Source organism: Thrips palmi, unplaced genomic scaffold, assembly GCF_012932325.1.
Source record: "Thrips palmi isolate BJ-2018 unplaced genomic scaffold, TpBJ-2018v1 HiC_scaffold_4, whole genome shotgun sequence".
Lineage (NCBI taxonomy): Eukaryota > Metazoa > Arthropoda > Insecta > Thysanoptera > Thripidae > Thrips > Thrips palmi.
This window is the reverse complement of record NW_023144631.1, coordinates 10776436-10910260: the sequence shown is the minus strand read 5'-3', so window position 1 is coordinate 10910260 and position 133825 is coordinate 10776436. Positions and strand designations below refer to the sequence as shown.

Here is a 133825-nt window from a genome sequence, read left to right as displayed (position 1 = left end):
TCAATCTGACTTGAAATTTCTAATCATAATGGGGTACTCATTCTTCACACCATAGTATCTACTGAACCACACATTGAAGGGATAGGGAAGATAAGACAAGAGATCCTGAGAGCTAGATGTGGCACCCATTTTCCTTTTCTCCGCTGTTGACATTCCAGCTCACTAACCTCACATGCCACTTTTACACAGCAGAGAACCTCATGCACGATACAAGATGAACTCTTTCACGCTTGCTAACAATCAGTTGGAAGAAAATTGCACTTACATGCTGGAGGGAGCCTGGGTAAGGCGGAGGCGGCCCAGGGTACGGTGGCGGTGGCGGCGGAGGTGGTGGAGGTGGTCCTAAGTTGGATCCAACACGGGACACAGCTCCGACGGGTGGTCCTGCTGGTTGCAGGATTTGGCCGTTTTGTCCAACAACTACACGCCCTCCGATTCGCTGCAAATGCTGTATCCTTTGCTGAGGACCTGCAGGAATATTTTTTATGAAATAAAGAAATGGTCACATCTTCCTGTCAAACGTCACACTGAAATAGAAATTAATGGAATCCTAGATCAAGGTACACTTACCACCAGGCATTTGAAGCCTCTGAAGAAGAGGTGGTTGACCTTGGAATGAATTTTGATAGCTGACTGCGACATTCCCATCATTTGCAACAGAATTTGGCTGCTGTTGAGGCACAATGCCAGCACTTGCAATGGGGCCTCCAAGAGAGCCAACAGTATTCGTACCAACAACATTTCCTTGTTGAGAGCTCACCACAGTTTGAACAGTATTTACATCAGTCTAGTTACAAACATTAAAAAAACAAAATAATCATTACAACCACAGATTTACAAACTGATTTAAAAATTAGAGGTCAGCAAACAAATAAAGTACCTGAGAGTGGTGTGGTGTAGAGCCTGGTGTAGAGCTGTTGGATTGCCCCTGTACAGAGACAGAGGCTGTGTTGACCTCATTACTGTGTTCTGTAGAACTGCTGTCTCCAGTATCATTCTTGGGCTGCTGTGCTGCTTCTTTCTTCACATCTGGTTCTTCTAAGTCGAGATTTTCATCAAGAATATTCGTCTTCTCACCAATATCACCAAGTTCAGGATCAGCATACTCAAGAATATTAAAGTCAGCACCCATCTCAGCTGAAACAAATAAAAAAGTTCGTTAAAAATTTCAAGCAAAGTAAATTTTCTTAGAAGAAAATTGTTGAAGTCAAGTGCACCAGCCCTTACCTAACAATTCATCATCATCTTCCACAAGACCTCCGAGAATATCTGTGACATTATCAACTTCAGCCATGGCGCCACCTTCCTGCTCCAGCTTTTCAAGCTCAGCGGTGACGCTGTCAGGTATTTCTTGCGAATCTGCCATCGAGTGCATATTGCCTTGTGCTGGTTGAGAAGAGGCTGGAGGGGCAGGTGCTGGCGCAGGAGCTGACCCTTGGGTAGAGACGCTCTGCACCTGCTGAGATGAAAATTGAACAATGCCGGTCGGCATTTGTTGAGATGTTATTGGTTGTCCCACTGCTATCATCTGTCCCTGTCCCTGAGCCTGCACTTGAGGCTGACTTTGTGTTTGCACAGGAGTCTGAGGTTGTGCTTGGGTTCTTTGATGGATGATGAGGCGTGCTCTGGCATGATCCAAGCTCTGAAAATGGCAATGAATGACGTACTCAGCAAATGGCAAAGCACCCCCCAACATAACAACACCAAGCGAACACTGAGTAATTTTCACAAATGGAATGACTCATTGATAACAAAAAAAGCATGAAAATGAAAATGGCAAAAAATGAGAAGCATCAGTTCAGAGTATAAACTTTAAATTCTGCCTACTGAATTATTTTTCCTTGCCAGAAATCGAGGAAAACCAAACAGATTTCATCATGTATATTGAACAAACTCCATACAATTCTACTTACCGTCAGACGAGCGTCACCCGGTTGGAGCTGCTGCACATGAACATTGTTGGGACTCCGAATAACCACACTGTTGGTTGGGAAGCGAGGTCTAGGAGGCGGCAAGGGCTGACGAAATTCGGTACTTTGTCCCTGTAGCAAAGTTTGTTGCGGCAATGCCTGAGACTGCGGAGGTTGGGCTTCGTAGCCAGGCATCTGAGGTTGAGATATTACCATAGTCTGGTTGGGGAGCTGAGGTGATGCCTGGGATGAAGTATCCGTCTCTGTATTGGCTGATGGATCTGAAAAGCCAAGTAAGAAACAAGGTATTTTTAAAAATGACGAATACTTGCCCTCTTGCTTGAAATAAAGTCAATCGGTAGATTCATACCCGTCCTCATGCCAGGACCCCATATCCTCTGCTGGCCGTCGCCACCAGGCTCCAGCTTTTTGAACTGGTTTCTCTGCAACAGATCCCGCAGCTGCTGGTTCCCCTCCTGACCAGGCATGGGCGTAGGCGTGCCCGGCGTGGCCGGGGTGCCCTGAGCGCTCGGCGTGGTGGCCATGGGGGAGGCCATGGTGGCCGGCTGGCTGGGGGTCGGCGGAGGGGTGGCGAACACGTCCACCTGTGGCTGGGGCCGCGGTGTGGACGGCGGCTGGAGGTAAGGGTCCGCCTGGGGCGGCACTGGCTGCACTGGCTGCGCCGGCAGTGGCCCAGACATGGGCCCCGACATTGGGGCAGGCCGCGGAGTGCCCGGAGGCATGGCGTAGGGGTCCATGGCCACGGCGGGCGAGGGCGAGGGAAGTGTGGCCGGTCTGGCGGGGACCATGGTGGGTGCCATGGCGGGGCCGGGGGTGTACTGTGGCTGGGGCCGCGGCGTGCCTGGCGGCTGCATGTACGGATCCCCCGACACAGTCCTCGTGTATGTGACGGGGCGCGGGCCGGCGCTGGCCACGTTCACCACCGTGTTGAAGGGCTGCAGGAGTAAAAGTAGAGTGTCAGAACACACACAGACTACGGGCAACGAAGACAACCAAAGAGGAACAGCCCAACAAACCTTCCCAGTAGACACCTGCAGCTGGGTAGCCAAGCCACCTGGATTCGGTCCACCTTGTTCCATGGGATATTGAGAAATGCTTCCATCTGGGTTCACATGTCTCCCTAATTTCAATGCTGGTCAGAGAAAAACAACATTAATATGGTCGAAGAGTTGTTGGAAAATTTGTGACCAATGGTTGTTGCTGTACCTTGACTCTGCTGGGTCTGCAAGTGTTGTTGCTGCTGCTGCTGTTGCTGCCTTAAAGCTTGTAGCTGTTTCCATTGTCGCTCTTGTTCTGCCTCTCTACTGTTCTTTTGCTGGTTGATCTTGTCAGAGTCCTGGATGGAGAAACATTACACCGATTAGCAAATTAAAAATACCACTTACCAAATTTTTTTTTATTCTTTTTTCTTTTTTTTTGTAAATTAAGTGGAATGTGATAAATTTTTACTAAAAGCAAAGAGGTAAGATAAAAAATATCCTAAATGATATGGATGCACTTGGATGCACACGGTAATAAAAAGTTCACTAAGAGTTGGAAACCCTAGTATTCATACAAGCTCAAATGCTCAAACATTAATCAAAACCAAAACATTTGCTAATTCCCTGCACTGAAGTTTCAAATGTAAGACATATAGAAGCCAGAATAAAAGCTAATGCTACTGGGCTAAAAAAAAGTAAAATTTGCCAAGACAATAAAATTTGATTGTGGCAGGAGGGGGAGAGAGAGAAAAGTAACAAACTTCAAGGACAATATGAGAGAAAAAAAAAGTTCGATGAGGTAAATGGAGAAAGTTCAACAAGAACAAATTTGATTGCAACACAGAAAAAAAAGCATGAAAAGTGTGCAAACAAGCTACAAGGTCTTAAAACACAAATCTACGTAAGACCAAAATAAACCTGCACCACGATATCGATCCAGCATCCACAAACACACGCACACAAACACAATAGGGTGGAAGGTGATTGAAAAAAAAAAGGATGAGGGGGGAATGGTAGGTTGAAAGATAAGCAAACCAAATATAAATAAGTAACGGCTTGTAACCAAATGATAGATTATCCAATACATGACAGGGTTTGGACAGAGATATTTTGAGTAATGATTATGAACAAAGGATTTAAGTTCCATAAACTCAGCTTCAGTGTAGAAAGGAAGTGTAAATTTCTAGAACTGTTTTACTCCTGCATGACAAATCTAGTTTTCACAAATAAAGTTAACTTGAGAACTAAACTTGATAATTAAACCCATGCAATGAAAACATAATTTTAAATAAAAACAAGAATCTAGTGAAGTAGAGCAAAAAAATAATGATTTTTTTCCAGACACCCTCTACATGAAGTACACCAAAAAAGATCTTAAAAAATTCAGGCACGAGTAATTTTTAACCATATGCTTATAGTTTTTGGCAATGCAACTCTATAGCACAATCTGCTCTACTCATTGACTATTTAAAAAATGACTACAAGGCTCACTGAACACTGACCATACCAAAATTGAACCTTATCTTTTCTTGGTGTTGTAACTCATTATTCCAAGATTTTAAGATAATTCAATTAGCAGTACATTTTGTAAAATTTAAGATGGACACAATATGTACAAGGCCATAAACTGGCACAAAATAGGAGGAAAAAGTCAAATTTGTTCAAAACAGTACTTTAGGTACAGTGATCAGTGCTCTCATTCAAGCACAAATGCTGACAACCATATTGAAAGAAAAAAAGAAAAAACATAACTGGCAGCTGGTAAAAACAACGCCCAAAACAAAATAACAACAAATGCTTTGAATGACTGCGACTGAGCTCACCGATGCCAGTGAGGTTGGCGGCTCGAGGGACGGGAGAGTGCGCATAATCTCGGAAGGGGTAAGGACACGGATTTGTTGGTCGACAGCTGGGATAGGTGCGGCGTTGGTGGTAAGGATCCCCAAGATAGAAGCGGTCTGAATAGTCGCCCTAGGCCCACTCTCTGCATTGCCAACAGTCACACTGGGCGCGGCCACCACCACTGCGTTTGAAGCCCGAGCGAGAGAGGAGGAAGAGATGATGTGTTGCACGGGGAAGTATTGATGCAGCGTGTGCGTGGAGCCCGGCTGCTGCGAGAGCGTTTGAATGGGGAGGAACTTGAGATTGACATTCTCGATGGTGGGCGCGCGGCGCACCACCGAGGGCACCGCCTGCACGGCGTCGCCGGCCGGCGAGTGGTGGATGGTGTGGTGGTGGTGGGGCGGGGGAATGACCGGAGGCGGGTTGCTGCTTTTGGGTTGGGGCACGACAGGCACGACCGAGACGGTCTGAGTGGGTGCTGGTGCTTGTGCTGGTGCAGACGTCGTCACGACCCCACCAGCCACCACCGGGAGGGAAACAGATGTCAGGGACACGGTGGAGGTGATGGTGGGAACCATAGTGGGCACCATAGTGAACGTAGTGAACGCTCCACTCGACGAGCTTGGAGCTGCCGAGGAGAAAACCACAGACGCCACATGGGCCGGGGAGGGCGCAGAGATAACGGTCGGACTGGCTACAAGGGTGTTCAATGCCGCCGCTGGTTGAGGTGCCGGGTTGCTGCCGCTGCTAGCAATCTGGAGGCTGGGGGTGAGTGGGGCGACGAGCTTTGAGGGCGGGGTTAGGGCGGGGGTGGGAATGGGAGTAGGAGTAGAAGAAGGAGTGGGTGTGGGGGTTGGAGTGGGAGGGGGCTGTGGCGTGGGGGGTGGTGGTGTAGGCGTTGCAGGAGTGGCGGGAGGGGTTGGTGTAGGAGGTGCTTGTTCCACACTGGATGCGGTTAGTAGGTCTTCCTCATCGGGCACTGACAAGAGGCCCGTCTCTCCAGAACACACCTCAGGCTGCGAGGTCGGGGCTGAGGCGGAGGGCGAGTTGACGGCACCCACCGTGCCTTGGACCGTGCCCTGGACCGTGCCTTGGACTGGCTTCAGGACTGCGGGCCCACAGGGTGAGGCGCCAGGGGCAGGCGAGGATGCAGCAAGGCCAGCAAGGCCACCCACCGACTGTCGTGACACCAAGGAGTTTTGTTGATTCAGGTTCAAGCGGTACAACACTGACACACAGTGCCCGTGCGTCACCACACAGAACACACATAAACACAGAAACATAGGCACACCACACTTAAAACAAACACAAAAAAATAATCTTACAATTGAAGGGTTAACTGTTTTGAAAGGAGATTAAGAGCACTAGAAAGAGCGAGAGAAACGGGCCACACAACGTGTGAAGCTGAGAGAACAGGCACGTAAAACATAAACATAGAGGGGTGGGGAAAGCCAGGCAAAACACTGACATGGGTTCACATATTTCACTTAATTCGCGGGCTATCACATTTAAGGGATTCCACAACCATGAACACACATTGAAACCCAAAAAGCAAACATCAACACATCTCTGAACATAGAAAAAAAAATTGCCTGCACAATGTGAATGTTCAGTTGAATGATATGGGAGTATGGGAGTTTCAATAAGGTACTAATTATAATTTCGCTTAAAAACTTGAACTCCCTGCCTCTGTATTCATTTTGAAAGTAACAAAATACTAATAAAACTCTCTTTAGAGTTTTTAGAAAATTAAAGAACAAATGGCAGTAAAATTGATAGAGAGACATGAATAAAGAGGAATGTTGGAGCTAACTTTATAATTGTGAGCCTATTGATAAAGAAAAAAAAAAAAACAGTTTGTTGAAACTGACCTGGTGCCCTTTTTTCAATTTCTGGTTGGTCCTGTTTTCACGAGCCTGCTGAAGATAAGGAGATTTCTGTTCAGATGGTAAAACCCTCCATTTCTTAGCTATCATCCTGCACCGGTCAGCCCAAGCTAAAAAGAGACAAAAAGATTTTATAAGTAAAACTATGCAATGACAGAAAAAAAAATCAATTCAACTTAGTTGGATTGAATTATTTAAATTGACATACCAGGGTAATCCTTTTTCCATTCAGGATGATTAATATTTGCATACAAGACAGCAGAAATTGTTGCATTCTTTCCAAGAGCTTCATCAGCTTCCATTCGCTCGGTGTTGCCGCTGCGAGCATTCTTCACCTGACCTGGCACAGGTTGTGAACCATCATTGCTGAGGCCTCCAAGCGAACTATTGTCAACATCTCCACTTTGAGATGAGATCCATGGAGAATGTGGAGGCTCTGAGAAAGCTGGACTGAATTGTGGACTACTGTAAATAAGAGACACACATGATAAGTGAGAATTGCAGACATCAAAAATTATAGTGACAGGAAATTATAATAAAAATCTTAACGTACTTGCTGTACTCTGATTGGTAGGGAGAAGGTGGTGGAAAACTCATAGGTGAAGAAATGTTGGACTGTACTGCCTGAGTGCGGGCAATGTTCAGCTGAGGGGGTACAACTGGAAAAAGGAGGAATGTTATTTTTTTTTTTCCCAAAATAAGCAAAAATCAACAAGGATGCAATTGCAAAGGATTCAAATCAACATAACATACCTGGATGTTGTGATGGTGAAGCAGGAACATTACTGTGAGTGGATAAAACTTGACCAGGAACAGAATTCATGGGGAATACATTACATTCTTGAGATTCTTGAGATTCATCAGTGAGAACACCTTTGAAAATCTCTTCAACATCTCTGCTATCCATGTTAGGCAGCCCTAGAAGATACAATGAAACCAATGATAAGACAATCAAACTTACCTACTTTATCTGGTACAATTCATAGGTTGTATGTAACCTGTATGCTATACTAACCAGAATCTGGAACCATACAGTCTAAATTGAAATTGGGGCTGAGAATATCAGCCAATTCATCCTTGTGTGCCTGACTAGAAACATCTAGTTCTGTGTCTCCACCAATATCATCTAAGTTTTCCTCAGTCTTCATGTCAGGTTCTTCATTCATTATAGTGTTAACAAGATCTGCATCCAGCAGATCATGTGGTACATTTGGGATATCTTTGAGTACCTCCGCATCATAAGAATCATCTTCTTCCTTGATGGGCGACTTCAAGGCAATGGCTGACTCTACTTTGATACGTTCAGCCTGCTCTGCTTTCTCTGCTTTGAGAGCCTTTTTAGCCTCCTCAGCCTTCTCAGCTGCTTTCCTTGCCTTAACTTCTTCAATTGCTTTAATTTCATCTTGTGATAAGGTGATTGTTTTATCAGGTGTAACAACCTTCAATCTGTCTGACTCCTCTGAATCACTTGCACTACTGCTACTTGCCTGATCTTTACTTGTTTCAAGAAGTTCTTTGCCAAAAAAGGCCTCTTGAAGGTAAGATGGATAATTTTCTACTAGTTTGGATTTTATCTTCCTACGCATGGGTTTACGTTTAGCAGGCTTGTCATCACATGATACAGGCACCACACTATCATCGAGACGCCCAAAAGCATTGCAGGTTTCCAGAGCGTCATCATTCTCCTCACGATACCTGTTATTCCGTAACCGTGCATTGAAACCACCAATTCCAAGATTTTTCAGGTTCCGAACTCTGATACGGCGTAAGACTAGATTGCCAGTTTTTGAAGTGTGAATAGTGAAGCCTTCGGGTGGTTCAGGAGGAGATCCATCTTCTTTTGGTGCAACAATCATTCCATCACGATAAAATGGTTCCTCGTCATCATCTCCATCCCCATCTCCTTGATCTTTGCCTGCAAAAAAACCCAACAAAAATACACAATTTAAAGGGGAGTTCCAAAACCAAAATAATTATGACATAAAAAACAAACAGAAGAACACTTACTACCATCCAGATCTAATCCATCTCCATCAGTTTTAGATGGTAGGACAACAGGCTCCATTTGAGCAAGCATTTTGCGGTTAAAACGCTTTTTCTTTGGATCATTCATTTGTCGCTTTTCTTTCTCAATTTCAAGTGACTTGATGAGTAAAAGGCCTGATTCTGACAAGATAACACCATCTTTCTGGAATTCCTGCCTTCTTCTATGCAAATGATCTGAACAACACCAAAAGACAGATATGAGAGACTTGACATATAAGGAGTCACCCAAATACAGAGAGCCTAAAGAAAGGGGAAGTTACCTGGACTTCGCGGAGGAGAAGGCATTCTGATAGGTCCTGGCAGTGGCAAGGGTTTGGGTTTGGGCTTAATCATAGCAGGTGGTAGAATGAGATGAGGAGGGGGAACGTGGTGTGGACGGCAGAGAACACAATTGTAACCTTCCTCAGCACACTTTTCTGCATCGGCTTCAGAACGAATACGGTCACACATACAATGCAACCACCGTTCACAGCGGACACATTTGATAATGAGCTCACCCTCACCATAACTATCCTGACATACAGGGCAAATGGTTCGTGAAGAGCAAGGACCACACTCTGTGAAACCTTTGAGCCAATGACAGTTAGGGCCAGGCTCATTTGCTCCACAAGTATGGCATTGAACACACCTATGAGATAATCAAAAACCGTTAATGTGAAATCAAGTAAAGAAGAAAAGGACAATATGTAAAGCTATAATCAACAACAATACCATTTGCACTTCCAGTTGCCATGTGGCACATAATCCAAAGGTGGGTCCATACAGTAAATGTGGTAAGAGATGTCGCAGTCATCGCATAGAATAAGTCGAGACTCGTCATGCCTTTGCCCACAGCCTTCACAAACTGTACAGTCCAAGCAGCGCCACCCTTTTTGAAGAATTACTTTGGTGATCTGGAAAGCCAAAAAAGGTGGGTAAATGTTGGTAAACCTATTTGGTTTTCTAAACATCACTTTAATAAGAGATATCTGACCTTGACATTGGCACAGTAGGGGTGGTAGCACTGGCCACACTGGGCACACGCTATCAAACAACCTTCTTGGTCCTGACCCAATGCTCCACACATGACACATACATCTTGATACAAGACAAATTTATCCTTAGCAGAAACCAACACAAGTCTGTTCTCGTCCTCATGATCATCATCTTTCTTGGATTGAGTAGCATCAACTTGGGGTCTCTAAAATTTCAACAAATAATATGATAAAAGAGGATAACACATTGTGAAAATTAATACATACTGTATCATAAACACAAGTTTACCTGTAGACCGAGACCGGGCACGCCAAATACTCCTCTCATCTTTGATTTGGCCCCACGCTTGCGCCCAAATTCCGGATTTTTCTGGTGTTTCTTTTGATAAGGACCAGCTATACCTCCCTTTCGGCCTGACATTCCAACATTCCTTGCACTATAAGATTGAAGACTCATCAAAAGACTGTTAGATAAGCCCAATTTCTTCTTTGGAATTTTTCCGGCACAGAAAGGCTTGCCTTTCCCCAGGCCAATTCCAGCTACACCAACTTCAGAGTCAAATAGTGCCACCTGTGAACAATTTAAGAAAGAGAAACTTAGTTACATTTATTCATTATTTTGATGATGCTGGAAAGATAATACCGAGAAGCACTGAATAAATAAATACCTTATCTGATGACATGTCTAATTCTCCAAAAAATTCATCAGACATGAGTGATTCTTGAGATGCACTAAGACTTGAGTCTCCATCTTCAATACTATTTTTTCGCTTTAATTTGTTTGTCAAATCTTTGCATTTAGTACAGACATACTCATAGGTCGGTTCAGCCCTTCTGCGTTGATGATAGGTGGGCAGGTCTGCTTCAGCATCACAGGAACTATGCACAGCTTTCCGACAAATGGTACACTGCACCATCTCACGGACTGCAGCTGCTCTATATGCTCTTTTGCATATTGGACAATAGTACCCCTTATTTCTTTGTTGATAACACGAGTCACAGACCGTGTAATGAGCATGCCACCTTGAGGAATGTCCAGCGCCTGGAGTCCGAGAACCACAGTCCGTACATATTCGGCAGTACTGCAAATAATTTAAAAAAAAAAACATTCAGAATATGGAACTTTCAAAACAAATGGCATGTGCCTGAATGTAAGGATCAAATCCCACCTTGCACTTCCACCCCAATTTTGGTATGGAGGTAACAATGGGACGTTGGCAAGTGGGGTGGTATGCCTTATCACATTTTTCACAGAGCATTATTTTAGTATGGTCCATTTCTTTTAATCTGCAAACTTGGCAACAGCGGCAATCAGCGCATTGCCACCCCGCCCGCACTTCAGGAAGAAGAGCCATTCCAACACAAGCACCATGGTAATGGCTACCACACGCACTGCACATGGTTAAATTTGAAACATCTCCCAGTGTGTTGCACTTTCTGCACGAGACATCGCCAACACCCAGGAGAGGCACTTGATCTAGGTGCAGGTTACAAATCAGTGTGTGGGTCTTGTTACAGTGGAATCCCCCTGAGGCAGCTGCACACGGCAAGTGAAAATGTCTTGGACAGCCTGCAAACTGGCAAGCAACACTGGCCCCAAATCTCCCACAGTTGACATATGCACAGCGGCGACCCACGCTGTCTACTACTGTTGTGGCAACACCTTCCAAAGCACCCTCAGCAGAGCGAGAAACTCCTGATGACCACACAGCACAGCTGTAGTGCGCGTAGTACACCCCTGAGAAGCATAAAATTAAGAAGTTTAGTAGGGTGATGCTATAAGGGGACAGAGAATCATCAATAATAAGAAACCAAATGCTGCACTCACCTGCATCAAATAGAGATGTTTGATCAATTTCATCGGCGTAACCAACTATGCTCAATTCATCAAGTACTTCATTGAGATTATTCTGAAGACTATTCCGCTTTGACATGTATTTACGACGACTTTGAGGAATGAGCATACGAGGGCTTTTGTCGCCAGCACTAGTAACTGGGCTATCCTTTTCCGATTCCCCAACGCTACCAATGGATTCTTGAGAAGGGCTCATCATACCATCTCTGGTAGGTGTAGATGCAGACGATTTACGAGGATCGAAGCCATCAGGACAAACAAGCCTCAGCATTTCTCCCTGCCCAAGCTGTGATTTTTCTGGTAAGTTACATAGCGCACAGACTTTGCCTGGCCTGTCAAAATTCAGAAAAAAAATTAATTAAATTATGCAACACATCGTGATGTAAAAATGTAAGTTTGAAGAGAGTAGCTTACCATTTTTCAGGAAAGTAGGGAGGTTCTTCTGGTGCTGGCATAGATGGTTTCTCTACAGTAATCATACCCATTTCTGTTAAATTGATCAAGGAACTTGTTATGGTAAAATGGCTGGGTGAGGTGATGTGTAGGGGAGAATCACGCATGGGGCTTGGGCTCTTGTTCAACCCAAGGTCCTCTCGAAGAGGGCTATTTTTTGGTGACTTATGTAAGGCTTTGGCCATGTCATTCAGGAACCCAGGCAAAGGGGCCCTAAAAGTACACAAGGAAAGAGGAAACATGACAATCCATTACATGGGTAAAGCAAACACAATAATTGGACTAGCAAAGTTACAAACCCTTTCCATTTCTTCACTTTGAAGCCAGGTGGCTGCTTAGGTGGTGTTGCATACCCTAGATCCCCTTTCCTTGGTCGCCCTCGCCCTCTTCGTATGTTTAGGGGTTTCCCCAGACCACCTGGAAATAATTTTTTTTAGTAGGAGAAAGTTTTACATTAAAAACTGTCATTTAGATAAGACAGAAAAAAAGGTTTTTTAGACTTTTAATATTGAAGCACTTCAGCCGGGACAAACCTTTGGGTACATGAGTTTTTCCGCTTAGAGAAAACACTATGGTATCTTGGGGAGTAGATGAAGGGAATGAAAATTCCTTCACCAAATCTTCCTCCTCATCCTCTTCATCATCTTCCTCATCTTCCTCTTCTTCTCCATCTTCTGCTGAATCTTCATCTATGTCCATTACCTCCTCTACAGGAGACATTAACTTTGTTTCCTCCTCGTCAGCCATTATGCACACGAACTGAGCTGCTTTAGCAACCTTTAGCTAATAAAGGCATCTAAATCTAGAAAACGAAAACAAGAAAAAATTTATTGGGAAAAGTTCAAAATTACTTATGAGACATGAAAACTACAAATAAATAACAATCTTAAAGGCATTATCACAAATTAACTAGAACAATTAAATCAATACGGAGGTAATGGAGACAATAAAAAATGAGAATAGTGCGATAAGGCAAAGTAAAATTATGAAAATGATTGACCAGTAATAAAGCCACGACTACATTGTTATTGAAATGGCAATGAAAATAAAGATTTAAAAAAAAAAGAAACATAACATGATCAACTTCAGAAAATGAAGGTAAGGTTAGAAAACTAGCTTCAAACAGTCAAGAACGTTCTCAAGTACTAATAAAATACAAAATACAAGTTTGATACGTTGCAATATTGGAAAATATTCCCAGAATGTAATTGCCAAAAGTTTTCACACACACAATGAGTTGAACACAAAAACATAACCACACTAGGGTAAAGAGCATAGCTCCGAATGAAACGTTGTTCACACACAATCGCAGAAAGAGTGAATACATTAGTACATAAATATTATGCCAAAAAAGGGTGAGTAGTTGTGAAGTCAAATTGACAGTGAGAAAAGTACATTTTTCGTGATTGAGAGGAGGTTGGGTTGACGGTAAACAGAATCTCTTTGCAGTAGGCCTTGCCTGCAGACAAGAAGCAGTCGATCCCTCAAACCAAGCGCCGGCATATTCCTGACGTGTCAAATAGCTAATCAGAGATAAAACCTAAGCCGTTGAGCTTATTATTACACTTATTTGAGATTTGAGAGAACTTGTTTTCTTGTTTTGAACCAAGCTAAACCCCAGTCACGGCGGGTGCTTCTCCGCTCCAAACGAAGCCAGAACAACATTGACTTATCCCCGCACCACCAAGTATTACGGTGTAGAATACCATCACTTACCTAAGGAATTGCGTAAATATTTACAAATGCCATCATAAGCTAGAAATATAAGATATAATACACCGGTTAAGTCTAAATGGCCTAGGCCTACACAAAACATCCATTGCAAAGTGTTTGCATTTTAGACTACCTCTTCTGTAGACTTTCGACGTCTCTTTCAATCATCGACGTAACTACGTGTTTCAACACATACCCCAGTAGATACTAAACAGTCAATGTGTAATCAGAGAAAAGACAAAATATCGAGATTTTAAGGGAAATCGGAATAATATATTCAATGGAGGATAAATAAACCAAGACGGTGCGCAGTCCACTGTTGACGCAACAACGCTAGACGCGCGTGGCAGCCTGGAGTGCGGTGGCGTGCGCCAGGCCGGCCATTTCGACGCCGCGCCGCTCGAACGAACCCACGTGGAAGGCAAATGAGTCTCATTAGGGATTCTGATGAGGGGATTTACCACTTGGCCCCAAAGGGACGCGGCCATTATCATTTTCCACTAATCTCCTTCGAATCCCGGGCCGAAATTTCAAAGATAGCGCCCTCCAGAACAGCCACCCGCAGTCGGCGAGATGAGGGTTTCCTCGTTTCCCTGCCTCTTCCCTTTCCCGCCACACACCCCTCCCCGCAGCGGTCGGTCACCGTCACCAGCCCGTCAGCTTCTGCTGTCTGAACTGCCAGAGCCGTCTAGTTTTGTTTACTCCTGCTCTATTTATTGCAAGCGTTGCCCTTTTACATTGCATTGTGTCATGCCACGGCAGTCGTGCAGGTGATGTGGTCGTTTCCATTGCAGTGAGGCAAGCCAGGTTTCTCTGTGATGAACTCATATCATCTGTCAATGTGTTGGCAAGGTTAATCAGCTGAAAAGAGGCATAACAGGTGGGTGAATTCACCACCCATTCGCTTCGATCGCTGACCTAACAGTTTCCCGCGCACTTCGCGCGGCTGTTGTCCATTTATTGAAACGGGAATTCTACAAACCTGTCGCTGCACGCATTTTCTTTTCCCTCCATATGTTTCCTTGCATGGCCCTTCCCTATTAGCATTCAATCTATTTTACCAAGACACTTGATTTCAGGTGGTTGAACTTGCAGCAATGGATTACGATTATTTAATTAAATTCCTTGCGCTCGGAGACTCGGGCGTAGGGAAAACCAGTTTTCTGTATCAGTACACAGATGGCACATTCAACACAAAATTCATATCAACTGTTGGAATTGATTTCCGAGAAAAACGCCTGGTGAGAGATTTTCTTGATCACTGTGCCCTGATTTTTTTTCAACTTATCAGTGTAGTAATGTGTGAATAATCATGTCACAATGACAGATGTATAGAGGAACAGGGCGAAGCCAATGGGTACATCTTCAACTATGGGATACAGCTGGCCAAGAAAGGTATGTTATTTCAATTCTGCCCACTTTGCTAGATTAACAATTGCTAACTAAATAAAGGGAGTGGCACTTAGACACCAAAACTAATAGTGATGCTCAAATGCTTTTAACATCCGAAGATGGCTTGAGACCTTAATGTTAGTTTAAATGTGAAATATACCCTCTAGATGCACCATGTAGAATTTGTGTGTAGATTCCGTAGCCTGACAACAGCCTTCTACCGGGATGCTATGGGCTTCTTGCTGCTGTTTGACTTGACTAACGAGCAGAGCTTCCTGGAAGTTCGAAATTGGCTGGACCAGCTGAGGGTATGGACTTTCAACTGCTTTAGTCAAGTAGAGGATATGATTAATATTGTACTTAAATTGTGTTAGTTGATCTATCTTGCAAGGTGCTGAAGATGGAGACACTGGTAATTTCAATGCTTTACATCCTTGATTTATACTTTGCAGACTCACGCCTACTGCGAAAGCCCAGATGTGATACTGTGTGGGAACAAAAGTGACCTGACTGACCACAGAGTCATTAGTGAGGCACAGGCGAGAGATGTTGCTGACAAATATGGGTAATTAGGAATCAGTTTCAAACATGACCATGCCAATCCAGTCCTGCCCACCACCATTAATTTGATCAAACATTTGCAGGTTACCATATTTGGAAACAAGTGCTGCCACAGGACACAATGTCGCACTTGCCATCAACATTCTCTTGGACAGAGTAATGGCCAAGATGGAGCTCGCCATAGACAACCCTGTTTTTCCAGCACGTCAACTGAAGTTACCTCAAGCCATCCCTTTGAAATCTAGTCAACCATCCCAATGTGCGTGCAGTTTGCTGTAGAAAATTGTTCAGATCTGAGCTTGTATTGAGCAACTGAATAAATTTATAGAAACTGAAGGTTTTATCAAAATCAACATGATTAATGCAATACAAAACAAGGAGATCAAATACAAAAACAATAACAATTTTAATATTTTTTATTTAACACCCACACACACTCAAGCAGTAGCCTGGGCAGCAGCAGCAGCCTCTTCTTCCTTGACACGGTCCTTCTTCCTGGGACCCATGAAGGCAGCCTTATCAGCAGACGTCTGGAAGCGACCGTGGCCAAACTTGGATGAGGTGTCGATGAACTTGAGGTTGATCTTCTCCAGAGCAACCCTCTTGGTGTGGACAATCAGGGACTGGAAAGGAAAAGCAGTTAATACAACAAAGCACAAAAGAATGCTGCACAACCAAGTAAAATTAAAAAGAGTGCTTCAATACGTGAAGCAAACAGGTGATATAATTAAAACCAAACTAGTATAAATGAGAATATTGAGTAGAAATGATATTTACCTTCCTGAGGGTGATAACACGCTTCTTGGAACCAACAACACACCCCTTGACCATGAGGAAGTCATTGTTAACTTCACCATAGTGAGGGAAACCACCCATGGGTGTGATGGACTTCTCAGTTAAATCATACTCAGTGGAGGCATTGTTCTTAACAACCTGAAAGGAAGAAAAAACACATTAGCAACTCACACCCTTAACAACCCAGCACAAAATTTCATGGCAAAGTCAAAGGGGAACAGAGGGAAATTCAATGTACCTTGCCATCCTTGACGTGAACACCCTGGCCAATCCTGTAAATCTTCTTGTTCATCTCAGTTCTGTGGTGGTAACCCTTCTGACCGGCACGGGCCACTGTGAACGAGACTCTGCTGGGATGCCAAGCACCAATACAAGCAACCTTACGCAGACCCTTGTGAGTCTTGCGGGGAAGCTTCTTGGTGTGCCAACGGGAGGTGACACCTAAAAAAGGAAATCAACTGTTACCAAAAATAATCTGAAGAGAGCAAGTGAACTATATGCAGACACTTACCCTTCACTCCATGACCCTTGGTAACACCAATGGTGTCAATCATCTCATCAGGAGAGAAGACGTTGGAAACTGGGATGGGCTTTTCCAGGTGTTCACGAGCCCATGCGATCTTGTCAGCAACAGTGCCACCGTTAAGCTGGATCTCCATAATGTGAGCCTTCTTCTGGTGGTGCCTCAGGAGCTTCATCTGAAGATAAAACGAACAATGAGAACCTCAAGAAACAACAATTCAATGAGTAACTAAAATGGATAAACACTATGAGATTTGTACAAGACATGGTTTGTCTCCCTGGATGAATCACCAGAAAGATTATGGAATATGCCGGGCTTCCGCTCACCACAAAGCAGGAGCAGAATTCCTTTGCGAAGCCATGGTTAGGACTAAACTGCACAAATGTCAAGCAGCTCCACACCATTAAGGTCAGGACAGCTAGTTTCCCAGCAGCCTTCCCTCTTCAGCTTCAAAGTGCAGAAACATCAACAGGGTACTAACCTGAGTGTGGCAAATGACCCTGATGACTTTGCAGTAGCGAGCCATCCTCTTCAAAGTCTTGTCAATGGACTTGCGGCCAAGATCATCCTGCCACTTCTTGGCAGACTTGGTGAAGGCCTTCTTCTTTGACTTGTACCTATGAATAACAACATTTGGGGTAGGGAGGAGAGGACAAGGATAGGGTTCAGGAGCAGGGGATTGAGGGAAGGAGATCTGGTTGCAATCTCCAACACCCATTTGCAGCATGGGCAAGCTCATCTCTCATCGGAAAACCGAGTGGAGAGCTATACATACGTTTAGTCACAGTCAAAGCAAAAGTCCGATAGTTCAAGGTACACTGGAGATAATTGAAAGATACTGATGGAAAAGAAGGTGTTCGTACCAGTTCTTGTAGAATCTACGACGGCAGTCTTCTGAAAGATGCTCAGCCCAGACAGAGTTGAGGGCTCGCATGCCATAGGGAGTATCGAGGTAACCCACGATTCCAACAACCACCATGGGGGGAGTTTCAAGGATTGTGACAGCCTCCACAATCTCTTTCTTGTTAAGTTCTGGAAGTCAAAAGTGTATTATTAGAAACAAGACAGAAAACTGATGGAAGAAGTGGCAACTCATCTGACAGCACCACTCAGACCGCCCTGACATATCACCATTAGAATCGGATATAAATTGTACACACAGGAAATCATCATTGGTAAAGTGAACAATAAAGTTTCAAATTCTGATTTTAAATATAGGTCAAAATCAAGATGAGTAACTTGACAGCAAGCCTAGTTGCAAAGCAACAGAGTTAAAAAATTATGCCTCAGTCCTATCATTAGAAAATATCACATAGCGATCAAAGAATGAGTGTCGGCTCAATGAAAACTCATCACTGGCACAGCTTCAAAAACGACTCAACAATATGTAAGATAAATAATGACGTCAGTAGGAAGGCAGCATGGGTGTATCCACATTGTGGGTTAAGACGGAAACATGCTTTTTCATCATAGCATTATTTTATAAATGAGGAGCAAGATAGTTACATTCTATGCTATATACATCGCTCAGTTCGCCCTAAACTGACCTCATTGGTAGTCAGATCAATCCATAAACTATCAGAATCGGAAATCATCAACGCATAGGATGTTCAATGGAAATTGTTACAATACAGAGCTTAAAATAAATCTACCAGCTTCAGTAGGAAGGCAGCATGGGTGTATCCACATTAAGGGTTAAGACGGGAACATGCTTTTTCATCATTTGGTAGAAAACTAGGAAAGTGATTGACCATAAGTGTTAAACATCCAACTCTCAGTTCGCCCTAAACTGACCTCATTGGTAGTCAGATCAATCCATAAACTATCAGAATCGGAAATCATCAACGGGAGGGATGTTAACACCAGAATTGCACCAACAAATGAACTTTGATATCAAATAAAGCAAACGGCAGGAAGGCAACAGAGCTGCATGAGTTACAATGAAATAGTGCCTCAGTCCTATCATTAGGAAATATCACATGACGATCAAAAAAATGAGTGTCGGCTCAATGAAAGCTCATCACTGGCACAGTTTCAAAGATACATCAGTATTTATGAGATGTAATGACATCAGTAGGAAGGCAGCATGGGTGTATCCACATTGAAGATTAAGACGTAAACATGCTTTTTCATCATTGGGTAGAATAAAAGGGGAGAATGATACATCAGGATTGTTTGAACATCCAACACTCAGTTCGCCCTAAACTGACCTCACTGGTAATCAGATCAATCCATAAACTATCAGAATCGGAAATCATCAACGGGAAGGATGTTAAACTGACACTGATGCATTCGAGTAGTACAGTAACCAAGTACAACAGCCAGGAGTGTACCTTAATAACGGCTCTAAACTCTACGAATATCGGTGGAGGGACGTGCTTCATACTGAAAATGCACTTACTTGAACCAGGTCGGTCAGCCTCTCGCACGACGTGGGTCATACCAGCCTTGTAGCCGATGAAGGCCGTAAGGTGGACAGGCTTGGAGGGGTCATCCTTCGGGAAAGCCTTTACCTTGCCGCGGTGACGGGCAGCGCGCTTCTTTGGGTAGAAGCCCATGGACCCATGTCGGGGCGCGCTGAATTTACGGTGCGACTGGAAACAGGAAAACCACTAGTTCATGGCATGTCGAGTACTCCACTACACGGCAGACCGACCGACGCCATGCTGTGCCGAGGAGGTTAGATCGCCGGCGAGCCAAAGTGCAATTTTTAGAAGTATTCGCAAGGACGAATCCGACAAGACAGACCGAAAAAGAACCGTAACGAAAGGCAGAATGTCAATCAAAGAAGTAAGTCCTTGTAAAAAGTAAGTTATTGCGAGCGATATAGTCACGCAAACGTAATCAACGTGGCTTCTAGTTCTTACAGAACACAGCCGTACAAATAACAAAATCCACTCGATAGAAACAAAATTAATGGCAACTGATATCTGAGGAAACGAATAGATCACCATGATATTGTGTATAAAATATTTTCAGATGGATGTCCCTGGATAAGTGCACCGATATTACAGAACAGAAGGAGTACATACCATCGCGACTCGACGACCGGAAAGAAGTGGACGATCTGACGGTGAGGGGAAAGGAGGAAACCGGCGTCGCTTTGCGAGTCGCTTCAAAATTCTGCCACTAGGCGCGCTAGCATCGAGAAGAAGAAGAAAAGAAGTGCATAACAAAACAAGCGTAAAAGATCTTCCACTTCCAATGCAAAAAGAATTTAGCACCGTGCAAATCCCACTGTAAATTCGCCGATTGCAAAGACACTACCCATCGTACTTTTTCTATTTTTATTCTGACCGCCATTGACCTCTAGTTCGATAGATCGAGGCTCTGTGTTCTCTTTTCGTGAGCAGCTTTTTGACCGTACCCGTTTCCTCGTTGTAGTGGCGGGACAATTTTGAAGGGTCAACAATTTAGGACCCGTCTTCTTTTATGTATCTCGTACCCTTCTCCCAAGTACGGCTCAGTTGCCAGTTTCTTTTTGTTATTTTTGAAGACTGATAAATTTCATTCATGGTAAGTAATTTAAAAAAAAGGCACTCGTTTTTTGTCTTTTTTAAACAAATATTGGTATTTATTTCATTTTATTGTATCATCATGAAGTCATAACAGCTATTAGGAGGGATATTACATGAACATTAACACTGTTCCCCAGCAACCTATATTTTTGCTTCAGCGTAGTTTTATCCGGAAAAGTGAAGTGCTCAGGGAAGCACATCAATCTTGCTACTTCTCTAGGTGTAAAATAACGTAACTGCAATCTTTTCATATCAAGAATTTGTTCTTCACTATCAAGAGATAGATTTCTGTTATTTGCCCTAAGCTCGTGGACGTCAGCCAATTTCCATGTTGTAAGAACAGATCCAGTACCATCAGAATAATGTCCATAAGCTTTGGTGAAACAACAAGATCGTTTAGACAATGGTGTGACAATATCTAGAACTACAGAGCGCTTCCCTAAAACATTGTCTGGCAGTAAAAAATCTCTGACCCTTGGATTTTCGGGATTTTCTTCTTCCAATATTCTCTGTATGGTATAACATGGTGGGTGCACTACTCCACCATCTGATGGAACTCTGTTCTCATTTTCAATAAGTTCATCTTCCTCAGCCATTTTCCTGTGTTTTATATTCAGCTTTTCAAGTATTCTTTGTGTAGTCTTACCATGATCGAGAGATACCGGAAATTCTGTCATCTGAGAAAAAATGAAAAAGCAAAATAAGTTCTATGTAAACAACCCAGAAGAGAACAGACACAAAGTAGATGCTATTGGCATAAACAAAATAAATCACTTAAAGCACTAACCAAAGAAACGTTTTTGAAGCAAAATGTCTCTTTTTCAACAGACTTGACAACTCTCTTGGCAAGCAAATAGTACCGAAGTCTAGAGTTTGGAATACCAAACTGCATTGGACTTAGCAAGAATTCTTGAACCACAAAATTCTGCTTTTCGAGTGCATATACTAGTTGATTTCTTGATTCAGATGATTCAAATCCTTTCACATTCTCTACCAGAATGTAATTCAAATTTTGAAGATCTTCAAGTAAAGATATAATATGTAGAAGGGCACAAGTTCGATGATCAGAAACATCTTTCTTCAGGCCAACTCTGAAACATACAAATGCACATGCTGTAAAAAATATATTTCTGAAAACTAAAGCAATTGGAAGACTTCCTTCGATTATAATAACTAGGTTTACCTAGTGAACGGCTGACACGGTGGACTCATTAATAACATATCTGGTGCCAGTTTGTTGATTTCGGATGCAGTGAGAGACTGAATATTTCGGCATATCAATGGAACGGACGGAAAATTATGTCTGTAAACCTCATTGGCAATTGTGTTGATATCAGCTGCAGCAACCACTTCATAAGGTATGCCACTTTCTGAAACACCAAAACAGCAAAAGTAGAGTTAGGATTAGCGCTAGTATTTGACGAAGTAATGTCGTAAATGCATACGAAAAATACCTTGACATGCATAGTGCATTCCTCCAATGCCACTAAAGAGTTCTAATACTTTCATTCTTTCGAAACAACAAGTGTACGTTTCGTTCACTTCGTTTTCGTTTCGTCCCGGGTAGCAGACGATGTGACACATCCCACGCCGCCAGTTGGAGGTTAGCTAGCCCCCCCCCTCCCCACCACCACCCCCCACTCGCGATGCGGGCTTGCCTACCCACAAGGGGCGAAGATCCACCGCATGGGCATGGAACTTGAACTTGAGAGGCTAGACCACAACTGATACTATACCGTTCGGGCCCGGTAACTGCCATACTTGCATTGCACAACATGACATACCGTCCGTACAAAGGGCAGGAACCTTTACCTCGGCGGCCGGGGTCATATGCCACACCGCACCAAGTTCCCAGTGAGAGCAGTCCTTTGGACTGATCATCACTGCGAGCTTATACCGAGTCCGGCCCTCTGGGCCACTGGTAGATTGGGCGCTGGATGACTCTTCTCAGTGATAGCCACCTGGTTTGGATTGGGTGCAGCCTCCTTAATCCTTAAGACGTTTAGCTCTAAAGTTGTCTGATACTCTGCGTGTTGTGCCCTCCTTCTGCACATGATTACAGAAAGTTGTAAATGTTTCGAGCAGGGTCTTCGCAGGCAAAATTTCGCACGCCTCACTGGCTCATTGGTGCAAAGAGTGGAGATGCGCTTTATCATGCCCGCGCAGAGTTCCTTCATTGGCAACAAGTTGTTCATTAGATGACAGCCGTCTGATCCGAAGACAAAAGCATTTGAGAAAGGGATTCCATAATTTTCAGAAGTTAAGAGACGAAACAGGTTTTTCAGCTGTTGCGCCACAGGCTGCAGGAAATTCTAAAATTTACTTAGATGGGGCGTGTTTTTACCTTGCTACCCTAAGGCTCTCGTCACGATTCTAACTGGTGCACCAGTTAGAAGCAGACGCCTCCTCGTCACTTGCATGCACCAGTGTCACTCCTACACTGTTGTCACCACCGTGTCCGTGACTTCGGCCTTGCTCTCCCCTGTCCACACCTCTCAATCCCTTCCCTCCCTTTAAAAGTGAGTCCCCAAAACTTTACAGCCACGGCACCTCTCGCCTTGTTTTGACCCTGAAAAGGCGGAGTCTGCTGTCGGAAAAGCTGCCCATGGGTGAGACCCTGGAAACGCGGTGGACCTGGCAACTCTAGGGCAACACTGCCACGCAGGGCTACGCCGTGGCTACGCAGGGCGCTGGGCTACGCCATGGCTACGCGCTACGCAGGGCGCAGGGCCCTTGGCGGGCCGCAGCAACAGTTTCCGAGGGCGAGCGGTGGCAGGGCGGGCGCAGCGAACGCAGGCGGGGAGAAGGGCGCACGGCCCGCACGGCACGACCCCGTGCGAGGGAGAGGGAGGGGGTGGGGTCCGGGCCCTCTAGCTGTGGCGTGGCGCGGGTGGCGCGGGCGCTGGCCGTCCTCTCGGAGCTCGGCGCCCGCCCGCTCAGCGCACAGCGCCGCGGCGCCGCTCAGCCAGTGACGCCCTGGACGCCACGCCGAGTGGAGTGCGACGCGACGCAGCACGGCCACGCGACGCCACGCGAAGCAGCGGGGAGGAGCGAATCGCGCGGTGCGCGGTGCGGTGCGGCGCGGCGCCGCTCTCTGGAGCACGCAGAGACGAGCGGAGGCGAGCGGAGCGCGGCGTGCGGCGAGCGCAGCCGGAGCCAAGGCAACGCAAGGCAACGTGCCAGAGGCGCCAAAGGCGAGGGCGGAAGGGGCGGAAGGTGTCGCGCCGGGCCGGGGCCGGCCGGGGCCACGCGGGACCCTCGCCTGCTAGACCCTCGCCGTGGTCCAACGGGTGCCACGGCGCCGAGTACGCCGCGCAGCCAGCACACCGTCTTCACACATAGGTAGGCCTGCACGCACACCCCCAGACTCATTCCGAAAGTCGTTTTCGTTGCTGTGTCTCTCTCGCACTCACACCGGACATCCCACGAGTGCGACAGAGACACAGCGACGAGAACGGCTCTCGGATTCAGTCTGCTGCACGGGGACGGGGTTGGCCGCATCCCGGCCGGGCACCGGGGCGTCGACGACCGGACCGCGTCGACGCGTCGCCACCGCGAGGCCGTCGGCTTGGCCGTCTTGTCGGCCGGTTTGTCGGCCCACTGGAGCGGACGGGGACCGGGGCACGGCTGCGGGTGGCTGGGGCGCGGCGCCGCGGCGGTCTCAAAGGAGACGGGCACGATAAGTTGCCGTGACCACAAGGCGGCCGGGAGGAGGGCGGAGGGAAGGCCAGGTCACGGCGGAGCACGGCGGAGCCTGCAGCGGGCCGATTCCGAGAGTCCTTTCGGTCGCTCTCTCTCTCTCGCTTCCATACGGGACGCCCCGCGAGTGCGGGAGAGACAGTGCGACGAAAACAACTCTCGGAATCCGTCTACGGCCGGTTAGAGTGTGAGGAAGACAGCGCCACGCAGCGCAGCTCGGAGTCACACCAGGTGGAGAAGGCCGTGCGCGGGGGAGGCTTGTTGCGCCCCGAGAGGACACGGCGGACGCTGCGAACACGACCGAGCACGTCGCCATGCTGCAGCCGCGACACGCCGCGACACGCCGCGACACGCCGCGACACGCCGCGACACGCCGCGACACGCCGCGACACGCCGCGACACGCCGCGACACGCCGCGACACGCCGCGACACGGGCACTAGGCACGCGGACGGGCCACGCCGTGTTGCTATCCGCTCACTCACCGCGCCACGTCGCGCCAAGGCAGCCAGGCACGGCCCAGGGCCCTCCAAGACCCCCCGAATCTGCAATGCTGATGTGTTCGGCCTTGCTGGGGCGCGTTCGGAGCCCCGTCGCCGTGGTCCAATGCCCGCCACTCTGTCCCGGTGTACGGCGCGGTGCTGCCGAGCCATTCCGAAGTATCCTTTCGTCGCTCTGTCTCCCTCGCACCCCTACGGCCCTACGGGGCGCACCTTAAGGGCGACGGAATCGCTGGGCTGGGGACGCAGTCCCTGCCTTTTCAAATTTTTCCCTTGGCTGCGACGCCAGCGGCCAGTCCCGCTGCGATGGGTTCACTCCGTGGGGTGCTCGAGTCTAGCCAGGCCCAAGTCCCTTAGCACCCCGAGCGGGCCGAGCGGCCTTGCGCCAGCAGACTCATTCCGAACATTCGTCGCCCCGCCTCTCTCGCACCCTTACAGGCCACCGCGGGAGTGCGAGAGAGGCGCTCGGAATCGGCCTGCAGGGGCGGCGGTCGCGACGGTGGTGATGGAAATCCCGTTCGTCTCAAGTGCGTGTTCTGTCGTGCTGCGTCTCCCGCGGAGAGGAGGGGGAGGAAGGGGGCCGTTCTGTTCTCGTCTCCGGGCCGGGGGCGGGAGGGGCGGCCTCGGGGGCGGCCTCGGGGGCGGCCTCGGGGGGCCTCGGGGGCGGCCTTGGGGGCGGGAGGGGCGGCCTCGGGCCACGTCGGGCGACACGTGTTTGTTTCGCCAGCGTGGTCGTCGGATAGTTTACTCTCTGCTTCCAGCCATTAACTCCCCTCGCCACCGAAGGACCGAAGTAGGGGGAGCGGAGGGGAGGCCCGGGACTCATGTGACACCCTCCCAGTGTGGGTCTCGGCAGACCACACAGAAACTATGCGATGCAGTAACATCTTGTGTTTTCCCGCTCCGCTGCCCCGGCCCCTCCCGACTCGGCGAGGCTGGCTGCTGGCTGCTCGAAACAGCTGTCCGGGCGCTGTCGACTGGCTTTCGGCTGCAGACTGATTCCGAACGTCGTTTTCGTCGCTTTGTCTCTCTCGCACTCATGGGGCGTGCCTTACAGGTGCAAGAGAGACAGAGCGACGAAAGCGACTCGGGGAATCGGTCTGCTGGCTTTATCGTCTGGCGGCGTGGCGTGGGGCAGCGCGATGCCCAGGCGTGCCGTTTGCTCTGGGGGAATATTGGTCCGCCCGAAGCCCGAAGTCCCAAGGCCCGAAGCAAGCGAAGCAAGGGGAGCGGAGATCTCCTCCTTGTTCCGTGTTTGCCTTGCAGCGTTTAGTAGTCCATTAAAGCCGGTTTTTGCAGGCGCCACCGGGCTGGGTTGGCCGGGGCAGGTAGCCGACAATCCGCTCACCAGGGCCTCGCCTGGCTTGGCCTTGCTGCCGAGCTGCGCCGTCGGCGTGCTGGGGCAGGGGGATGATGGTGGCGTCTGTGGTTATCCGTCTTCCTCTCTCTCTCTCTCTCTCTCTCTCTCTCTCTCTCTCTCTCTCTCTCTCTCTCTCTCTCTCTCTCTCTCTCGCCGTACAGTGCGGGCATCACGGCTGTGCCGGCCGTCACGTCGAGCTGGGCGTTATCGCCGTGGACGGGGTAAATTATGGACGCCCCCTGGCGCCCTCTCTGGCGGCGCGGCGGCGGTTCGGCGAACTAGCTCGGCAGCGCTGCCTGCGCTGCACACGTGAAGCGTGGACGCGGTGCGCTGTGGTGCGCGCGGTCGGGGTTGTGCGGGGATTGCGGCAGCGCGGCGTTGCGGCCCCGGGGGGAAAGGTGCGGGGTTCAAGTACCAGGTCGTTGCTGTTTTTACTGACGGCAGTGGCGCTGCGGCGCTAGCAGCGAGCCAGCTCCTCGACGGTCATTATGCCGGGCGCGTTTGTGGCGCTCGTCCCCTTTTGTGGGGGACCTCGCAAGCCGTCAGACCCCGCGCAACGAGGCTGCGACTACCTGGCCCCTGGCCGGAGCTAACCGTGACTCCAGCACGACTCGACCAGGCCAACCTAGCCAAGACTTCTCCAGCAAGACTCCGCCAGACTCTACCGAAACTCCCGCGACTCTGCCAAACTCTGCCAGACCCGGGTCGGGCCAGGTCGGGCCAGGTCGGGCCGGGTCGGGCCCGCCCCGCGCGGCGGCGGAGAGCGCTGCTGCCGCTGTGGCGCTACGGGGAGCTGGCTCGAGCTGCGCGGCGGGTGGCGGCAGGGCGGCAGGGGATGGCGTTCGGCAAAAAGGGGTCGCCTTGAGCAGCGCACTGAAATTGGAGACGGAAATTTGTATCTCGAGCATAACCCGTAGACCACGGCGCCCCCCTCCCCCTCCCCCTCACGGGTCCCACCTCGGGGGTCGGCGAGGGGGTCGGCCGGTCCGCCCGACGCTGCGTTCGGGGAAGGGTAAGGAAACGGGAATAGGGAAGGGGGAGGCAAAGCGGGCAAAGGCATTGTCAGGGAAATCTCGGCAAACTGCCACGCCGACGGCGCGACGGCGGGACGGGGTCGCAGTGTGGTAACCGTGTTCCGAAAGTCTTCATTGAAGGGAACGCCACGCGGCGAAACGCCGTGAAACTCCCTGAAACGCGCACGACGACGCGTACAGGACCGAAATTGAAAACGCCCTTACTGGGCGCGCTGCGGGACGGCCCCTCCCCTCCCCTCCGCCCACGACACGCCGCACGAGCAGCCGAATGCCTCGGCCGCTAAGGTCAAAGGTTGGGCGGACAGCAGCCCTGGGCCTGGGCGGCGCGCTGGGCGGGCTGGTGGCAGCGGGGCGGGGGGAGTTAGAGGAGAGGATGAGGCCGGGCGGGGCGGGGCGGAGCGCCCATCAGGGTAGGCAACCTCTCGTCCGCGGGGGTAGGCAAACACTCCCAGCCCCTGGTCGAGGCAACCCGACACCGCACCGCTTGCCCCCGGCTTGCCCCACGCGACGGCGGGGCCATGGCCGGGCGCGGCGCGGTCGTCTGGCCGTATTGACGCTTTGCGAAAACTTTTGGCTGCCGCTCTTGATGCGCTGTCCGCGCCAGCGAGCCCGCCGCTCGCCCCGCCGCGCCCCGACCCGAGAAGTGATAATGATATGATGATTACGGCCGGGGCTGCAGTGGAAAGGCAAAGGGCCGGCGGGTTGGCGGCGCCGAGGCCGTGTCTGAAGCTGTGTCTGAGGCCGAGTCTGGGGCTGTGTCCGAGGCCGTGTCCGAGCCCGTGCCTGAGGCTTTGGCTGAGGTCGTTGACAAGGCCGTGGTGGAGACTGTGGCTGAGGCCCTGGCTGAGGCCGTGGGCCGTGCCTGAGACCCTGGCTGAGGCCGTGGCCGAGGCTGTGCGGCGCGCCGTGGCGGGGGCTGAGTGGCTGGGGCGGCAGCGCCGCTGGAAAAGGAGACGCGGCAGTCCGACTTGTTAGGGCGAGGCGGGTGACAGACAGGACATCGTTTGGGGTCGGCTCGAGGATTGCGTATTGTGCACTCTGATTGGGTGGGGGTGAGGCCGTGCCTTCTTTTGGCTGCGGTCCCTCCTTGGCCGCCGTGCAGGCTCTTGTGGTCCGTCAAAACCCGTGCGTCATTTTCTAGTGGGTACAGTGTGGGTCCTGCCGGTCCTGTTCGGCCTTATTGGACCCCGGTGGGCCACTGGCCGTTTGCCGTCCGGCGTGTTTGTTGAGCGCGGCAAGGCGGCAACGCGGCGCGAACATTGGTCTGTCCGAAGAGGCGGCCGGGCCTCGGGTAGCCTCGGGCCGGGCCGCATAAAAAGGGGAGGGAGGCGAGGCGAAAGTCAACGGGAAAGTCGTTAGAAAAGGAACATAGCAGCGCGCCAGCGCGCCCGCCTCGTGGCCTCACGGTCCCACCCTGCGGCCCGCTCGCCCGTAGACTGACTCCGAGAGTCTCTCTGTCTCTCTCGCACCTGTACGGAAAGCCCCTCGAGTGCGAGTGAGACAGAGCGACGAAAACGACTCTCGGAGTGACTCTGCAGCTCGCTTGTTCGTCGCGCGGAGAGCGCCACGGCTGTCATTATGGAGATTAACACACGGGCAGCCAGGCCAGGCCGGCCAGGGGCAGCGGGGCCGGCACTGCCAAACTGGAGCCGGCCGGAAGGCCGCGTGAAGCGCCGCTCGATTGTGAGGTAGCCGTGAAGCGAGCGTCGTTCGGGCACCCTGTCTCTCTCGCACTCATCGGGCGTTCCGAGACGGCGGACGCAACTAGCATTCGGAAGCTGCGGCTGCGGCGCGCGGGCTGCAAGTTCACGAGTCGGCGCTGCGGGGCTGCGGGGCGCTGCACACAGCTTCCGGTCGGCGTCGAGCCCGTCGAGTCTAGCATGCACTCCACTGTAAACACGCGCGCCGCCGCGCCGCTGCGCCTCGCCAAGAGGCCCGGCCAGGCGCAGCCAGGCGGCCCGAGGCCCGCATGTGGCCGTGGCAGTGCCGTGGCGGTGCCGGCACACTGCGAGGGTCGATATCGCGCTTTCAGTTCTTCCAGTCGACGGCGCACGTGTCGGCTAGCGTTCTCCACACTTTTCAATCCCGAGAAACATTTTCGTTAACGAGGCAAAACCGGCAGCGTGAACGAAGCCGTCAAAGTCGCGCGGTGACTCGCGGAATCGGCGGGGGAGGGGGCTGGAGTGCACTGCGGCAGGCACACTCCGAAACGCTGTCTCTCTCGCACCTCCACGGGGCGGCCGACGAGTGCGAGAGAGACAGCATGACGAAGTGCTGTTCGGAAGCGCACTGCAGCGAGTAAATAAACAACGAGCAACGGAGTTGCCAATGGCCGCGCGAGGCTCCCTGGACCCTGGACTCTGGACCCTGACCCCCCGGCAGCGTAGGCCACCCGTCGGCCGCCGCGTCCAGCGTGCAGCCTACCCGGCGGCTGGCAGGCGGGATGCTCCGCACTTCTCGGAACGAATTTCTCTTCATTCTGTGGAGGCCGCCGCCGTCGCTGACCCAACGCCCCTCTCCCTCTGTCTCGCGTCCTGGAATGCCTCGTCGGGGCGCCGGGTGGCTGGAGGCGGCAGAAACAATAAGCCAACCGCACCGAAAGACAAGGCGGGGGGCTCAGTGTCGACGGCCTGGCCCGGATCAGCAGCATCGCTACGCCCGCTACGCGCCGGGGAAGGTGCTGTACACCCTTCTGATCGTCTTACGGCCCGCCGCCGTCCCGGTAAAGTGCCGCCAAGAGCCAGCGGGGACTGGCGGGGACTGGCGGGGACGGACTTTTTGCCGTGCTGCGCCACTTTCGCCAAGAGCTGCATTTTCGAGTTCGGGCCTCGTGCCGCCGGGGCCGGGCCGCCGCCGTGGTGCCGCCAGGCCTCGGGGACTTGAGACTCGGTTCGCGTTCGCAGCCTTCGCAGCCCTTTCCCTTATTATTTCATACCCCGCCCGCCACGCCCCGCCGCGGCCTGGGCTTCCCGTTGGCCGCGTGGCCCTGGCCGAGGCCTGGCAAGCCTGGCCCACTGTGCAGCCCGGCAGGTGAAACGAATAGGTTCTCGCGCCCCAAGTTTTCCTTCGGGGACGCGAGTTGGACGGACGGCCGGACGGTCACCAGAGAGACACCGAAGATCGAGTCTGCCACTGCTGCCTTTCTGCGGACGAGAAAAATGGACCCCCGCCCGGCCCGAGTATTTCTGTCGAAGTCGCGCGGAGTCACTTCGAAAAATCCTTTTGTTTTTTGAAATCGTTTTGATTTTTCTTTTACGGTTTGTGATCTGACTGAACACAATTGGCAAAGTGTGAACTGCAAACAGACACCTGCTGGTTGTGTTTTTTTTTGTCAACCTCTCGGGTTCTTTGAGTTGCATCTGGAGGTCTGCCGGCTCCGCGGCCACGAAGGGGGAGGGTGCCCTCTGACGGAGGAAGAGACACAGAGAGTACGTGAGCCGCGAGGCAAGGTCGGGCATGGCGATAGCGAACGCAGCGAACGGCGGCCAACCACTTTTCGATTTGAATGATAAATTAGATCCGCCGCCACCGCCTCCCGACCCGCATCTTCCCCCTCCACCATGATGAGCCGGACTGCTCAAAACTTCAGCCGCGAAGAGACGAGAAAATTGCGCAGTCGAGTCACTCTTTTTCCCTTCTCCCTGCTTCCCTTTCCGCCTCTCCTCAAACAGTGCAGCAGTACAGCAAGCATCGGCGAGGGCTCTCTGACTCCGCGTGAAACAACAGCATCCGTTTTCGATCGGTTTCCTTTTCCCATCCCGTCCCGTTGTCGGACCGTTGTCGGACTCTGCCACGACCGGACCCACCGCCGGATCCCCCGACAATTTTAGCAGACCAGAGCGCGGAGCGCGCCCGGGCCGCACTAGATGGGCGGGATCCGTCGAGCCGTGTGGTTAGGGGGAGGGGGAGGGGGTCGGCTTGTCAAACTGGAATAATGCGAAACAAAAGTTTCCTCACTCTCGTCAAACAATCTCCCGGCAGGACTGCATGGCGTGGCGTGGCGGCGCGGGGTGGACTGGCTGACTGGCGGACTGCTTTGCTGCTCCCTCCGGACAACAATTCACTTAATTGGAGCCGAGGCAAGCCGAGGCAAGCCCAGGCCGGGCAGGCCGACGGACTCAACAAAGGACGTCGGGGCTTCGCGGTGCCCTTCGCGGTGGCCTTGGCTGTTCCTTGGTCGCTGCCTTGGCGTCCGGGAGGAAGGTCCGAGGAAGGTCCTGGAGGAAGGTCCCAGGAAGGTCCTGGAGGAAGGTCCCAGGAAGGTCCTGGAGGAAGGTCCGAGGAAGGTCCTGGAGGAAGGTCCTGGAGGAAGTTTCGAGGATGGCTCTGAAGGCCCTGAAGGAAGTTTCGAGGAGGGCCCTGAAGGTCCTGGTGGAAGTTCCTGGAGGAAGGTCCTGGAGGAAGGTCCTGGAGGAAGGTCCTGGAGCGATGAGTTGAGGGGCCCTGGAGACGTGGGTCTTGGAGGAAGGCCCGGGAGATGGGTCCTGGCGGAAGGTCCTGGAGGAAGGTCCTGGAGAAAGGTCCTGGAGCGATGAGTTGAGGGGCGCTGGAGACGTGGGTCTTGGAGGAAGGCCCGGGAGATGGGTCCTGGCGGAAGGTCCTGGAACAGGGCCTCCTTCTCATAGTGCTGGATTATCAGCTCGGCCAATCGGAGACGCAATCGGGTCGTAAGCCTCCCCGGGGAAAGTAGGCTCACCTGTCGCGGGAGCTCAAGGATGAGGACGAAAGGAGAGAAGGAAGAAAAGAAACCGCTGCGGTTGCTGCAGAGCAGGCCTTTCTGTTCACCGCGCGCCCTGCACGCCGACCTCGCCTAGGGTTTGTTGACGGCGAAGCGGCATACGCGCCGCGTAGCGCCGCGGAGCTGGAGGAGGCCAAGTCATTGTATCTAAAAATACGGCGCCTATTTCTGTTCCGCCCACCCCGTCCGCCGTGCCCCGCCCCGCCCCGCCCCGCCCCGCCCCGCCCCGCCAGGCTGACCAGAGCATTAGGGCATTAGGGCACAGCAGCCGCCTGCACCACGCCGGCCTTGGGCTTGCCGGCGGCTTGCCGGCTTGCCTGCGCGTCGGCCGAGTCCTCGAGTGCGGCTTAGCGCCGTCCGAGTCCGCTCCGCTCTGCTCCGCTCTGCTTCGCTCGCACAACGCCGCGCCACTGAATGGGACCCCTTTCGGCCTTTCGGTCTCGCTTCATAGGCCAAACCGATCCAGCAGGACGCACGACCGCCCGCTCTTGAAAAAAAGTACTTGCCAAGCGTTAGTCGAAGCATAATATTTACAAATAATAAACGCGTCCCGCCGGGCAATCTTCCTGTGCACACTGTAATGTTTCGGTGGCCGCAATCACATTCCGCCTCGTCGTGCGAATAATCGATTCGGGTAACGAGAATCGCTTATTCGCAGTCGCTGTGTGCTGATGCGGGCCGGGCGGGCGCGCCCCACAGCAGCAGGCTGGTATTCCGAACAGTGCTTCTCTCTCGCACCCATACTGAGCACGCTGTGCGAGCGAGGGAGACGGAGCGACGAATAATAACCGGCCGGCGGGCCTGCTGGTGGCCTGGCTTGTTGTCTCCGGGGCCACCCGGCCCGGAGCCCTTGACTGGCGACGCATTAACCACTTTAGTAGGCCGGGCAGGACTGGGGCAGGAGGCCGGGGCGGCGCGGGGCGGAGGGGAGGCGCCCCCGGGGATGACGGGGGGCTCAGGGGCTCCTGCAGGACCCTCGCCGCCCCACCTTGGCGCGCCTTGGCGCCCGGCCCACCGCCTCAGCCGCGGGCTGCCCCAGCAGACTGATGCCGAGAGTCGTTTTCGTTGCTCTGTCTCTATCACACCCATGCGGAGCGCCCCATGAGTGCAACGGAGACAGAGCGACGGAAACGACTCTCGGAATGAGTCTGCTGGTCCCCAGGTGCGGCGTGTCAGGCGGCAGTGATTTCTCCCCGGCATACCCAGAGCCATGCCGCCGCAGAACCGCCAGTGCCGCGGCAGCGCGGCAGCGTCGAAAGCCGAAAGAAGAGGAAATAATGAACGAACGGCTCGGTTGGGAATTTAATTAAACTAATTGCGCGGCGCGGCCCGGCGGCGTCGCGCTGCTAAAGGCCGTTTATGCTGCGGTTTAGCTCGGATAGCTCGGCCGGCCGGACGGGTAGTGTGTGTGTGTTTTATTTTTGTTGTCGTAGAATTACTGCGGCTGCCTCGACGTCTCGTTCCCATGGCGGCCTCCGGGAGTAAGACTCTCGCGGATAAAGATATTACAAGCACACACATACACACAGTGGCACACACACACGCTCGCTCGCTCACACACACACGCACGCACACACACGCACTCCCACACACGCATACACGCACATGAAATGAAATAACAAAATGGGCGGGCTGTTGCCGTGACCGTGCCTCGCCCAGATAGTGGGATGTGCTTTCGTACGCAATTTATGAGAGATTATGCGCACCGCGACCGCGCGAGGCGAAGGCTGAGCCCTCCACCCCTCTGATAAAAAATATTAAAAAATGCTGGTGAGACAGACCTGACGAACACGATATAAATGTTCTACAGAGAGAGCTGTTCTATCCACCAAGTCACGGCTAAATAAATGTCGTCTCCATTTTCATCATGGTGCTGGTGCTGAGTCTCTTACTCCGTGGTTACTCGCTGAACGGACAGCCACAATGAAATGGATTTTATTTGACGATGAGAAATCACTGACTCCAGTGCCTTTCGCAGACTCCAGTGGGCAGGAGGGGGAAAGGCCTTTCTCCAGCAACCTCGCTTCCAGTCCGACGCGGTGGCGGTCCGAGCCGAAGGAGCCGAACGAACGCACCGAGAATCAGCCTCCAGCAACATCCAATAGCCTCCCAACGGCCTCCCAACGGCCTCTGCAGACTCATTCCGAGAGTCGTTTCCGTCGCTCTGCCTCTCTCGCACTCTTGGCGCGTCCCGTTTAAGTGCGGGAGAGAGAGAGACGGCAGCAGTGTGCTGGGCCTGGGCCACGCTCTAGGCACCGCGCAGCACCGCGCCGACGAGAGGGCAATGTTTGACGAAATAGGACCAAGACAGAGCGGCGCTCCGCTGCTCTCTGGCTCTGGCGGAGAGGTCGAAGAAGGCGAGTCTGTTTTAGGGTCGGGGTGGAAAGGGGAGGGGGGGGGGTTACGTGAGCCGGGGTGAGTGGAATCCGCTTGAGGGCACGGCCTGGATGGGCACGGCCAGGCTCGGCCAGGCTCGGCCAGCGTAGGACTCGATCAAAGCTGTAGGCCGTGGCGTGGCGTGGCGTGGCGTGGCGTGCCGTGCCCCCCACACGCGTGCACGCGGCTTTCTCGGCCTCCTTTGAGGCGTGCCTGCTGACCCTGGCTGGCCGTGCCTGCAGACTGATTCCGAGAGTCGTTTTCATCGCTCTGTCTCTCTCGCTCTCATGGCGCGCCCCGACTAGGTGCGAGAGAGACAGAGCGATGAAAACGACTCCCGGAATCAGTCTGCCGCGCAAGGCCGCGCGCCGCGCCCCCCGACGACGCGATGCCTTATGAATGGAAAGAGCGGGTTTTCGCTGCGCTCGGCTGCGCCTGGCTGCCGCCGACACTCCTGCCACCGCAGGGTGCTTCCGAGGGCGGCGGGTCCCGTCGGTCTGTCTGTCTCTCTCTCTCTCTCTCTCTCTCTCTCTCTCTCACGTACGCGGCGCCGCCCCCCATGAGTGCGAGAGAGGCAGGCAGTGCGACGCAGAGTGAGAGCGCCGCAGTCGCCACCGCGACCTCGCCTCGCCACTCGCCGTGCCGCCGTCTCCGTCTCCCGGGTTCCGGATTTGGGATTGCAGGTCGCTTCCGCACGCTCCCGCATGCTTTCGCGGGCCGCCGCGCCACGCCGCGCCACGCCGCGCCACGCCGCGCCACGCCGCGCTCGGTGCTTCGAGCGGCCAATCGCGGGGAGTGGTGCGATGCAGCGAGCAAGCCTGCCTGCCTGTCTGTCTGTCTGTCTGTCTGTCTGTCTGTCTGTCTGCCTGCCCGCCTGTCTGGCTTGCTTCCTGCCTCCCAGCCAGCCGCCTAGAAAATACAAATGTCCCGCCCAACTTTGGAGCCATTGCGCCGTTCCGTGAGAGCAAGTGGGAGAGAGGGACGGACGAATACAGCGCGCGCGTACCGCACGAGGGTTTGGGGAAGGAGAAGGGGTTATGGGGAAAAGAGGAAGGGGGGGGGGAATTGGCACGTAGCGACTCGTGGCCCTCTACTACTACACGCCGAACCGCCACGCCGAACCGCCACGCAGAACCGCCACGCGGCCCGAAACCACATCCACTCTCATCCCGCCATCAGACAGCTCTCCAAGGACCGCCCCTCCCTTCCCAGCGACACACACACGCACACGCTCTCTCACGCGCACACACACACGCGCGCGCACACAAACACGCGCTCGCTCGCACACACACACACACACACCCACCCTGACACGTGGACGAAGCGCGTACAGCTGTCAGGCATAAAGTCACGCTTTGCTACAACGCCTCTCGCATTCACCCCATTCAGCCCGTCCCGTTCCACCGCGCCCCACACCCCGCCCCCGCCCCGCCCCGCCCCGCCCCGCCCCGCCCCGCCCCGCCCCGCCCCAACCCGCCCCGCCCCAACCCGCCCGCCCCGATGTCGCGATTGGCGGGCCTAGGCGCGGTGAGGCGTGATGTAAAGCCCGCAGAATGGCCGGCCACGCTGGCCAGCGCTCTGAGACGTTCTTTTTCCAAAGTCAAAAATCACGCGACACTGCATGACTGTCCCCGTCGGCCAGTGTTAGAACCGACCGGGTCAGTGCGGCCGAGTGCCGTCCGGCGCAGGCCGCGCAGGCCGCGCTTGGTCTAAGCCAGGCCACACTGGCCGAGCGGTATAGCTGCTCGACCTGCCAGACCTTAGCCTGTGAGGTAGGCAATTCACCCTCCCCGCCTCACCTCTTGCCTTCTCCGTAGCGTCAGCGGCGCCTCTGCCCAGCCTGTGTCGCAGCGAAAACCTCCAGGCCGCATAGGCCGGCGTCGCTTCACTCAGGTCGGTCAGGCCGACGCCTGTTTCGTTGGACCTGTGCGACCCGCAAGTCTAGCCATAGAGGTCGCGCGGACCAGCTCTTATTCACATTAGGTCAGGCTGGTCGGGCCAACGCGTTGTAAATGCTCAGGTCATTTTTTTGCGTTTGGCCGGCCATTTTGCGGGCTTTAGCGTGATGCCGCGTCACCTTTAATTATGGAAAGGTGCGGGCGTGGGTACAGTGCTAGGTACACTGTGTGTGTGTGTGATCGCTCGTCCCGCTCACCGCCATGCCCGCCGTGCTCGTGCCCGGGCGTGCCTCGCGAGCCACTCTGGAGGTGAGCGTCGTGTCGCAGGACCAGCAGGACCCAGGACGACCCCCACGGGCCCCTCGCGGGGTCGTTCGCCACGGTCAGTGGTCCGATTCCGAGAGTCGTTCTCGTCGCTCTGTCTCTCTCACTCCTACAGCGGGGCCCATGGGTACGAGAGAGAGAGACAGCGACGAGGACGACTCCTCTCGGAATCGGTCTGCCGTGGCGGGGTGGCGACGGACGGAGGCAGCTGGACGGACGGACGGGCTCCGCCAAGGCTCCGCGGAGTGGCACTCGCTGGCCCAGCCTGGCCCAGCCTGGCTTGGCTCGGCCTGGCCGGGGATGGGCCGGGCCGGCCCGCCGCGGTGCATTATGCAGTGCGATGCATGCTTACACTGCCTGCGCGGGCAGCGCGGGCTGTGCGCACCTCTCGTCCGGGGCCGAGGCCAGGGCCAGGGCCGAGGCTGCCGGACCGACCCTGAGAATCTCCAGCCACTTTTCCACGCTCCATGCACTGCCCGAAACTTTTTTCGGACAAACATTCCTACTTGCTTTCGTTGTTGTTTTCATGTTTTCGGCCGTGTTTTCTGCACGTGCAGCAGCACAGTGCGCCGACGAGGCGACGGATGGCGGTGCCGCGACGCCACGGCAGACTCTCCGTGACAGTTTCTTATTTGTCGACTGAATGCACGGATTCACAGACAAACAAACCACACACACACACACACACACACACACGCACACACACACACACGTGTCGCCAAGCCGTCGCAGCAGCAGCATACGGCGTCAAGGACGCGCCGGACGTGAGCTGCCCTTTTACTGCCGCTGCTCGCGTCCTGAACGTCCAGGTCGTGAGCGCGGCGGGGCGTGGCGGGGCGTTGCCGTCATCAGCGGGGAGGTCGTCACATCTCGGGGAAGCACCTGGCCAACTGACCGACAGGGAAGGGAGAAAAGGAAAGAGGCGAGAAACCGAGGGGCGGAGATCGTCCGGGCGGCCCCTCCTTCGGCGCGATCTCCGCGCCGCGATTTAAGGACGCAATAACCGGGGAGGGCAAGGCCGGCAAGGCCGGCGAGGGCAAAGGGCAGCCCGGCGGGGAGGGGGTAGCGTTCCTTGCCTCGCCGTCGTCCTTTTCCGAGGATCCGCGGGAGGAAATCTGAATCTCGGCGCGACGTCGTGACCCCGGCGATGCAGCTGCGCGCTGCGGCGTCGCCATCATGGCCGCCACGGCGTCGCCGACCAACTTGAATGAGTGCGCGGTTCGCTACGTCCGCTGCGCCTCCTCGCCGTCTTCGCAACTTTCCAGGGGAAATGATAATAATAATTCTGAGAGAGCGCGGCGCTCGGGGAGGGGGAGGGGGTTGCGACGACGTCGTGAAAGTGTGCCGTCAGGACGGTCGCGCGACGCTGTCAGAGGGCGGCACAAGCAGAGCAATCTTCCTCAATCTCGGACCCAACACTTGTGTCGAACGAAGCGCTTCGATGTTGCCCCGCCCCGCGCTCCGCGCCCTGCGTTGTCCGAGGCGAAATGCCGACAATGGAACCATAATCAACGTCCTGTGCCGCCGCGCTGCCTTATCACCGATTCGGATTCCCGCCGCCCCGCCGTCCGTCCCCGAGGCCGCTGGAAAGCCCCTTCCCCCCTCCCCCTTCACGGTGGTACGGGCCTCGCGCCGTCTGGCGATAATGCAATCTTGCTCCCCGGCGGCCCTTTGGCATGCCTGCGGCCGTGGTGGCCGTGGTGGCCGTGGTGGCCGTGGTGGCCGTCGTAGCCGTCGTGGCCGTCGTGGCTGTTCGGCCGTCCGGGGCAGGCGCGGTGCGGCGAGGCAGCCTGCCTTTCATCGTGCTTTCATTTTTCATCTTTCCGCTTGTGTTTCTGGCCGGGCGGCCGAGGCTTGTTTAATGTTTACAGCCGCGCGGCTCCCTCCCCCCTCCTCCCTTCCCCTTCCGCGTCCGCGATCGGGTGGCGGCAATGATCCTCATCAGTCCGGCTTGATTTAAGCCTCTCCCTCCATTCCCCCAGAGGCCGCGGCAGCCGCGGCAGCGCGCGGGACGCCGCAGCGCTGGCAGTCAGCCAGCCAGGCGGCCAGCCAGGCGGCCAGGCAGCCAGCGCGGTCAACTACCGGCAACTCGTTACAAGTACGAAATGGAACACGCCAGACCTGTTGGCCATGAAAACGAATGGCGGTGCAAGGGTGCCGCACTGCAAGGCTGCCACCTGGAGGAGGCATTCATTCGGACGCACAGCCCCGCCACTGACGTCGTCGACGTCCTTATCATGCATGAAGGCATCACGGCGCGGACTGACGCGCAGTGCAGACGCCTCCTCCTTCTCCATTCCTCCCTCCTCCTCCTCCTCCTCCTCCTCCTCCTCCTCCTCCTCCTCCTCCTCCTCCTCCTCCTCCTCCTTCTCCTCCTCCTCCTCGTCCTCTGCCTCCGTGCCGGCGTACTTGACATGCTGCTGCAGAACGCCCCCGGCGTCGTCGATGACGTCGATGACGTCCCCCATCGCGTTGCGCCGCGTTGCGCACGTCATCGTCATCCTGCCCCTGTCGTCGTTTTCGTCGTCGTTGTTGTTGACTCTGTTGCTCTTTTGTTGTTGCTGGTCTGAATGCCCCAAGCAATGTCCTAAGCACGGCGCGTCGCCGACGCCGGCCGGGCCGCCGTGGCGGCAGGCAGCACGAGCGCTTGCCTGTCCACCCGGTGGCCTACCCTCGCCGCCACAGGCGCTAGCCGCGTCGCGTGCTCGGTCGCGTGTCTCCCCCTCTCTCTCTCATCACGCGCTCCGTCTCTGTCTCTGTCGCTAGGTGCGTGCGGGGCTCAGGGTTTTCACTCCAGCCCCGTCTCCCCGGCCGCGGTCGCACGGTCGCACACACCGCGTGGGAATGTTAAGGCAGGGCGGGGCGGGGCAAGGCACTCCTCCACTCCCACAATGCCAGTTCATTTACGGCACGGCAAGGCGGGGCGGGGCGGGGCGGGGCGGGGTGACAGCACACAGGCCCGCCCCCATTAGTGGGCCTCGCGGCCCTCGTGTGTGGCCCGCACCCTTTCTGTTGGCCTCCCCCCCCCCCCTCTCCCCCAGGCCGCGGTGAAGGAATAAATGCGGTGTGTGATTGCCGCTCTTCGGAGCCGCCTGTCCGTGAGATGGCTCTTGAAAATCAACAGAGGAGAGCCGACTTTCTCGTCGTTGTTCTTTCCCTCCATTTTCCCGTTCTTTCTTCTCCGTCCTCTTCTTCTTGTTGGGCGAGCCACGCCTTTGCCGCCGCCCCTCCCCGTTCGGCCGTTCCCTTGTTTGCCCATTACGTCGGCTGACGCTGGTCTGCCCGGTCTGCGCTGGTCTGCCCTGGGCTCGGACACGGCAGGACCCCCGCCGCCACCGCCAGTGAGAAGGGCTGGCCCGGGCTGGCCCAGGCTGGCCTCAAGGAAACGGCCGCGTGGAAGGTCAAGTGCCTCCTTTTTTCACGTATTTAAAGGTGTAGCTGCTGGGTTGGCAGGGCGCAGTGCTGGTCAGGGGCGGGGCAGGTCGGTGGTGCCTGGGCTACCTGCAGACTGATTCCGAGAGTCGCTTTCGTCGCTCCGTCCCTCTCGCACTCATGTTGCGTTCCGTATAGGTGCGAGAGAGACAGGAGCGACGAATACGACCCCCGGAATCAGACTGGTGCTGCAACAACGGCCCGGCCGTGTTGACATTTGAAACTAGCGGCCGGCCGGCCGTAGTGCCGGCACTGGTAGTTGTTGGAGCGACGGAGACAGAGTCTGGAAGTCCTTGCGCTGGAGAGGTGCCAGAGCGCTGGAGAGGGAGGCTGGGACTGCTTTGCCTCATGGCTTGCCTCATGGCTTGCCTCCGCTCCGCGCAAATTCGCCTCTCTCTTCGTCTCCGGTTTGGCTTTCCTTGAAACTGTTTGCCTTTCGAGTCTTCCCCGATGTCGTCCCCGTCCCCGAGGGCGGCGACGATTTTCCCCCCTCGGCTTACACCTCGCCGTGCCGCCCCACCACATTGTGCGACAAGCTACGGCTCCCTCATTCAATCCTATAACCTTCAGAGGTGGATTTTTTCTAGATTTTTTTTTTTGCCGCAGAAATCTTTTTTTCTGCGCGCGCTACCCTTGACCTGTCTCCGTGCACGTCGCGCGGCATATATCGCACGTACGTACTCTGGCGCGCCGGACGGCGGGCGAGGAGCCGAAGGCAGCCAGTGCCGCACCCAGTCCCAGCAGGGCGTGTCTGCCTGTCCGTCTGCCTGCCTGTCTGTCCGCCTGTCCACCTGTCCGCCTGCCCGCAACGCTCCACTGCCACTCGGTATGGGCGTTTACAACACCATCAAGCTGACGCTTTATCGTGGCAATCTCGCCGCGCCGCCGATCGGCACTCGGCCACCGTGCCGCCAAAAGAAGCGATAACCCTGTCCGCCCGGCCCGGGCCGCTCGCTCCGTCCCTCTCGCACTCGCGGGGCGTCCCAAGCAGGTGCGAGAGGGACAGCGCGACGAAAGCCACTCTCGGAATCGGTCTGCAGAGTCTGGCCCGTCTGGCCCCCCAGACCGCGGCTTTCGTTTCGTTTGTATATACGGCGCCTATATCTCGGCGAGGTGCCGAGGCTTTCATGTCGTAAACGCCCCGCCCCCTCCCCGCCCCCTCCCCGGCCCCTCCCCGGCCCCCGCCGCGCTGGTGTGCGAACCGCGCAATTCGCGTTCACTCCAATCGGCAAGCCAGGAGACGGCGGTTATTGGATTGATGAGATTAGTTTGAGCGTGTGCGTGCGTGTGTGTGTGTGTGTGCGTGTGTGTGTCGGCCCGCTCGCCGCCGCCGTTCGATGGAGGGCACATTCCAGCGACGCGGAAAATCGGAGTTTGCACGCGCAGGGCAACGTAGAGTCACACCAGCTGACTAACGGTCTGCGGGCGGTCGGACGGACTGGTAATCAGAGAGACGGGCAGCGACAGACAGACAGACAGGCAGACCGGCGTCCACTCCAATCCACGGGGGCGTCCCAGGAGGCGCACAAGTCCGACCCAGCCGAGTGGCGGACCTACCACCACCGTAAGGCCGGGCCGCGTCGAGCCGAGCTGACCCGGGGCTCGCGCGCGCACGTGAGCTCTGAGAAAAAACATGTCGCAGGTTCGCGGCCTCGCGGCTTCGCGCGCGGCGGACGTCATGTAGACGTGGATGAGTGGCGTGGCCGAGGCGGGAGTGTGGCGGCCGTCGCTTAGCCGCGAACAGCGACACGCACTCAGGGTTCAGCTCCAGCAACGCCGGCAACGCCAGCAACGTGACAGTATCGACAGGCTGGAGCCAGCCGAAGCCCCCCAGGAACACGGCTGCGTCTGCGCGCGCTTGTTGGTGTGTGTGTGTGTGTGTGTGTGTGTGTGTGTGCGCGCGTGTGCGCGGTGTTCGCAGCGTGGAGTGAGTGCGCTTCGCGGCGTCCTGGCGCTGCCCTGCACGGGCTGGTTGGCGGCTTGGTTGGCGGGGGTTGGCCGCCACGAAGACGTGCCACCTGGAGACAAAGTGGGGTTCCGGATTAGGGCCGAGCGGCGCGGCTCTGAATGCGGGGGCGGCGAGATCCAGGAGCGCGATACCGCCGAAAGGACGCGCCCATTCGCGCGCCGGGCACGCAGAGCGCGGGTTCGAATCTCCGTGTGTTCTTTTCCTTTCTTTACTCTGCCGCCCTCGCGCGCGAGCGTGTTTTCCCGGCCGTGCCTTACATGGCTCGCTGCGCCCGCCGGGCAGGGCATGGTGGAGCCCCGGTCCTTCAAAGTGCCGATCCGACTGGGCGGGCCGGGCGAGCGCAAAGCCGACACGAGTTTTCGCTGCGAGGTGGCATCGCCGGCAGCGCGGCGCGGGGCAATCCGTCCACGGCCTTCCACGGCGGAGCCGGCAGCACCGCGGGGGAGGATTTGGAGGGTCGGCAAACAAACACGGGGACGCCGGTCCGCGGTGGAAGTTGCGGTGGATTGGACGGTGTTGACGCGGCCCGAAGCGGGACGCGCAGGTGCCGATCTGAGCAGGGGCGTAGCGAGGTAGGGGGCCTTCCCCCTCCCCTGCCACCCTTAACAAGGCGCCTCTGGTGTAGGCGGGCACGCAGTAATGCAGTGCAGCAGGCTGTGAGTGCGCAGAAGGCGCGTCAGCGTAGGTGTGAGGCGCGTCCCACTGAGGCCGGCGTCACAGCGATAAAATGCTTTAAAGCATTTTTACTGCGTGCGCCATAAAAGTTTGGACGCAGGTGTTTTTAAAAGTGTGCATCATTTACATAGGTGATACGTGGAGTGACTTGCCTGCCACGTGGCCCGGTCGGCTCGGTTTCGTTTTCCGGCCGATGCACCATGTTAGCAGAAGCGGTGCGGGAACTATCTTAACTCGGGGCTTTACTCTCGTTTGAAAACCCGAGTGCCGAGTTTGAAAACTCGACTTCAAGTAGTTTCAGCACCGCATTGGCGCACACGGACGCTATAAACAACTTGTTGACCAGAAATTTTCCGTCCCTTTTCTGCATCTTTTTTACCAGTTCGGGCAAGCATGTCTTCACCTCTGACTCCAAAGCACCGAGCCAAACGCGGCCCTCTGGGGGGCGGCGACGATGACAACGCGGTTGACACGCGGTGAATGCCTCTGCCTGGCGGCCGCTGGCGGCGCACCTCCAGCCGAGCCTCCCGCACCATCATCAGCCTGTCGAAGCGCGAATTGTGGCTCGGGCAGGGGATGGGGGGAGGGGATGGGGGGATGGCGCAGCCACACTGTCACGCTCGCTGCTCGTCGCTTCGCTCGTCAGTCATTCTGGCTTCGGTTTTGGGATCGAGGTGCGCGAGGCAGCGCGCAGCAAAGCCAGCAAAGCCGGCGGCGGTGTACTCTGGCAAACTGGCGCCGCTCCGCCGCTTGTCGTGTCGTCGTGCCGTCACTTTGGAAGCGAGCTTTGGGGCCTGGCGGCCTGGCGGGCTGGCCGGGCCGTGCGGGTGCAGCGCGCCATTGTGAGCGGCAGCCAGCGGCAGCAGCTAGCGGCAGGGCCCCCTTTTCAGCCTCATCCCCTTGACATCTTTGATGCGCCCTACGCCGCGCCCCGCCGCGCAATGCCGAGCCATTGTCGAAGGGCTACCTCCTCGCGCTCCCTCCCGTCCCACCCTTGCACACTCCAGTCGCAGGGGCCCAGGGGCCCAGAGGGCGATGAAGCAGCAAGACCGTCGTCCTTCGCCCTTTCAGCGCCTTCCAGGAGGCCCTTGCCGCCGCCGTTGGCGTCGCCCTTCGCCGAGGCTCCCGATCACTTTTATTCACCACTCCGCCATGACTCGCAGCCACCTCCTTCAGCATCGCGGTCAGCAGCAGAGCGAGCGCGGCATTGGCGTTTGTCCGCAGCGCTCAGGGCGAGGCGTTCCGGGTGGCGAGGACGTGTTCCCGCTGATGGATCGGAGGGCCCCACCCCGCCTCGCCCCACCCCACCCTATCCCGCAACCATGCCGATCCGGTGATTCATAATAATAGAGATGACAACGGCAGATGTGCAGTGCGGCAGTCGTACAACACTGCGAAAACAAACAAAAAAGGTTTAAAAAATAACATGAAGCAGAAAACAGAAAGACAAAGCAGCGCGGCTCTGCGCCACTCAATTTGGGTCCTTGTCTGGATCCCTTGATCCTTGACCTGATCCCCCGCCGCCCTGCTTATAAGTCCTCGCTGAAATAATGACAAAGGAGCGGCCGGGAAAATGCTGTGGAAACGGGCGGCGCGGCTGGCGGACGAAATATGAAGTGGCCCTCCGTCCCAGTGTTGTCGTCCTGAAACAAACCGGACAAAACAAGAGCGCAAAGCCTTTGGCTGCCTCTGCGGCGTCCGCTTTCACAAGGAAGTTTTGGATCAGGATCCTCCCTCCGGCGTGGCGGGCGGCGCTAAAAAGGGCCCAGAAGAAAGGGGACGCGCGACGCGCTCGCCCCGGCACGCCCCGCACGCCCCGCGCTGATGCAGTATTTAAAGGAATGGGGCCCAGGCCGCTCCGCGAACAGGTGGTCCATTTTCGTCGCGGCGCCTGGTGGGCGCAGATGGGTTGAGATGTGCCCGGGGTGGCCCAGCGGCCCAGCCCGCCCGCTCGACTCGCCCCGGGCCCACCACGCCCATCCTGGCCGGTCGCCAGCTGGGCCTTGTTCGGCCTGCATGTTCCACGGGGACCGACGGGGACCGACGGGAACCCTCCCCGATACTGTCCCTTGGCACGGGACTTCCCGGCCCGCGTTCTCAAGGCCCCACGAAATGATCCAGGGAGCAGAAGGAGGCAATGCCTGACTCGTATAAGACTGTTGAAATTGAGTTAACTCCTTCTCCCGGTTCATGGATCAAATGGATCCGCTTGGCCCCGAACCTCTCGTGGCCCTCAAAGCCCCAGCAGGTTACCCATTGCGCCGTGATAAACTCGACTGGCTTGGCGAGGCGTGGCAAGACGGGGCTGGCTGCGCGGCGGGCAGCGGTGTCGGGGGTTAGTGGCCGCCAAGCCTTGGAGCGTGGTGGACGCGGTCGGGGTTGGGGGGCAGGGCGGCAATATCACCCGCAGTATATTGTGACTCGACCAGTACGCCGCGCGGTGGTCACCAGCCAGCCTTTCGGCCAGCCTGCCGGGCAGCTTGGTGTGCTGCAGCAGCTGCAGCAGTCGGTGCAGCCCGCGGGGTCGTTGACAGCCTCGTTGGTCGCGGGGGTCTTTATGACGCCCGAGGCGACTCCAGCGCAGTCGCGGAGCAGTGGCGGCGCAGTCGACCCCCAGACCCCGGCCGGCATCGACCCCCCAGACCCCGGTCCGTCCGAGGGCGTTATCATCAGCGGCTGCAAATCCCGCGCGGCAAACAGAAATTATGAAGGCCGCGATAAAAACATTTAAAAAAAACAACAAGAAACACTGCCGGCGCCGCTTGGAACCGCACTAAACAAAACAACAAAAACAAACACATTAACAACGTACATGCTTTCTAAAAATATTCCGCCACGCCATGCTGCGCTGAAGGGCGTGGCGAAGCATCGGCGTTTCGAGAGATTAATAATGTGCCGGAGAGTGTTTTGTTTTGCCTGCTGCTGCTGCGAGTGTTTCTGTCGTTCATGTTTTTCTTTTCTGCGGTTTCATGCCAGTGATGATGCACTTTTGTCTGCGCAGGCACCTGCATGCTCCTGCGAGTCTTCTTGTTAATATTTTCCTAGCCTTTTCATGATAGTGATGATGACGATGACGACGATGATGATGATGATGATGATGATGATGATGATGATGATGATGATGATGATGATGATGATGATGATGATGATGATGATGATGATGATGATGATGATGACGACGATGATGATGCTTATAAATTTTTCTTTGGCAGGCACCTGCATGCTGCAACGCAAGTCCGGTGCGGTCCTTGAGCTTCTGCTGGCCGGGGGTTCGTACCGCAGCACCCTCGGTGAGTACCACAGCTCCATCCTCGCTGGAGGTACTTACCGGTCCACGCTGGGTGAGTGGAACGAGTGTAACGAGTGGAATGGCAGGACAGACCCTTGACAGCATTGTAAACGCCACGCTTCACTCACTCCCCGTCTCACCGGCCCAGGCAGGCGGCCCGGCGACGCGGCGCAGTCACACCAACAGGAATAACCCAATCGATAAATTGCCAAGAAAAAAGAAGTCTTGTTACTCTGTAGTACTTTGTCCGCCGTAAATTGTAAATTAAATGTATCCAGGTACTTTCAGCAGAGTAAAACCAAAATTCTGGCCTGGAATCAATTTCTCCCTTTAAAAAAAAAACGTCGCAAACGCTACAAAGCCCCCAAAAGTACTTCGTTATTTTTTTGAACGTTGGGCAGATTGTTTCTTCTTGACGCGGTGGGTGTAGCCGGTCCGGCCGGGTTCCGACCGACCGCCCTGCAGCGGAGCCAGCCAGGCCGATCCGGGGCGCTCCGCTCCACTTCCTCACATAAATTCATAAGGCGTTCCCAGCTTCACGGGAGGGCTCAGACTTGAGTGCGCCTTGGCCGTGCCCTGCTCCTCTCGACGTGTGCGAAAAAAAAAACAACCCCTCTAATAACCCAGTGCCCGTGTTTTTAGGGCGCAGTAACTGCAAAAAATATCGAAACAAAAGCGGATATGAAAAGATAAGACTTTCTCTTTGCTCGTGCTTCTTTTTTTTGTGGTGGCGTGCCCTGGTAACTTAATCGAATCCGAGCGGGCCGGATCCGCTTCGCAAGAGTTTGGCGCAGGGAGTCCGCTGCCCCGCCTTGCCCCGCCACCTGCCACTGCGTCGTGGCGCCGTGTGTCTGGGCCGATGGGACGGGCTGCCTGTTGCACTAGCCCACACGACTCAGTGCTGCTGTTTTTCTCCTTCCTCTGTCTCTCTTTTTTGCTACCTATGCGTGCGAGTGTGTTGACGCCGAACTCGAGACTTCGGCGGCAAGTCACTCTCCGTAGAGCCGCGCGGTCGTAGTGCGTCCTGCACGAACATCATCCTGTAGAATCCCTTTTCTTTGTCGTGCGCACACAAAAGTCAATGCAAAGCAGGAGAAGCCTCCGACGTTACATCCTGTGTGTGAGTTTGTTGTGTATCTTCGTCTGTTGGTCTTGTAGTTCGTCGTTGGCATTCCCCTTCTAAGCCCGCTACACGATACATTTAAACATTAACAGTGTCCTCAATTGTTCACCGGCCGTGTGAAAAGGCGTTAGGGCTACACGGCGTGCCAGGCGTCAAACGCCCGCCGCCGCTCCGGGTCATAAGAAATGCAAAGGCCTTGCCACCACCCTTTCTCGCTCGAGTCTGGGACAGAAACCAACAACAGTAGCGAAAAACTTTATTTTTTTGCGTCACCCGGCCCGGAGATCCAAAGCCCAACGCTTTTCTAAAGGTCAAAGAAATATTGTCTCGCACAAGTTGTCGCCAGGGTACACGAAACGTTATTCTCCTCCCCGACTCTGCAGAGGCGACTGACACAGTGCATCTGAGAAGGGCGGGGGGAGTTGGGACAATCAGGTCAGACAGAAACCAAAGCGCCGTGGCGTCCTGCCTCCTGCAGCTTGCAGGGCAGCGAGGCAGCCAGAGCGAGGCAGTGCCCTAAAGCAAACGGAGCGGGCTGTGTTAGGGAGCGTGTAAATGGACCCGGCGACCTCCTGCCCCCTCCCCCCCCGCACTAACACACACACGCACACACACACACACACACACACATAGAGTCTTTATCCTCGACCCTCGTCCCGCCTCCGAGCGCCTGTGAAACTCGGGGTAGGCAACCGGGCGCACGGGCCCGTGACGCGTCCTGTCGCACTGCCTACCTCCCAGGCGTTCTCCGCCTCCTGCTGTTCTTTTTGAAAAGCACCCGAGGTGCCTTGAAGATTAGTGCATTTTGCGAACTCATTTTTTCTTGCAGTGCACGCAGAAAACGCGCGCAGAACGGATGCGGTCTTGTCCGCTTAAAAGCTTTGCCCTCTCCCGCTCCGGGTCGTTAGTTCGTTGCGTTACGCAGGCGGCGGTGACATGCACCCGGTGGCTCAGGTCGCCTCCCTGTCTCCCCTCCCCCAGGCCCTTGATCCGACCGGCCTAGTCGCTGCTAGTCCCTGGAACACAGTGCGGCGAGTCCATCCGAGGTCGGGACTGGCAATCATTTTCCTGTGTCGCCGTGCGGCAGTTGTAAATTGATTAACTTTTTTATGGCGTGGTGGCACGAGGTGTCTGCGAAACGTCCGACGTGGTGATAGGTCGGGGAATAAAAGTCGAGTCTCAATCGTTTGTAGGAAACGCCGATTTCAAATCACGTTTTAAATATGTACTCCTTGAAAATTTACATCCTTCTGCCGTGCTTGGGAAGCCTTCGCGGTCTTTTTCATGGCCGCTTTCGTTGTAGGACGTGTGTTGGGAGCGACTTTTCATCTCAAGTCCCCACCGCACCTAAGCCTTCCCGTGTGCCGCCCCGCCCGCCCGGCCCTCCCCCCTCCCCCACCCCCACCCCCACGGCGCGCTCGCAGGCGGAGACCGCAGCGTGTGTGTTGATTTGCGTGAGAGTGTGAGTGTGCACGCGAAAGGTGAAGTGTCATACACGGCAAAGTTAACTGTTTCCACAGCGACGTCGCGGAAGCGGCGATGGAAGGGGTGGGCTGGGGTGGGGGTGGGGGTGGGGATGGGGGGGGGGCGGGATGTAACGAACGCGAGAGCAGGCCTTGTTTTCCGTTGTTTTCGTTTCGACTCCACTCTTGCTGTGTGTGTGTATGTGTGTGTGTGTGTGTGTGTGTGTGTGTGTGCGCGCTGGGAAGAGCGCACTCCGTCACACAATTGCAGCGCTCCTGTCATGGGAATGGAGTGGACCAGAAGGGAAGGGACGGTGGGGGGTCGGCGGCGGTGTGCTGGTGCCATTCCAAAACCTCCCAGCACCTCCCTCTGTCTGTGTGCGCCTTCCGCTCCCCCCCCCCCCAAACAAGTAAAGCGCCCTTTGCCCTTTGTCGTCTGCGCGAAGGTCGACTCTTCCCATTAAGGTTCGATCTCAAGAGAACGTTGTCCGTGTATCGTGTGTTTTTCTCTCGAAAACGAGACCTGGGTCTACAGCTGGTCCATAAGAAATATTGTTCACTCTCCGGCCCGGTCTTGCGAGCCAGCAAATTACGTCCCGACAAGGGAAAGTCCCAACTTTCCTCAACTTGATCTCAAAATAATGAAAGTGCAGAAAAGAAAGGTGGAAGGTAGGACAAAGGACGTCCCTCCCCCCTTTCCTGCCTCGGCGAGTTGATTGAGTAGCGAGGCGCCCGGGGCGCGGAGCGCGCTCCTTGATCGGACCACTTAATTCGGCCAATCGGAGCTAATTAATTATTGAGCCCCGGTCGATTGGGGCCACAGCGCCACGGGCCATTCAGCCATCCATCTGGACCGTAACACACTGCTAGTCCACCGGGACGGACCGGGACGGCCCTCTTGCCCTCTTCGCCGCCTGGCCGGCCACTGTTTCTCATGGGCGGTTCGCTGGCGTGTGCGAGCGTGACCCGCAACAAGTAGTTGTAGTAAAGTAGGCCTTGTGCGAGCTCGCGTGGCGTGGCGCCCAACGCGCTGGCTCGCCCAATTATGATCTTGCCGCTCTCCGGCCCCCTCAACCTGTCGGGGATCATGTCCAGGCCCCAGACAGATTGGGGGAAAAGTGGCGGCGGCAGCAGCCGCCAGGCAGCAGCGGCCCCGTCCCAACCCCGTCCCAACCCCGTCCCAACCCCGTCCACTACAGTGTACTGGGGGAGGTATGTGAAAGTTTGTCGAGCACGTCGCCGTTAGTTGGCGGAGTGTCTTTCTTCTTCTTCTTCTTCTTCTTCTTCTTCTTCTTCTTCTTCTTCTTCTTCTTCTTCTTCGCAAATTTACAGCGCGCTGGACTTTGCACCGATAGAGTCCGTTGATGCCGTTTCCCCGGCGTTGTTGCTGTCCCATCAGTGATTCTCACGTAAGGTGGTCCCTGGGGTTTTTTCGGCCGCCATGCTGCAGACTGATTCCAAGAGTCGTTTTCGCCGCTCTGTCTCTCTTCAAACTCATGGGGCGTCCCGTGCAGGTGCAATAGAGAGACAAAGCGGTGAAAACGACTTTCGGGATCAGTCTGCTGACTGCACTCAGTTTTGGTGGGGGGAGGGCGCTGGGGCGGAGAGGCAAGGGAGGTGGCGGTGGCGTCCCTTTCAGCGAATTATACAGCAATTAGTAGCGCACGGCAGGCCGACGCCAGGCCGACGCCAGGCCGACGCCAGGCCGGCCCACTGCACACCGCGGCTTTGTAGCGCCAACAAAACCTCCGCGAAAGCAGCGCCTCGCAGCCGAGCCCCCCTCGGGAGGGGGGACGGGTATGATAATCAACTGGTGTTGATGGTTTATTCATGCATTGCGCCCGGGCCAACGGCAAGCCAACGGCAAGCCAACGGCAAGCCAACGGCAAGCCAAGCCAACGGGGCACAATGGCGAGGAGATTTAGAAAGGGGTGCACGATGACGAAGGGTCGAACCAAAATGGCGGGATTAATTTTTGACCCCGCGTTGCGTTCCAGCCGGCCTGGCGCAAGAGCATGCTGTGGTGCGCGCACTGTACAACGTGGTGGAGCCCTGCTCTGGATTTGCAGCGGGCGCTATGGCCCTGCACTCCACGTCGGCTGGCTGGGCGGCGTAACAAGCCGCTGTTGTCGACGGGCTGTCTGTCTGTTCGCTCGCAGGATCGCCTTCTCTTTTATGCCGCTCATTACAGTGGGGCTCATCAAGGAGCACGCCGTCAAACGGAATGGCCAACGGGCCGCGGGGCGGTGCGGTGCGCGCGGCCTGCCTGCCTGCCTGCCTGTGCTGTGCGCGCAGGCGAGAGAGCTGGACTCAATTATTCGCACGCGGACACGCACACAGACGCGTACTCCGCACGCGCACACAGACCAACAGACTCACACGCACGCGAAGGGAGTCCGTACTTTGAAATCCACTCGCCATTCTGCCCCGGCGTTTCATTAGGGACGCCACCCGGACTCCGCCTATCTGACTATCTGCGCGCTGTGCAGTGCACACTGTGCGGCCCTGAGCGGGGCCCTGAGCGGGGCCCGCGGCTCTGGCTGGACCAGCTGGACCGGCAGGACGGACGGCCCCTGTTCTGTCACGTGCACGCCGCATGACGGTGACGGCACACCAGTGCGCCCGACTCACTGTTGGTGAACGCCCCGACGCGGCGCGGGTGCGAGAGAGACCGCGTTGATGCGATAATGAGCGGGCAGAATTCTTCCTCTGCCTCCCTCACCGCCAAGGCTCTGCCCACCGCCTGCCCACCCCACACCTCAGACCCCTTCATTGTGGCCGCCTCGCCGCCACGCCGAAGACCCCCAAGGAGGACGTAATGGAAATCATTAATATTGCACCCCGACACTTTGCGGTAAATCAACCACCTTCCTTTCGCGCCCTTCACCGCGTCTCGTCATCCCGCCATTCATCCCACCCTTCATCACCGCCCTTCATCACTGCCCTTCATCCTTCATCCCGCCTTTCACCATACCCTTCTTCCCTTCAGCCCGCCCTTCATCCCACCCGATCCCACCTTACATCCCACCCCATTCATGCTGACCTTTATCCCCTCTTTCATCCCGCCCTTCATCCTGCCCTTCACCCTACCCTCCACCCTCCATCCCGCTCTTCAGCCCGCCCTTCATCCCACCCTTCATCCCGCTCTTCATAATGCCACCCTTCATTCCACCCGATCCCACCCTACATCCCACCTTTTCATCCTGGCCTTCATTCCTCCTTTCATCCCACCATTCCACTGAGAATCCAAACGCTATGAGTATAGCGTCAATTGGTGCAATGCAAAGCATTGCATGAGTGCAATGCGCCCTTTCCCGTGCATTAGCATACGGCCTTTTCGGGAAGCTGCACCAAGGTGCATATGGCTTGAGGCATTGCACGTATGGTGCGATATCACAGCGCATTGCACCATACGTGCTATACTCATAGCGTTTGGAATCTCAGTGTCATCCCACCCTTCATCCTACCCTTCATTCCGCCCTTCATCCCGTCCATCATCCCGCTCTTCACCCCGCCCTTCATCTCGCCCTTCATCCCGTCCATCATCCCGCTCTTCAACCCGCCCTTCATCTCGCCCTTCATCCCCGTCCTTCATCCATCCGTCCCTTCACCCCTACGTGCCTACCCCGTCTTCTGTCCGGCTGCCATTTTTCACCCTGCCGAATTAGCTTGCACGGGGCTGCAGGACGCCTGCATGACGTGCAGGAATCCTCAGGGCCGCCTCGGCCTCGGCGCAGTGCTGCTGCTGCTGATGATGCTGGTGGTGGTGCTGGTGGTGGTGGTGGTGATGCTGGTGGTGATGCTGGTGGTGGTGGTGGTGGTGCCGCCGCGCCCCCTGTCGTCGTCGCACCGAAGCTCTGGCCGGCCTGACCGCCTTTCTCTGCGTGTTTCCGGACACAGCGGGGCCGGACAAGGCGCCGGGTGAGGCGCGCGGGGGCGGGGACCTTGCAAAGCCATTGGCTAATTGCACAAACCGTGCCCCTCCCCTGCCCCTGCAGAGCGTGGTGCTGAATCCTCTACGGCCTGCCCCCTCCCCACTCCCCTTTCATCCGGGGCGCCATCGCCAGGAGCCAGCCGCGGTCACAATCGGCAATAATTGAGTTGCAGACGGCATAGTGATAATGCCGGGCCGGCGCGGACTTGGGGCGCAAAAACAAAAAAAGAAACGAGAAAAAAGGAAGGTAAAGGAGAATAAAAGACCGACAACAGGCAGAAAAATTAGAGAAAATGGTGCAGGAGAGAAAAAATCTCATTCAACGAACGTTAATGAAAGCAGATGATACTCGTTTGGTTTTCTTATACGGGGTAGTATGCGGGATCATTCCAAAGATAGTATTTAAAATTGTGTATGAATCAAAATACACAGACCCGAGCGAGCTGGCCGGTGTTGGTACTAGCCGTGCCGAGCTGTGGCTTGCACCGCCCGCCGCCGAGCCCGAGCGAGCGCCCCAGGCCGGGCCGAATCGGGAGGCATTGTTGCGCGATACTCCGCGCCGTGGCAGGCGGGGAGGGATTGTCAATGCGAAGAGGAGGTGTCACTGTTTACGCCCGGTGCCGCTGGCGCTGTACCGCGGAGGGATTGTCGAATTCCGCGCAGGCACGCTGACACCTTCATTTGTGTATAGTAGTTTTAAGTGTTTCAAGTGTGAAGGTATCATCTGCTAAAAAGGGAGGGGGCTCTGGAAAAGGGAAAGTACGTCGAGAATAACAGGAAATTATGATGATGAACAAAAGCGAAAACAATAAAACGAGCCGAGAGTAACTGGATGAAGGACAATGGCCGAGTCTCACGCACTATTTGCTGGTGCTCTCTAGCGCTCGCTGGTGCGGTGCGGCGTTTTGGCTCCGACTTCGGTCCGGCCCTCACTCCAGCCCCCCCCCCCCCCCCCCCCTCCAAGCCTTTGCCCCAGACCTCGCCCCAGCTTGCCCTAACCCTTTCGACGGGACGGGCAACCCTTTTCGTCGCGCCACCCGAACTGTACACCACGTCTCTCTCTCTCTCTCGCCCTCCGACCCTCTGGGGCCGTCCCGTAGTTCCGTAGGGGTGCGAGAGAGACAGAGCAGCGAACGAATGCGCATTTCGGGACCAACCTTCCAGGGACCGGCAATTGAAAAATGTAATTGGCGATCCTTTCAGCAGTCGACTGGACGGAAAGGGATGAGGGATTTTTTTAGAGTGGGGGTGGGGCTGGCTGCTACCGCTCGCTCACAGCCTCCACCTCGGTGCTTCTATACCCGTCCCTACCCGCGTTCCGAATCGCCCCGGCCAAAAGGCAGCCCGCTGGCTTTGTCTCCGCCCAGAGGGGCGCGATGACGGCCGAGGCGGCGTGGGGGCGAGGCGGACCGGCCCGGCCCGGCCCCTCCGAGCAGTTACAACACACCACGTACGTCACATTCTCGCGCCGCGTTCTGCATATGTCTCAGGCAATATAAGCAGGTTGCCTTGGCATTGTGCTGCAGTCTGTGGTGTGTATGTGTGTTCGTGTGTGTTCGTGTGCGAGAGAGAGTGAGAGAGAGATGCGTGTCATCTCGTGTGTGTGTGCGCGCGTGTGTCGCTTTATATTTTCCCACATCTTTTTCGCTCCGCGCCTTTACCGCATCAAAGGAGGCCTGGCATGCCTGGCTGTAATAACTTAGGCACCGCCTTTCATGAAGCGCTTTCTCAGCGAAATTAGTATTCCTGCCTCACCCTTTGCGCGCGCGCGCACGCACACACACACACACACACACACACACACACATTCGCTCGGGTTGCGCGCACGTAGACAGATGCAAACAAAAAGTCATAAAAATGTGTCGCGCAAAGTCGCTTTTGGCGCGCGCTCCGCCACGGCTCCGGCGTGCATGCGCGGCGCTGCGCGGAGAGCACACGCCACGATGCCCTTCGCCCTTCGCCGCCGCGCTAAACGCAGAATAAACCGAGCCGAAAGGACGAAAGGCCGAGAGGGCAGAGTGAGTGGCTCGAGGCTGCCGCCACTGCCGAGTGGGGAGAGCTTCAGCCGCTTCAGCCGGTCAGCATCGACACCCCTCGCGCTGCGTTGCCAGGGTGGATCCAGGGACGTTTTCAGGGGGGCGCGATGTCAGAGGGAACGCGAGACATGAGGCACTTAGTCCGGCCGCCAGACAGACAGACAGACAGACAGACAAAGGCAGGCCGGCACGGTGCACCACGCAGCCTCTTCCCCGCGCTCCATGGCGCATTCAAACAACACCACCCCCGTTGTTTCCTTTCAGCCGGAGGGAGTTTCTCGCGTTTCGCGCCATCGCCACCGGCACGGTTCGCAAACGGACAAAGAGCGCAGGTTTCTCCCTCCGGCCTCTACTGAAAAAAAGAAATAATAAAAATGACACAACCTCGGAGGTGCCGGGAGTCGACGGAATCGAAGGTGGCAGCGATCACTGGTGCGGCTGCCCCGAAGAGGAGAACGTGTTGCGTTGTTCTGCTTTCTGCTCCTGGCAGCACTGAACGTGAAATGGGAAGACTCGGCACCAATGGCGAGACCAAAACGCATGACCGTTTTCGCGGCGAGGCGAGACATTTTAGTCTGACCAAACTTTGGCGCGACTTCAGGTCTAGCAACTTGGCAATCACTGCAAAAAAAATCCATCTTAATTTTAAGAAACTAGTTTGTGAAGCAGTTTACAAAGATTTTTTTCTATTAAAAGTAAGAAACTTTCTCCTCTTAAAACTAATGACCAAGTTTTTAAAATTCATAGATTATGATTTATTAAAATTCATAAACATATTTAACGAAAGTGGGAGAAAAGAACTTCTATACCGACGTCCGATTTCGAGTGTGGATGTCAGAATTCTGAAATGTATCTTACATCGTGTCACATAACAGTGTCGGTTGTCACAAATAAGTCGAAGCACGACGACCTGATATTTATACATCTTCCATCTTCCGACTGTGCCACATCAGAGGAGGTGCCTGGACCTAACCTAATGGCCGACAGCAGACGCCACCGAGTGGCAACATGGTTATGCGTTTTTCTCAACTTCAGTGGAATATTTTGTTAAAAAATTTGAGCTAGCGGCTAGAGAAGACATTTACTAAGGCAACAGATGGTATCATTTGCTAAAAGAAGCTCTTTTAGAAATACAAATAGGAAATACTTATTCGGGAACGGACACGGCGCTCCAAGCGCCACCTAGCGGCAGGTCTGTGAAACCTGACCTTGAACCCAGCGGCTGACTGTGGGCCATACCGTGTGAGAAGTGGCTTGTCGACAGTTTGCGTGAAGTAACCAAACTACACCTCCGGTTTACGTTGAATATGACAGCTATCACTTAAGCGTTCAACTTTAACTTCAATCAGTTAGTTTCAGAAATCTAGTTATGAAAAGTCATCAGTCATGTGGATTTTAAGAAACCAATTTTTACTTTTGGCAGGCAATCTTAATTTTGACAACCCAGTTCCCAAGTTTTAAAAGTGGTTTTGAAATTTACCAACTATGTATTACTTTTCATTTTAGTTTTGGTAAATGTAATAAAGTATAGCACTTTTCACAAACTTTTCTGAGTTTTCACATCATTTCAAAATGTTATTAAATTTAAGACATTTTCATGTCTTAAATTTCAGAATTTTTTTTGCAGTGAAGACTGCCTGGCTGGCCTCTTGGCGCGGCGGGAAGTCTGACCGTTTGTATAAGAGTCCATCGCGTATTCCATTCACTTGCAAGTAGGTGATAATTGCCGAGGGGGAGAGGCACGGCGGTGCGTGCGCGCCGCATCCGCCCTCCCGCCGAAATCCATTAAGACCCCTTCCGGTCTCCACTTCCGGTTCCGGTGCAAGTCGCCGCCCTCCTCCTTGCCCCGCCTCGGCCCCGCCTTGGCCTCGCCTCGCCAAGCCCAGTCGGACGGACGGCGTGGCTCCGCAGCCTCACTCCGAGAGGCGTTGTTGTTTTCGTCGCTCTGTCTCTCTCGCGCTCACGGGGCGTCTCCGTGTCGGTGTGAGGGAGACGGAGCGACGAAAACAACGACCCTCGGAATCAGTCTGCAGCAGCGTGGGGCAGCCAGGCGCAGCGCGCAGCGGGGTCGGGAACGCTCGGGAAATAAATTCTCGTTCGCGCACAGTTGGCTGCCGTGCCGCCTCGCGGCCCGCCCGGCCCGCCTACCGACTGCGTCGACTGCGCCTCACCGCCTCACAAGGCTCACAAGCCTCACATCCACGCAGCGAGCGACGCGGCGGGCTGCCTACCCTGCGCACTGCAGGCGGCGGCGCCCCGCTGCGGGCCGCTCGCCTGCCTGGCTGCCCTGCACGGAGCCCGACTGCTTTCTGTTATTCCTCTCCACCCGTCCTCGTCCATCTCCTTAGTGGTTTGTGAGGTTCCTCCTTGTTGTCGTCTTTCTTGTTGTCTTCCTCTTTATCGTCCTCTTTGTCGTCGTCGATTTTCTCCTCCTCCACCCCCTCCTCCTCCTCCCCCTCCTCCTCATCCACGTCCTCCTCCTCCTCCTCCTCCTCCTCCTCCTCCTCCTCCTCCTCCTCCTCCTCCTCCTCCTCCTCCTCCTCCTCCTCCTCCTCCTACTCCTCGTCGTCGCCCCCTTTGTCGACGTCATCCTCCTCTTCGTCGATGTCATCCTCCTCTTCGTCGTCGTCCTCATCGTCGCCCTCACCGCGCTTTTCTGGCCTTAGATCGAACGAGGACGGCTGGCTGGCTGTCGGTGGTCCGCTCCGCTGCCGGGCTGCCGGTCTGTAAAGTTACTCCATGGCAACCACATCTACACTGCGCGCTCATGCCGAACAGCTTTTTCGTCGCTCCGTCTCTCTCGCACTCGTGCGGCGCGTCGTGTGTCGTGCTGCCCATTAGTAGAGCCGCCATTACCATTAGCAGCGCTGCTGGCTGGGCCGGCGCTTGCCCAAATTCAAACTATAACGTCGTTTGGCGCCGGTTTCAAATCAGCGGGAACGGACTCGGCGCGCTCGGCGCCCCAGTCCAGAGCGGCCGTGCACTGCGGAAAATGAAATTACCACTTTGTCGCTCCGTCTGTTTAGCATCAATTATTTTCGTGGAAGTGGATTGGTTTCCAGACCGATAACCTCGACTCGGTTTTCGTCGTCGGAATGATGTTTCCGGTCGGCGTGTACCGGTTGGTTTAATAAAGAGAGCGATGAAAAGAATTCATCCCGATTATTTGGACTGGCTGCTCGTCGAGGCGTGACGCACGTGCAGTTCGGTGCGCGGCAGCATTCCCTGTCTCTCTCACTCCAAGCGCGTCCCGCCGAGGCGCGCCGAGGTGTGAGAGAGACATGCCACCAAGCGCGCTGGAGACACCCTGCAGCCACATACGCCACCGTTGGTGGTTGTGTTGCTTTCGGGGAGGCATTCCACTGACACAATGTTCGGGGAGCCTCGCAGCGCACGTCGACAAAGCCGATAAAACAATACTTTGAACTTTGTGTGTGTCTGCTGTACGTACTCCCGCCGCAGCCACGCGCCGACTCGCTGCTGCAGGGCGTCAAGATGGCGGCGGGACAAACAACAACATCGCCAACAATGACAACAAAAGGGAGTTGTTAAAGAAAATCTCAAAACAACAAGATGGACACAAGCAGCGTAAACAACGTTATGGCATCTAAAACATGCGCGGGGTGGGGGTGGGGTGGCGACATCTCCCCCCCCCCCTCTCTCTCTCTCTCGCACGTACACACGAGTGCGCTTAGCCGGCCGCGTCGGGGAAAGTTTGTGTTGGCGGTTGTCACTGTCGAATGCGTGCAGGGCTGCGTGACTGGTTGACATCTGGAGAGAGAGGAGGGAGGGGGGGGGGCGATCGCATCGAGATTGCTCTGCGTCTGGAGGCTGGTTCCGAAGAATCGTTTCGTCACTCTGTCTCTCTCACTCCCCTACGGAACGCCCTAGGGCGACAGAGACAGAGCGACGGAACGGTCCTTCGGAACCAGCCCGCTGGACCACAGGCATGCCTCTGGCACCGCCACTGCGATACGCCGTGGCACGCCGTCGCCGAGACACATGCGATGAGAGACACATGCCTGGCCTGGCGGCCTGGCGAGCTGATTTCGGACGGTACCATCGTCGCTCTGTCTCTCTCGCACTCGCCAGGCGCTCCGCAGGAGTGCGAGAAAGACAGCCAGCAGTTCGCTGCTCTGGCGCGCGGATGAAGGCGGCGGAATTACTGCAGGACTGCAGACTGAGGGTAGCTTTCGTCGCTCTGTCTCTCTCGCACTTGTCGGGCGGTACTTCGGGCGTCTCTCCTCGGCCAGGGCGCCCGGCAACACGCCACCCTCCGCAGGGCAGGGCGGCAAGGGCGGCAGGGCGGCTGAGCGCGGTAGGGCACACGGTGTGCGCTAGGCTGCGGCGCGGGGGATATCTGCACGATCAGCGAATGCCTGTTGCGGCCCTGGGTGCCGGCCGTGCCGGTGGCAGGGTGGCGGCCAGCCCGGCGTAGCCCGGCGGTGCGGTGGCTGGGGGCGAGGCCGGCGGCCCGAGCCAGGCGTGCCGGTGCGCGGGGTATGTCCGTCCGCCGGCCTGGCTGCGGCCTGGCTGCGGCCTGGCCCGTCGGCCCGCCGGCGCGGAGAGACTCCCCGTTTCCGGGAGCTCTGCCCGCGAAGGCCCGAAGGCGCACCACGCGGAATATGTAATTGAAGCGCTGGCTGCGGGTGCCATAGTGCCCCCGCTCCGCCTTGCTGGCCTTGCTTGCCCCGGCCGCCATGTCGGGGTGGTTTGACTGCAGGGGAAGTGGCTTGCGCGATCACAGCCTGGAGCAACTCCGTCATTGTCGAGGCGTTTACAACAAGCACCGTATGTTTTCCGGCCCGCCCCGCTCCCCCCTCCCTCCCCCAGGCCACCGACCCCACCCCGCCCCGCCCCGCCGGGAGATGAGGGAATCAATATCCTCCCAGGCTCCCCTCCCCCGCCGCTGGACTTGGCGCCAAAAACGCTCCCCCGCTCACACGGGCCGGGCCCCACTGCCAGCCCCCCGCTGCCAGCCCCCCAGTCACAACACGGCGGCACCGCGGTTGGCGCGCCGAGCGGGTTCGGCCGGCTGACGCTAGAGGCGCTGCGACGCGCTGCGTCCCCCTGCCCCCTCCAACCCCCTCCAGGCACTTTCCGAACCGCGGCGGTCTTTTCAATCCGTAATAGGAGTGGCGGCGAGAGGCTTCACAAAGCACCACAATCCGATCGCCTGCCCGTCAATCCCATTCGGAACGGAATGACTGCCAGGCACTGCCAGGCCATTGTTGGGGCGTTCGGTGCGGGCCGCCAGTCAAAACAGTCGTTCGAATACACATGTTCCTCCAACTTTGTGACGGTATGCGCGTTGTTCTTTCATTTCCATGTCGTTTCCCGTTCGCTCTCCGTGCGATTTTCGTGTTCATTTCCGGGCGTTTTCGTTCCTTTTATTTTCCGCCGGCCGGCTATCCTTGCACGCCGCACGCTCGCCGCCCCGGCCGGTCCTCTAGCCGAGCCTCGCGGCGTAATCTCCTAATTTCATCACGCAAACGAGTTGCCATCGCTTCACTTGCCTCCCCCCTCTCCAAATAACTCCCGTGAGAAGCGGACGCCCAGGGAAATGACGCTCTTCTGCTGCTGAGGCTGGGGTAATCTGCGCGCCGCAAACCCCTGTTCGAATTGCCCCGCCGACCGAAAACAAATTTCGACAGGAGACACAACAGCTCGCAGGGGATAGAGGAGGAGCGCGGGTTCCCTGAATCGAAAGTTTGTTGTTTTTCTGGACGGTACGGCTCTTCCCCGAGAGGGAGAAAAATCGGGATGGCTTGGCAGGATGAATTAATATCAATCCTTTGGGGTCCTCCGTCCTGCTGGAGACAGCCGGCGCTCCATCCGTCTGCCGTCCGTGTTGGGCGATGTAGGTCATCCCCGCCATGCTCCGCCACGCTCCGCCACGCTCCGCCACCCCACTGCCAGATTCCAAATGGATACTTTCTTGTCCGGACCTTCTATACACTCTGATGCCCCCAACACAGCATCTCTGTCTCTCTCTACTCTCTGGCCATCTCCCAGGCCTCGGTGCATCCACACACTCGCAGACTCACTCACACAAACGCAGAATCACTCACTGCGATCCCCCTCCCCCTTCTCACAGTGTGGGGTCGTTACCCCTGCCTCGTCCTTGGGGTCCAGCGGGCCGAGGGACACACTCTATATTTAAGGGAACGTCAAAGTCAGTCAGATGTCCAAGTTTCCCCCGCCCCCCACTCGCCTCTGCTGGGGCGCCGTCCTGCCCTGCCTCCGGATTATACTTTTTGTTGTTTTTTTCGGCCTCAGCCGCTCGTCTACGAACAACACCGAGCGTAATCCTTTTCTTCTGCGTGGGTCATTAACAATTCACTTGTGTTTCGCCTCGTTTGATCTCCCTCCCTGGCATCTGGGACCACTTTGACCTTCCCCTCGGCGGTGACCTGGATTACCGGACAACCTTCCCATGTATTTGTGATGGAGTATGTCGTCGAGGCCCCCCCCCTCCCCTCTGCTTAAAGCGGCCTAGCGGGCCCCAAACCGCAGGCGAGGCGCTGGGGCCAGCCAGCCGGGATCGGCTCTGTCCCGCCTCGACCGAGCGGAGACCGGGCGGAGACCGAGACAGCCGGCGGCATTGCGGAACGCCCTTTTCCGATTAAGTCGTGTCGTATTCGGGGCTAGAGCCGACCGTGCTCAATACACAGGGGGCGACCCTCTCTGAAATTTTAATATTGCGCTCTTGGGATTGCTGGACGGATTGTGCTCGGAAAACCCGAGAATTATTCTCCCACATTCAAACCCACATTCAGTGGCGTGCGCAGGGGGAGGGAGGGGGGGGGGGTCAGAGAGGGTCATGACCCTTTTCGGCCTCTAGACAGCCGCCTGGAAGGTAGGCAAATTGCGTCACTTTCCCCCTGTAAGTAGGCAAAAAGCATGGCCTGACCCCCCCTTTTTTTTTCCAAAATTTCTGCGCACGCCACCGAGGGGGTAAACACTCCAGTGAACCTTGTACAGACTACTCCCTATACTCCCTATTACGGGGTATTACACTTGTATTACGCATGTATTACGCCTCAATTTCATTGAAAAATGACATTTTTTGATACTTTTGGTCCCAAAATGTATTACTATTACGCGTATTACGGCGTAATACCCGACTTTTGTGTACAGGGTATTACGCAAGTGTTTACCCCCTCGCACGCCACTGCACACATTCACCTCACATGTTTGATAATTTCAGGTCACTTTTTCAGACCTGATGGTAAAATGTGCCTGAATTGTTGTGCCCCGTTATTTTGCACGGAAAGGGTGCGCTGCTTTCCGTTTCCAGACCCGCATCAAATAGACATGTTTTGAGGGGTCTATTTCTGCGAGCCCCTATTCGGCGCATGGCGCACCAGTCGTGCTCCATCAAGCTGGGTGCGATGCGGTCACTCTACCGCAACCCCTCCCCGCCCGCACCGCGCGACCCTAACCGCGACCCGCCCTACCCTAGCCCCGCCGACCCATCTCAAACCCAGTGATATTCTCATACTGTGTGACGCGGTCTCACGGCGCGCCGCGCCACGCCAGGGAGCTGGCGGGAGATTGTGGTTGGCGTGCATTGTGTTCTTATCATCTCGGACGCGCGGCGCATCCCAACGGATCAGCCCCGCGCTGCGTGCGCTGCGTGCGGGCCGTAAATACGACCCTAAAAAAATTAAATAAAAGGACAGTGGCAACAAAACGCCGCAGCGCTTTATCAGATCAAAACAAAACACAGGGCGCGCGGTCGCGTGTGTGAGTGCCTGACCTGACCGCCGGCGATAAAAATAAAAAAATCGCCACGAGGGAACAAAACGGAGTGTGAAAAACAAACACACGGAACATTATGAAACAACGAGTCATTGTTGCCGGTGTTGTTTTTCTAGACGGCGGTCGTCGTCAGTGCCCCTGCAGCCCCCTGCAACTCTATCTGCAACCCGTCCGGCGAAAAGGGCGGAAACGAGGCCACTCCCCACTTTCTCTTCCCCCTTCGCGTGCGGGCCCTTCCCCGTACTGTCTCACTCTAGCCGCAGCGGTGCAGGGCAGCCGGGCCCTTGAAACAACAACAACAACAACGCAGTGCCACTGACAGGCGAGGCAAGGCGCATCAAGTCCCGTCCGTCATCAGCGGAGTGTTGTTGAACATCGCGTTTTACACCGTGCTGAGCACCTGATGTGTGTGTGTGTGGTGTGTGTGTGTGTGTGTGTGTGTCTGTCTGTCTGCAGGGCCCTCGTGTATGCACAACAGCGTACTAGCTACTCGGCTCACTGAAAGTGCTCACGGAGCAATTAGTTTTTGAGCGCGCCCAATGAGACGCACACAGCAGAGGCAGTCTCTGCTCGCCGGCGCTCAAAACGTCGGTTCGGGTCGGGATCCGGAGAGGGAGGAGGGAGGGAGCTGCGCGCTGACCGCCCTCTCAAAGCTGTACCCTTATTTTTTTTCCGTGACGTCTAATTTTTTTCCATAATTCAGACTCTTCTGTTTAGTGGGCAACCCGCTGTGCACCTCCCCCTTCCCCCTCCTCTCCCCCTTTCCCATCTCCAGCAAACCCCATCCCCTGCATCGCCCGCCAGCCTTTATGGGCGTTATGTTCATGTCGCCGCCAAGATGCGCAGGAGGCTGGAGGGGAACATGACCGGAGATTGCAGGGCGCCGAGCAGAGAGTCGGGGGGATGGGGAGGCGAGGGTGTGTGTGAGAGAGAGGGAGAGAGAGAGAGAGAGAGAGAGAGAGAGGAGAGAGAGAGAGAGAGAGAGAGAGAGAGAGAGAGAGGGAGAGAGGGGGGGGAGAGAGAGCTTAATTAAGACGCTTTCAGCCCTGCCCGCTCCACGCCGCGGCCTAGGCTGGCCTTGGATCGCGTGCTTATTTCGGCTTGCGCAACATTGACGAGAGCCCGAGTTAGTTAGCAGCTCGTCACTCTTGGGTGTCGGTGGCAGGCGACAGTTCGCGAGACCGAAACTAACCAACCACTCGCCTCGGCACCGGGAAGGAGGCGGGGCGAGGCGGGCTAGTTGTGTTCTTGTGCTGGGACTCGCGGACCGCGGCCGCCGACCGGAAGGAGCGTGGGCCAACCGGAAGTGCGCGGCGCGGCGCCGTCACCGGCAGCAGCGGGAAGCGCGAAGCACGCCGCCGGGCTGGCTGCGGTCACAGCTGTTGTTGCGGCCGCGCCGTGCCACGCCGTGCCGCGCCGTGCCGCACGCAGCCCCGGGCCACCACGGCGGCCCACCACCGCGACCCACCACGGCCCGACTCACCGCCCCCTGGAAACCCACCTGTGCCGTAGTACAGTCACGGCCCGCTGGAGCGCGCAGCGCAGCGCGCGGTGCGCCCCCTAGGCTGCGGGTGGTTCGGTGTGGCGCCTGGCCGCCTGGCCGCCGCGCTAGAGGGACGCGCCGCGCCGCGCCGCGGGGTGGCTGGCTGGCCCACCCCCTCCCCCACCCCTGGAGCTTAGCGCGCTGTCCAGCAGGCGCGCCACCGTCGCGGCGGCCGGGCTGGGTGGGCTGCCTTGGGCTGGCTGGCTGGGCTGCCGGGGTCGGGCGAGGCAGCGAGGCAGGGCCGGCGAGGCGTGCGCTACTCCAGCCCGCTAGTGCAGATCCTGCCGCGCGGGTTGCCGCCTGCTGCGCAAGCTGCGCAACCCCGAGTCGACGCGACGCGCGCGGGCCAGGCCCGCCAGGCCGCCAGGCCGCTGCCGTGTTTTGTTTTGAGCGTCAGCGTGCGTGCGCGTGTGTGAGCGTGGCCGTGCGTTGCTTTGCGTGAGTGTGTGTGAGTGTGTGCGTGCGTGTAGGTGTGTCGTGTTCGTCCTTGCTGGACCGTTGCCGTCGTCGAAGACAAAAACAAAAACAAAACAAAGAAAGCGAGTGGTTTGGCGCTGTGAGCGCGCGAGGGTCGTCCCGTCTGGAATGGGAGACCTCAGGTGAGCAGGGTGGGCTGCGCTGGGCTGCGCTGGGCTGCGCTGGGCTGCGCTTGCCGTCCCCGTTGTCCCCAGTTGTTTCTACCCCCTCCCCTCCCCTCCCCTCGCCGCGCTGCGGTGTTTCCAGGCCAGAGTGTTGCCCCGCTGCGTAGGGGCGGAGCGGGGGGTGGGGGTGGGTGAAACAGCCCCCAGAAGCGAGCTCTCTCTCTGCCAAGGAGGGGGCGGGGGAGGGTCGCCGCTGTGAATTTATGTGTGTGTGTGTGCGTGTGCGTGTTTAAGTGTGTGAGTGCCCCAGTGTTTTGCGGCTCTGATTGCGTTTGTGTGAGTGCGTGCAGCCGGTCACGAGGGGGGTGGGGTGGCCCGGACGCCGCGACGCCGCAGGACGGCGGCGGCGGCGTGGCCCGGCCCGGCCTAGCGGCCTACGTGCCTGGGTGGCGGCCGGCGGGCTCGGGCGGGGTCCTGGAGCGCCAGCGAGCCCCAGCGCGCCAGCTTGTCTGTCTGTGTTTGCCGAAATAAGGCGCGGTCCTGCCTGGCCGGGCCAGCGGGTGCAATGCGTTCGAACCTCTTTTCAGTGAAAAGTTTTCGCCCCCACCAATTTTTGTGCAACACTATGACGTTGCACTTGAGGTGCAATTCCTCCCCCTCCCCATGCTTTCGCATGTGGCGTATTGGGGGTGCATCGCACTGGATCGCACCTTGCCTTGCCCTTGCCCCGTCATAGCGTTGATTTCCCGGTGCGGCTAACGCTGGCTGACGCACTGCGCACGCCGGCTCGCCCCAAACGGGGCCCCGCAAAGCCCCGACAAGCCCCCCGCGCCGCCCGGCGACCTTTGGCTCGGATTTTATAGGCCGTAATTCGGAGACAGCTGCGAACGCCGCACCGCGGTGCTGTACTGCTTGTAGTGTACTGTACCCTGTAGTTCTGCCGCAAAGCACTCGGGCTGCCCAGTGCCCGGCGGTGCACAGTGGTGGCACAGCGGTGCCCCGGTGCGGCTCGAGAGGTTTGCCTTTGCTTGTTGGCCGGGGGAATTCGGGTCGGCTTACCCGGGGTTGCCCGCCCCGCCGCCGCCAGCACCGTCCTGGAGGTTGGCAACTCTTTTATGCTCTTCGTTTATGAGGTCGTTGTTGACTGGCACCTGCGGCGTCGTGTCCTTGGCGGCACGTCTTTCCAGGTCCTTGCAGGTCCTTGCCGCGGCGCGGCAACAGGCGCGGCAAACTCGAGGACGAGGTGCTCCTCCACGAGCAACTCCCGCGGCGTGGAGGCCACTCCCCCCGGAAGGACTCCATTAAGAGACTCCCCCAGGACTCCCCTGGGACGGGGTAACAAGGCCGCCGCGGCATGACGCGCATGAGGCGCCCCATGGCAGTCCGGCCGCTTGTGGGGTGCGGGCGGTGCGGGCGGCGGGGCGGCGCGGGCCCGGGCCGCCTAGGGGAGCAGCGAACAGCCGGCCCTATGCCCGCCTATCCGCTTCCATGGGGCAATTTCCATTTACTACCCCTCTCGCATTCGCGTGTGTTGTTTCGATCCCGGCCGGTGAGGCAAACGAAAAAAAAAAGATGAAACTTGCGTATTTTCCTGAGCATGGTTTTGCTGCCGAAAATGGTGCAAAATGCTTGGAGTCGAATCGCCCGGGCGCGGCTTCCAGGCTTCGACGGCCTCCTTCGCGGCGTGCAGTGGAGTGGACGGCCGAGGCACCGCAGCATGACGCAACACTCGCGGATTGCGCCACTTCTTGCCGGCGCGAGTGAGAAACCCAAAACGCTCTGTCTCTCTCGCACTCAGGGGGCCGTTCCGTAGGGGTGCGAGAGGGACAGAGTGGCCTGAAACGGCCGTCGAAGGCCAACGCCAGGATTTCTTATAGCGCGGCAAAAAGTGGCGCAACGCTTCGTCTCTCTCGCACCCTGACGGGCGGCCGAGTGCGAGAAGGACAGAGTGACGAAAGCGGTGTTCGGAAGCAGTGTGTCCGACAGCATGATGCCGCGGCTTCGGCGTTTGCGCAAGTTTAGCGGCCGCGTCCGCGCCGCGCCGATAAGTCCTCGTGTTACACCCCTCGGGCTTAGCAGGGCGGTCCCGGGCGTCGGGAGAGACGGGGCGCGATGGAGCGCGGCGGAGCGCGGAGAAACTAAGGAAGAGAAAGAGAGGAAAGATGGTCGAAGCCAAATGAAATTAGCCCCCACGTGGGGGAGGGGGGAGGCGGGCGGGGTTTGCCTGGCGTGCTGGGCGTGCAGAGCGTGCTGCAGCACATCGATGTGCCACGCCATGCCGCCCCAGATTGCAGCAACAGTTTGTAGCGACGTGTTTGCCGCGTACAAGCTGGGGGTCCACATCGAGGGCGGGTCGAAGCGGCGCTGGTTGCGACGCACCCCACGGGCCACAGGGGCGGATCCGGAGTCGCAAAGGAGGGGGAAACAGCACTCTTTGCCTACTTACAGGAGGAAATGTGCCTTTTTCCTTACCTTTCAGGCGGCTGGGGGGGGGGGGCAAAGGGGGGAGTTGTCCTTTTGTTCCCCCACTCACCGACAGTGGACCCCGTTTGCTAACTCGGCCACGGCCGCCCCGTCCGGCCCGGCCCTGCCCGGCTGGACACGACTTTGAGGTGGTCTTTGAGGCTATCCGGTTGCCAGTGGCGTGGCTTGGCGTGGCGTGGCTGCTTTGCTCATCCAATTCCATGAAAGCCGTGTCTGGTGGCGCTCCCTTGGCCTCGGCGCCACGACGGCCTCCTCAGCGGCGGCCTGCTTCTTGTGCCCCGGGCTGCCCCTGCTGCCCCGGGCCTTGCCCCGCGATGGAGGCAGGCTCGGTGATTGATTACAAACGGCTCAGCACTGCACTCCCCGCCCGGCCGGGCGATGGATAGCCGTCCCTCATTGGACCAACTGCCGGCCGACGCCGCCCTGCCTCGCCACCGAAAGAAAGGCCCAAATTCCGCGGCAGGCTCTGAGATTTCTCAACTTTTGCTGCCGGGCAGGTAGGCGGCCTCCTCGGCGTCCCCCGCGCCTCGTCAGCCGCCGATAAAAGGCTGTCACCGCCGGCCGACGCCGAACAGTCGTTCACCGTCGCTCGGTCTCTGTCGCACTCGCGGGGCGTGCCGCCGGGGTGCCGCAGGGGTGCGAGAGAGACAGAGCGACGAAACGACGCCCGCCAAGTTGGCGCTAATGTGCCGAACTCGCTTCGGCCACGACGGCACCGACGGCACCCCTCTACTCCCCCGCGCCGGGTACTTGTTGTGGCCCCATCGACAGCAGCTCGCAACAGCAGCTGCTTTTTGTCGTCGTTTCCTGGCCCCCTTTTTGCCGGGTGCTTTCTGCGGGCCGCCTGCGTCGCTCATTGGCTAGTGGCCCCGCTAGTGCCTCGCTAGTGGCGGCGGGGGCAACTAGGTGAGGTGGCCGGACCGGCAAAGTGTTCCGGCGTGGCGTCTCTGGAGGCCCTCACGCGGAGTGGCTGGGGGAGGGGGGGAGGGAGGCCAACTTGGGCCGACGGCACCGCACTTGGCTCCACTCGGCCGTGAGAGCGGCGAGGGGGTCGAGGACTGTACCATCTCGCTTGATCGACGACAAAAAGTAAATAAAAAAATAAATAAATCGGCTGAGACGGCGACATAATACTACGGACTGTACTTTTCCGTCCGGATATTATTATATCCGCCGATATAATCCCTGCTGGATTGGCCAGAGGGACGAAAGCTGAACATGCGAGACGGTGCCCCGGATCGGCTTGCTCGACTTGATACTGTCGTGGTCAGCCTGGAGGACGGCCTTGATCGCCGGGGATCGAGGGGGGAGGGGGGGGGGAGACTGCCGTGGAAATATCTCGATAGGGGCCCTCCACTTTGGAACGTCACGGCCAGCCCAACTTCATGGCCGTGCCACCGCCGCTGTGGCCGTGCTCCGACCGGACCACTTCTAAACTCGAGAGATTGAAACAACAAACAAAAAAGATGAAATACATTGAAACGGCGACTGGTGGTTCCTCGCGGTGAGCTGCCGCCAACTTTGTCAGCTGCCGTTGGGTGCGCAAGAAAAAAACGCCAACACTGCGGCACGAAAAAAAATATTTATTGGGTTGGTCAACAACGTGGCATCGATTTTTTTTTCACTCTTTCGGGCGCGGCCCAGATACTGCGCGGCAGGCATGCTGAAGTTGGCAACCCTAGACAACTTTTACTCACTGATGTGCCGCGACAACGTCAGGCGACGCGCAGGAAGGAAGGAAGCCGCGGCACGTGCGCCACCACGTGCCGCCCATTTTCTAATTTCTTTTTTTCTCTCGCGGCGCGGTTGGCAACCCTAGGCGCCCCACGGCCGCCGCGGGACAGCAGCCTCTGATTTGCATAGTAACTAGCCGGGCAGAGCCCGCGGCTGGGAAAGGGCGACCGCGGCGCCGTCGTGGTGGCCTTGTTGGTGGCGGTGCCGCCCGTCGTGGAGTGCGAGGCGAGCCGGGGGCACGGCGAACACCGTGTCCGTGGTGTCGGCTGGACGCTCTCCGAGACTGAGGTGCGAGAGAGAGGTCCCCCCGGTCGGCACGCCCAGGCTCGCCTTAATATTCCATTAGGCTGGGTCGGGTCCGGCACCTGTACAGTGTACACTACCCTGCCCTTGCCATAAACTACCTAGAAATTAGCACCCAGCCCTCCTGTGTCCTGCTACACTGATTGACTAGACGCCCTGTTCGTCCGCTTTATTGATGGGCGGGTGCTTCCGAGAGGCGACAAAAAGGGAGCAGTGCGGGCGCGATATAATGGGTGTAATTACCCCCCCCCCCTCTCGTGATAAGGCACCTGGAAGGCGCAACAAGCACTACTTTGCTGCTTTGACTAGGAAAAAAAGCACAGCTTGATCCCCTGCTCAGAAAACCCCTGGATCCGCGCCGGGAGCAGCCGCGCCTTCTGCTTGTTCTTGGGCGTGATACACCGTGATACACGCGGCGGTACTCCTTGGCCGCCCCGCCGGCCCCGCCGCGCGTCGAGCGAGGGGGGAACAGCTTTACACACTCATTGTACAAAATTTGACCACATTCCACATTCAGGTGGCAAAAACGCCTGTAAGTAGGCAACAAGTGTGGCAAAAACGCCAGAAATCTTGCACATTCTTGCACATTCACACAATCATTGTACATAAAATTTGACAGTGGGACTGAGGGAGGAACTTTCCTCCCCGCGTCCACCGGGTGCTTTCCGTTTCACTCACGCTGCCCTGGGGGCGGGGTGGGGGGTCGCTCGTATAACTCCCCGCAGACCATGCATGACGAAAGTTTGAAAGGGTCCGGACAGGGCCGTCGCGTCGCCGCCTTGGCGCGCCTTGGCGCTGGGCCGCCCGACCCGCCGCTGCTCCGGGATTCGGGACGCTCACGGGCAGACTGACCCCGAGAGTCGCTGTCCGTCTCTGTCGCACCTACTGGCGAAGCCCCGTGTGTGCGAGTGGGACAGAGCGGCGAGAACGACTCTCGGAATCGGTCTGCAGCGCCAGCACCATACACACCTGCCGGGGCAACTTCGGTACGCCCCAGGGCCTTCGTCGGGGTATTGTGCCCCGCCGCCCCGCCGCCCCGCGGCGCGCGGAGCCAACACTACATCAATGTTTCATAGACGCCCCACTTCGCCACGACGCCCCCGCCGGTCGGGAAAGGTGGTGCGTGCGCGCGGGCTGCTCAGGCAGCCGAATGGGACGGGGGCGGATCCAGGGCCGACCCGGCACCACGGACAGCTCCGCGAGGAATTTAACGGGCCGCGTGGCGAGCTGATGCAGTCCCGCCAGCGACTGCAAGAAGTGCATTAGGGCGACGAGGGAGAGAGAGGGAAGGCCGCACCTGTCAGGCAGCCGACCTTTGCGAGCCGTTGGAGCGCCGGACAGGCGAGCGCCAAAGGCGGGGCGGGGCGGGGCGGGGCGGGGCGGGCGTCCCCCGGGGAATCATGCCCAAGGTCACGGCGGCCTCCGCGCCCCGCCCCGCCACGCCCATCGCCGCGGACGGAGGGAAAAATGGCTGTCTTTGAGGCGCCCCGCCGCGCCCTGCGTCGCCGCGCTGGCCGGGGAAAGTACGTAAACCCCTGGACGCTTAATGGTGTCCCGGTCCCCTCAGCACAACAGGGCAGCCAACCACAGCGCCCAGCCCGTGCCCGCCGTCCTGGCGCACTCCCAGACATAAACTGTTCGTCGGAACGATGGCAAGGCGATTTCCAACGTCGATTCTCCCTCGATTATGGGGCCGAAATGCCACCGATTGGACCATAATCTTTGTCGATTCGACGATCATTAACGAACAGCTGTTCATCAGTCGCGTCACTAGAGAGTCACTCGTTCCTGACTGGGCGCGTGCGTTCGCTGCATGCGCGTGCACGCCACCATGCGATTCGGATGAGTCTTTCCGTCTCTGTCGCACTCATGGCGCGTCCCGTAGGGTGCGGCAGAGACGGAGCAGCAAAGCGCCCTGCTCGGCCCTGCTGCATGACACGTCTGCATGCGGCGTACCCTGTTGGCGCCCCGCTTCTGGCGTTTTGCTGGCACGGGCCGTGCAGGCCCTCCCTCTCACTCTCTCACCCCCCCCCCCTACCCCGCCCGTTCCTCCCCAGTGACTCACCATTGCATACCGCTGGAGCGGAAGCGCACGGCGGCAGGCAAGCCCGCGTAGCCAGGGCGAAGCCAGCGGCAGCCTGGCGGTAAATCATCTTGTTCATTAGTCGCGAAAATCCAGCCAACAGATTCCCCCTTCCATCCCAACAGACTTCCAGCCCAGCGCTTCCAGGTCGTTCCTTCGTCTGTCTCACTCGCGCCAGCGCGGAACGCCCCGTGAGTGCGAGAGAGACAGAGCGACGGAACGAGTCTGTGGACTCACGCTGGCTTGCACACTGCCGCGATCGCCCCTCGACATGCCCCCCCCCCGCAAGTTAATCACAGCGACTCTTCGCCGGGCCGCGCCACCTTGGGCTGCCTCGGCCTGTCGTGGAGGGCTGAGCCTCGACGGCCTAACTGGAGAGATTACCGGGAGATCACTGTCGTGCCCCCCCCCCTCCCGAGAGGCGGCTCCGTTTTCCGCTGTGTTCAACTTGCCCAAACTTTATTATCTCGGTAACTTCCTCACCGCCCGCCCGGCCGTCGCGCGGCGAGAGAGGGACAGAGAGACAGATAGACACAGAGACAGCGGCGCGCGTGCGCGAGGCGTGGCGCGAGCGAGAAAGAGTCGCGTCGTGTCGCACGCACGACCGGCGCCGCCCTATCGAGGCAAACTCGTTACCGCCGCCGCCGTCGTGGCGAGCGAGAGGTCTCTCTCTCGCACTCAGGGGCCGTGCAGGTGCGAGAGAGAGAGATAGTCAGCCGAGACCCTCCGCTCGCGGGATCAGCCCTGCTGGCGAGCGGCTAACTCGGCTAGGCCGCGGCGCCGCGCGCGTCGGAGCGTTCGAACGGGGTCAGGCCGCTCCTGCACTGTGGGCGACTTTCCCAACAAACTTCGGCCGGCCCGTTCGTTCAATGCAGGGCGCAGCGGGGCACAGCGGGGCGCTCTGATTATCCGTCCCGCCAGCCGCGTCGCCGAGTCGACGGGCGCCTCGCCGCCGTGGACACAAAGCGGATCGCTTGCGCCGTGCCGCGCCGTGCCGCGCCGTGCTTGCGCCCTCGTCGGCACACCGGAGTAGTTTTCAGCCCATACAGGCCGTAGTTTCGTCGCTCCGTCTCTCTCGCACTTGCTGGCCGTACCGTATGGGTGAGGGAGACAGACAGAGTGACGAGGCGCTGTTCAGAATCAGTCTGCAGCTCCCCCCCCCCCTTTCTGCCAGAATTTTCAATCTTCGCGCGCGGCGGCCATCGCATGGCGCCTGGGGGCAGGAGGGAAGACGAATCCGACTCGCTCTCTCTCCCCGTCTCTGTGCCGCGCTCTGTGCCAGCTGCAAAGTCGTCTGCATTTCTAAAACGGCGCTCGAATAACATCCTGCCCTTCTTTGTGCGTCTCGGTCGTCTTCTTGATGGCAGAGATGGAGCACCCTTCCGGGACGCTGGCCGCTCTCCGCCGAGCCGAGGAGCCCGCCTTTTAATTTGGAATAATTACTGCTGCAGTGGTGGCCGAGTCCGGGCGCGAGTCCGGGCCAGGACTCCGACCCGACCCGACCCGACCCGACCCTGTGGGGCCACTCTAATTTGCGACCGAATGACGCGCTCTTTACTTTGGCAGAGGCCAAACCAAACAGTGGAGCGGACGGCCCGGCTGAGCGATTCAGAAGGTCGCTTTGTCGCTGTCTCTCTCGCACTCATGGGGCTCCCCATGAGTGCGAGAGAGACAGAGTGGCGAAACGACTCCCTTCGGAATCACTCGCCCCGGTGGCCGAAAAGTGGCGCACCGCGGCCATTAGCGCTTGTTCTCTGTCTCTCTCGCACTCGGAGGTTCGTCCGCGAGGGAGAGAGCGAGCGAGCGCCCGTCATGCGGCGGGTAGGCAACGCGCCGAGCGGCCGTGCGCCGCACTGGGAAGGGTTGCCTACCCTCCATTACCATTACCATTAAGGGCCAGGGCGCCAAGCGCCTGCCATGCGGCGGGTAGGCAACGCGCGGGACTGCCTATCCTCCGGGCGCTCCCGGGAAGCTGCCTATTTCCCCCTTCCTTACCATTGGGCTGGCGTCCTGCGCCTGCCTGCTGTCTGTCTGTCTGTCCGTCCGTCCGTCCGTTGTCCGTCCCTGACCGCAGCCTGGCCCCGGGCCAAGCCGACCGCGATGGGTCCAGGAGAAAGGCAAGTCGAGGCAGGACGAGCGTGGAAAGCAGCAGTTGTTCCGCTTCCTTACGGCTGCCGCGTCCTCGAGACGGAGAGGGACAGCGCGAGCGAGGGAGAGGGGAAAGGGGGGGGGGGTGTTCATCCCGCCGTGGAGTCTTAATGGCCGGAGCAGCACAGTGCCCCCGGTGTGACCTTGACGCGCGATCCCTCATCCCCGCCGGGATTTATGCTTCGCGCGCTGCTTATCCTGAGATTTGAATGCAGCGCGATGCGTGTCGAGCCAAGTCGGCCGCCGCCGTCGTCGTCTGGGAGGGGGAGGGGGCGACAGGGGGAGGGGGTTCAATGCTCTGGGTGGCACGCATCGATTGGCGGGGGGTCAGAGGTCAGGGGGACGGCGGGGAGGGGGAGGGGGAGGACGGTGCGAGTGGAAAGCCGCAGGCTGGAAAGCGAAACCGCAATAAGAAATTTCCGTCGCCGTAATAAGAAAGGACGATGTCGTGTTATTGGGGACACGCTTGCTAATAACGGACTCGTTGCGCGCGCGCGCGCACACACACACACAGACAGACACACACACACACATACACACACGCTGCCTGGCCGTGTTTGCCCGGCAGCGCGTAGTTATTTGCCGATTCGTTCCATGTATCGCGTCGGTCGCGTTGTGTGTTGTGTTCGGTTGTGTTCCGCCGCAGCCGGCAGCTGCGTGCGTTGGCCGCGCCGTGCCGCCGCGCTGCCGATACGACTCGATGATTGGATTGCCGGTGTTCCCTGCGCCCCGCCGCCCCTAAATGTTTACGCGTCGCCGTGCGTTGCCATGAAAGCACGGCGTGTTACGCGGCCCGCCGGTTATTCGCACGTGTCATGCCGCGAAGCTTGAACCGTGAAATTCGTTTTCTGTCGCTGTTGTTGTTTTTGTTGTTGTTCGGCCTCGGCTCTTCGCGAGTCGCCACACCGGCCCCCGCCGCCCCGGCCCAGCGCCGCGGGGGGTCCGGCCTCGTCGGTACCGATGGCGCCGTGGCGGGCAATGGTGCGACGGGGCGATGCCGGCGATGGCGGTAATGGTGCCCGAGGGAGCCTCCCCCTCCCCTCCCCTCCCCTCCCCTCCCCTCCCCGCCTGCTAACATCGGCGGCCCCGCACCCGCGGGGCGTAGGGCCTGGTAGGGCCTGGCAGGGCGCGCGGCCCGGCGTCACGATTAGGTCCCCGTTATATTAAATTAGGCGCGACCGCAGCGCCCCCGCCGCTCTCCGTCTCTCTCGCACTCACGGCTCGCCCCGATGGGGTGCGAGAGAGAGGGACGACGGCGCTGCCCACAGTGCGGCGTCGCTCGCCCGGACGCGATTGGCCGGGACGGGCGCGAAAAAGGGCCGGTGGGGCCAGAAGCCAGAGGGGCGTGGCGGGCCGCGCCGCTCCGCGCTGTCGGTGTCGATATTGGCGTTTGAGGCGGCCGAGCTCAAAGCTTTCGATGACGGGGATCTGGCCGGCCAAGCCCACCAAGCCCACCAGGCCGATCGGGGGCCCAAGCAGGCTGAAGTGGCGGCTCAGACGGGCTGAGCAGCGGCCGAGAAGCTGGCCGACAAGGCCACGAGGAATAAGGGCGCGGTGCGGGGCCGCGGAGCCGCACAACACTCGCCGGCGATAAGAAATCAGATCTGGAAGGGGGAGGGGTCTCGCTGAGGGCACCCCGGCGCCGCGCGTTTCCTCGGGTCCCGGGCGGAAAGGGGTGGGGGGGCAGGGGATCGTCAAAGCCCCCACCGTCGTTAAGCCGAGCCGGGGACGTTAAGCCTGCACGCGGCGAGGCGCGGCGGCGCTGCAGCTCGCTGCAGGCTCATTCCGAACGCTGCCTCGCCGCGATGTCTCTCTCGCACCGCTGTACGAACCGCCCCGTGAGCGCGAGAGAGACAGAGCGACGAGAGCGCAGGGCGAGGTTTCGCTGCTTGAAACTGCAGCGCGGCACGCTGGCGACTTGGCGGTCGGAGCCTCGGCTCGTCACTCGGGGTCGGGTGGGTCCTTACTGCTGCCCCAGCAGACGAGCGATTCAGAAGAAGAGCGTTTTTTGTCGCTTGGTCTGTCTCTCTTCCGCCCTTGCGGTAGGCTCCATGAGTGCGACAGAGACACCGCGGCGAAACGACCCCTCCTGAATCGCTCGACAGACCGATTCCAGCAGCGCCTCATCGCTCCGTCTCTGTCACATCAATATGGAACGCTGTTCCGTGAGTGCGCGAGAGAGACAGAGCGATGGGGAAGCTGCGGCGGCACGACCACGGCACGGCATTCCGCGCGGTGCGCAGAGCGGTCGAGGCAGCCATCCATCCGGGCCATCCAAGCCATCCGGGCGGAGTGGAGTGGAGCAGCACAATACCGTGAGGGCACTCTAAATCCAAAGGCAATACTTTTAGCACCTTTTTTGGCGATACAATTGAGTATCGCCAATAAACGGCCTTACGGAAAAGTATTGCCTTCAAAACGGCGATACACAAAAGTATCGCCAAAATTTGGCGATACTTTTGAGTATTGCCACGATTTGGCAATAAACGTTGAACAAATCGAGGGTACAGGACCTTGGTTTAAGGGGGGGGGGGTAAAGTGAAATTTCGAGTTTTTAGGGGTTCCGACGAAGGAGGACCCCTATTGCCCGGGGCTCAGAATTCTTCTTCTACGGACCCCCCAGAATGGACATTTCGCTCCCGCCATATTAATCCTTTTCATAATACAATAAAAAGTCCAGAAAATCTAAAAAATTTATCGTGGAAATTTTCCGTAAACAACTAAAACATAAATTTGCAACAATCAAGCACCCTTATCCGTTCACATTTTCCAGAAACGTTTCGAAGAAAAAATGTGCCACTCCTCAAAACTAAACCTCTTGCCTCATCAAAGTGACAAAAACTAATCACTGTTCTAAGAAAATGATAAAAACATGACAGAGTCTCACTGCCATCGTACCAACTGTCAAAATTTAAAGTCCCTGATAAAAAGAAATGAAAACGCCGTAAAATTCGAAAATGCCAATGTTCGCTCATTGCACACTGACAAGACATTTAAACATCATTCAAATCTGTCATTAGTAAAAGGTTCGCAGCAGAAAAGACAGAATAAATAGATTTTCGGGGGTTGGCAACAATTTTCCCGGCGTCTGCGCCCTTTCGAAAATCGCGAGGCTGAAAAAAACAAGTAGTCGCACATTGAAACTGCCTCTCCATTGTTGCTGAGAATGGGTTGTTTGGCTTGCTTTTAAAGGCTGCGGTTCTCTCTCAGCCCCAAAATATAAAATTTACTCCCTTCTTCGTATTTCTAACTTCAAATCTTCTTTCATTAACTTACATTATTTCCACAACCGGAACACCGTGCAATGCGTAAGCATTGGAATTTTTTCATGTTTTTTCAGCCTTCTATTCTTAGATATTGGTCACCCTGACATGAAAATGGACATCACCATTGGATTCTCCATGCCTTTTTACCATTTAACCATTTTTGGGTTTTCGGGTCTGGTGGCACTTTTTGAATTTTCGCAAACATTTTACATTTAGTCCATATTTGGGTTTTAATCCTTGCGCGCAGGATTTCAATTCCAAATGTTGTCCCAAAAATCTGACGAAGTTGCCACATCTTTTTATGGTCAAAATGAAGAAGACAAGGGAGCCGGATTTCAAAAACATGTTTTCTTTCGGCATTAATCTTAAAAACTAGAATCATGACTGTTTTTTTGCCCCTTTTGGACATTCATTTACCTCTATCTAAAGATTGAGACACAATTTTGAAAAAAACTCTCCCTTGTCTTCTGGCTATTTGAACACTGGTCATTTTAAGCTGTCGCACAACATTCTACCTCTTATGGTCTCCGAGATATCCTGCGCGCAAGGTAAAAAAAAAATATACCGAGAAATACCGGTTTAAAGTTAAAAGGCCTAAACCCAACCTCACAGTGATTCTCAGAATTTAAAAACTCCCTTTTGCCCATTTAACGGTGCTGTGGGTCGAAATATGGTCAGGTTTTGGGTTTTACCAAGGCCCAAAGAGTCCAAAAAGAGCAAAAACCGAAAATCGATTTTTTTCACTTTCCCCCCCCCCCCCTTTAAAGCCGTGGTTTTGGCAATATCCAAAAGTATTGCCAAATTTTGGCGATACTTTTTTGTATCGCCGTTCTGAAGGCAGTACTTTTCCGCAAGGCCGTTTCTTGGCGATACTCAATTGTATCGCCAAAAAATGTACTTAAGTATCGCCGTTGCATTTGCAGTGGGGACCGGCGTGCCGGGGCGTGCGCACTTCGCAGCGCAGCGCCGCACTGCCTCGCCTTTTTATCGCATTCCAGGGGCATGCCGTTGGGGGCTGGCTGCTCGGGCTGCCCGCAGTCTGCGGCTGACTGCCGGCTGGCGGCCGGGCGGGCTGGCGCCACCTGGAGCCACCAACTCCCAAACTATTACCTCGCAGTGCGGCCGGCTGGGGGCGAGGGGGAAAGCACTCGCGTAATAGTCGGGTCACTCTGTCCGTAATAGCACGCGTAATAGTGTGCGTAATAGAAGCGTAATAGCCGAAATTCTCCAAATTTGATCCATTTTAGGGGTTTTTTGGTCTGTTTTCAGCTAAATTCCTATAATTTTGAGGCGTAATAGAGCGTCATAGACGTAATAGTCGGGTCGCAGGTTTTAAGAGTGATTTCCCCCTCGGCTGGGGGCCTGGCTGGAGGCTTGCCAGGTGGCGGGCTTGGCGCCGCCGTGGCGCCGTGGCCGCGAAGTTAAGAGACCCGCCTCGGCCCGCCTCGGCTCGGCGGCCAGATGGCGGCGCGTGGGAGGGTCGCGGCCCGGCGCGACAACAAGACGGCCTCGGCGGCCGCGCACAGGAACAAAAGACCTTGTCACCGGACGCGAGGCGGCGAACAAGAACAAGCACCCGGTACTTGTTGATCGGCGGCTTCGCGAAGTGTGTCAGAACGGAGCGCCATTGTGTGCCGAAGGTCCATCAACAAGTGCACGAGGGGCACGAGGGCGGCGCGCACCTGCACTGGAAACGGCTGCCGAGGCCGAGGCAGTCGAGGTGCAGGGCCGCGTCGCCATCCTGCTCCGCTTCAAGACCGTCGTCGCCTCGGTGAACGGAACTGCTGACCCTCTGCGCCCCCTTCCCCACTCGCCCGCCCACTCGCCCTAAATCTCGGACTCGACCTTCACAATGGGCGTCCTTAGCACCTACTTCCCCTGCTGGCCCTGCCGGCCCTGCTGGCCCGGACCCCGGCCTGCCTGCAGCGCTATTCTGCCAAACGGGCAGCGCCCCCCCCCCCCCCCACTTCCCCCTTCGGCTCGATTCTCCCTGGAGAGAGAAAAAGTTTCCGGCCAGCGGCACTGAATCTCCGAGAGTGTGGGGGCCAGTCCACCGCCGGGCCGCCGCCACTGCTATAACCTCCGCCTTTTTCCTCCGCGCGTTTCGCGTCGATCTCCCGTCTTTCTCTTTCATTAAAGCGCGTCTCATACCTCCACCGTTATTCTCCCCTGCTTCCTCTCTCTGTCTCTCTCCCTCCTCCCAATCTACTTATCCTGGCTGCTGCTGTGCGCGCCGTGCGCCGTGGACGTCGTCGTCGTCCTGGCCTTTCCCGCTGAGCTGCGAACACACCGGAAAAGGGGGGGGGGCACGGGGGCGCCTCCGGTGCCGAGTGTGTGCTGAGCCGAGGGGCTGAGCTGCCGTCTCGGCCCGGCCGGGGCGGGGCCGCTCGGCAGATTAAATTTGCCCAAGTGCGCGGCGCAGGTGATGTCGTTCGACGCGCGTATTTCCTCACACACACACACACACACAAAATCATGCACGCGCACGCACACACAAATCATGCACACATACACTTCTTTTTCATTTTCCCTCTCCCGCCCCCGGTGATAAACAAGCACGGCATTGAGCGGAAGGGTGGGTTGGTAGAAAGGCCAAGTTTTAATGAAGGCTCGCGAACGCAAACCGATGATACGGCGCGGAACGCGGAAAGCGCGAGCAGAGCACTGTACACTGTACACGGACTGTGCAGCCGTGGCATGGCGGCGCCGCTCGCGCCGTGAAGCCGTCGTCGTGAATGCGTGGCAGGTTTAATACACGGCGGGGACTGTGGAAAGGGGCGGAACCGTGCCGCGGTGCAGGGAGGGCGATGAAGGAAGCCCCGCGCAGGGAAGCCAGCGCTGAGCCCCGCGCCCCGCCGCGCCCCGCCGCGCCCCGCCGCGCCCCGCCGCGCCCCGCCGCCCCGCCGCGCCCCGCGCGTGCCCCCCGCCGGCCAATCTCAACACGCGCTGTTTTTCCGGACCACCGTTCGTTCCGACGTTTCACCGCCGCGCCGTTTCCCGGCGTTCCGCCTCCTGACTCGTGGGAGTCATGTCGGAGGGCCCAAACTGCCAGCGAGGCATCCGCCCTCCACGCCGCCATACGCTCGGTGTTTGTGAGTGTGAGTGTATGTGTGTGTACGCGGCCACCGCCGTGGCGAGCCGGCGCCGAGTCTGGGCTGGGCGGTCTGGTCGAGAGGCAGCACGGGGCTAACAGGGGTCTGTTGGTTCAGCACCGTCCTCACTCCCTCTCTCTCTCTCTCGTGACCACACATCCCATTATCCCAAGCCACCACTGCAACCCCCGACGACGGTTCGGGCCCCTCTGCCCGGCCACGGCGCGGCCCAGCTTGGCGGCGGCCAGGCTCTCTAGATTTACCCGCCGCAATCTCCGAGGCTCAGTTATCCTCGAGGTTATCCCACTGCGTCTCGGCCTCCTCGGTGGCCCGCAGACTGGCTCCGAGAGTCGTTTCCGTCGCTCTCTGTCTCTGTATGGGGCGTCCTGCATGGGTGCGAGGGAGACAGAAGGGTCCGAATCGGCCGGCTGCCCCGCGTCCCGGGGCGCGTCGCGGGGCGCAACTCATCCCAAGGCTGGGGCAAGCGGAGCGGAGCGGCGGAGCGGTGCTGCCAGGCCTCGCGCCGAGTCTGGGTCACGCCAGGGGGTGGGTGGGCAGCGGCAGCGCGGCAGCAGGTACGCGCGGTACTGCTGCGTGCGCGGGGCGGGGCGGGCCGGGGCGGGGCGCGCTGTTGTGGGTAGCGCGGCGGGTAGCAGAGGATGAGGGCGCCACCAGCGTGGTGGTGCGGCCCACCACCATGACGCCGACCTTACTGCCACTCCGTCGCCCCGCCGCCCCGCCGCGCCGTACCCTTGTTTCTGTATTATCTCCCTGTCTCTGTCTTTTGTTGGCGGACGCTCTGAAACACAGAAGCACAGCGCTAGCCGTCAGCGGGAGGAGGCACTGTTCAGAATGAGCCTGCTGTGGGACTGATTCCGGGAGTTCTTGTCGTCGCTGTCTCTCTCGCGCGCACGCGGGACGGCCCACGAGTGCGTGAGAGACAGACGCGACGACGACGACGCTCGGAATCAGTCTGCTGGGCGCGCTTCCGCGGGAGGGCACTGCGAGGAGGGCTCTGCGAGGAGGGGGCGCCTTCAGGCTTTTAGGGCGCGCGCCTGCTATTGACAAGGCGAAGGCGAGGCGGAAGGCACCTGTCCGCGCCCTGTCCGCCCCGCCCCGCCCCGCCGTCCCTTGTTTCCGTTAGAGTCACTTTGATCTGAGCACGCGGCGCGGCGGCACAGGGCGGCCCAGGACGGCCCAGGACCAGGTCCAGGCTCGGGGTGGCTTGGGGCGGCGCCGAGGCGCTGAGGCGTCTGCCGTGGAGGCGACGACGACGAGGCCCTCCGATGAATATTGCATCGACAACGCACCGCTTGCTGAGTGGTCCGAGCAGCTGTACTGCTGCAGGCGTGTGTGTGTGGTGTGTTTGTGTGTGTTTTGTGTTGGTTTGTTCAGTGGGCACGGCGTGCCTGGGCCACAATAACAAACTGGGTGCGCAGCACAGCGCGGCGTTAACGGCCACCTCTCTGGCGCGACCTTTGCGGCGACGAGCTTGCCATGCCAGTACAGCCTGAGCCAGGTCGGCCAGGTTGTGCGTCTCACCGGTGTTTGTGGTGGCTGTGCTTGCCTCGGCTTGCCCTGCCGTCGCCTTGGCTCGTCGACATGCCAGTCATGCCACTGCACTGGCGGGCCGCTTCGCTCCGCCGCTTCCGGGTGCTTCCCAGTGTGCCCGCGGTGCCGACGCAAGCTCATTACCCTAAGCCGAGTCAAAGACAACAATGTCGCCGCCGCCGTGGAGGAATCGCGTCAGGGCGGTGAACCGGGCAGCGCGAGGGAGAGAGGAGCGGAGAGGAGGGTGGGGCGCTGGGGGCTCGCCCAGCACCTGCAGCATGTAACCGCACCGGCGCGGTTTAGTCTATTGGGTCGTCGGACCACTCACCCCTAGGCGGACGGCCGGGCGAGCGGGTAGACGGGCGGACCGGCGGACCACCCCCCGCTCCACCCCCCGCTCCACCCCCCGCTCCACCCCCCGCTCCACCCCCCACTGCGCGCCGTCCCTACCTAACAGGCTCGATCGACTGGCGCGTCCAGGGGTGGGGCGAGGCGGGGCGAGGCGGGGCGGGGCGGGGCGGGCAACAGGTGAGGGGTGCGCCCGAAGGGTGAGCCGCCCCTCCGTCGCGGTGCGTCACCTGGGTTGCCTACGCGCCCGTCCCTGCCGCGTGCTGGAGGCTGGAGAGACGACCCGTGGCGCCATCTGTTGAGCGGCCTCGCCCCAGCCCGGCCGCACATCTGCGTCGTAGGCTTTCCTCAAAATCCCCCGCTTGTCGTTTGTCACGTCCTTCCGACCGTGTGAGTCGTGTCTGTCTGCCTGCCTGTCATTCTGTCTGTCCGTCTGTCTGTCTGTCTGTCTGCCATTCTGTCTGTCTGTCTGTCTGTCTGTCTGTCTGTCTGTCTGTCTGTCTGTCTGTATGTCATTCTATCTGTCTGTCTTCCTCGAGCTCGCCATCTGGCGCCGGCAGGCAGGCAAGCAGGCATAAAAGCCTGGCTGCGTGCGCTGCGCGGCCTGGCCTGGTGCGGACGGTCGTAGCAATAAATACTTTTCACCCTTCCCCCCGGCTGCCCCTGGCCGCTGCTCCGGCCCGAGAGCGTGTCCTCACTCATCAACTTGAGCCCGGCCGCCACGCCCCGCCACCTGTCCCTCTGCGCCTCGCTGTGCGGCCCTTCTAATCCTGACTCATGACCCTGCGGCCTGCGGCCTGCCCCCTGTGGGCAACGACAGGCAACGACGACAAGGAGGCTGGGGGACGAAAAAAACACGCACGGAGTGAATGTGTGTGAGAGAGAATGTCTGTGTGTGCGCACCACGCTGTGACGCCGAAACAAAACCGTGTGACGTTGCCAGGCGACCGTCACGGCGTTCGTCGCGCCGTCAGTGAGCATGGCGTGAAGAGGAGCGCATCTCCGCCGTCACTTCGCCGTCGCACCGTCACACAGCCACAGCCGCAGGTGAGTGACACCGCCATTCGCCGCCCGGCGATGCAGAAGACCGGTTCGCCGCTCTGTCTCTCTCGCACCCTCACGGAGAGGCCCGTGAGTGCGACAGAGACAGAGCGACGAGACGACTCTTCTGCATCGCTCGGCTGACGCTGGTGTGTTGGTTGTCGTGTGGAGAGTGCCGAACTAAATCCCTCCGCTCTAACTCACTAACACACCTAGAGATTTCTTTTGAAGTGTACCAAAAACTGCTGCGCGTTTCGGAGAGTTGAACCCGCGCCTTGTTGCAGCCATGCACTCCATGGGGCTGCACTCGGCCCTGGCCATCAAGCGGCAGCGCAAGCGGCGCGACGAGCAGCGCCGCGCCCGCGAGCGCCGCTACTCGCAGCAGTCCAACGAGTCCGGGCTGGGCGAGAGCAACTCCAGCTTCGTGTCGCCGCGCTCCTCCGTGCGCGGCCGCCACCGCCGCCACCAGAGCTCCACGGCGCCGGACGAGAACAAGGTGAGCATCCTCTCGTGCAAGTCGGGGTTCCTCGTTGGGGGAAACCAGTTTTTTTTTTCTCTGTTTCGGCTCTTTTTTTGGGGCGGTCTGTTCGGTTCCCGTTTGAGAGGCGCGCCGATGGGGCCGCTGTGGTCGGGACGCGTTTGCCATAATTGGCGGGAACGCGTAATGGGCGTCCATGCATACCGTGAGGCTGCCAGCCCCGCCAGCCCCGCCAGCCCCGCCAGCCCCCCCCCTCCATCGAGGCACTCGTCACGTACGACCCCGCCTCCCCCACCCCTTTCCCTCACCCTGCTCCCCTTAACAAATTCCGCCATCCGGGTCGCGGGGCCATTACCATAGCGAAGCTCCCCCACCGGATTCAAGCGTGATCCGTCCAATTTAAATTCAGGGCGGCACAAGGAGTGTGCTGACGGACTGCCCCGGGGAGGGGAGGGGGAGGGGAGGGGTTAGTAATGTAGTGGCGGCACTGGGAGGGCCACCGCGGCCACCGGCAGGCCAGAGGCCACTGCTGGGGAAGTGTCATGTTGAACGCGGCGGGACGGCCTCGGTCTTGGTGGCCCTGGCGGCCTCGGCGGCCGCGGTGCTGCGAACTGCATAATCCGGGAGTAAGGAAATTGCGCGCCGCGTTCAGGGAGGGAGAGAGAGCGCGAGAGCGACCCACGCTGGGCGCGCGTCTGGAAACTCTGAATAAATCTGCCCTCATTTATGAGCGTCCTGCCGTTTGCATTGAACGCGCCTGTCTGCCTGCAGATGATGTCGTCCGTGGGCATGCTGCACATCGGCGTGGTCTTCCTGGTGGTGGGCGGCTTCCTGCTGGGCTCCGGGCTGCTGCCCGAGGACGTCACCTCCTGGAGCCACTTCACCACGAGCCAGTGGTGGAACGAGCTCACCATCGCCGGAGGGTGAGTAGCCGGCCTGGCGCTCGGCGTCAGCGGGTGGAAACTACTTTTCCGAAACGGGCGTGCAGACTTTTTATTATCCTTTTACATCGGCCGAACCAAGCGAGCTAGGTAAAATCTTTTTTACTTTTTCAAATCAGCACAAAATTTGACAGGGAATAGGTACTTTCTAGATGGAAAAACCCAAAAATGATCATAGTTATTTTGAAGCCTAAAAACAAATGTGTTGCAAAATATGGCCCTGATCCCATGTCTCGCACTGTCGCGGTTTGCTCAAAATGACTGATTGGAAACGTTACTGTGGCGAACGGAGCGTCGTATCACAAATCCAAAAACAGATTTGGAATCCTCAAGACATTTTCCACGGTATAGGCATATGCGTTTTTTTGAATTTCAGATTTCATCCTGAAAACTGTCGGCGAATTTCAGTCGATTACGTGTTTACAACAACATTTTCGTGGCTCAAGACCGACTATTATCGGGGATCGTTGTCGTAAGAAGGAGTGGTACCTACTCCATCTATATAGCCTATACATTGGCAAATTTTTTGAGGATTCCAAATCTGGTCTCAGATTTGTGATACGACACCCCGTTCGTTCACATTAACGTTTTCAAGATGGAAATGTTACTCGACGAGACATGGGATTTTTGGCCTTTTTTAAACATTTTTGTTTTTTAGGCTTCAAAAAAACCATGATAAAATTTTGGGTTTTGCCATCTAGAAAGTACCCTATTCCCTGTCAAAATTTTTTGCTGATTCCGAAATGTAAGCAGATTTTACCTACTCGCTTGGTCGGCCGATGTTAACGGATAACAAAACGTCTGCACGCCCGTTTCGGAAAAGTAGTTTCCACCCGCTGTCGGCGTCGACGGCGTCCTCGGTGAAGCGAGACTGACGTCACTGCCTGCCGCAGGTGCGCCATCCTGCTGGGCGTGTTCCTCATCGTGCTGAACCGCTACATGGCCAAGCGGGAGGAGGAGGACCTCACCGAGTACGTGCAGCGCCAGCTGACGCGGTCGCGCTCCGGGCACCGCCTGGTGCGCGACGTGGAGACGGGCGCGCTCACCAACAAGCACAACGCGGGTCGCTCGGCCGCCGACCGCGAGCGCGCCGCCAGGTCCACGTCGGAGCCGGAGGGCTTGACCGCGGCCGCGGTGGACCCCAGGGACATCAACGTGGACGGCGGCCTGTCCCCACTGCAGAGCCCCTCGGCGCTGAGGTCGCCGCCGCACCACCTGCTGCACTGCGACCTGGAGCAGATCCTGGAGGAGGACGGCGTCAGCGACCGCGGCGACCTCATGGCGCCCAGCCCCGCGTCCGCCTTCAGCCAGGGCCTCGTCCTGGACTCGGAGCCGTTCGAGCCGCGAGAGATGGTGCACCACGCCCACGGCCACCACGGCCGCCTCGACTCGCAGCACAGCCGCCACGACTCACAGCACAGCCGCCACGACTCACAGCACAGCCGCCACGACTCACAGCACAGCCACCACGAGGGCCACCACGGCCGCCACGATTCGCAGCACAGCCGCCACGACTCGCAGCACAGCCACCACGAGGGCCACCACGAGGGCCACCACGGCCGCCACGACTCCAACCACAGCCACCACGAGGCCCACTCCGACCTGGGGGGACCCTACGGCCACCGGTCCCACCACATGGTGGCCATCTGAGCGGAGCCTTCCTCCGCCAGGGACTGCCCCCGCGGATCCACCACTGCCCACCACGGGCCGCGCAGCCCGCCGGCGTGACTGCCCTCAAAGCCAGCACACCAAGCAAAGCGCGCTGCGCTCAGAGCCACGCCGCCCTGCAAGGCGGGCCGCGCTTCTCCAAGGGCTCTACGCCCTTTCCCTTCGGTTCCTTTCGGTTCCCTTCCGCTCCCTTTGTGTCCCGCGCAGGCCGAGGCGAGCAGGCCTGCAGGCCGACCCCGTTGCGGACAGCTCTTTCCTTCCGCGTGCAACTCGTGACGTGGTGCGTGCTGCGCGGCGCGCACGACAGCAGTCTCCGGGGACGCCGCCATTCCCCCTCCCCTGTCCTTCCCCTCACCACAGCCCCTGACTCTTTATCTGTGTCGTCAGTGTGTGCGTGTGTGTGTGTGTGTGCGTACTTTGCTCAACTTATCTTGCAACTACTTCAACTACTTCTTTTTTCGCCGTGAGATAAATGCCCCTCCCCGTCGATCGCGTTGCTCAGTGCGACGCGTTAAGTGCCAGGGCGGTAACAGCAGGGTGTTACGGTGTTGTGATTTCTACGTAGTTTCATTACCTTTGTACGCTTTCGTAATGTTTTCTACTGCTTCTGAAATTTCGGTCTAATGACGAAACGTTTCTTTACTTTGGCGCGTTGACATGCGTCTCTGGACGCCTGCTGCCAATATCAAAACGACGTTCTAATCGCGTTGAGCTAACTCCATACTTTCATTGTACATACAATTCCATTTTTGGAGCTTTCAATGACTACGGGATTGGCGAAGATGCCATTCTACCATTTTGTATCTACGTATATTTGATGGGAAAATCTTTTATATCGCACATACTGTACGTTTTGCCGAGCAAAAGCTTTCTCGCAAAGCACCGTCGTCGTTAAACGTTAAATTGGTTTCTTCGTGTGAAAACTTTATTACTCTGTCTCGCTTTGAAACGAATGCAAACTATGCAAACATCCTCTCGCCCCTTGAAAGCCAGCGACCTCGATGCCAAACCTCCCTCTAAGCTGTGATAATCAAATGATATGTACGTGTAAATAAATCCTACTCTTAGCTTTCTATTTGCGGGGTGATTTGCCGCATGCTTACGTCATGCCCTCATCCACCACAAAGTAAAAAGGAAAAGATGAGCAATTATGAGAAAAAACGTTGTGCCGTCTGTGCATTAATTTACAATACGGCCCCTCGACTCCTACTAGGCCTAGAAAGAACCCTAAATTGTTTTCTTTTCAGTTCTGCTGAGAACTATTGCGTCATTGTGACTAGCTGCCTTAAGGAACGACCAATAGCTATTTGCGCGTTTCTCTCTTGAGTGTGACCAATCTAGTCACGGCCCTGCGGCCTGCGGTGCACCCCGTTGTACGGGACTGGGGTTCGGATCGACCAAACGAGGTGCATGGCAGGAAAAGTTTATTTGAAGGATATGATTGCATTGTGATATTTTTACACTTTTACCTCTACGCACCCTATAATCAAATTATCGCTATCGTTTACATAAATTAAAACTATTATTACTATTGAGATTGTTCAAAACTATAATGAGAGTTTATCGCATCATCAGCCAGTAAGACGCGCACATATTACATTTACAAATTTATGAACGCGCCTGCGTTCGCCGATATAGATTGATGAAAGGTCATATTTTTCGCCTCTTCTCACCTCTAATCATAGGTTTTCATGCACTATAAATGTATTAAACAAAAATGTACACTAACTTTAGGTGCCATGGTGTAAAATAAATCGTCTCTCTTTTCAACTTGTTTGTAAAACTTTAAGTAATGTTATAAAACGCATTTGATTCTGGCCTCTTTGTTACTTGATTTGTATCTTGTCTTTCTTAACTTTTCCCGGTTGTGTTGTCTGGGCTTTGTTTGTACGAGCCTTGGAAGAAAGGCAGCCCCACGAAGCAGGAGAGCTGTACAGAACACTGTGAAAATTTTGGTTGTCACGGAGTGACAGCAAGATTTTACAGTGCAGTCGGAGTGGAGAGGGAGCGGTCCTCCCTCTGCGTATCGCATTTTTCACCTCTTTTTCTAAGGTCTTGCAGTAGTTCGTCGGTCCGAAGAGTTTCTCCTAAAGCTAAGCGAACGGTGCGTCCAGAGTGTGTCAAGGCATGATTGGTTGTCGCGAATGTAATACGACTCGTTCTCCAGTATTATAAAGTCTGACTTTGTGTGCGTGTATGTGTATGTGTTGAAAGGTGAAAGGTTAAATCGTGGAATAATAAAAAGTTGTGACGCCACTTTTCTGTGTCTGAGTTGCTTTTTCGCGCGGCGCGCAGAGAGGTCGCCCCGGGGATGGGGGTTGACATCTCACGTCGTAAACATGAAAATCCGGGACTCATTTCCACCGCCGCCAAAAGTCGCGGAGCAGATGGCGGCGCGCGATTCGCGGCCCGCGTCATGTTTTATTCCACTTTCTATACAGACCAGCCCCCCCCCCCCCCCACACACACACACACACCGCCCCGCCCTTCTCTGCGATTGACTGGACGTGAATATGAATGGGTTGTAAATCCGGGACCGGGGGCAGGGTGCGGGGTGACTCGACAAACACAGTCCCACTTCCATCCATTTATTCGTCCCAATAAAAGGGGGAATTGGATTAAGCACAGTGACCATGGCGACCCACCGGCCGGCTGTACACGCGACCACGCATAGATGCCTCTTTCTCTTTCTCTCTCCCTTCGCTAAACTGTCGCGTTGCGCTTGCTCCCTCTCGCTGCCTTCTTGCCGCACTCGATATTTACTGCTGCCCCCAAGGCCGGCCGGCCGGCCGCGCTCGCGCCGCCGTCAAACTTCAGTGCCATTCTGCAGCCGTAAAGGTGGCAGAGTACAATCCCGCCCTCTCTCTTTCTCTCTCTCTCTCCTTGAGCATGAAGGCCACTGTCCTGACACGGTGCTTCACTACCTCACTGGTTGCGTCTGTGTGTGTGAGAGCTCACGTCCGCCCAGCAACAGACTCAAAACTTTCAACAAGAGCGGCGCATGCGGTGCCGCGTGACGTCCTCAACTTCGTAGTCTCTTCTTAGTTCTCTTCTTATTCGTCTTGATTCGCCGTCTTCTTCTCGCTCTTCGTACACACCACTTCTTCTCCCTCTAGTGTAGCGACCTTATTGATTAAAATGGAAGTGAAGCAAGGGAACTTTTTTTTTGAACGAACATGATTGACGCAGGATGATCGGGGCGATGCCCGCAGTGGCCGTGCGCCACGAGAGACAGAAGCAACAGAAACGCGACAAGTGGTCCTCCAGCCTGGCTCTGCAGACGCCGCTGACCATCTCAGGTGACTGCCCCAACCCGGCTAGCTAGCCCGGCTCAGCCGCGCCAGCGCGCGCCAGCGTCCAGTGTAGAAAACATTGACAAGGCGCAGTTTTCCTTCCTTCCTCTTCTCTTTTTAGTGTAGCAACGTGTTTACACTCTCACAAAAAACGTGTCATTTTGTAAACAGAATTGTCCTTGCCCCTCCCTGACTGAATCGGCTTCTCGCAACAACAGGAAGAGAGACGGAGAAGGAGAAAGACGAACAGGTTGTTAGTTTGGTACACTTATTTGGACGTGGCCCGGTCCAGGGCGCTAACGCGGAGGCGAGTTGCGAGCTCAGGCAGCGGTGGAAGGTAAGTCCCAGCCGCTGGCCCGACTGCACAGTGGGCCGGAAGACCGGCGGAGGCGGTCAAAATCCCGGACGCGTTTTGAGCTCCAGAGTCGCTAAATGGGACTCGAACCGAACGAGTGACCCCACCAATGAATTGCTCTCCGAACCAGGAATCCATTGGTGGGGTCACACGTTCGGTTCGAGTCCTGTTTAGCGACTCTAGGGCTCAAAACGCGTCCAGAGTTTTGGCCGCCTCCACCGGTCTTCTGGCCCACTATGGACCGGTCTGCCTATGTCCGGCCCGCCTCCATAGCTTATTGCCCCTCCCAGGGCCTTTCGAGGGCCTTCTACGTCCCGGGCAGGGCTTCGGGCTGGGCCCACTTGCCTGCCTTGCAACTTGCAATTCAAATTCCCGGCAACCCAAGCATAGCAAAGCGCGACAATTTTTTTTTCTGTCTCTGCGTCTGTGCAGACAGACAATGTGGTGTGCATATCAACAGCGCTCGGCCGGTTGCCTACCTCGGCTTTGTTCACCTCAGCTGCGACCACACTTCCCAGCACTTTCTGCACAAATGTATTCGTGTAAACAGGGTGTGTCCCAGGCACGACTCGAGAGCGGCAAATGTCAAACTTTTCTCTTTGTCCTTCTGTACTTTTGTTTTTTGCATACATATGTAGTAAGCCGAGCCTCGTGCTGCGACACACTCTGTTACACGAGGTTCCACACTGTCGAGGGTCCTCGTCCAACACCGACAACGAGCTGGGCGCCTCCTGAAACCGAACACGTTTTCAGAATGACACGATTCCCTGCATGTGTAGTTGACGTCGTACATTTTGCATTTCGTCTGTGTTTCACTTCCATCCAGAGCATGATGCAATACGATACGTATCGTGTTCGCATCCACGTTGCTCGACAAGTGAATCTTATTGACCTGAGGCTCAGATCCATGCACGGGCGAGGTGAACCCCGCCAGTAGGGTACTATACTAGGACGCCCCCCCCCCCTTTTTCTCAAGAAAACTAGAAGGTCGAAACGACATCCTAAATGGCCCTAAAATGGCATCTGTTCTGTCCAAATTTATTCCTAAAATAAAAAGAGTCATTAAAATGAAATCCCCACTGAGCTCTTCTTGACCTCCACTGGACGAGCGTGCCCCCCCCCCTCTCCCGCGGTGGATCTGCGCCTCATGGTCTCCCACTCTTCTTGATTTCCTGAAAAAAAAAACACGCGGGACAGACAGGATGCGATTGTGAGCGTTCGAACCCGTGCCCAGGTCTCACCATGATCGGGGCCATGCCTGCCGTGGCCGTGCGCCACGAGCGCCGCAAGCAGGACCGCCGCAAGAAGCGGCCGTCGCAGCTCGGCATCTCGTCGCCGCCCACGGACTCGGTGGACAACGTGGGGCTGGGGCTCGGCCTGGGCAGCCCCGAGCCGCTGCAGTCGCCGCCGCACCGCCAGTACGGCCGCCAGGAGTACTACATCTGCGGGAAGGTACTGTCACAACCCGCAGACTGATACCGAGGGTCGTTTCCGTCGCTCTGTCTCTCTCGAACCTTTACGGCACGCCCCATGAGTGCGAGAGAGACAGAACGACGAAAATGACTCTCGGAATCAGTCTACTGCCGTTCCGCTGCAACGGCGGCGACCTCTCGCAGTGGCGGGGAGCGCCTGTCGCGGAGAGGGTAGGCCACGCGACGCGCACGGGGGCGCGGGGAGCAGTGGCTGGCCTACCCGGCAGGCGCTTCGCCGCTGACCCGTTCCTAAAGTGTCTGACGGCGTGCCTGTCGCAGGTGTCCGTGCTGCACGTGGTCGTGGTGTCGCTGCTGCTGGGCGCCATCCTGGTGATCGTCGGCCTGGTGCAGCTGACCCCCAACGCGGACGCCAGTCAGCACCGCTACCTGCTGCTGGGCGGCGGGGGCGCGCTGCTCATCATCGGCATCCTGCTGGCCGTGCTGCGCTGCTGCGTGCTGCCCTGGAGGGAGCGCCGCCTGCCCACCGCGTCCACGGCCTCCGGGGCCACCAGCGCAGCGAGTGGAGCGCAAGGTATGTGGCATGCGGTGTTCCGTTGGGGACACGATTCTTCGGAATCGCTCGGCTGGAGTGCGGAGTGTAATTGCGGGGTGGTGTTGCAGCGTCTGGCGCCGGCAGCGACGCCGGGGCCTCGAGCTCGGCCCCCGCCCGGGAGGGGCACAGGTCTCGGACTAACTCCACCACCACCAACGGCCAGGCAAGTTGAAGACCGTGCAGGCTGGAGTCGTCACTGGAAGGCTTGATCTAAACAGGTTTTGCGTTGTTCGCTCTGCAGGTGGCGCGGCGGGCGTCCAGTGCGTTCGGCGTGTGCACCCCGACTGGCGCGCAGCGCCGTCGCAGCCTCATGGACATGGAGCGCGGCATCCCGCAGGCCGTCCCGCAGGCCGCCCCGCAGGCCGTGGCCGCGGCCGCAGCACCGCCCCGAGACGTGGAGGCCGCCGAGGACACCGACGACACGCGCGCCGAGATCCAGAACCACCTCAACGAGATGAGCGCCGCCGCGCCCGCCGAGCTGGCCGCCACGTTCCCCGTCAGCATGACCGCGACGACCGCGACGGCGGGCGCGGCCTCGGCCTCGTCGGCAGCCTCCTCGGCGGCCTCGGCCGTGGCCTCGGGCCCTTCGGGCGGCGCCGACACCTGAACGCCGCGCCGCGAGTAGACGCCCGCGTCCACGCCGTGTCCGCTGGGGCGCTAGCGCTGGCGCTGGGCGTCGCCACGGAGTCCGTTGTTTTGTCCTTGTTGGCCTCGGCCGCCTGGCCTTGGGGCCTTGGCCCTGCCTGGCCTTGTCCGCGCGGTGCTGCCTGCTGCCCGCCTTGCCGTGGCGGCGGCGCCAAGATACGGCTTGCCGAACCATCCGCAGCACCAAGGTGCACTTTGTCTTTGTCTTGCATTTGAGTTTGCCTTCTTTGTGGGTCGAGGTGCACAACGGGCAAGTCCCGCACCATCATACTGTAACTGTAATTACGATATTTTTGTCTTAAATCTCTAAATATCCGCGCTGGGTCGGGGAAGTTACTTGTGTTTTACGTCTGTTGTTGAAGCATGTTGCTGGCGTCAACATGGGAGGCGGATGGTGATAGTCTTCCTTGTCTTCTCAGCCCCTCCATTCGATTCGTTCCAGCGCCTTTATGTTCGTGCTTTGTGGATCATGACACCAGGTGTCCATTTCTTTTCCGAGGCGCAGCCGGCGAGAAAATAAAAGCGGGATTCTATCCAATCGATAATGCTCTTGTATGTCAAAGCCAAGATTATTTGTTATGTTTGCGACAAGAGGAGAGAGAGAGGCTTAATATTTTTATTCTATACTTATTACTTGATTGCCAAAGGATATTGAAACTATTGTGTACAATATAGTTTTGTAAGAATTGTCTATGTCATGGGCCATGTGCTCATGCGACCATATTGTTCCGTACCACTCTTTTTGTTTTATTTAAATTTTTTTAGTGTCGCTACTAATTTTACCCATTATACCCTGGAAAATACTGTGTAAGTTACTTCTGTTCCTGGCAATGATCCACTGCATTTTTTCAGTTCAAATAATTACTTTCAGCTCAGCTTAAGCTTTATGCGACAATTTTACTCGCCTTGTCCTGAGCCACAAGCACAGGCTGACCTTTTCTTGTGTACATAGCCAAGACCCTTTGCTACTATATAGTTTTATCTTTAATTCTTGGGCTTAGCTTGCTTTGTTGATGAGAGGGCTGCCCAAATTCATATTGTTTTGCTGTGGATTGAGACAAAGTGTTTCACTGAACAGCCCTATATGTAAATCTTTGAGACCAAAAATTCTTCATGGATCTCATCATGCCAGAAGCATGTCTTGTTTTAAATTCAAGCTTGATGGAAATTTTTTCTAAAAACATATAACATACATATCCTAATTTACTATCTAAATTTAAGAATGTTTGCAAACTGGCCGTCACTAAAATTGTAATTATACTTAATCTGATGGTCTTCTTCTAATACGTGGTTGCTCTTTTTTTAACTGCACTGCAGTGGGAGCGGAGCGAAAGCAAAGCTAAAACAGGGAGTTACCAACACTAGGCCCTACCTAGAGTTTGGATGGATGTCTTAGACAACGCAAAGGAATCAAAGGAGCAGTTTGAATACAAATCTCTTTCGACAACCTCCACCTCCTGGCTTGCTTTCAATCTAATGCACAATGGGGCCTGGCCAAATGTGTACATAGATATATAGTAAACTCTGCTGTGAATTGATGTTTAAATTGTTCCTGCATTTATGTAAAATGTTTTATTAACACGTTGGGATATTTCTGTGTGATGAATTTTGGCGATTTTGACTTGGTAAAAAATATCAGTCTGTTTTATACTTCTAAACCATCTTGCTAACTAAATTCACATTGTACTATACTTAAACATGCCATGAACTAAACTCATTTCTTTCTAAATTTGGAAGCTTATAAAAGGTTATCATGTTCAAAGGATCTCTTTCCCCAGTCCCACATAATTTTGCAAAGGGCCACTGTCTTGAAAACTTTTGGGACTGTGACTTCATCTCCATATTGATGGCATATGGAAACTGTGGGTGAAGGAGAGAGCTCCCAGATCATGTATTGGGACCATCCTTGCTATTGTCTGACTGCCCTCAACTGTGTTACACGAAAATTATAATAATTGTACAGGAATGTCCACAATCCAAAAAGTAAATGTTTTGCCTTTTTTCTTGAAATGTGTATCTCTTCCCATTTCCAATTTTCACCAATCTGAGAGGGATTGAAGCCAGCAGACCGAAGGTGAGACGGTGAGACTGGAGACACAGTGCATAACGAGTCTCACACCAAGCTGATATCAAAAAGGAAATTTCTCACCAGATAATACGGAAAATATGTTCAGCTGGCACCTGACACACTTACCGCGGTTCATAGAACATTTCACCACTTTTCCTTCCTCCATAGGGAAGTTCCCTGTGGTTGCCAGAAGTGCGCTCTGGTGGGCGGGCAGTTTAAACCTAGGCGCGATGTGCCAACAGTTGACACTCGAATCGATCGTCGACCGTCAGTTGTTTTTTGCGGTCTGCTCTCAGCTGGTTGCCGATCCACTCGCAGACAGAGGTTGTACGGTCAGCATTCATCATGGGCTGGGAAACGCCAAACTGGAGAATCGGAGACTATCCATCTCAATACAACCAGAAAGTCCATGGACCCTACGATCCTGCCCGCTTTTATGGCAAACGTAAGTACAGCCAGCTGTCGACTCTGGGAGTTCTTTCCCGAGCCGAAGTGCCAAGGCGACTCGCATGACCTTGCGTCTCGCTTTTCGACCCATTTTGGAGTAAATCCGATTTTGATTGCGGTTTCTATCCACCTTGTGTTAAGTCCATCGACTGGGTTTCTTCGATCTGATCACTGTGAGATTCCGCTGTCGTTCGCGAGCCTACTTGACAGATCACATTCATAGTATGAGGTTATGTGCACCCTCGAAAGTATAGACTTCAATGAGCTGAACACGATGTTTCTTCTTGTTTGCAGCCGACACTCCTCTTGCTGAGGTGAAGGTTGGAGAGCTGGGATCATGGTTGAGCCGTCGCAACTTCCATCCCCGTGCCATGATTCAGTGCGCCAGCCGAGGTAAGCATGTCATTTCATTCCTCCTCTGTTCTCATTGTAATTAAATTTTCGGTCAAGTGCCAACTATCACATCAGTTATAGTGTTCTATCTTCAGTTTGATGGTTGTCATGTATTTATTTTGGATCCCCTGTTTGTTTTTTAGCTACTTGGCGCTGGAGGCACAAGTACGTTTTCCCAGTTAGGAGCAACGCCGCCTTCCTGTACCAGTTCATTTTCTGCACTTCAATGTTCTACTATGTGATCAACTACAAGAAGTTCAGTAAGTATTGTTGATGTTCAATACATGCTTGTATTTTTAATTTATCCATTCTGTACTTCGATATTTGTCCTTCGTATTTGTAGTTACAATCCAGTGCTTTTGTCTTTTTTCAGCCGATCACGCTCACTACAAGTACCACTAATCTGTCTCTTCAAGAGTTCTCAGCCGCCTGACCATGATATTCTTATTGAAATTGCAGGCCATGGTCCCTTTGTAGATGCTTTTTGTCAATGTACAATAAATTGTCAGCCAATTATTTGAACATATTTATTTTATTAACCTTTACTCTTATATTTAAATTTAACAGAATCTTCATTTGAATCTATCTTGAGAACAACTGTGTTGATATCACAAGCCATTAACATGGTACTTAACATAAATTAAAATTAACAAAAAAAAAATATATATTTATATAATTGGACCCATCAATAATATTAATGCCTTCAACTTTCCCTACCCTTCAAAACCTTATCTGGCCATCTTAAAACAACTTTCTTATTCCCACCTAAATCTGTCCCCTGTAGAGCTTTCATAGCCTTAGAAGCACTTTCATGGCGAGCAAAGTTAACAAAGGCACAGTATTTGTCGAGACAAAGTTTTGCACTTTTAACTTCTCCATACCTGGAAGGAAAAATGACAATTGATGAATTTTGTGAACAATATTAACACATTGCTGAGAAGGAATGAGTTAGTTTTACTCACGGTTTGAAAAAATTAGCCACTTGTGAGTCAGTCAGTTTTTCAGTCATGTTGCCTATCCACAAGGTGTAGCTCTTCATTGGATTACTAGGGCTGTAAAAACAATCAAATTTTATAATTCATGCTCTGGTTGTTGAGGTGCATCAACGCTTGTGTTTCTCCAACCTCCTACATTCTCAGACACAAAAATCTAGAGGGCAAAAGTCCCAAGCGTGAATGCAACTTAAAGGTTTAATAAGTCAAGGAAAGTCACTTACTCTTCCCTGGCATCATACACTGTTGAGGCTATTTTTTTTGGAGTTGCTATGTGTATATCTTCATCTTCTGATAAATAAAGTTCTGAGTCTTTTGATGATATTGCACCAGCCTTTAAAATTTGCTCAGCCTCCTACAAGTACAGTTAAAAACATAAAATATGTTAAATGGGCACAATATTATTATGAACACATGATAATAAGCACTAAGAAGACAAACCTGTATATCCTGAGCAGCTGTAATTGCACAGCCAGCTTGGTAACGTGTCCACCCCTTCTTACGAAGAATTTGAATCTGAGCTTCGGCTAATTCGTTTATAGCTTCTATATTATTTGGATCAAGCTTCCTGGCCCTAGTGAAACATTTATAAGATTCTTCGTATTTCTGAAACATAAAAATATTTAAGCTCAAAACTTTTCTATAAGGAAATCATTTTGTAAAAGAAACTAATTTCAATTTATTTTTAAAGTAAATGGCTTATGACTTACTCCCATGGCAGATAAAATCTCTCCTTCACGAAAATGTCCTCGAATATAATCAGGGAAATGACTTGTCATGTATCGGGCATCAGCCAGGGCTCTAAAATATAAATTACAACAGTATTTTACAAAGCAGTCACAAAGTAAAAGTGAAAAGTCAAATGCAGAATTACAACCTAGCTTAAAGTAAATATTGCGCTTTGCACATGGAAGATGTAGCGCATATTTGCTGCTGTAACTTGATTTTCGATAAGTAATAATCACGATAAAATCTTGGAGGGAATACCCTCAAGTCAACACAAGCCACAAGGAGCAATTTGCTGTGGCAGGGAATATGTGACAGGAGACTCACATTAACTAATCTCACCTCATGTATTCCTTCCTATGAAAATAGCACAGGGCTCTGTTGTTGTAAAACCGTTTCTCTTTGGGATAGCGTCTGATGGCGTCGTCCCAAATGGCCAACGCCCCCACCCAGTCGTCGAGGATGCACTTCTGATAGCCCTTCTCGCCCAGCTCGTCCATGAGCTTGAGAGTGCAACGAGTACCGCCTTCCAGATCGGCAGGCTTACAATGTAGGCCACCCAAATGTCGGCTCGGCTGGCTGTTTGGTTGTGAGTGAGCGCGAGGCCCGGGTAGGCCCCGGGGCTCCCCCACTAGGCCCGCGTACACACACGTCACCACGCGACAGCAGCGAGAGAGAGGAGAGAGGGAGAGGGGCGACCGCGCCCGCCGCGCCGGTCTGCAGCAGACCGATTCCGAGAGTCGTTTTTTGTCGCGCTGTCTCTATCGCACTCACGCGCCGTCCCGTATGGGTGCGAGAGACACAGCCACCAAACCTACTCTCGGAACCAGTGTGCCGTGCCTGGTCACGTGCTTCCTGCTATCTTCATCCACACCTCGCGCCACTCAACCTGACCTGCGTGCCACTGCCGGATGGTGGGGGGAACGCGAGTCAGCAGCTCAGAACTGTACAGCACTGGAGGACTATGGAGGACTGGACGCCCTTGCTCATTTTTCAGGTTTTTCAATTATAACCAGCTCAAGGCGAGCTCAAGGTAGAGTCTGAGTGACACGTTATAAAGTGTCGCGGTGGCAGAGAGCTCAGAGGGCTAGTTTATGAAAAGAAATCCAGTCACTGAATATCAGGGCAAGCCTAGGGGAATATCCTCACTCACCCAGTCACCCAGTCACCACGCCCGCCAACTCGCCGAGGAGAGACAGGTCCAGAGACCATGAACAGCCTGTCGCCCAAGTCCAGGCACTTCATACTTCGCGATACGCCCAACTTACTACAAAGTACCGCCCTGCCCAACTTACGAGACCATTAGGGATTAGCTGCTCGGGCGGTTAGGATCAACAGAATAAACCACAAATACTTTCAAAAAGATTTAATAAATAACAGCGTGATATAAAATAATTTCATAGAAGAGCTAAAGAGTGCTTGGAATCAGTTTGTGCGGACCGTTTGCGGCGGCCCTTTCCAATCTAACAGACTTAAAATTCAAATAAAATTGTGCAATCGCAAACAGAGAAACTAGTATAAATATTACAGGTACATAATTCAAGCAATCAGACGAGACCCTACAGCGATGGCCACGCGTCCTGGCGCAAGTTTAGAGGTTGGCGACGAGCACCTCGTACTCGGAGTAGGGCACCTCCTGGCCGGCGAAGGGGACGTAGCACACGTTGTGGCTGGCTTGGACCTGGAACAAGGAAGCAAGGGCTGCGTCAGACGGGCGCCAAGCACGGGGCTGCTTCATCGGGGACGTCGCCGTCCCAGTCCCGGACACTCACCTTGCCGATGGCCAAGACTCCCTCGTGCGTCGCCCTGCCGATGAACAGCGCCTCGCCGTCCTCGGTCTCGCCAGCGGGCAGCGCGCCCGCGGGGACTCCGGCTCCGGAGCACGGCATCCACACGGGGTCGCAGCCAGTCAGCACCTGCAAACCGACATTCGTTTACACACCCAGTCCACGACCCCCACGCGGACAGTGGCGCGACGGGACGTACCTGGTACTCCTGCTTGGCGTGCTCGGCGCCTCCCCAGGGCACGTAGCAGCAGCCGTGCGACGGCACCACCTTGCCGGGCAGCAGCGCGCCCTCGTGCCGCGCGCGCCCCACGAACAGCGACTCGCCGGACACGTCCATGCCGCCGGGGACCGCGTTGGCGGGCACGTCGCCGCCCGTCGTGTCCACCCAGGCCGCGGCGCCGCCAGCGCCAGCGTCGCGGGGCTGCACCCAGCCGGGCGCGGACGCAGCGGCGGGTTCTGCAAACAAACCAATTTTACACGCCATTCCCTCGAACAACCGCTCGACTGAGGTCCAAGAGGTACCCACCTTCAATGATCCACTGGCCGGTGGCGCCCCAGCCCGTGCAGATGCCGTAGTGGGTGATCCTGAAGGGCTCGGGGTCGTCCCACGCCACGATGGGGTCCTGCTCGCCCTCGCGGCCCACCGCCACACTGCCGTTGCCCCAGCGCACCCAGAAGCCACGCAGCTCGTCGCCGGTCACCACGTTGGGGGTGTCGGCCAGGGACTTGTCGGGCTTCTCGCGGTTGCGCCGGATGGCCGTCTTCTGGTTGCCCCAGCCGCCGATGAAGATCTGCAACAGCGGAGGAAAGGGTCGAATCAGTGCGACTGGACGTGGGGCAAGCTGGCTCGAGCCGCGGGATGGAGGTTCTGGCTGCACTGCAAGGTTGACTTATTCATGGTCACGAAGTACGTCTTTGTGCAAACCGTTGCGATGGACAAAACGGCCGGTGCCGGTACCCCACCAGCGGCAGGGAATCCCTGGCGGCACGGGGTATCTCCGTGAAGCAAGGAGTATCGCCACAGCCTACCGGTAGACATGGCAGTGCGGCCAACCTACACTTCACACACATGCAGCCGACGGGCAGCAGCCAGATTGCAAAGAGTAGCTTCGTTTACTCGCTGTCTCCGTCGCACTCATGGGGCGTCCCGTAGAGTTCGAAAGAGACAAGAGCGACGAAAGTCTCTAAAGTGAACAAATGAAAGAAACTCGTACCTCGTACATGGGCTCGGACTCGCCAGGCCCGGTGGTGAGCGCGATGTGGGCATCGTTGGCGCACTTCACCTTGAAGAACAGCGAGTTGGAGTTGACGGGGAAGAAGGTGTACTCCAACTTGTCCTCGGTCTGCACCTCTGAAACACAAACAAACGGGGAGTTACGAACGGCACAAAGCACATGCCACAGTCGGCAAAGCGGGAAGGCGGCCGTATCAGGCGGCCCGTGTACAAGGGCAGGAATGCAAGTGGGCGAGCAGTGCAGGACACGCCAACGACGGCAAGCCGACGGCAAGCCAGCGGCATGGCGGCCTCGTAAAGTGCAAAACTCGCCGCCACAGCCCTTACTGCCCGCTTCCGCCGAAGTCCCGACCCAGCCCGCCTCGCTTCGTGCTGCACGCGGCCTGCCGAGAGTCGTTTCGTCTCTCTCTCACCTACGGACGCCCCGTGAGCGCGACAGAGACAGAGCGACGAAGTGGCGCTTCGGAGTAAGTCCGCTGGAGAGGCACGGACGTTGGGAATTCCCGCTGAAAACCGCACCGCCCCTTCGGTTTAGTTGTCGAGTTGCTCTTTCTTCACTGGTTAACCCTCTCCCCGACGGGCACTGCAGGGAGGACATGCCCCCGCCCACGCGTCCTGGAGCCGCCCGCCCCTCCCCCAGCCTCTTGCAGCACTGCAAGTGCAGTGCAGTGCGCATCGACGGGCAGGTCACGGTCGCGTCCCGTCGCTGTCTCTCTCGCACCCACACGCCAAGCGCCGCGAGTGCGAGAGAGATGAAGACACGTCCCGCTCGGAAAGTGTGCAGGCCTAACCCGGCCCAGACTTCGCGCCGCACTCATCGATCTGCCGTCCCCGCTCCGTTCCGCGTCCGGGACGCCAGGACGGGCGCCAGGAGGGCGTCGACGGCGGCGCGACGCCCGGCAGCAGCACGCCAAGCGGCGCCTCACAGGGCGACGCCTGGAGCACGCCAACCAGGCCGTGACTTATGCCCAGTAACGGACCCGGGACTTCGCGAGCTCGGCGCCCGAACCTTCGCCGGGCGGGCGGACACGAACCGCCGCCGTTCTCTCTCGCTCCCCAGCGGGACGCACTATGAGTGCGACAGAGCGACTAAACTATCCTCGCAAAACGCAGTGCGCTACAGTGGCCCTGCGCTCGGCATGGAGCCGCGCTGCGGACCGCGCCTCAAGAGCTCTAATTGAAAAGGCCTCCGCCGAGGACGGCCCACGTCGTCAGAGACGTCGTCGACGTCGTCCGCCCAATGGAGGGCAGCGAGCACCTGTCACTTAAATGGCCATCAAGCGGCCCAGCCAATCTGGGGAGGGAAGACGAGAAGAGTGTACCGCGGCATTGTTTCCGGCGGGGCGGGGCGATATGCATTCGGACGGTTCGCGAGTGGGCGGCGCGGAGCGCCACGCCGCCTGGCCAAGGAGCCAGAAACGCGACAGGATTCCAGACGTACCAGGCAAAAATTGACCACAAGTGGCGTTTGGAAAGCAAGTCGCACAAAGAACTTTACGGATCGATTCACAGCAGAGCGCTTTGGACGAGACTGCGGTAGTACTCTAGTGACCCGGTGCCCCAGCCCCGCCCTGCCAGGATGCTCCAAGACAGGCCCGGTTCGACCCAAGCGAGCAAGGTCAAGCAATGCGACGGCGATCGTGTAGGAGAAGGGAGAGGGGCGAGGCGGAAGGCCTCTGACAGCCCCATCTGCCGCGCTGTCCGGCGCGCCGTGCGGTATCGCGTGATTTGGACCATCGGCCAACCTCAACCGGCCTCGCCAGCCTCGCCCAGGGCGCAGGGCAGAGCCAGCCAGCTAGGCAGGGCCCCGGGGCAACCACGGCCAGCTTCGCCTGCACCGCGTCGCCACGGCGTCGCTGTCAATTTGACGGTGGCGTGCGAACGCGGCGCGACGCGGCGTCCGTCTGTCCGCCGCGCACCACTCCGCGCAGCGTCCCGTTCATTGAGGCAGCGCGTCACGGATGAGTCACCGCGACACAGACAGACAGACAGCGGACACAACGTCCCGCACCTAAAAGGTCGCCTAGCATTTCGGGCCCGCAACACACAAAAACACGGCGCCATTCGACGCGCGGTACCAGGCGGCAGGCAGGCCCTAGGCCTGGTCGATACCAGCGTACCAGTCCCAGGGAAGTCAAATGCACCGCACCCGTTCCGCCTGTCCAGTGTCCTAGTCCGGCCGGGTCCGGCGCCCACGCCCCGATAGATTCCGGCAACCACAGCAGCGCCCTACAATAGCAGCTGATCTCAGCGGAAGACGCGCCGGTGCGGCGCCGAGCCGCGCGGCCCGAACACGAAGAAGGGCCGCCGCGCCGCGGTCTCGGCCGCGGTCCCGCCGTGGCGGGGAGCCAACGGAATAAACGTCGGCGTTCAAAAGTGGCCGCAGGGCGGCGTGCCTTCGGACGCGGCCACACCGTAAACAGCGCAGGGCCCCGCCGAGGGCGACGGGGACAGACGACGGGCCGGTGCGACAGCGCGCTGAGCACGCAGCCCCGAGGGTGTGGCTGGCGGCCGGCAGCGGCCCGGGGCGCGCGATGCGACGCGCTCAGCTGAGCGGCCAAACACGAGAAGGGTTCGAATCGAATGCTACAGAGTATATAGAAGCGCCAGTAAAGGCGCCGGCGTACAACATGAAGTAGCCTGGGTTCGGATCGAATGTTACAGTGCAGCAGAACCACCGAAGCCACCGGCACACCGAACGCCCACACGGCACACACGGCTAGCCACGCGGTGCGAAAAGGGGCCGCGGATGGCAGTCGGATTGCGCACAGCGCTTCGTCTCTCTCGCACTGCCGCGCAACGCCCCACGAGTCGGAGAGAGACAGACGAAAACGATGTTCGGAACCGAATATCCCTGCAGTCCGTGCAGATGCGATGGAAACGGTACGGAAACTCGCGGATGACAGTAAAGGACACGGGGAACAAAAGGGGAGACCACGACATCGCAAACACCACTCACCTCGCGACATGTTGACAGTGGTGGGTGTTCGGCGGGCGTCGGGCTGACTTGGACTGTTGTCTTCAGAGCGCTGCTGACTGCTGCTGGCTGGCCGGGCTGCGACTCGACTCTGAGGTGTGGGCCGGCGTCGCGGAGGAGGCGGTCTCGGTGCTGCGCCGTTTCGCCGGCCGGCCGCCAGGGGGCGTCGCCGGCGTCGGAAAGCGATCAGCGCTGCCAACTGGCGTTCGACTCACTTCCGGTGAATCGGCAGGCAGATTCCGAGCACTGCCCTCGTCGCTCTGTCTCTCTCGCACTCATGGGGCGCCCCGAATGGGTGCGAGAGAGACGGAGCGACGAAAACAGTGCTCGGACTCGGAAGTAGTCTGCAGGTGTACCGGCAAGGGTCTGGTCTCGGCGGAAAAAACACGAAGGGGTGCGTGGCATTCCCCGTCCCCCTGCAGGATCGTCGTTGCGTCAACAGCAGATGACAGAGTGCCTCGAGCCCACCATCGGCGGGGTCACGGTCACGGGGAAGTCTCCGTCCCTCGGGCGGGGCGCGGCGGACGCAGCAAGGAGACCGCCAGGATTGAATCCGGGGCGGGCGAGGGAGGAGGGGAGGGAGGGGCTGAGAGAGACGAGGAAAGGAACGCAATCGTTCGTAGGAATCTGGTTTATTTTGTCATATTTTAAAAATAGTAGTATAGTGACACGACCACAAAAATAGCATGTGGAGCTAGGGACAAAAAATAAGTATAGTATCGACTTACACGCAGTACAGTTTGAGAGTGGCACAAAACACGTTCACTCCACCAACACTCAGAGAAATCGCACCCACCCCGATGGTCCCGTAATCGCCTTCATTTTATTCCATTCTCATGGCACAATATGAAAATCCACTAAAAACATAAACAAGAAGAGAGATCATGTAGTAGAGGCAGGTGTCCCGACTCATCACTAATTAACAATGACTCATAGCAATAAATCTCGGCACCATCTTGAGTGCTGCTAGTTATTCCATCAAGCGTTTCTGGGGATGAGATCCCCACCACACATGACACACACATGACACACGCTCGTCGCCACGCCGCGCCACAGAGACGGGCGTAGCGCCGCGCGTGGAGTATCGTCGCGGCGCCGCGGTGGCGACTGGATGGCGCCTGGCGCCTGCAGTCCCTCGCTGCGCGGAGTATCGGCGGCCCGTCCGGCGCGTTCCGCGTGCTCCCAGCTGCCACTCCACTGCTTTACCGTACGCGTGCGGTTAGCGTCCCAATCGTCTTTGAGCTGCTCATTAGCGAGGTGAACTTGATGGTCTCCTTGCAGTTGGTTGGCGCGCCGCGGCACCGCGACGGCGGCCAGGAGGCCCTTTGACTGCACTGCAACCACAGCGGCAGTGGCCAGGTCGACGCCGGCGGCGAGGGACTCCAGAGCTTGCTGGAGCAGGCCCAGTGTCCAGAGGCCTCTAGGCGACCCAGGCGGCCCGGCCGACCGCGTCGTGTCCCGGGGGCGGCGCGGGGGCGGTGCCGGAGGCGGTGAGCCCCACGACGCTGATGCCCAGGGAAGGCCCCTCGCCCCCCGAGCCCGCCCCCCGGCCGCGGCCTCGGCCCGCCCCCGGAGGCCCGTGTCAGTCCGCCTTGAGCGGCCACCGTCGGCACTCCACGGCCAGCAGCGCGGCCTCGGCCGCCAGCGTGGCCAGCGACAGCACCAGCACCACCATGGCGACGATCAGGATGTCCCGGTTGCGCTCCTCGGCCCTGTGGGCAGGCCGGGCAGGCCGGGCAGGCAGAGGCACGTGTTGGTCAGGGAAGTCAAGACAGAGAGACAGGCAGGCAAGCACTGGCGGCACGCGGGCATTCCCCACCGTTATATTTTGCCAGTGTGGCAAACCTGCGCAAATTTATTTTGAACGAATGAGGAATGAATGCAGCATTCGTCCAAGCAGTGTTTAAAACAGCAAATTTTGAAATTTGTCTATTGTTTTACATTTAGCTTTTCTGAATGTGTTAAATATTTCCCGGTGTGTACTGATTTGGGCATTTAAAACATAGTCATGTTGGTGCAATGTTGCCATAGCAACGTACTCACTTCACCTTGTTTTTTGCTTGTCAGCAAAATTCAAATTGAGGGCGAAGTCAGTTTTTTATATGAGGTGAACTATGTCTAAAGTAAAGGAAGAGTTGTTTTTGATGGAAGGTTCTGTGCCTCAAGATGCCAACTCCAAAGTTAAGACTGAAATATTATCGCCAGAGGAATCAACACCAGAAGTTAAGATTGAAATGTATACACCAGGGATTTGTGAGCCCAATAGTGACAGCTCACATGTGCCCAAAGTTGAGGGTGAGACATTTGCGCCAAATGGTTTCATGCCCCAAGTTATCAACTCTACACGCTCATGTCCCTATGCATCAGGGAAATTCTGTAGGGGGTGTAGTGTGTGCAAAAGGAGGAATGCTTGTAAGAAGAGAGGATGGGCTCGTGCTTACAGAAATGAAAATAATTTTGCTGTAAGTTATGTTATATAGCATGCCATTGATATACTTTAAAAGATATCCATTTCATTTGAGTCCTTTTGTAGTATCCAAGTCAAAGTAATCCTTATGTCTGGGTGCGAAAAGAAGATCATGTCAGTCAGACGGCTAAAAAAGAAATGAAATATGAAGAGACTACCAATATTGTTGTACCAGAGGGGCCCAATTCTGATCATCAACCAAATGTAAGATTGTTAAAGGATTATGCATATTGTTGTTACTTTATACAACTCCATGTAAACATTGCTGCATGAAAAATTTTTTTCAGGTTTCTCATCCTACTGACTCTGATGAGCTGACAGCAACTGATTTAAAATTTGACATTGAAGCAGTAATCAAGAGAGAGACTTTGCCAGAAATAGATCCCAAAGAAACAAAACAAGATGATCAGACTGCATTTTTAAAAGGACTGTGAGTAACAATTTGCGAGATGACCGAGCCATCGTTAAAATGACGCTTTCATGATGTGTACTGCGTCCGTATTTTTATAAAGATTTCAATAGTTTGTAAAAATACTTTTTTCTATGTCAGTGCTTATAAATTTTGGCCGTTAAAATTATCAAGATAAGTTTTGTTGAAGCTCGTCAATAGTGCAGCAGTTAGTTCACGTTAGTTCTGGTCAACAAGGTCATCTGAAAAACGACCAGGTTAGGTTAGGTTAGGTTAGGTAGGCAGCCCGTCCGCCTGGATGCATCGTGGGCGAGCAATGTTGCCTCCCCGCCGGGCGCCAGGCTGCCATCAGCTGCCACCCTTCCGGCCGGCACAGCGTGGGACTGCGTGGGACTGCGCGCGGACTTCCACCCCGTCGTGTGGCAACACTGTCGGGCGGGGCGTAGGGCGTACCGGAACTGCGCGATGAAGGCCGAGACGGCGGCCACGATGAGGGCGGCGTGCAGCAGGCAGGCGAGGACCCAGCAGGCCGCCAGCGGGCCGACGCGCCGCGCGCGCCACAGCCCACCGCCGCACTTGCCGCACCAGCCGCCGGGCGCCGCGTCGCCGCCGCCGCCCAGGCCGGGCCCCGCGAAGCTGCGGCTCAAGTGGATGCTCACGGCTGCGGCAGAGAGACAGACAGGGCAAGCTTAGAGAGGGCGAGGAGGAAAAGGGTGGCTCAGGACCGCTCAGGGCGCGGACGCGTGGACGGCCCAATCCGATTGGCGATGTTTTTATTTATGTGGCCCTTCCCCTCGGCCGGGCGTGCCCTGCAGGGCCGCCAGGCCGCCTGCAGACTGATTCCGAGAGTCGTTTTCGTCGCTCTGTCTCTCTCGCACCGATAGGGCGCACCCCATGAGTGCGAGAGGGACAGAGCGGCGAAACAACTCCCGGCATCGGTCTGTACGAATTGGCTGGCCGTTCCTCACAAAAGCCGCGCGGCCCGGAGGACCGGACGCAGCACCCTGATTCCGAAGAATGGATTCGTCGCTCTGTCTCTCTCGCGCTCCTACGGGACGCCCCATGAGTGTGAGAGAGACAGCGCGACGAGACGGTCCTTCGGAGTCGGCCCGCCCGGCAGGTCGAGAGTCTCGAGAGTCTCGAGAGTCGAGGCGATAGTTCGCCTGGAAATCACAGCGAAGGCGGAGGGCAATGAAGGACGGCGGGAATGGACGCTCCCATTATATGAAGGGGAATCGATGGCCAACAAAGTTTGCCACATTACGTCTTCATTTCCAATGATTTTCGCAGAGGTCACCCCGCCCTGGCCGCCCTCTGTGTTTTCTCCTGTCTCCGCGGAGGCGGGCCCTGGAGCCACTGGAGCCACTGGAGCCAAGGGGCGCCTATTAAAGGGACCGTACCCAGGGCGAAGGCGAAGCAGTGCACGCTTTCAGCTTTTCTTCTTTTTCCGACCCACCTTCCCGGTTCTGCATCAAAGCAGTGCCGCCACTGTAAACGCGCATGCAGCGCGGCGACGTACCTGCAGCCAGCACGGTGGCCAGGCCCGCCGGGATGCCCAGGCCCAGGTTGAGGCGGCCGCGCTCCTCGATGAAGCCCACCGTGCCCATCACCATGGCGGAGATGCCGCACACAATCTGCAACACAAGAAAGCGCCTGCGTGATGCCGACGTCCTGCCGCCCCGTCGCTCTGTCTCTCTCGCACCCGTGTGACACGCCCCATGAGTGGGAGGGAGACAGAGCGACGAAACGGTTCTTTGCGTTCAGGCGGCAGAGGGACTAGAGGACTGACGGCGAGGCGCGCGCCAGCACCATGCCAACTGTTGCAAATGAATTGGTGTGTAGTCGCTCGGGCGGGCGGTCGCAGACGCCGCCCGGCCCGGCCCGGCCCGGCATGGGCCCAAGGTCGCAATGATTTGGCCGCCACCACCGGCAGGCCCGATTTTCTGCTCCGGCCTTTAGCCGCCCTGAAGTTGTGGAGCGGAAAATGGAGGCATTTGCCCCCACCCTCCTCCTCCTCCCTCCTCCCCTGCTCGCTTGTTCTCGCCCCGTTCTTCATCTCGGTTGCTCTCCCTCGCACACAGTCGCTCCCTCTCTCGCACACACACTTGCGCGCGCACACACACACACACGCACACGCCCCGTTGGTCTTCCACAACTCCAATCAGCCGCTCTGCCTGTGCTAACGATTTTAGTTTCCTGGGAGTCACCCCCAACCCCGCGGGCACGCCCAGGGCGCGCCGGCCCGGCCTGCCTTCGCCTTCCCCTCGCGGTGATTCTAATAGAGGATCCGAATCCGCTGGGCTGGCTGCTGGCTGGCCCGCGCTACCTAGGCCGCAGCCATGGCCGCAGCGCCCCGGGTCTGCGCGTGCAATACGCCTCCCATCCCCACCCATCCTTTCGTTAAAGACATTATCCGCCCGGGTGGGATTATTGGGCACGCACACGGACACACACACACACACACAGCGACGGACCCTCACACTTTATCCTCGCGCCAGCACTCACATGCACGTCCACTTATGCACGTACACACGCACACACACCTCCACTCACCAGGGGCTCGCTCGGCAAACTTGGTTGAGTGCGTTCCACAAGTTCCATAAATGCCGCGAACGGCGCGAATGGACTGACCTGCACGACGCGCAGCCGGAGCACGCTGGCGTGCGGGTAGGTGGTGAGGAGGGGCGCGTCGTCCACGCCGGGGTCGTCCTGGCCGTCCTGCGCCGCGCACTGCGACCACTCCTTGCTGCGGTTCTTCATCTGCAACACGACAAAGCGACCACACTGTTATTGGCGGCCGCACACACATTGCGATTGGCGGGCTGCAGCCCTGCAGCTGCAGTCGAACGAAAACAGCAAATACTACCGGTGGTCGTGTGTGTGTGTGTGTGTGTGTTGTGTGTGCGCGCCGCGCGCGCGCGCGCTTCGAGGCCCAACTGAACGTGAGCATGTGTGTTTGTGTGAGTCTGTTGAGGGAGGGCATTCCATTAATTGAAGGCCAGCCTCCGCCATTCCGAAGAATCCTTCTCTCTCTCTCTCTCTCTCTCTCTCTCTCTCTCTCTCTCTCTCTCTCTCTCTCTCTCTCTCTCTCTCTCTCTCTCTCTCTCTCTCTCTCTCTCTCTCTCTCTCGCACCCCTACAGAACGCCTCATGAGTGTGACAGGGACCGAGAGACGAAAGGAGCCCTTCGGAGTCGGCCGCTGCGCGCTGCGTGTGCTGGGCGTGCTGGGCGGCGGACCGCCTGCAGTGTGGCGGATAGGCCACCCGCCCGCCCGCCGTGCGTCGCCCACGACGGCTGGCCCGCCTCGCAGGCGTTCCGTGTCCCCAGTGTCGATGCGCGACGCGGCGCTACGAGTGTGCAGTGGGCGCGCCTTGCGGTGCAGTGCCAGGGCAGGCGGTAGGCGAGGGCGGTCCAAAGCCCGAGTCAAGGCACCACGGCCGTGGCAGAACTTGTATGTGGTTGGAGATCGGATTTCACATCCATAGCCGTCCCGCGACCGGTCCCATTACTACCGCACAGCGCCGCCAGCAGACTGATTCCGAGAGTCACTCTGCCTCTCTCGCACCCATACGGGACTCTACATGAGTGCGAGGGGGACAGAGCGGCGAAAACGACTCTCGGAATCAGTCGGCAGCGCGAGCGGCACTGAAATTGTGGAGCGCAGTCACATTATCCCCTGGGCACCGACACACACAAGGGAGTTGACTTCATCCCGGGGCCGGAAAAAGCCCTTTTGGAAACCAGCGTGAATACCGCTCCCCTGCCCGCCTGCCTGTGCCGTTTGATATAACGCTCTGTCTCTCGCCACCGTGGGGCCTCCCGTAGGAGTGGGAGAGAGAAGGAGCGACGAAGGCACTTGTTCGGGATCGAGCTGCTGTGCTAATTAATCATCCAACCAGGTTGGTGGTCTCGGCGGCCGCGGTGGGGAGAAGGAGAAGGTGGCGTTGGTGTTGGGGAGGATGGGTAGGAAGAAAGGGTAGGAAGGAAGAGTAGAAAGGCACGCAGGGAGGGCACGAGCGGCCGAGACAGCCAGGAAGGCAGGAGGCACGACGGGCAAGACAGTCTGGACGGCAAACAGCAGCCCACCTTCGCCTTCTTCTCGAAGCGGCCTGCGCGGGCCTCCGCCCCCTGACGTTCGGGGCCGGGCATTTCGGCGTTATGCGCCCCAACTAGGGCAAGGGCCTGCCTGCCTGCCTGCCCGCCTGCCCGCCCGCCCCGCGCGCTCTGTCTGGACTGATTTAGGGCCGGGCTTGGTGGGGCTGCCGCGAGCCGCGAGCGCGCCCTGCCTTGCCTCGCCTTGCCTGCCTGCACACAATAACAGCGCTAGCTTTTGTGGAAGGCGGTGACCCGAGAAGTGCGTAACGCGTACAACGTCCGCGCGGGTCGGCCGAGATGACGCACTTCGTGGAGGAGGCTGCCGTGGCGGTGGTGGAGGGGCGCGGCGAGGCGCCTCTACCTGCGCCAGCGTCGCGCTGTCTCTCTCGCACGCTCGCGGTACGCGCGGGACGCCCCGCGAGTGCGACGGAGACGGAGCGACGAAAGCACCTTCGGAAAGGGCCCGCTGTACCTGCAGATTAGTGCGGATTTGAGGGGCGCGGCGCAGGCGGCGCAGCTGCGGGCGGATGTAGGCGGATGTAGGCGGTCGTTGGAACGTGGTCGATGGTGCTGCTACGCTGCCACCGCTGCCACGGGCTGGGGCGGCATTATGGAGCACTAGTGCCTCTCGCTAGTGCCGCGCCGAGGCCGGCCGACCGGGCGGAGCGGCAGAAGGCGCACACAGAGGCGGAGGAAAAATCTCGCACGGAATAGTGCATGATTTACTTGCGACGCGTTGCCGAACAGTGTACGCACCCGAGATTGTAAATTTCCTGTGTTGTTAATGAGCGGGTGTTAGGTAAAGTGTTGGGGCGGCTTGCGAGGGGTGGCGTCGTAGTGGGGCAAGCAGCTCTATTGGCAGAGCGGAGAAGCGCCACGCCACGCCACGCCGCGCCCTGCAAACTCTGCTGGGCTCTGGCAGCGCTGCAGTCGCATTTGGCATTCTGTTTTGGACGGGTCGTCGGGGCGGGGCGGGGGGCGGGGCGGGGCGGGGCGGGGCGGGGCGGGGCGGGGCGGGGCCGCGCCTCGCATAGCACACGTGGTGGATAAGACACCTCGCCCTTTCCACTTGACAGTCGGACCGTTTCCAACCAGTCTGCGTATACAGTCTCAAACTCGCCCGGACAAGCTCTCCCTCGTGCAAAAAAAAAAAAAAATCAGGGAAAAACGACTGCTACAGAGAATCTTGTCAAGTTTGTCAAAAATGTTTTTAATCAAACGTTACGCAGGGAATCCAACGTTTCACAAGGGAGGAGGGCGAAGCCGAAACGCGTGTCCGATGGGCTAGCAGCGCGGGGTGGAAGGCAGTGGAAGGGGCCTGATGGAGTGATAGTGTGTGCCGTGCAGATCCAATGAAAACACACAAAGCACCCCGAAAGCTGAAAGCCGAAGCGCCATTCTCCGCGCGCTCTCTGTCCCTGGATCTCTGAATGCATCTCTGCGCGTCACTCTGCGCACGCTGCCCGGGTCGAATGAATAACGGAACGCTTTCCGACAATCGGCGCGTCGCAGAGTCGCGCCACCACACTGTGCGGCTCCAGCACCCCCTCCCCTACCCCCCTCTCCCCACTTGAGTCCAATATTAGCGCCACAAATTCGTCCACTTTTGCAATTAAGTGGCGGCGGGTGGTGAGCTATTTGTCAACGGACAGCTGAAGGCCTGAGTGGAAGGGGGAGAGGGGAGGGGGAGAATGTGCCGGAGGGCCTCTTTGCCGCTTGCTGTCCCCCCACCCCCACCCCCTCTTCCCTTCCCATTACATTGAATTGACCGCGTGGTAATTTGTTTTATTTATTTGTTTATTTTTTCCTGGCAGTGAGCTTGACAGGTCGACGGGGGGCAAGGGCCGCACTTGAAGCCACGCGAACCCGGACGCCCGCCCGGACGGGACGGGCCGGCCCGTTTAATTTATGGAACACTCCGAAGCGAAAGCGTTTGTCTGAAGGGAACGCATTGGCCGACCGATGCACCGCACTCCAGAGCTGAAAAAGTGCGTGATCTTGTCCCTCCGCCGAAGACTAAAGTCACACGAAAGAACGATAAGAAAGCCATTTTCTTCGGTGCAGGAGCGCGGACACCGCCTCAAAACACCGTGGCATAGATCCCGCAGCCAGTTTCGCCCGTGAAACTTTCTTTCTGGTGTGGCGTTCCTGACACTAGCTAGTGTGCTCCCCGCCGCACACCCCTCGCCCGGCCGGGCTCCGTGCTGCGGTCGCCGCGGTGCAACCTCATTTTTACTAACGCGCGTCAACGAGGTCTGCGCCGCTCCGGGCGGGGCGGGGGGGGGCGGGGCGGGGCCACCCACGCCGCCTTTGCCATGTCACACACGTAGCGCGGCACAGCCGTCACCCCGCACCGCATGGACCCGCACGGACCGCATGCCAGTGCCGGCAACGCGCAAGAAATCCCGGACCTAGTCCCTCCCGCGATGTGTGTGTGTGTGTGTGTGTGTGTGTGTGTGTGTGTGTGTGTGTGTGAATGTGCGCGAGTCGCCCACGCGAAAACAGCGAGGGCTCTGTGGGATATGAGGCTCCGACCCCGCCGCGCCCCGCCGCCCTGCCTCAAGGCTGACTCCGAACAGCGGTCGTCGCTCTGTCTCGCAATGCTCCTGCGGAACGCGTCGCGTGAGTGGAAGAGAGACAGGGGCGACGGCATAGGTTTGAGGCCACAATGTCACAAGATAGGGGTTCGGCTAGTAAGAAGGTGAGTGCGACTGCAGTCGGATGTCCGAGGAGCGCTTTGTCGCTCTGTCTCCCTCGCTCTGTTGGGCGGCCCATCGCGAGGGCGAGGGAGACAGAGCGACGAGGCGCCCTTCGGAGTCAGACTGCTGCCAGTCCCCCACGGTGCCGCGGACTTACAATAGCCGCGCCTCCAGAAGCATGCCAACTGCATGCCGGCGGGGCGGGCGGGGCTGCCGACGACAACGCTCCGGCCGACGACGCCGGCGACGTGCCGAAGAATGAGTGTGTGCCGCCGCACACTGATTCCGAGAGTCGGTCTCGTCGCTCTGTCTCTCTCGCACACGCAAACGCGCCACGAGTGCGATAGAGACAGAGCGACGAAAACGACCTCTCGGAATCAGTGTGCCGGTGAACCCGAAAACGAACTGCACGGTGTTGTTTGTGCGGGGGCAGCACCAGGGCAGCACCCCGCCAGCCCGCCGCCGGGCCGACCGCACGATGTGGGGGCAGTTAAAAAATAAAAACGATAAAAACGATAAAACGACCACTGCGAGCAGCGAGGCATGATGAAGTTCGGAACAGAACCCGCTCCACAAAGAGAGCGGTGAAAGTTGACGCGCTCCAGGCGGCGCGCCTCGCCGCTGCGTTTCAATATGAATGACTCGTTTGATTGTGCCGACGTGGCGGTCGTTTTGAAATCGCGTTCGGCGGCCTGCAGGTCGGTCCCTCACAGTGCGCCCCGCCACTCTGTCTCTCTCGCACTCATGAGGCGGTGGTGGCCGGTGCGGGCCCGGGTCGGGCCGGGGGTCGTGAGGCGCGAGGCGCGACCTCGCGTAATGTCTCACCGAGAGGTGGCTCGGCTCGGCTCGGCTCGGCTCGGCTCGGCTCGGCTCGGCTCGGCTCGGCTCGGCTCGGCTCGGCTCGGCTCGGCTCGGCCCGGCTCGGCTCGGCACGCCCCGGCTCGGCTCGGCACGCCCCGGCTCGGCCCGGCCCTGGCGACGTAAAGCGCCACTCAGAATAACATCAAAAACTCGTTGTAAAGTTTTTGGCGCGAGTCGCGCCACGGCGGACGGCGGGGCGGACGTGGCGGCCCGGGAATCGCTTCACTGCCGCCCTCGGCTGCCCTCCCTTACGGTGCAGGGGACTTTACCAGTGTGCCGGGCCGTATGGAGACGCGGAGGAAGCGCTTCCCGGACCGTCTTATACAAGTGGCATTCCGAAGCAAACACCACACTCCAAAAAAATGTCATTTATTGGGATGAATTCTGCGACGCATGCACAGAGGTGCAAACGAGGGAGAAAAGAGGATAAAACCAAGTGGACGCCCTGGACTGTGCCTTGCACTTCCGACTGCAGCCCCAAGCCATGCCCCACGGCCTGCCCGAGGGAAGAGCATGGCAAACACGGGGCCATGCTGCCTGGCTGCCCGGCTCCCTGAATTTCATCCACGCATCCAATTTCCTGCGCGAGACGTGAGGCGCCGCGTCGCGCCCAAGGGCCAGGCCAGGGCCAGGGCCGGGGGGTCTGTCGCTCTGTCTCTCTCGCCCTCACAGGGCTTCCAAGTACGGGTGCGAGAGAGACAGCGACACTTCGGAGCCGCTGGGCTGAGGGCCAGGGGGGCAGGGGCCATCTGTAAAGCACGTCGGCAGGCCACGCCCGCCCGCGCCCCGCGCCGTGCAGCGGCAAGAAAAATGACCTCGTCAATCCCAAGGCACCCAAGGCCGTGGCGGGCCGGGCTGCAGAGCTGCAGAGCACTACCGGCTATAAAGTGATTGCACAGTGTGTGGCTTCCGTTCGCGGCGGCGAGGGTCCAACTCCCGCCTCCGCCGCAGAGACGGTACTAGAGAGGGGAGGGAGGCCCGCTAGCATACTTCCATGTCTGCATGATCATGGGGGAGATGGAGGAGGGGGCGCTCGCGATGCAGCAGGAATAAAGGACATTGCTTTAAGGCCGTCTGCAAGGGCCAAGGGCCGACCGGCTGGGGCGGGGCGGGGCGGGGCGGGGCGGGGCGGCTGGACTGCCGCCAGCTGGTTGCCGACCAGAACGACATGACGGCCGCCGTAATGCCGGCCAGTGCGACGCGCACAATGTAAAATTGCAGCCCCCGTTATATTTGCCATGCGGGGACTCGGCGAGGAGGAAAAGCTCACCCTTTTCCCCTTTTTCCCGCTTTCCATACACACAGCGGGGCGGTCCTCGAGACATGCGGGCCGAGGCCGTAGTCCCGACAGTTTGCCCAGCGGGAAAAAGATTGGTTTGCACAGCGGAAGGTACGGGCCGGGCCCGGCCGGGTCGCACGGGGGACTTGACACGCCAAACCGTGCTCTTGTCGTCCAGGGTCCAGGCAGGCCCAGGCCCGTGCGGACTCGCCACGGCACTCCTTAACCTCCGACACTCTCTGACCAAAACACGCAGGAAGGCGCACCCAACCGCAATTTTACCGGCTGTCATTTCAAGAAGACAGAATGCACGAATGCCCCACCGAACTCACTCTAGCCTAAAGAACGGTTTGGCCAAACCTAAACTCACATTTTGAATCTCTTGCCGCCAGAGCAGACGCCGGTCTGGCGTAAAACGCATCCGAGTTTTCCCCGATCGGCTGTTTACTATTCCGCGGATGACGTAGGCGGGGATGACGCCGCGTAGCTGCGTGTACTCGCCGCAGCATCCCCTATTCGTAGTAAGCTGCTCCCTTTCCCATTTCCTCTCGTTGCCCCCCGCCCGACATCCAGGCGGGGCGGGGCGGGGCGGGGCGTGGTGGGGTTCTCCGGTTATCACCGTGGGAAGGTCTGACTGGCCTGACGCTGTCAAGCCAGAGTCGCCACCCCCAAACTCGATCTCACCGTGCCCCGCCGTGCCCCGCCGTGCCCCGGGAACAAGGGGACAAGGGGCCAAAGCCTGATATATAGAAAGAGCGCGCGCATCGGCCGAAATGGTTGATGGAGTCGGCGGTCGGGGAGGAGAGAAATAGTGCCTGCGCACTGTATGGGGGGATAAAAATGTTTGGAACAAAGTGCCACCAATTTGTTTTCGAGTGAGTGCGCGAGTATATTCTTTTCCTGCGTGGCACTCGCGTGTTGTCAATCGATAAGGTGAAGTCTCTTCTCGCTGACACGAACAAAAGCAAGCGCACACGGTCGCCCTCACCACCACACTGACAAGCACGCGCGCGCGCGCGCGCACACACACACACACACACACACACACAAGCGGCGCGCGGCACTTGGAGAGGAAGCGGGATTTTGTCCGGCACACGGAAAGCCCCACAACGAAGCCTATCCCATCCGGCCGAAAATGGGCGGAGCGCGTTAGGTGGAGCTGCGCCCCTAGGGGCCCTGCCTGGGCCCTGCCTGGGCCCTGCCTGGGCCCTGCCTGCCGACTGATTCCCAGGGTCGTTTTCGTCGCTCTGTCTCTGTCGCACGCATGGGGCGTCCCGTACCGGTGCGAGAGAGACAGAGCGACGAAAACGACTCCGCCTGCCTGGGTCCTGCCTGGGCCCTGGGCGGCTCATGGCGGCGGAGGAGGGGGCGGGCATGCTTCGGGGCCTCGGGGACCGCGCCAGGGACCGCGCAGGCAAAGAGGCCACCTCGTTGTTTAGATTGCAGCGTCGGCACACTGGCCGCTCCCAGAACGCTCGTGTGCGTGCGTGTAAATAAGCCTAACGATGTGTGTGTGTGTGTGTGTGTGTGTGTGTGTGCGTGCGTGTGTCTGCGCCCCTCTTTGCGTTGTCACGGCAATTGCTCCGAGTCACGCAATTATTTCCCGCTCAAGGACCGCCTTGGCGACGATGCCGATGGCGTCGCCACTCACCCTTCCAGAACCTCCAGTCCCATGTTTTTGATGGACGGATAAACGATGGGGATAAATTTAACCGTCCAACACGTGGAGATTTTACTCTCGAATTGTTTTACTTTTTTTCACAGTGGCGCGCGCAGCGTTGTCGTTTGGACGGGGATTCATCTCCAAGGCTGCCCCAGTTTTTCATCAGTCCGGAAAGGAAGCGTCGCGTCGCCAGCGAGTGACGCAGCGCGAGTGGAGATGTACGGCCCCGCCTGATTGGGGCCAGCCAGCACTGGAAGAAAAGTCCAGTCAAAAATTTAAATAGACTATTAATTTTAGTTCTTTATTAGACTTTATATAAGTGCATGGTTATTCCGCAGAGTGCTCTCATGATGTTCCAAAATAATCGACCAGTCGATTCAGCTTTTGATTTTTCGCAGTGAGCCAGACGTGCCATTGTCGGTCCAAGGCGTCCCAGGCGCCACGCCACCCCTGGCAGTGCAGTGCCACGGCAGTGCGTCGTCGTGTGTTTCCCTTGCAAGCGGCGCTACGAGCCGAACGCATTAGCAGGGCGATCCGTCTCCTCGTCGCTGCAGCACTGCAAGTGCAGTGGGGCGGCACGGCCAATTACCGCAGCGAGCGATGATTGGTGTGCGGTGTAGTGGAGCGGAGTGTCCGAAGGGGATTTCTCTCTCCGCTGCACGCCTCGTCGCTGGGGCGTCCCTGCGGGGTGCGAGAGAGACAGAGCGACGGGGAACCGTTCGGAAACAGCAGCCTGCGGCGGTGTTGGCACAGTCAGGGAGGTGGTCCTGCTTCATTTTCACGATGCCAGTGGAACTCTCTCGATCGCGACGAGAGGACAGCCAGGATCAGAGGTTTTCGGCTGCACTTTGGAGACCCGGGCACATTTAATTTCCTTCTCTTCCTCTTTTCAATACCGCGGCGAGGAGCGCGGCCCGATAAATTCGCGGGACGGTGGTATTCGAGCCGCGGGGCCGCGGGCGAGGCCGCGGCGAGTCACGTAAGAATCCGCCACCGCGCCTCGCCGCCAGCTGCGCCAGCCGCCTTCGTCCGTTCGTCCGCGGCCTCTTATTTGTCTGTCTGTCTGTCTGTCTGTCTGTCTGTCTGTCTGTCCGTCTGTCTGTCTGTCTGTCTGTCTGTCCGTCAGTCCGTCCGTCCGTCCGTCCGCTCGTCCCTTCGAGGAACAGAGTTTTCCGTTTTTAATGGGATTCCGGTAGTAAAGGACGCACAGCCGCAGTTTCGTGGTCGTAGTCCGCCCCAAGGTCAAGAGCGAAAATCCCCGGATTTACAACAACAACAACAACAACAGCAGCAGGGGGCGTAACCATTGCAAATCGGATGCGAACCGGACGAAGGTCGCATCATTCAAGCATGCGCGTCTCCCTCCATCCGAATGAGCGCGACCCTGCTTTGGGTTATTCAGAAGCCTGGCGGGGGTGTCTAAATGAGGCCAAATTGTTACAGCGCGCACCACACACACACACACACACACACACACACACACACACACAGGCCCTTTCCCCTTCACACACACACACACGTGAGCCGAGCGGCCGCAGCCCGCAGCGCAACACACACAACTCCCCGCACCCCTGCCGCCGGTGCCCCGGTTGCCCCGGTTGCCCCGGTTGGGCCGGTCGGTCGCGCCCCCGGCTTGGCAAAACAATCTGTTCTGCTGGTTGCGCAGTACCCCGGGCTGTTCGCTTCGCTAGGTTGTTAGCAGCGCGCCACGCACGCGGCCACGCATCGGTACGTGTAGGGCGAGGCAATCAGGGCGGCGGTTATCAGAATGAAGGTTCCGGTTCGGATTCAGGTTCGCATTCAGATTCACTCGACCGGTCGGTCGTCGCGTCGCTCCACTGCAATCCGGGCGCGCGCTCGCTGCCGGACGGGGTGGATGTTTACTCGCCGCCAAAGGCGCCAAAGGGCTCCTGGTGGAGGAGACAGCGGCCACCGCGGACGCGCCACTGCCGCGCCGGCGAACGCCGCCGACGGCAACGCTCGGCCGCCGCGCTCCATCCCCGCCGTCCTCCTGTCCGTGAGTCGCGGCGGTCTGCTACACTGCTGCTGCCCGCGCGTCGCATGCGAACCGTTACAAACCGTCACGGGAAAGAAGGAAAAACAAAAACCGGAGCAGGTGCGCCGAATTTCCTTCTCCCGCAGGACCGCGCGAAAAACGGGGAAAACAGAGCGCTGCAGCGGGGCGCTAAAAAGTTACAGGGGGCCGCCACCCACCCACTGACAGACAGACAGACAGACAGACAGACAGACAGACAGACAGACAGACAGACAGACAGACAGACAGACAGACAGACAGACAGACTGACAGAAAGACAGACTGACAGACAGACAGACAGACAGACAGACAGACAGACAGACAGACAGACAGACAGACAGGCGGACAGACAGGTGGACAGACAGACAGACAGGTGGACAGGCAGACAGGCGGACAGACAGATAGATGGGCACAGTCCCAAGTGGCTCTCCAAACGCGACCGAAGCCGAGCCAACAATACGCGATTGGCGTATTATTGCCGCGCGGCGCCACGACGCGGCTTTGACACGTTTGCAGCGGCGCGTGTACGCCAGCCCTCCCCTCCCCTTTCCCCCTCCCCATCCCTCCTCCCCACTCCCGGAGCTCGCCGGAGCTGATCAGCGATCAAACAGGAGAAATAATGAGACTGGATTGGAACGCCCGGCCGCTGCCGGCCCGGACCCGGAATTGCGGCCCTTCGCTGTGCCTCGCTGTGCCTCGCTGTTGCCTTGATGTGAGTAGCATAGGGCTCGGCTCGGCAGGGCCGGCATGCCACGTCACGCCACGCCACGCCGCGCCACGCCACTCCACGCCACGCCACGCCACGCCACGCCACGCCACGCCACGCCGCGCCACGCCGCGCCACGCCACGCCACGCCATGCCATGCCACGCCACGCCACGCCACGCCACGCCACGCCACGCCACGCCACGCCACGCCACGCCACGCCGCGGAACGCCACGCCACGCCACGCCACGCCACGCCACGCCACGCCACGCCGCGGAACGCCCAGGCAAATGCGACTCAGGCGGGCAGGATCAAAAGAAGCGCGCCACAGAAATTGATGGGCTCGACGGGGAACAAAAGGGAGGAAATAAAGAAAGGACAGCAGCAAAGGGGTTGAGCGATCCAATAATAGGCAGCAGCTAGAGCTCGTGGGGGGGAGGGGAGGGGGTACCTTCCGCGGCGCGCACTTTCCAGCAAAGCTTCCCGCGGGCTTCCCGCGGGCTTCCAGCGCCGCCCTGCCGGACGGCCGCCGTGTGTTCATCCCCGTATGGAAAAAATCGTCTGCGAATGCATTGCGTTTTGTCGGCTTAATCGGATCGTTTGCGGACCGTTCTCAGCTAGACGGCAGACAAATCGCGATCAAGACGCAGTCAACTCTAAGACAGGACGCAAACAGGGGCCAGACAGGATTCGGACTCGGGCCCGCAGTGCATGCGCGGGCAAAAGTCAGGCCGAAAGTAGCGTGTTCGCAGACACGGCGCGGCCCATCCGCCGACCGTCCGCAGACCGTCCGCAGACAAAAATGTACCTCAATCGGTCTGCGGAACGTCTGCGGACTGTGGGGTGTCGGAGCTCGGCTCGGCACAGCTACGTCACAGCTCGTCTTCAGGTCGTCTACGAAACGTTTGCCGAAGGTGTGGTGAACGTCTGCGAATCGTCGGGAATCGAACAACAACACAAACAAAAACAAGAGCGTGAGTCGCGGCCTGGGCGACTCGAACCCGCAGCCTTTGGACTGCTGTTCAGAGACTCTACCCACTTGGCCAGAGTGGGAAGTCTGAGAGGAGCGTCGCGAGGCTGCGTCAAGTTCCGCGCAGCCGCCCCGACTTCGGTTACCGGACTTGCAAAACAATGTGAACGATCTACAAATCAAAGTGTTTACTTGTGCGCTGTAGGAGCGTACTTGTCTATGTACGCTGCAACTAGAGCGTACTTGGCAAGTACATAGTACGTACACTATATTTGAAGCGGACATCAGACAAGTACGCTCCTACAGCGCACAAGTAAACACTTTGATTTGTAGATCGTTCACATTGTTTTGCAAGTCCGGTAACCGAAGTCGGGGCGGCTGCGCGGAACTTGACGCAGCCTCGCGACGCTCCTCTCAGACTTCCCACTCTGGCCAAGTGGGTAGAGTCTCTGAACAGCAGTCCAAAGGCTGCGGGTTCGAGTCGCCCAGGCCGCGACTCACGCTCTTATTTTTGTTTGTGTTGTTGTTCGATTCCCGACGATTTGCAGACGGTTCGCAGACGTTCACCACACCTTCCGCAAACGTTCCGTAGACGACCTGAAGACGAGCTGTGACGTAGCTGTGCCGAGCCGAGCTCCGACACCCCACAGTCCGCAGACGTTCCGCAGACCGATTGAGGTACATTTTTGTCTGCGGACGGTCTGCGGACGGTCGGCGGATGGGCCGCGCCCTGTCTGCGAACACGCTACTTTCGGCCTGACTTTTGACCGCGCATGCACTGCGGGCCCGAGTCCGAATCCTGTCTGGCCCCTGTTTGCGTCCTGTCTTAGAGTTGACTGCGTCTTGATCGCGATTTGTCTGCCGTCTAGCTGAGAACGGTCCGCAAACGATCCGATTAAGCCGACAAAACGCAATGCATTCGCAGACGATTTTTTCCATACGGGTCGCCCAGCACTCCGAATGCAAATGAGGCTTCACTTGAGCCCGGCCCGCGGCCCCTCGCCTTTTAAACTACGCGAACCCCATTTTTTTTAACGGGGCGACCGCGGCGGCCGCGGCAGGGGATCCGAAAAGTCCCATCGCTTAAATTCATGGAAATTCATGGAACCGTTCGGTTCGGTGTGTGCGCGGCGGGGCTGGGCGGGGCGGCGCCCAGGGTGTGGTTCCGTCCGCGGTGCGCGATCGCGATGCTGGCCGAGTGCAAGGGCGGCTGCCACCACGTGGGATGCGCGTCAGGGTCGCGTCCTTGGGGCGCCAGGGAGGCCCCCGCCAGGGCCGCACGGGAGTGCCCCAAAGTGGGGCCGCCGGTCGGGCCGCCGCGCAGTGAGGGACCGAGCACCACGAGCACCGAGCGAGAGGGACACCGGCCCGGACCAGCGCATACCAATGGGAGCGGCGAGTAGAGTCGCCTGGGAGTCACCGGACCGCCGCCCTGTGCGAGACCTGGACCTGCAGACTGATTCCAAGAGTCGTTTCCCTCGCCCTGTCTCTCTGGGGCGTCCCGTGGGTGCGAGCGAGACAGCGCGACGAATCAGCTTGCTGGAGGGGACGCGACGGCGCTCGAACCAAAGGCGCGCGAACCACGGCTAACCTTGGGAGAAGCTGGCGGTAGTTTTGCGGTTGCGGGCCTGGTCCGCGTGCCCGGCCTGCTTCGCCTGCTCGGGGACGGGGCGCGGGGCACTAGGGGGCACGGGGCGCGCCGAGCTCCAGTTTAGAGTTGTCGGGGCGGCCCGGCGCGGGTCACCGCCGTTCCAGCGGATTCCGGCAGGCAAGAAGGTCACACACTGCAAGGCGAAGACGAACTGTGACGAACTCGGCGCCAAGTCGGTCGTCCCGTCCCGCCCCGTCCGGCGACCCGAACCGCCCCTAGACCGAGGAGCCCTGGCCTCGGGCAATTAGGGAGTACTTTGGTGGCCGCCAGCACCGCCAGCGCCGCCAGCCTCTTCGGCGGCCGCCTCGCCGCTTCATTCGGAGCACGTTTTTGTTTTACGTAGTCCAAGGGCTCCGTCCCTCTGGCGACAATTAGCCGGCCTGCAGCAGACTCATTCCGCTCCGTCTCTCTCGCACTCATCGGGCGCGCCGTGTGGGAGAGAGACTCTCGGAACCTGGCGGACAACGCGACCTCACGTCGATTGCCGGCCGCGTCGAGGAACCGTCCACGTCGCAGCCTCTTCGGCGTGCTCGCGGTCTCCTCTGGACAGGCGCGTGCTAGCTCTGCGTGGCAGGGTTCTCCGCTTCTCCTCCACGGGCTGGAACTCCGACGTATCGCATTCCAAAAACATTCCTGTGCTGCCACGCGCGGCGCGCCGACCGCGTCACGCGGCGTCACAGTCACAGTGTCGCGCTTCCCGCCGTGACGCCGCGCGCTGCGTCACAGAGATCATCCCCCCCCCCCCCCCGTCGCCAAATGCCGGGCCCCGACCGCAGACCGCCCGTCGCGAGGGAATAAAATATTTTACTACCCAATGAAAACGGGTAGCCGTATAATATAGTGTGCCGGCGGCCACGACGGCATAGCGATGCAGTGGGCCAAGAGGGAAGGACGGCCAAGGACGCCGCACCTGCAGAGCGATCCGCCGCGTGTCTCTGTCTCTCTCGCACACCTACGGTACCCGGGGCCCCACGAGTGTGCGAGAGCGATGGAATCACTGTTGGGAGCCGACTGCAGCGGCCAGCGCAGTCAGCAGCGCGGGTCAGCCGTGCGTCCTGGACAGGCAGAGCCGGGCACTGCTTCCTCGAGACCCTCCCCTCCCCTTCCTGGACCACAGCTTCCAGACTCCCAGGGCCACCGCCGAACCACCCCGAACCACCGAATCCACACGGCGCACGGCGTCGCGCCCAGTCTCTGACTCAATGGACCAAACGGCCGGGCCTCCCTCGGGATTTCGGGCAGCACACACGCGTGTGCGGTCCAGCGAGCCCGGCACGAGCGAGAGGGGAGAGGAGCAGAGAGAGTGAAAGGGAGAGAGAGCGCTCTTGGTACGCTCATCTGGACCCACACTGTGTCAAAGTGCCCATTGCTTCGGTCCGGCCGCTTCTCGGTCGGTCTCTCCAGCAGGACCCTCCAACCGATCCAGGGCTCTCGAGCAGACCCTTGCAGGCCTCTCCAGAAAAGGGGGAGGGGAGGGGGGACCACACCACGCCGGGGCCGCGCTATTCAGCCAATCGGTTGACCAGACCCTTCCGTTTTTTATCTTCGCTCCTCGATTCAACTTCTCCGTTCAAACGGCGCGGCGCTCTCCCTCAAAATAGCCGGAGCGCGACGACCTCCGCGGGGCGGAGCGGGGCGGAGCGGGGCGGAGCGGGGCGGGGCGGCTTGGGCAGGTGGAAAGATAAATGTGTTGAAGGGAATCGAAGCCTTCGCCCAGCCACGCCACCACCACGGCCCGCCCAGGAGATTTACAACGCCATGTCGGGAAAGGGAGGGCAGTGAGGGCGGCGGCAGCGGCCAGACGCGGGGGAAGGCGGAGGACACTGACAACCTTGAGCATCACGCCGACGACGACCGGGCGGGCCGAGGGCGGGCCGTCCTAACAAGATCGGTGGCCTCTGCCTCCCAGCCCGCCCGCCTCCAGCGCCGCGCCGCCACGCCCCGCCCCGCCACACCACGCCCCGCCACGCCACGTGAAAGGAGGGCGTGTGCCGACACCTGCTAACGTGTACCAGGGACCAGGGCCCCCGAGCCCCGCAGGGCCCCCAACATCCTGCTGAAAGAAGAAAGCTCCCCTCGCCTTTTTCTCCTTTTTTTCGCTCTCTGGCCCGCTCGCTGCCCTGGCCACGCCACGCCACGCCACGCCACGCCACGCCACGCCACGCCACGCCACGCCGCGCCACCTCCGCGCAATCCTTGACGCTCCCTCGGGACCCTCGGGACCTCCGGGCTCCCTGCAAAGGACCCATTCCATTCCAAACAATAACAAACACCTCCCCGACGCGCCGTCCTATCAGTGCAGTCCAGTGCATCCCGCACGGCCCACGGTCAAAATACCGCAATACCGCGATGCACCCCGCGAAGACACTGTCAAAAATTTTTGCCGAGTTTCTTGAGCATGTGTGAGAAACGAACTCTTTGTACTCTACACGGAGGATTGCTTCGTAAACTAGCATACGAAAGTGTGCCGATACAGTGTTTTCTTTGAAGCCTCACCACAAGTGCTAGAAATGATTTGCAGAAACATAATAATTATTATCTTCGTGAGGGTTGTAGAACGGTATAAGAGTGGAATACTAACACCGCCTTGGTCATTTTCATTTTCACTTTGTGATTGGAGCGTTCTCTTTTTTTTTCAGATGCAAAAACTTTCCACGGTATTCACGTTTTGAGCCTTTTCAGCGCGCGGTGAAAATGCGCATGAGAGGTGAGTACGTGCGCGGGAGAGTGTTTCGTCTGTGTCTGTGTGCATTGTGCGCGCGTGTGTGAGTGCGAGTGGTCGTGTGTTTACCCTGGGTACCGCCGCTAAGAGCTGGGCGGCCCCGCTGGTGCCATGCGAATCGGAAAAACACAAAAAGCCAGTGTGCTGGCGCTACGGGGCGTGGCGGGGCGTGGCGGGGCGTGGCGTGGCGCGGTGCAGTGTGCAAAGTGAAAACCTAAATGGAGCCGCGAATTCATTGGCCGCGGGCGAAAGGGGAAATAATCTGGCCGCGCTGCTCGGCGCTGCATATGCATGAGGCGATGATACGAGTCACGTCCGCCCCGTCAGCGCGATACCACCACACTAGACACAGCCTACACCAGAAAAACATTTATTTCTCCTCCTTTTTCGCGAACAGTGTGCGTACAGGGGGTGGACGGCTTGGCCGTTTGTTTGCGTTTTCCTTTTCCACTGCTTTTGCTTTTGGATGACGTCATGACGTGTGACTGTGACATTGTGGCGCGTTTTCCCATAGCACCGCGCCACGCCCGCGTCCCGTCCGTTCCGTAAACGCGGCGAAAAGTGTTTTTCTTTTCTTTTTTTTTAAGAGAGAAAGAAACAAAACGAGAACGCCTCCCTCTCTCACACGCTTTGTCCGCGGGGGTCGGCGGGCGTCCCACCGGCGTCAATGGTCGCGCTGGATTCGAGTGGGGCTCGGCGGGGCGGGGCGGGGCGGGGCAGGGCGGGGCGGGGCGGGGCGGGGCGGGGCGGGGCGGGGCGGGGCGGGGGGGGCGGGGCGGGGCGGGGCGGCCAGACGGGGCTGGCAGGCAGGCTCGCGTCTCACTCCGGTTCGCTTCCATCCATCCACGCGAGCACCTTCCTCGCTGTCTCGGCACGCCGTTCCCCCACAACGAGGCTCCCTTTCATGTGAACACGCCGCTTTGTTGGGCCGGGCGGCGCGTGCCGAAGGAAGCACGGCGACGCAAAAGGGGGAGGGGGGCACGCGCGTGTGTCTTTGTGTCGCACCGGGAGGAGGGGGGGACTAGTCAGAGGTGTCGCCCCCACCCCCACCCCTCCGGGTGTGCCCCAGTCAGACGAGCGCTGAATCAATCCCGCCGGGATGAGACTCGAAAAGAGAAAAGAAAGCGAGGCAAGGACAGATTGGCGTCTCGCCGTTCCCGTTCGTCGTGAAAAGTGGTAAAAGTTTTGCCGAGCCATTGACCCCCACTCCCCGCGGCCCCGCCCGGCCCCGCCCGGCCCCGCCCGGCTGTGGACACAGTCCCGGCAGCCTCATCCAAGGCCTCGGCCTGCTCCGCCCCGTCCGCGAGGCTCCGCCAGTGCCGAGCGTGAAGCGCCAAGCCTCGCCCACGGCCGCGCCACTTCAATGTTTCAATTCAATTTGTCCCTCTTTCTTTCCGAACCAAAGTGGCAGAACACTGTGCGGGTCGGCAAATGGAATTCAGAGCCAGATGGCGACGACGCGCTGCTACGCGCTGCATGCAGTGGGAGGAGCCGAGAAGAGATATACGCGTCCGCGGTAGAGCAGCTGAGTTGCCGTCCCACTTGAAGGCTCCGGCAGAGGCGGGGCGGCGGCCGGCGCCGGGCCCGAAGTGGCATACGATCATGTGGTCTAGCCCGTAATGGTAATGGGAGTCAGCCTGACCGCGTAGGCAGTCCCGTCGAACAGGGCGGCCGGCGGGTTGCCTACCCTGGATTCTGCAGGCTGACGGCCAGGCAGTCCCGTCGAACAGGGCGGCCGGCGCGTTGCCTGACGGTTGATGGCCGGCGGCCGGGCTCCGCGCCAAAGCCAAGCCAGACAGGAAGCAGCACTCTGGCGTGGCCGAGCCCCCGGGCACCGCGACGAAGCGCACACAGCGTGTGCGGACATACAGCTCTCTCCAGCCAGCTCCTCCTCCGCCCCGCTGTGGCCGGAGGGGCCCGCCCCCAGGCCCCCCTCCCCTCCCCACACCACCGGACTCGCTCGGACCGCGCGCTTTACGTCGCGGTGCTCGTAAACTGTTTCGGGGTCTCTTTGACGGCGGGGTGCACGGCGCCTTACACCGCCTGCTTCCGGGCCGCCCCGAACTGTGTCGTGCTCTGTAAGGGGCGAAAGCGCTGCGAAGACGGCTCTCTCGGCAAGCAGCGCGCAAAATGATTCCGAACGGGGCGCTCCTTCGCGCTGTCTCTGTCGCACTCACGGGCCTGCCCGCAGGGGTAGGAGGGAGGCGCGGCGACGGAAACGACTCGTCGGCACGGCTCGCCTCTTACGCAAGTTTGTTGAGGAGACGCTCACCGTGTTGACGGAGTCCATGCTGACGCTGCTGAGGAGGCGGAGGTGTCGGCCTCGGAATCCGTCCTGCGACACAAACATTCATCAGCGAAAGAGGGCACCGAACAGGGCGTCGCGCGTCGCCGCGCTGCAGCAGACTCGTTCCGCGAATCGACGCTCGGTCTCTGTCGCACTCGCGGCGCGCCCCTCGTAGGTGCCAGGGCGACGGCGACGAAAACGGTTCTCGGAATCAGTCTGCAGGAGAAGGAGGCCCTCTTAAAAGCGCGCCGTCCCGCTCGTCCTCCCCATTCCATCTGCAGGCCGGTCGCGTCGTCTCTCTCGCACCCCGACGGGGCGGCCCGTGAGTGCGACAGAGACAGAGAAGGCGACGCCCCGCTCGGCATCAGTCGGCGGGGCCGTCAGGGGGCCGTCACTCGCTGCGGGGGAAACTTTGTGTCAAATTAAATCCTCCTTAAGAGGGCCAGCCGGACACGGGCGGCGAAAAAGGGGGGAGGCTAAAAGAAAAAGAGCACAATGCCATTTCATTAACGAATAAAACGTCACGGCACTTTAAACAAAGTTATTGGAAGCGCCGCCGGCAACCCCTCCGGCTTGGCCTTTAGCTGCCTTTAGCTGCCTTTGGCCTGCCAGCCCGCGTCAAGAAGAAGGGTCAGCCTTGCCGAAATTGGTCCAATTTCTCTCAAGGACGAACCTAAGGCGAGAGTGACAATTTCAGCCTGCAGAACCAAAAACAAAAAAAAGTTTGCGTTTTTAATCTTTTATCCATGATTGTGTCGGGAACACGGCAAGGACGCTGCGTAAGCACTCTCTTCTTTCCCTTTTTGCTGATGTATATTTTCCCCTCCCACAACAAGCGGAAAGTTTTTCGGGGCTGCTTTTGAGGACGAGCGGGCCCCGCGCGATGTTCCACTCCGATCAAGCGGCACCCTAATCATTCCAGAATTGCAAAGTGCCGCGTGAGAGAGATGGACGAGGCGGGCGGAGTGAGAGGGGAAGGGAAGGGAGGGTCCGACGGCCAAGTTAGCCCGCCTCCCCTGCCGGCCTGACGCACCGCACCGCGCGCCGCTGCCTCCTGAGCTGAAAATAACGGAGGCGTTGACGCTCCGCTCATCCCGGAGCGGTATTCTATTCTGCCGCCGTGGCCCTGTCTCTCTCGCACTCACGGGGCGTCCCGTATGGGTGCGAGAGAGACAGAGCGACGAAAACGACTCTCGGAATCGCGCAGGCCGCGCCTCGGAGGCCGCCATCTCGGCATTCCGGCCATTGGGTGCGGGCCGAGGACAGCCGCGCCAGCCCGCGGCCCCGCGGCCAGTTTATGGCGGGGCGGGGCGGGGCGGGGCGGGGCGGGGCGGGGCGGGGCGGGGCGGGGCGGGGCGGGGCGGGGCAGGGCGGGGCGGGGCGGGGCGGGGCGGGGCGCGCCACACTGGCTTCGGCTATCCTTTCGGCCACGACGACCGCCTTCTCAGCACCCAGGACAAAAGTTTGTGACATCAAACTGGGTGCAGTCGTAACGAACGCCGCGCGACACACTTCCCGCTGCGGAAACGGCCAGCCAGCCAGCCAGCCGAGCTTCCTCGAGGAAGCGCTCGGGACGGCGACAGCGACCCCCCCCCACACACACACACGCACGCGCTGACAGCCCCGGCATCGACAGCAAGGAAACTGATTACCCAAGTGATAACTTCTCAACCATCGTCTTTCTGGTATTTTTTAAAAATCAAACTTTTGCAAACCCTATGGGTTTTTCGTTGCTTCTTTTAAAACAGCCCTCCACGAAACACTCTGTGCAGGCGGCACAGCGTGGAAGGGGTGGCGGCACAGAGGCCGGGTGGGGAAGACGGGGAGAGAAAGGGAAGAAAGGGAGAAAGAGAGAAAGGGAGAAAGGGCCAAACTCCCGAAAGAGCCGCAGCGAGCGTTATTAATCGTTCCGGCAGATCATCAAGTGGTGGACCGCCTACGAGCCCCACCGTGGTGGCGCCCCGCCCCGCCCCGCCCCGGCCCGCCCGGGGCAATAGGGCCGATGCTGCCCAATACTTCCAGCCTGCTATCCGCGCGATCCGGCGAGGCCGTGACGCAAACAGGAAAATTCCATGATGCTAACAGGAAAATTCGCTCCGGGGAAGAAGCAACGAGAGCTCTTCCCTCCCGTAAAAAGATGAAACATTTCTTGGGAAAATGTCGACGTTAGGCCCGACGACAGAATTGAGTTGTTGCTGGGACGTACTGAAGGTGGAGGAGAATCTCCATCTCGGTTCGGCCGTTCGGTTTCGCAGTGTAGTCCGGCGAGTGAGAGAAATGAGCCTGTCAATACAGCTCGCGGGCATTGTATCGAGAAGCGCGGTGGAGGGCCATTCCTTCCCGCGGTCCGTTGGTGGCACACCGGCAAAACCGGAGGAACCTCAGGCTCCGAAAACCCGAAAAAAAAACGAAACCAAAACCGCATTGCCAAGCGCCATGCCTCGCCGATAGGCACAAGCGGCACGACCCGGATCTTACAATTTCGGTCGGAACTGTAGTTGTATACACACCACAACCACGTCGCGGCGGCAAAGTCGCCCCCAGAGGGTAGGAGGGTAGGAGGTCGCCGATCACAGCGGCACCCACCGTAAAAGCGGCAGGGGAGGGGATATACTGCATTTGGCAGCGAATGGTCGCTGCAGGGTGGGCCGGGGTGGGAGTGGGAGTGACTCGGGAGGGGCGAAGGAGGACGGCGAGGAGCGAGGGGAATGAGAAATAAAATCTCGCTCTGTATCAGCGACTCCTGATCCGCCGGGCCGCCGGGCCGGAGTCATATCAAGCACTGCAATCCAGCAGCGCTGGCGGGACAGCAGGGGGAGGGGCCGGGCCGAAGAGTGCCGGCACAGGGCCCACAGGGCGGAGGGGCCGCAACGGGGGCGCAGCCTGGACGCACACTGCCACCACGGCCGGCCGGGCTTCGGCTTTGCCCAGATTTGTGGGTCAGGGTGGCCCGGCCTGGCCGGCCAGCCGCTAGGAGCGCGCCGCGCCACTTGCTCGCTTCCCGGGGTTCCGGGGGACATCATCAATTTCTGCCGCCGTCTCTCTCCCTCTCGCTCGCACCCTCCGCGGCGGCCGGCCCGCGTCGTCGTCCGTCCTCGTCACTCCAACGAGGGAGATTGTCATCGGGAAGCAATGACGGCGGCGAGCCGAGCGAGCCGAGCGAAACACGATTTGGGGGGACTTTCGGCGCTCCGGTCGTGTACCTGTGGACTGACTCCGATCCGATCGGAGTCGTTTCGTCGCTGTCTCTCTTTCTCTGTCGGACGCACGGGGCAGCCCGTAGGGGTGCGAGGGAGACAAAGCGACTAAACGACTCTGTACAGTACCGGCGCAGCGCGGCCAGGTGGAGGTGGGGGAGCCTCTTGAATGAAAATGAGGGCACAATACGCGCGGGCAGCGCAGTCGACGCGGTGGCATAGAGGCAGCAGGACGGCCGCCCCTCCCCTCCCACACCGCAACATGTTTGGTTATAATTCAGCCCCCCACCCCGTCCCACCCCCTCCCCGCCAGTCTCACTTTCGCGGGGATCCAATTTTCGTTTTGATCCCGTGGCTAACGAGGTCGCGTGAGATGCTTCATCGAAGGGACCAGGGCGCGGCATAGGGAGCTTCGGGCGAGGCGGCCACGGTGGTGGAGGCCACGGGGGATGGGGACTGGCGTGGCGGACTGGCGTGGCGGACTGGCCAGGCCGACGGGCCGCACGGCCTGCGCTCGGCCGGGCGTGCCCTGCCCGGCAGCGCAACGCACAGCAGGCTGATTCAGAGTCGCTTTCGTCGCTCTGTCTCCGTCGCACTCTCGGCGGGCGCCCCCGATGGGTGCGAGAGAGACAGGGCGACGAAAACGACTCTCGGAATCAGTCTGCTGGCAGCGCCTCGATGTCCCGCGCCGGGCCCTGCGGGTGCCCCCCGGTGCTCCAGGCGTGTTGACATTACAGTAATTGGGAAAGGCCGGTGGCGCGGCGTGTGTGCGCGTCTGTGTGTGTCGACGTGTGTGCGCTTGTGCGAGCGTGCGTGCGTATTTGAGCGTGCGTCTGCGTATGCATGTATGTGCGAGCACTCACGCGCGCGCGTGTGCGTGTAGGTCCCTAGGTGTGTATGTGTGCCCTCGCTGCAAACTACATCTGGCTGCCGTTACTATACCTGCGGGGGCCCCCCCCTGGCCCCCTCGCCGACGCACGCGGAAACGTAGAAAGGGCGTCGTTGGAAAAAAGCGGCGAACGCTTTAACACATTCACGCCCGGACTCGTTTTGGGAAAACTTCCGCTCGGCCCGGGAGTCTGCTTTGACCAAACCCTGCATCTCCCAGACCTCGCGACTAGATAAAGCAGAATCAGCATAAAAAAACCAAATCAGCCAAAAAAAAAATTCCCGGGGAACCCCGGCCCGGAGGGTCGCGAGGGCCATGCCCATTCCGGTACGGGTTCCCGTTGGACGCCAACGACATTAGATGCGGGAACGCAGTAGGAAACACGGTTCCGATCAAATGAGTACCAAAATCATTTTATTTTTCAAAAATAGGAAGAAAACGCAAGAAGTCTCAGTTTGAAGCTGTATGGCCGTTTTGAGTCCGGGACCGTGTACCCGGACGGTCGTCAGAGACATGTTCAGTCCGGGACACCGTCCCGTCGTAAAGCGGCCCAGCAACAAACTGGGCTATTTTGCGACTCGCGGGGTGCCCGGCCCGGCAGCGCAACGCACAGCAGCTGATTCAGAGTCGCTTTCGTCGCTCTGTCTCCGTCGCACTCTCGGCGGGCGCCCCCGATGGGTGCGAGAGAGACAGGGCGAAAACGACTCTCGGAATCAGTCTGCTGGCAGCGCCTCGATGTCCCGCGCCGGGCCCTGCGGTGCCCCCCGGTGCTCCAGGCGTGTTGACATTACAGTAATTGGCAAGCCGGTGGGACGGCGTGTGGCGGTCTGTGTGTGTCGACGTGTGTGCGCTTGTGCGAGCGTGCGTGCGTATTTGAGCGTGCGTCTGCGTATGCATGTATGTGCGAGCACTCACGCGCGCGCGTGTGCGTGTAGGTCCCTAGGTGTGTATGTGTGCCCTCGCTGCAAACTACATCTGGCTGCCGTTACTATACCTGCGAGGGCCCCACCCTGGCCCCCTCGCCGACGCACGCGGCAACGTAGCAAGGGCGTCGTTGGACAAAAGCGGCGAACGCATTAAAACATCGTTGCAGATGCTTCGACGCTTTCTTCGAGTGCCGTTTGCACCTTACATACTATGCTCCAAAGTCCTTGATAATCGCTTCACCGTGCAGACCTACAGTGACCGCTTTCCGAACCGTTTACCCGCTCCAGCGTGTCCCGGCCACGTGGTTTACGGGCGGCCCCCCGTGGCCGTGCGGCCCCACGCATATAGCCCGCCGGCGGTGCTAACTCGCCCGCGCCAAACAAAACTTAAGCGGCCCCCGCCCCCGGCCTGGGCAGGGCAGGGCCTGGGCAGGGCGGGCTGGGCCTGCTAGGCCCCCGGCCCCTCCTGGACGTGCCCGGGCTCGCGAAGGGCTTAGTTTCCTCACAAACATGACGTGGTGTCGAACCACCCCGCCCGCAGGCCGCAGCAGCCCTCTTGAGTTTGTCTTGGTGCCCTCGGGCCGACCGCACACTCACACACCGATACACCCACACACGGACACGCTCACACACCCACAGACCGATACACCCACACAACGACACACTCCTCACACACACGCACGGTCTGGCGCTTCATGTGGTTTCGCCGGTGGGGCTTCTTTGCAATCAGGGGCAGCAGTGTTGCCCACGCCGTGCACCACGAGGCAGCGCTGTAGAGCAGCGAGGCTCGTTCAAAAGGAGAGACAAAGAGACTCTCCACTGCCTGGCACAGGCTAGCATGCATCGACACACACACACGTGCAGCCCTTTTGTCGGCTCCAGTCATTAGAAGGACGGAGGGCTGGTCCGCTTCCGTTCCGCTTCGCAACGGGACGTTCGAAGGGCGCGCGCCCTGCCCTGCCCGCCCGGCGCTGCCCTTTTTGTGTACGGCCCGTGCGGTTGGTAGGGTTGGTACCACTGTTTCTCTGCGGCGGCGCTGGCATGTTGGCCGCGGTTGTGGGCCTGATGGCGGCTGGGGCTGGCGGCTGCGCTGGCTGGCGGCTGGGCTGGCGGCTGGGCTGGCTGGCGGCTCGGCGGTCCGGGGTCCGGGGCATCTCCATCTCATTAATCATTTGCAATAATCTGTGGACAGCTTGCCCCTTTCCCCCGCAGCCAAACGACGTGCCTGGCCGGGCCCTCGGGCCGGGCCCTCGGCTGAGCCATTCCGAGAGAGCTTCTCTGTCTCTCTCGCACCGTGCGGCCCTGCGGCACGACCGTGAGTGCGACAGAGACGGCGTCGCTGCAGCCCTTAGGCACGGTTAGAGCGGCGGGACCATTTCCCGCTCGCTGCAGTCTGGCCAGCCTGGGCTTCCGAAAGTCTCTTTGGTCGCGCTGTCTCTCTCGCACTCACGGTGCGCCCTGCACAGGTGGGAGAGAGACAGAGCGACGAAGACGACTCTCGGAAAGGTTCTACCAGCCCGGCGGCTTGCGGCTGTGCCAAGTAATAATCAGCGAGTGCGACACCAGCATGCAGCAGTGTGCGCGCAGAGTAAAGGGAAAAACAACGACGCCGTTGCCAACAATGTTGCATGCAAACGCTACATCAAGCGAAATGAATTCCAGGTCTCTGTTGTGCGCGCCCTTTTTTCGTGCCGTTCCCCAGAGACTTTATGGCCGGTGCGAAACGAGAGGCGAATCACTCTCTGCGTTTGGCGTTCACCTGAGTACAGGTTACACCTTGCAATACTCGTCAATTCCACATCGTATCCGAAACGTTTGTACGTTTTTAGTGCAGTAATGACTTCATCAATGGCAATATCAATGTAAATAGCAATGACAAAAGCAGTTTCTACAGCAATAGCTCCAGCCTGCGAACAACAGTCACGCAAAACCGACGTGCCGTGAAGAACTGGCGACGAGAAATTCCCACTGATGATGCCCCACCCCGCCCAAGCCTCCCAAGCCCACAGAGGATGAGCCAGCATTTAAAGTGGCTGAGGCGCCGGGCGCGCGGGGTATCGGCGGGTCCGATCCGACGGGCGCTCCATCACGCACCACAACAAGACCGGCAGCGCGGTGGCAGGCCGTCGGGGAGGCCGTCGGGGAGGCCGTGGGCCGTCCCGGTGGCGCCGGGGCTCACCTCGGTTGGCGCCAGCAGCATCTGGCCGGGGAGGCGGCGGCCGTCGGGGTGCTCCACCGCCGTGCCGCAACACGTGCCGACGTCGCCGACGTCGCCGCGGTCGCCGCGTGAGGCGTGCCCGCCGCGTGCGTGCGGGGCGCGAGCGTCCCTGAGTGGCGGAGGCGTGCTGCCCGTGCTGCCCCCACTGGATCCGGCGAGCAACTGGCGAGCAGCCCAGCGCCGACGCTCCGCCGCCGCGCTCCGGCGCCCCGCGGCACTGCAGGGGGAGGCCTCTGTGGGCCGGGACGGCCGGGACGGCCGGGAGGAGGAGGATGTGCACACTGTAGCGCGGCGCAGCGATGGTGCCTGGGGCAGGCCAGGCCGGGGCTGGGCTGCCACCGTCACGCTGCTTACCAGTCAATCGGCACCGGCCACGCCTCGGGCGCCTCGGGCTCGGCCGGCCGAACGGTCCACTGGTCGCAGCGCACGTCGGGGATTCCAGACTGAGCAACCCGCCCAGTTTCGGTGG

General features: G+C 57.8%; 11 protein-coding genes across 22 annotated transcripts in view; 5 read left to right on the top strand and 6 right to left on the bottom strand.

Moving 5' to 3' along the window:
• Nucleotides 1-13839, bottom strand: part of LOC117649666 (histone-lysine N-methyltransferase 2C-like) — a 30570-nt gene extending 16731 nt beyond the window's left edge. For 2 of the 7 annotated variants that reach the window (XM_034392610.1, XM_034392616.1), the window contains exons 1-26: nt 13684-13839; nt 12501-12769; nt 12267-12384; nt 11929-12180; nt 11488-11846; nt 10829-11397; nt 10328-10741; nt 9949-10230; nt 9659-9865; nt 9397-9578; nt 8946-9313; nt 8647-8859; nt 7655-8554; nt 7393-7557; nt 7193-7298; nt 6848-7104; nt 6625-6749; nt 5764-5931; nt 3138-3267; nt 2948-3063; nt 2281-2866; nt 1914-2191; nt 1228-1642; nt 881-1137; nt 571-787; nt 266-468 (exon numbers count right to left, since the gene is read on the bottom strand). In XM_034392610.1, coding sequence (XP_034248501.1) covers nt 266-468; nt 571-787; nt 881-1137; nt 1228-1642; nt 1914-2191; nt 2281-2866; nt 2948-3063; nt 3138-3267; nt 5764-5931; nt 6625-6749; nt 6848-7104; nt 7193-7298; nt 7393-7557; nt 7655-8554; nt 8647-8859; nt 8946-9313; nt 9397-9578; nt 9659-9865; nt 9949-10230; nt 10328-10741; nt 10829-11397; nt 11488-11846; nt 11929-12180; nt 12267-12384; nt 12501-12714 — 7101 coding nt within the window. In that variant the 5' untranslated portion in view covers nt 12715-12769; nt 13684-13839. The remainder of the gene's footprint in view (nt 1-265; nt 469-570; nt 788-880; nt 1138-1227; nt 1643-1913; nt 2192-2280; nt 2867-2947; nt 3064-3137; nt 3268-5763; nt 5932-6624; nt 6750-6847; nt 7105-7192; nt 7299-7392; nt 7558-7654; nt 8555-8646; nt 8860-8945; nt 9314-9396; nt 9579-9658; nt 9866-9948; nt 10231-10327; nt 10742-10828; nt 11398-11487; nt 11847-11928; nt 12181-12266; nt 12385-12500; nt 12770-13683) is intronic. The other 5 variants (XM_034392611.1, XM_034392617.1, XM_034392613.1 and 2 more) reach the window with 5 other exon arrangements.
• A 467-nt stretch (nt 13840-14306) lies between these two features.
• Nucleotides 14307-16031, top strand: LOC117649679 (ras-related protein Rab-27A). Of its 2 annotated transcripts, none has more exons than XM_034392639.1 (6): nt 14307-14450; nt 14760-14921; nt 15008-15075; nt 15266-15380; nt 15525-15637; nt 15717-16031. In XM_034392639.1, exons 2-6 carry the CDS (start codon nt 14778-14780, stop codon nt 15910-15912), a joined length of 636 nt encoding a protein of 211 aa, XP_034248530.1. In that variant the 5' UTR covers nt 14307-14450; nt 14760-14777; the 3' UTR covers nt 15913-16031. The 2 variants fall into 2 exon arrangements, with proteins under 2 accessions (XP_034248530.1, XP_034248529.1); XM_034392638.1 differs by having other exon boundaries at nt 14312-14560.
• On the bottom strand, nt 16032-20107 carry LOC117649672 (60S ribosomal protein L3). 2 transcript variants are annotated; one of them, XM_034392628.1, is made up of 8 exons: nt 19984-20107; nt 19353-19545; nt 17815-17983; nt 17433-17568; nt 16940-17126; nt 16667-16869; nt 16411-16566; nt 16032-16256 (listed from the first exon to the last, which is right to left on the bottom strand). In XM_034392628.1, the coding sequence occupies exons 1-8, from the start codon at nt 19984-19986 to the stop codon at nt 16071-16073; spliced, it is 1233 nt and encodes a 410-aa protein (XP_034248519.1). In that variant the 5' UTR covers nt 19987-20107; the 3' UTR covers nt 16032-16070. The 2 variants fall into 2 exon arrangements, with proteins under 2 accessions (XP_034248519.1, XP_034248520.1); XM_034392629.1 differs by having other exon boundaries at nt 19903-19997.
• Nucleotides 20108-20494: 387 nt separating this feature from the next.
• On the bottom strand, nt 20495-22073 carry LOC117649673 (tRNA (cytosine(38)-C(5))-methyltransferase). The gene is made up of 4 exons (XM_034392630.1): nt 21924-22073; nt 21653-21839; nt 21257-21560; nt 20495-21146 (listed from the first exon to the last, which is right to left on the bottom strand). The coding sequence occupies exons 1-4, from the start codon at nt 22051-22053 to the stop codon at nt 20547-20549; spliced, it is 1221 nt and encodes a 406-aa protein (XP_034248521.1). The 5' UTR covers nt 22054-22073; the 3' UTR covers nt 20495-20546.
• A 23609-nt stretch (nt 22074-45682) lies between these two features.
• Nucleotides 45683-87598, top strand: LOC117649301. Of its 4 annotated transcripts, none has more exons than XM_034391925.1 (5): nt 45683-45762; nt 82158-82261; nt 82540-82751; nt 83505-83656; nt 84568-87598. In XM_034391925.1, exons 3-5 carry the CDS (start codon nt 82542-82544, stop codon nt 85322-85324), a joined length of 1119 nt encoding a protein of 372 aa, XP_034247816.1. In that variant the 5' UTR covers nt 45683-45762; nt 82158-82261; nt 82540-82541; the 3' UTR covers nt 85325-87598. The 4 variants fall into 4 exon arrangements, with proteins under 4 accessions (XP_034247816.1, XP_034247815.1, XP_034247814.1 ...); XM_034391924.1 differs by lacking the exon at nt 45683-45762 and adding an exon at nt 63930-64062; XM_034391923.1 differs by lacking the exon at nt 45683-45762 and adding an exon at nt 63972-64223.
• Nucleotides 87599-87723: 125 nt separating this feature from the next.
• Nucleotides 87724-92838, top strand: LOC117649616. The gene is made up of 6 exons (XM_034392514.1): nt 87724-88641; nt 90225-90442; nt 90742-90994; nt 91084-91178; nt 91257-91538; nt 92662-92838. Exons 1-6 carry the CDS (start codon nt 88533-88535, stop codon nt 92836-92838), a joined length of 1134 nt encoding a protein of 377 aa, XP_034248405.1. The 5' UTR covers nt 87724-88532.
• Nucleotides 92839-94007: 1169 nt separating this feature from the next.
• Nucleotides 94008-95084, top strand: LOC117649530 (putative ATP synthase subunit f, mitochondrial). The gene is made up of 4 exons (XM_034392403.1): nt 94008-94173; nt 94470-94568; nt 94712-94828; nt 94942-95084. Exons 1-4 carry the CDS (start codon nt 94074-94076, stop codon nt 94968-94970), a joined length of 345 nt encoding a protein of 114 aa, XP_034248294.1. The 5' UTR covers nt 94008-94073; the 3' UTR covers nt 94971-95084.
• Nucleotides 95082-96962, bottom strand: LOC117649529 (small glutamine-rich tetratricopeptide repeat-containing protein 2-like). The gene is made up of 6 exons (XM_034392402.1): nt 96629-96962; nt 96271-96361; nt 96002-96166; nt 95785-95915; nt 95531-95620; nt 95082-95449 (listed from the first exon to the last, which is right to left on the bottom strand). Exons 1-6 carry the CDS (start codon nt 96784-96786, stop codon nt 95272-95274), a joined length of 813 nt encoding a protein of 270 aa, XP_034248293.1. The 5' UTR covers nt 96787-96962; the 3' UTR covers nt 95082-95271.
• Nucleotides 96963-97637: 675 nt separating this feature from the next.
• On the bottom strand, nt 97638-102424 carry LOC117649696. The gene is made up of 6 exons (XM_034392664.1): nt 102267-102424; nt 99288-99424; nt 98600-98864; nt 98273-98529; nt 98059-98202; nt 97638-97967 (listed from the first exon to the last, which is right to left on the bottom strand). Exons 1-6 carry the CDS (start codon nt 102274-102276, stop codon nt 97878-97880), a joined length of 903 nt encoding a protein of 300 aa, XP_034248555.1. The 5' UTR covers nt 102277-102424; the 3' UTR covers nt 97638-97877.
• A 1903-nt stretch (nt 102425-104327) lies between these two features.
• LOC117649304 lies at nt 104328-105216 on the top strand. The gene is made up of 3 exons (XM_034391927.1): nt 104328-104746; nt 104818-104955; nt 105039-105216. Exons 1-3 carry the CDS (start codon nt 104399-104401, stop codon nt 105183-105185), a joined length of 633 nt encoding a protein of 210 aa, XP_034247818.1. The 5' UTR covers nt 104328-104398; the 3' UTR covers nt 105186-105216.
• Nucleotides 105217-105379: 163 nt separating this feature from the next.
• Nucleotides 105380-133406, bottom strand: LOC117649614. Its single transcript, XM_034392509.1, has 6 exons — nt 133318-133406; nt 126112-126174; nt 107792-107920; nt 106680-106794; nt 105777-105821; nt 105380-105402 (listed from the first exon to the last, which is right to left on the bottom strand). Exons 1-6 carry the CDS (start codon nt 133336-133338, stop codon nt 105380-105382), a joined length of 396 nt encoding a protein of 131 aa, XP_034248400.1. The 5' UTR covers nt 133339-133406.
• Between the last annotated feature and the right edge of the window lie 419 nt (nt 133407-133825).

What these genes read in the sequence shown, in the direction of transcription:
- LOC117649301 (XM_034391925.1), top strand. Translation starts at nt 82,542, where the DNA reads ATGCACTCCATGGGGCTGCACTCGGCCCTGGCCATCAAGCGGCAGCGC. An exon ending in CGGCGCCGGACGAGAACAAG is followed by an intron (nt 82,752 to 83,504) that starts GTGAGCATCCTC and finishes GTCTGCCTGCAG; the next exon opens with ATGATGTCGTCCGTGGGCAT. An exon ending in GAGCTCACCATCGCCGGAGG is followed by an intron (nt 83,657 to 84,567) that starts GTGAGTAGCCGG and finishes TGCCTGCCGCAG; the next exon opens with GTGCGCCATCCTGCTGGGCG.
- LOC117649304 (XM_034391927.1), top strand. Translation starts at nt 104,399, where the DNA reads ATGTCTAAAGTAAAGGAAGAGTTGTTTTTGATGGAAGGTTCTGTGCCT. An exon ending in GAAATGAAAATAATTTTGCT is followed by an intron (nt 104,747 to 104,817) that starts GTAAGTTATGTT and finishes GTCCTTTTGTAG; the next exon opens with TATCCAAGTCAAAGTAATCC. An exon ending in ATTCTGATCATCAACCAAAT is followed by an intron (nt 104,956 to 105,038) that starts GTAAGATTGTTA and finishes AATTTTTTTCAG; the next exon opens with GTTTCTCATCCTACTGACTC.
- LOC117649614 (XM_034392509.1), bottom strand. Translation starts at nt 133,338, where the DNA reads ATGCTGCTGGCGCCAACCGAG. An exon ending in TGCTGCTGGCGCCAACCGAG is followed by an intron (nt 126,175 to 133,317) that starts GTGAGCCCCGGC and finishes TTTGTGTCGCAG; the next exon opens with GACGGATTCCGAGGCCGACA. An exon ending in GGCCACCGTGCTGGCTGCAG is followed by an intron (nt 105,822 to 106,679) that starts GTACGTCGCCGC and finishes TCTCTGCCGCAG; the next exon opens with CCGTGAGCATCCACTTGAGC.
- LOC117649679 (XM_034392639.1), top strand. Translation starts at nt 14,778, where the DNA reads ATGGATTACGATTATTTAATTAAATTCCTTGCGCTCGGAGACTCGGGC. An exon ending in ATTTCCGAGAAAAACGCCTG is followed by an intron (nt 14,922 to 15,007) that starts GTGAGAGATTTT and finishes TCACAATGACAG; the next exon opens with ATGTATAGAGGAACAGGGCG. An exon ending in ATTGGCTGGACCAGCTGAGG is followed by an intron (nt 15,381 to 15,524) that starts GTATGGACTTTC and finishes TATACTTTGCAG; the next exon opens with ACTCACGCCTACTGCGAAAG.
- LOC117649530 (XM_034392403.1), top strand. Translation starts at nt 94,074, where the DNA reads ATGGGCTGGGAAACGCCAAACTGGAGAATCGGAGACTATCCATCTCAA. An exon ending in TGCCCGCTTTTATGGCAAAC is followed by an intron (nt 94,174 to 94,469) that starts GTAAGTACAGCC and finishes TCTTGTTTGCAG; the next exon opens with CCGACACTCCTCTTGCTGAG. An exon ending in GATTCAGTGCGCCAGCCGAG is followed by an intron (nt 94,569 to 94,711) that starts GTAAGCATGTCA and finishes TTTGTTTTTTAG; the next exon opens with CTACTTGGCGCTGGAGGCAC.
- LOC117649672 (XM_034392628.1), bottom strand. An exon ending in GGCTGACCGACCTGGTTCAA is followed by an intron (nt 17,984 to 19,352) that starts GTAAGTGCATTT and finishes TTTGACTTCCAG; the next exon opens with AACTTAACAAGAAAGAGATT. An exon ending in GGGTCATTTGCCACACTCAG is followed by an intron (nt 17,127 to 17,432) that starts GTTAGTACCCTG and finishes TTTTATCTTCAG; the next exon opens with ATGAAGCTCCTGAGGCACCA.
- LOC117649696 (XM_034392664.1), bottom strand. An exon ending in AGTCCGAGCCCATGTACGAG is followed by an intron (nt 98,865 to 99,287) that starts GTACGAGTTTCT and finishes CCGCTGTTGCAG; the next exon opens with ATCTTCATCGGCGGCTGGGG. An exon ending in ACGCCAAGCAGGAGTACCAG is followed by an intron (nt 98,203 to 98,272) that starts GTACGTCCCGTC and finishes GTCGGTTTGCAG; the next exon opens with GTGCTGACTGGCTGCGACCC.
- LOC117649529 (XM_034392402.1), bottom strand. Translation starts at nt 96,786, where the DNA reads ATGGACGAGCTGGGCGAGAAGGGCTATCAGAAGTGCATCCTCGACGAC. An exon ending in AGATTTTATCTGCCATGGGA is followed by an intron (nt 96,167 to 96,270) that starts GTAAGTCATAAG and finishes TTTATGTTTCAG; the next exon opens with AAATACGAAGAATCTTATAA. An exon ending in GTGTATGATGCCAGGGAAGA is followed by an intron (nt 95,621 to 95,784) that starts GTAAGTGACTTT and finishes TTGTTTTTACAG; the next exon opens with CCCTAGTAATCCAATGAAGA.
- LOC117649673 (XM_034392630.1), bottom strand. Translation starts at nt 22,053, where the DNA reads ATGTGTCACATCGTCTGCTACCCGGGACGAAACGAAAACGAAGTGAAC. An exon ending in AATGCACTATGCATGTCAAG is followed by an intron (nt 21,840 to 21,923) that starts GTATTTTTCGTA and finishes TTGGTGTTTCAG; the next exon opens with AAAGTGGCATACCTTATGAA. An exon ending in GCTTCAAAAACGTTTCTTTG is followed by an intron (nt 21,147 to 21,256) that starts GTTAGTGCTTTA and finishes ATTTTTTCTCAG; the next exon opens with ATGACAGAATTTCCGGTATC.
- LOC117649616 (XM_034392514.1), top strand. Translation starts at nt 88,533, where the DNA reads ATGATCGGGGCGATGCCCGCAGTGGCCGTGCGCCACGAGAGACAGAAG. An exon ending in AGTACTACATCTGCGGGAAG is followed by an intron (nt 90,443 to 90,741) that starts GTACTGTCACAA and finishes TGCCTGTCGCAG; the next exon opens with GTGTCCGTGCTGCACGTGGT. An exon ending in CCACCACCACCAACGGCCAG is followed by an intron (nt 91,179 to 91,256) that starts GCAAGTTGAAGA and finishes TTCGCTCTGCAG; the next exon opens with GTGGCGCGGCGGGCGTCCAG.